The sequence below is a fragment of the Magnolia sinica genome, chromosome 3 (assembly GCF_029962835.1).
Source record: "Magnolia sinica isolate HGM2019 chromosome 3, MsV1, whole genome shotgun sequence".
Classification (NCBI taxonomy): domain Eukaryota; kingdom Viridiplantae; phylum Streptophyta; class Magnoliopsida; order Magnoliales; family Magnoliaceae; genus Magnolia; species Magnolia sinica.
The window spans coordinates 41,678,708-41,822,886 of NC_080575.1; the positions used below are offsets into that span (position 1 = coordinate 41,678,708).

The window sequence follows — 144,179 nt, forward strand, 5'->3', positions numbered from 1 at the left end:
AAATGATACAATCTTGTGTCCAGCGGCTTGATCAATTAATTGATCGGTCATAGGCATAGGATATTCGTCTTTATGAGTGGCTAGATTTAAATTTCTGAAATCTACGCACACATATCTTATTGGTTTCTTTCATTGCCCAGACTAAGTTTGACATCCATTCTACATATTTGATCGGTCGAATGAACCCGACCTTTAAGAGACGTTCGATTTCTTCTTTGACTTTAAGAGTGACTTCGGCCATCATTCTCTTAGGAGGCTACTTATGCGGCCGATTTCCTTCTTTGGTAGGTAACATGTGCTCGACCAAAGACTTGTCTAGCCCTGGCATGTCATGGCAGTCGCACGCAAAATAGTCTACGAATTCTCGCAGCAGCTTTATTATTTCCTCCTGCTTAGGTGGTCACAATAAGTTGCTTATGAACGCGGGCCTCGGATCTTGATCTGTCCCTAAGTATACTTCATCTAACGGGTCTTGGACCTACGGTCGATGCTCTTCCACTTCCTCTAATAGATCTTTCATATCGAAACTATCTTTTACGGCAGATTCGTCTAACTCAGCCAAATTTATGAAAATTCCCCCATCGTCTTGATCTAGACTCTCTTCAAGTCTCTTTACCCTGACTGCGAACTCAGCCAGACACACTACACCTTTAGTTGTCGCAATCATGGCACTCTTCAACAATGCAGCTCACAGCTGACCGAATGATCAAATCACTCAGCTAGATTTCACCTTCCTTAACCATCATAGATTGAATTATATAGTTTAGGTTTTTCTTTATGGAAATACCTATCGCCTGTCCATACTTGTTTCTCCCAATGAATCTGATTGGCCCTATTTCTTCGCCACAGTAATAAGCTTCATTGGCATTTAATGAGGCTAAAAAAGGCTTATAATCAGCTAATACTAGCTCGACCCTGTTTTGATTCCAAAATATAACAAAGTGATAGAGAGAAGGAGGAATACATGCAAAAGAATGAATCCAATCTCTTTCCAACAAGGCATTATAGCTTGACGAAGTGTATACCACAAAGAACGGTGCCAAGATGGATTTGGTACCTACTGTAAGATCGACCGGTAGGACACCATGTGTATTAGTAACATGGCTGGTGAAATTACTAACCGTTACCTCGAAAGGGATCAAATTAGTTGTAGTCTTCCCTACCCTGGCCATCATTCTCTTTGGTAATAAGTTTACTACAGCTCTGTTGTTTACCAAAATTCTGGTCACGAGGCATCCATTTAGATGAGCCAAGATATATAATGGCTTAAGATGTTGTGTCATATCAGTAGTAGGTTTGTCGATGATTACCTTGTCAGTATTTCCATCAGTCGCCACGATGACCGTGTCAATGTGTGACACCTTATCCTGTCCCCTTTCCTCATAGGGGAAGGAAGTATGCTGAATGATAATCGGGGCAGCATATTCTTCCACATCACCCGGTATTGTGTTTGGTTAAGTGGTCCTTGCCTAAAAACTGGATGGCAAAGTGAGTACCATGTTACAATGAAATATCATTGGTGGCAGCGAACCAAACATAATAATATTACCAGAACCCTGCCCTCTAGTGTTTCGAACTTGATTTCATCAATCTGACTAGGGGTTATATCTCTTGTGAGGCTCACCAGTGAATTGGTCACCGCAGCCTCTGACTTACCTATGGGAGTCATGATATCTCAGGATGGACATTCTTCACTAAAGTAATCGGATAAATTATCAACATCATCTTCTTTTTTAGACTCGCCAAATGCTTTGGCATCTTTAAGGGTGCTCCACCCTCTTGATCGGTAGGTGGAATAATTGCCTCAACCATATTTACCGCTATTTGTTCTTCTGACGAAGGGACTTGCGAAAGTGGGTGTAACAGCTTGGGTTCTGGTCGAAGAGAAACGTTGCCTCCTCCTGTTTTCCTCCTTAATGCAGCCATATTTCTCTACCAATGATGCTTCTAGGTCCTGGTTATATTTTCAGGTATCATAGGGAATTTTGGATGTGCAAGCCGCTTCCATACCCCTTCCCACGGAGCAGGTGGTTTGATTATTTATGTTGGAAATGACCTCTGGTGCTGATGCTGTTCAAACGTCGGCTGCTCTAGCCATTGACGATCCCGACTGTCGTTATGGTTGTATCTCCTAGGGCGATCTTTGACGTGCCAAGGAATTTTCTTGGTGCAGTGATCGCTTTAACCAAGGCACCCACTGTTGTTTAGGAACGTATCAACCTCTTGTCCTGCGTAGACTTCCTGAACCGAGTTCCACTTTCGATCTAGGTTGATCCCTCAAGTTGGCAGTGATCATGTTTATCTCTATGCTGGTTGGGAATGGATCAATATTGATCAACATAGCCTCTTTTTCTTTCTTAGGGAATTTTAACAATCCCCAATCAATATATTCATGAATTAGATTCCTGAAAATGACACACTTGTTAGTAGAGTGGGAACGAGACCCATGCCATTTACAATAGTCAGTCTTTTTGAGTTCCTCGACCGTAGGTACTCTATGATTGATAGGAACCTTAATGAACTTTGCTTCTAACATAAAGTCAAAATTTTCCTCAGCTCGAGTAATATCAAAGGTATACGTCTTTTGAGTTTTTTGAGCTATTGGGGCGGTTGATTCTACCTTTACCAATGTCGAGCAAACTAGTGGTTTCTTAGCCACTACCTCAGCAATTGCAATTTCATAATTGGGATCATTGTAATATGTTCCAATGGACGAATTTGCCTACTTAGCTCCCTCTTGAAGCAATTCCTCATAGTGAGAGACCTTCTTAGTGAGGTCATATAAGTCAGAAAACTCCGTGCTTATGAACTTCTTATGGAGTTTGTATTCTAAGCCGTCTTACGCGAGTTGTACAAATTCGGCCACGGTCATGACCACTTTACAATGGCTTTTTGCTCGTTTATGAAGCAGAAATGACTGTAAATACCCTCGTGAGGTTGGTCATCAATAACCACATTCACAGTTTCTTAAATTGTGAGTGTCCTTAAATTGTATACTTTATAAGCATGATTGTTTGGAGAATATCCAAGAAACATACCATCGTCACTTTTAGAGTCAAATTTGCCTAGTTGTTCTTTGTCTTTAAGAATGTAACATTCGCTACCAAAGACATGAAAATACTTAACACTAGGCAGTCTCCCACACCATAATTCATACAGAGTTTTATTCAATCCTACCATAAGATATACTTTATTGACTATGTAGCAGGCAGTGTTGACAGCTTCGGCCTAAAAGCTTTTCACCATATTCTTGCCATTAAGCATTATAGAGCCCATTTCTTGCAACACCCAATTCTTTCTTTCAACTACTCTGTTTTGTTGTGGTGTTTTTAGGGTTGAGAATTGATGTTGGATTCCATTTTGATCACAATATTTTTGGAATCGATCATACTCAAATTCTCCACCATGATCATTCCTTATGCGCTTTATACAATATCCCTTCTCATTTTGGAGTCGTTTTGCCATTTTCAGGAATTTATCAAATACATTAGATTTTTTTCGAAGAAAGGTGACCCAAGTAAATCTAGAGTAATCATCCACCACTAACAGGAAGTATCTCTTTTTGCCATGACTCTCAACTTTGGTGGGACCCACTAGATCCATATGTAGCAAGTCAAGTGCATTGGAAGTTAGTATGTTGGTTGTCTTTTTATGTCCAACTTTTATTTGTTTGCCTTTGAGACACCACACACAATCTTTTCTTTCTTTCCAATCTTAAGAAGTCCTCTCACCAAAATTTTTAAGTATAGCTTGGCCAAGTTCCAATAGTGTACATGTGTGAGTCTTTGATGCCACAGTTTAGACTCAGTATCTAAATCCATGCAGCATCTCGTGAATGGGACACTATCTCTTTTGCTATCTATCACGTAGTAGTTATCACTAGTGCAAAGACCTTTCATGATTAGTTTACCTACAAGGTTTGAAATCTTGCACATATCTTTAGAGAATGAAACTGATTGTTCTTTGTCTCATATTTGGAAATGCTTAAAAGATTGTGTTTTAATCCTTCTACACAAAGAACATCCTCAATTTTGGACAACCCTGGCCCGACTATGTTCCCCGTCCAATTATCTTGGCGGAGCTCCCATCACCAAATTGACCAACCCACCATCAAATTCTAAATAATCACAAAACTAGGTTTGGTCACCAGTCATATGTCTGGAGCAACCACGCTATCAACATTTTGAACTATTGCCTACTTTGAGTGCGGTATGAATTACAAGGCAGTTGTTCTTATTTTTTATTGCCCACTTGGTTTTCATCTTCTTTGGAGATGACATTTTCTTTTGATTTTCTCCTTAAAGTTGATAAATAAGGGGTGCTTTGGATCTTTTGGGTAACTGAGCCAGATTTCCTAGTTTCATCAATTCTTTGGTCTTTTGATTTAGTTGAGCTACCTGATTTAGTAACTCCTCCATCCTTTCAGTCATTTTGGGTGGAGTGGGATATTGTCTTCCTTTTTTAGAACAGCTCTTTGACTTTTGTGCTACTTTTCTGGTTGTTTCGAATTTTCATGTGTGTTTCAACCCGGAAGTGAAGTGGGACTTACCAAAGGTTAAGCATTCAAATCTGTAATGTCCCAAATTTCCATTCGCATGGCAAGTAGGAGTGTTTCTTGTGTTGCTTCCTGTGGCAACAAATTTAATTACAGGTGATGCAAGAGAAGGGCTTGATTTGTATGATTCATAACCTAGGCCTCTCTTATCCCTAATGTTTCTTCCTAACCCTAAAAGTCTTTCTAGTTTTTCATTGCTATGTGAAAACTTGTGACTAAGTTCATCTGAATATTTAGATTTCTCTACATCTACTTTCAGATTATGATTTTCAGATTTTAGATGTGAGTTTTCTGATTTCAGTTTGTCATTGTCAAATTCTAAATGACTTATTTGTATGTTTACTTCTTCTTTTTTTATGAAACATGACATGTTGCAGTCCTTTCGAGCTTGTCATTGTCCACATGATATTGTTGAAGGTCATTGATTAAGTGAGTATTTATGGCTAATGATTTATCAAGATCTTCTTGCAATTGTTTGTTCTTATTTTCAACAATGCCAAGCTTTTTAAGGACATTGATGTTGTGAGTATAGAGTTGATCATATGCATCATGTATGTTTTCTTCTTCTTCTTCATCTGAGATGAGTGCCTTATTGATTTCTTGTTCATCTATCTTCTTACTGTCAGTTAGATTTGGAATGACAGTAATATTGTAGGCCATGACCTTTTCCTCTCATTTGGATGTAATTCCTCCTTTAATTTAGGATCTCCCTATAGGTCGATAAACCCTTCAAGAGGAACAAGCTCTGATACCAATTGAAATTGTGGTAGAACTACTATTATTGAAGTATGGAAGTATGTTCAAATGTCCTAGAGGGGGGTGAATAGGACTTTTCAAAATTATTTTACTATAAGAACATCCAATGCCTATGTTTAATCAAGATGAGTAAGGCAAAGTAACTCTATGTCATCCGAGCCAATAGAGGGTCCAAAACACATAGGCTTACACAAGATTTACATGTAAAGAACAAGCCTATAAGGATAGTGTAGTGATAGTGTGTGGGATGTGATTCCTATCAATACTTATACATTTACTAAATCATGCATCATAGTAATCATTTTGATAGACATAAGCATAATTAGATCAATGCACAAAAAATAATCCCAAACACAATCATATATAGTGGTTCGGCTACTTGCCTACTCCACTCCCGACGGACGCACTCTCTCCTAGAATGTACCAGATTTCATTATCCAATGGTTTTAAATCAACTTAAACATGAACCTTCACAACATATACAAGGTTAGCTAACGGACCTACACAAGGTTGCCTTAGGTGCCTACACAAGGCGACAAGTCCTATAGAAAGACACAATTAGGAGCCTACACAAGGCAACACGTCCTTCACAAGGACAACACATCCTATACAAGGACCACATATTCTCTCGTCGGATGCCTACAAAGAGGTCTTGGCGAGTTTGTCACTTAAACTCTGAATCTCAATCCTACACAAAGAAAGGGCTTCAGACTCAATGGACTCCTTATACTTACAGATAAGTGAGTGAGCTCCTTTCTCGCATAATCTGAAGATCTTCAATGTTGACGAAGGGTCTTCAACTCCCTTGAACCATAACCGCTTCTGATGTTTCAATCAATGCTCCGAGGTTGTGAGGTTTAGGGTTTTATTGTTCTTCTTTATTTTGATGATATGATTTAAACACATAGAGAAGATTCCCATGAGCTATGCATTCAAGAATTCCAACACAAGGATTTGCCTATGATGAGGGCTATTGGAAACTCATTAAATGCTAGAGTTCATAATTCAATCCAAGCAATGAAGATGTTGAGTAAATGCTTATGTCAAAGATTGAATGATGAACTCTAATGGGAAAGGGGAAAGAGGAAGAGGGCATTAACTCTTGAAGCAGCTCTCTCCAACTCTCTTAAATTCTAGCTCATTTTTCTAAGAAACAAACTATGGTATATATAAAAGAAGAATCCTAACGGTAAAAAAATGGGTAAAAATCTGTTATTGTCGATCCTATCAAGTAGTCTTCGATTTCATCAAAACTTAAAATTCGATGTTATCAAGCCTACTTCGATTGCATCGATTTCCTACACACGTATATTTGTTTTTATGTAGAATAGATTCTACTCGATTTTATCGAGCACCCTTCTATTCTATCAACATGAACTTCAATGTAATCGAGAGGTGATTCGATCCCATCGGATTCTCTTTAGAAGATTACCTTTGGTTGTTGGAAGATTTTATCCTGATATTCGATTATATTGATCACCATTCGATGCTATCAAATTTTAAAGTTTGATGACATCGAATGGTCTTCGATGTAATCGAAAAGATGTATATTCCTAGCTGGCTTGCTGAACAAAATGTTCCTGATTTTTGATGTAATTGAACATCTTTTGATTGTATCGAGAACTTACTCTCGATGTGATCGAAGGTGACTCGATTATATCAATCAACACTTAGAGAATGTTTTCTGTGTAGAGGGAGTGCCCTAAGTCGATGCCATTGAAGATGGTTCGATTCTATCGAGATTTGAATTTTGATATCATTGAACTCTATTCAATATAATCCATATTTCACAGTGAATGGTCATTTTGTTGTTAAACAGAATGGACCTATTTCTCGATGCAATCGAACCATGTTCGATAGAATTGAAAATGTCTTTGATTACAAATCGATGCAATCGATTTTTCCTATATAGTTCATGTTTTACTCCTCTAACATTCTAAATGTTTAACACTTAAGCTTACCAAAGTTGATTTACAATGTATTGGAGGTAAGACTAAGTAAAATGGGGTCATATACCTCTAGGGTTTGGTTAGGGAAGTGAGGCTTCATTTACCTATTTGAAGCACTCGAGTTTCTTCCTAGTTGAGGTCTTTATCTTGTAATCTTCATTTTGGAGCTCACTTAAAGATTGACTCAACACTCAGATAATTTGACAAACTAGGGCACTTTCAGTTTAAACTGCATAATATAACTTTCGCATGATTCGCCCGACAACTGCCGGAATTGTGTGAGATCGGCCATGGTGATGTCTCTATTCTTAAAAAAGAATTGAGCATGCAACTTTTCCTCTAACTCTTGCAAATTGTGTATTGAATCTAGCAACAAATTAAAGTACTACGTGAAGGTCGCAACAGTTAACGAATGACCAAATAGCTACAATTTATAATAATTATTATTAGCCAGTTCACCACATTGCATAATGAATCGGCCAACATATTCAATAGTCGATTGACCGTGTTCCCCTGAAAACATAGCAAAGTTCAATCGGTAATTTCTCAACAGAGGATGTTGCCGATCTACCCATTTTGAATAAGGCTTATGATAAGCAGGAATAGCATTACGGCCCAACACCTGGCCTGTAACTTCTTGCACCAGTTGAAACATATGGTCGCGATCAACTCGCGGAGGTTCCATGACTGGCGGATGATCTTGACCAAACCTATTAATGTTTTCTTAAAATCTAGGACTTTACAGAGGGTATAATCCCATTGGCAGTCCTTGATTTCTATTGTCAAAATTTCTGGCTTCCTGCTCCAGTCATCTTACCTCTGCAGGAGGTAGGATATTTCTCACCTCCTGAGGAATAGGTAACGTATTACATTGCAAGGGTGGTGTTGATGGGAATGGGACAGCATTGCCGACTGAGCTACCATTTTTTTGCTACGTAGGTTGCGTTCACTTCATCACAATAGCCAGTAATCACTCCATGGCCTCGATTTGGCTAGCCATATAACGGTTAGTGCTCTCAGCCTGTTGACGAAGCTATTTCGCTTAAGCCCTTACATTTTCCTGCACCAATCAGATGCTTGTATGTACGTCTATTGGCACCATTGATACCTCACCAAAAGAATCGGGAAAGCCATAGACAACATTGCTTGGTTCCCAGTTGGATTAAAATTAATCTCGCTTGGAGGTGCTTGAGCCTGCACCTCATCCACCAGAGGTAGTGCAATTGGCGTTGCAAGTTCGTTCCCGGCAATTCTATCTCTCCTCTGTTGCATTCTGGTAGTAGTTCAATTGATGACCTATAATGGCATCCCACTGGGCGTGCCAAAAATTGTTTGTCGTTGTTTTGACGTTCCTCTTCCTAGCATGGGTGATAAATGTGTGGGTGTGCTAGAATTGGGATTGCGGTTCCAATTTGAACAACAACGACCCTAAGCTCCAAAGTAGGTAGACACTAGGTATGACCAAAATCTGAGGAATTCGATCGCCTATTTGGCCAATTGCCCAAAGTGTGAATTGATCAAGTGATGGTTAGAGGGTGGGGTTCAACCTTTGATGATGAGTTCTTCTTTGCCTTCCATATGGAAGGACTTTCTTAATACGTGGATGACAGAATGCAGAGTGAAAATTTTAACTACTACGGAGTATTCAGATTCCAAATATCGACTACTGTGTTATGCTACGAATTATACTAGAGAAAGCAATTAAAGGTGATAAATAACAGATTACTCTAAAGGAGAGAAATTACTTGAAAGAAGCTATGATTACACTATGGAATGTAAATCTCACAAGATATTTGAAAGATAATTTGAAGGTAATTGATTTGTTTGGGTTGGTGTGAAATGATTTTTCCTGCTGAAATCCTCTTCTATTGATAGTTTCGATCCAGCTGTTCTGGATATCCTTCCCACGATCTGATGGTTATCATAACCGTTTCTGCCCATAGTCTGTTTCTAGATTCTTCCCATGATCTAGTCTCTCTTGAGTTCTTTAACTCTCAGCATTCGTGGTGACTTGACTGCCTGCTAAATTATCATTCGATCACTCAAATTCGGTCACTCTTTAATGATCACTTAGTCATGTGCAAAACACGTGATAATATTCTTCAGGAATTCAATCGAATATTCTTACTATAATCCTTCGATCGTTAACCTCATACACGTGTGACCCACACGAACCTAACTGAAACAGGATCCGGTGAATAGGGTATAAACAATAACAATGATTGCAGACCAAGGCATGCTCTCACAGCCTTTAAAACACTCCTATGTGATGACTCCAACTCTGCAAGGATGAGTTCCAATTCAACGGCTAAAAAGCCCTTATTCTCTTTGCTTTGACTGTCAACTCTTCACTAGCTGTGCACAAGCTCGATGATCTCTCAAGGCCCCACGCTCTAACGCTTATTACAAGTTTAGAGCTCCTATGTCCCGCACCCACCCACATAACTCTTTAAAGAGTGCCTTAGCCATAGTTGGCACCCTTTCTAATTTAGCATCCATGATACTCCAAGAACATTATTAAAAGCACAATACCACATATGGTTCCCCATTTCCTCAGTCCATCTTGTACTTTATCTTGGCATGTGAGAGGATACAAAACCTATTCCTTTTAATCTAATGATAAGGGCACCGAGAACGAATCCACTAATGACAAAGTAATGCCTAGTTCTAGGGCCACACTCTGTTATACATTGTATACATTATCATGCATCCCACATCATGCATTGACATGCATTTGCATTAACTACAATGCAAATGCATGTGAATGCATGATATGTGGGTGGGTGCGGGGCATAGGAGCACTAAGCTTAATTATATATATTACATATAGTAACTATGAATTCTAAGATAATCGTAGAATAAAAATTAGTTGATTTAAAATAAATTTAAAATTGTAGTGAATGCAAATGCATGTAATAAGAACTCAAGATAATAATAAAAGTCTTCTAACTATATGCTCTTCTCTCTCTTGTGTGGATGTAGTAATGTCTTGTGAATATTTATGATTGTGAATGTAGATGTCTATACAATATTTCTCTCGATACTAAGTACGAGTAAACAAAACATACCAGATGATATTCACTTCTTTTATCTGATATGAGAGCTTTTAACAATTTATCCACCTTTTTTTTTACTTCAATTCTAAATTCATATATGATTTCTGATGAAGCATGTACACACACATACTTATATTTGAAAAAATCATCTATAAATGTCATAAAATTGATGTAGATTGGGTCACATACACTTTCATGGAAAATATGGACCAGATAAGACCTGATCGAAGGTTGACACGATCTGGACCATCAGAACCTTAAATTAGTCGTATCTTGCAAACTGGGATGAGTTTTTCAACATATTATATATGATTTTGAGGTAGAAGAACCTACTTAAGCCAATAAAAAGGCTCCTTTAGTTTCATTTTTACTATAAATAGTAATTATTAATTCAATTATAACTTTTGATCCTTGAGTTATAAAAGTTGTGCCCAACGTGAAAAGGTCTTAGAAAAGTTAGGAGAATAATGTGGTTAGGCCAAATTGGACACTTACTATATTTGGCCGAAAACCACGAAGTGTAACAGGAATAGAGGTCGTCTATAAATAGTAAGTTTACTATTTATAGAACTTACTATTTATTGTAAGTAACGTTTTTAGGGTGTTTGAGTTGGAGTCTAAGTTTAAAACTCCATCTTAGGTTTGAGCTCCTTATTTAAAGATCTCTAATTTCATTTTTTTTATCATCAATCAAATTATTTCAAATTTATTAGAAATTATTCCTGCTTTTATCTATTGTGGATTCGAGGAAGCTATATGAGGAGTCTAAAGAACTCCATGGATTCAGAGTAGTTATCCCCTAAAGAAGATGGTGATTGACCTCATCACATCCATCCCTTTACTAAGTGGTATCAAAGTGAGGATTCCCATCGGGTCATTGGCAACTAACGATGGAATAGACCAAAATCCTATGGACAGTGATCCAGGGATTCATTATCTATCAGAAATAATGGTACCTTTCCAATGTGAGAGTCAGTTGATCATACAAGGGCTGCAGGCAACCCTTGATCATATTACAGATGTGCTAATTCTTCCCTGAGCTCAAGGCAACGCTCAGCCACCCGTGATTGCTATATGGCATAACCTCATTTTCTATAGAGCACTTATGGAGGCAAATCGCAGGGCTATCCTAGGTGAGTCATGCTTTAGCGATGAGGACGCTGGTGACATCGTTGCCCGATGGTCGACCCATGAAGACGATCAACTAGATCGTGCTAAAAGAAACTATCAAGGTAAGGTCGAACTCCCCAATTTTAATGGCTTATTATGTATAGAAGACTTAAGTCAATTGATTAGCTAAGTTAGAGTGACATTTTGATTACATGGACGTGTCGGATGAAAAGAAAGTGAAGTTAGTTACATTCAAATTAAAATCTAGTGCTTTTACATGGTGTGATCAATTACAACTCTCACGTGCCCGACAAAATAAGGCTCCCATCCGATCATGGCCGTAGATAAGACGCCTTCTTCGATCACGATTCCTTCCCAGTGATTATGAACAAGTGTTGTTCTAGCAATATCAAAATTGACAACAGGGGAATCGGACCATCACAGATTATACCAAAGAATTTCAACAGTTGGCAACATAGAATGATTTTTCGAAGACCGAATCACAGAAGGTAGCACGGTCCATAAGCAGTTTATGACCTACAATTCAAGACCAAGTTTAGATGCACTCGTTCGGGACCATGGATGAAGCTATTCAGTTAGCAGGCAGGGTGAAAACACAGCTTACAAGAGTCCCTACACGACCTTATCCTTCGACTTGGGCTCTCATGATGGGTCCCACGTAGGATTCAACGCTGGTCAAAGGAAATGAACTAGTAGGAGGGCGTCCTCAACCTCCTAGAACTAGAATCCATGACATGGGGAGTGGTCCATCTAGGCCTCAACATGCAGCGCCCACAACAACGGGTCCGAGCAGGATTCTAAATCCTTATGGTCAATCGAAGCTAGACCATTGTTACTATTATGGCTAACCATGCCACTTATTAAACACATGCCCTCAATGCCCGCAACCCACTTGGCCATTAACGAAGGCGGCGTTGAAGGTGACGCAGCGGAAGGCCCTAGATTTAATGAGAATGAAAAAGCCGCTGAAGGAGCTAGTGATGAAGAATGGTTGGCTGAGGATCATGGTGAATCCTTAGTCATGAAGTGGTTATTATATACTCCAAGGAAGGAGGTGCACCCGTGGCAACACAATATATTCCGCACACGGTGTATCGTCAACGAAAAGGTCTGCAATATAATAATATAAGTGGCAATAGCGAGAACATCATCTCGAAGGTGATGGTGGACAAGTTACAACTACCTACGATAAAGCATCCTTCCCCTTACTCGATTGGCTAAATTAAAAAAAAGGTAAACAAGACCAAGTTAACTGAACAATGCATTATCTAATTTTCAATCAGTAGGAATTATAAAGATCAAGTACTTTGTGACGTAGTCGGCATGGAAGCATGTTATATGCTGCTCAGTTGACCATGGTAATCGAATCATGATACGACCCACCAAGGATGAGACAATATCTACATCTTTGTCATGAACAATTGCAAGACAATCCTTGCCCTTATGGCACCAGAGAACCACCCAAAAGCTTCTAAAGTGGAGGGGAGCTCCCTCCTAACCATTCGGGACTTTATAGAGGAATCCAAGAAAACTGATGAGGTGTATGTCGTAGTGGTAAAGGGCGAGAAATCGGAGCGCTTAAACATTCCAAGTTTAAGGTCGTTGTTGAACGAATTTAAAGAAATCTGGCCCAAAGAGTTACCCGATGAATTGCCTCCTATGAGGGACATCCAAGATCACATAAACCTCATCCCCGAGGCTTCCTTACCCAACTTCTCTCACTATCACATGAATCTGAAAGAGTGTGAGATACTTCAGGAGCAGATGGAGGAATTGATATGTAAGGTCTTCTAAGAGAGAGCATGAGCCCATGCGTCATGCCAGCTTTATTAACGTCAAAAAAATATGGGAGCTAGCGTATGTGTGTCGATAGTAAAGCAATTAACAAGATTATCCTTAAATACTAGTTCCCAATATCGTGGTTGGACGACATGCTTGATATGCTATAAGGTGCCAAGGTATTTTTCAAAACTAGATCTGAGGAGCGGGTACCATCAGATTCTTATCCGGCCCGGTGATGAGTGGAAAATAGCATTCAAGACCAAGGAAGGTTTGTATGAGTGGTTGGTTATGCCCTTTGGTCTATCGAACGCACCGAGTACTTTTATGCGTCTGATGAATCAAGTGTTGAAGTTGTTCATTGGCCGATTTGTGGTAGTACATTTTGATGATATCCTGATATATAGCTAGGGTGAGATGGAGCACATGAAACATCTCAGGCATGTGCTACTAGTCCTAGCAGTTAACAAGTTGTACCTCAACTTAAAGAAGTGTAGTTTTTTAACGGGCAGCTTATTGTTTGTAGGATTTGTTGTGACATCCACTAGCATCCATGTGGATGATAAAAAGGTGTTTGCTATTAGGGAATGGCCGATTCCGATGAGCATTCATGAAGTGAGGAGTTATCACGGGTTGACAATATTTTATTGTCAATTCGTGTGGAATTTTAATACTATAGTCGTACCCATTACATATTACATAAAAAAATGGCCATTTTAGTGAACTGATGAGGCTGAAAAGAGCTTTGTTAAATCAAGCATCGATTGTCCACAACATCAGTCTTGATTTTTCCCAATTTTAATAAGTTGTTTGAGGTTGAGTGTGACACATCATATGTCAGAATTGGAGGAGTCTTAACACAGGAAGGCAGGTGTTTACAACCCCAAGTGTAGGGTCACGATGTAGTAATAACTCGGTAAGACTGAGGTCAAATCCACAGGGATTAATCTTGTATGTTTTTGAATTTAACTAGAATCAGAACTAGAAGAAGATCTAAATCTAAATCTAAATCTGAATTGATAGAGAGAGTAATTGTGATTATTGTAATCGAAACTTGTAAATTTAAAGGTGGGAACTAGGGTGCCAAGAATCCACTTGTACCTATTGAGATGCTACCTTACTTGATTCAAGAGATCCAATTGGAATAAGAGTCCTATCTTATCCAGTTGGAGGAAAGAGATGATCAAATCTTTGAACTTCTCATTGATCTAGCCTCAATGGAGGAGAATTGTAAAGATTGGAAGGGATTCCATCACCCAACCATGCCCCGGATACGATGGCAAACAACAAAATTTACCAATCCCACAATTTCAAATAAGAAAAGAAGATACTCAAAGCTATCGTAGGCTCTACTATAATTTGAGTCACAATAAACCATTGAAAACTAAAAATATTCCTTAAAATCAACTACAAATCAATGAGGTTCAACATAAACATGAATCAAAGCAAAATAAGCATCCCAATCACACTACAAGCTTCATCTCTTAGCCCTAACTAAGAGTTTAGTCAACTGTAGACATGATTGAACTAAGAACTCTTAAGAAAAATATAAAAAACAACTAAGGAAGAAGAAGAAAAACTCTTGGTGGTGACTCTCCACCCTTTTGCTCCACTCCTTAAACCCTATATGATGCCTAGGAACGTCGACTCCTATTTATAGTTGTGAAGCCCCATCTTACGTAACTCCTTGGAATTTTCAGAAACCGCCTTGAATTTACGCACTCCCCATATGTCTCACGTTACACTTCGGTTGGACTGAAGTTAGCTCTGGTCAAACCGAATTAAGGTTGAAAATCACACTTTCTCGCTGGACAATTCTACGCGATTTTGGTCGAACCAAAGTTGATGCTGAAAAATCTTGTGCAGAAAATCTGTCAAATTTAGGTCGGACCAACTCCAACCGAAGCTTCTAATTGAAGCTTCAGTCGGACTGAAGTTAGCTTAGGTCAAACCTAATTAAGCCTAATTTCTTGTTGGACAGTTTTCTGTGATTTCGGTCGGATCGAAGTTGGCTCAGGTTGGACCGAAATGTCCTGTTTTCTGCTACGAATTCTGCATTCTTTGAAATCCTTTCTTCATCATTTGTACTTGGTTTCCTTAGATCTTTGCCATGTGAATTCTTTATTCTTGATCTACTAAGATCCATCTTTTGCATTGGTGATGCTTGAGCATTAAATCAATGCTTTTAGCATTCTTTTCAATTCAAGCTCTCAGATTCACCTTGCAACACAAACATGTATAAAATATACCAGTAAGCCTTATCATATTCATAAAACTAAGATATAAATAGAAAAAATATGTAATATTTGACACTCAACAGCAGGCCTGTGGCCTTCTATAACGAGAAGCTCGGCGAAGCCCGTAAGAAATGATTGACATATGAGCTTAAGCTATACACAATGGTTCAAGCACTGCGACATTAGCGGCATTATCTGATTCAGAGAGAGATTGTTCTCTACACTGACCATCAAGCCTTAAAGTTTATTAATGGTCAACGTAACATGAATCATGTGCATGTTAGATGGGTCGCATTTTTACAGGAATTCACATTCTTTCTGAAACAAAAGTCAGGGAAGTAGAGCAAGGTGGTTGATGCATTTAGCCGTCATGCATCACTACTGGTTACGGTGAGCAATGCGGTAGTTGACTTCGACTATCTCAAGGGGTTGTATGTCAAGGATGAGTACTTCAAAGATTCATGGATGAGGTGCCAAGAGGGTCATCAACTGTGCATCTCCCAAAGTTCTCTAAGGGAGCAGATTATCTAAAAACTATATGGAGGTAGCCTTCATGGACACCTTAGGCAAGAAAGGACGCGGGTTCTTCTTGAGGAATGGTATTATTGGCCACAATTAGTATTTAACATGGGTAAAGCAGTGCAATGTTTTCATGTTTGTCATACCTCTAAGGGACAGTCTTAGAATACGGACCTCTATACCCCGTTACTTATTCCTGACGGCCCTTGGGAGGACTTATCTATAGACTTTGTGATTAGTCTCTCACAAACACAACGCGGCATGAATTTGGTGTTCATAGTGGTAGATCGTTTCTCAAAGATGGTGTACTTTATCCCATGTAAGAAGACCCTTAATGCAACACACGTGGTGAATCTACTCTTCGAAGAGGTCATGCATCAACATGGAGTTCCCAAGACTATTATTTCTGACCATGACACGAAGTTCATTAGCAACTTCTAGCAGACTTTATGGAATTGGTTTGGTACTGACTTCAGTTTAGTACTACCTACCACCCACAGACTGATGGGCAGGCTGAAGTTGTGAATCTCACGTTGGAAAACCTCCTCCGTGCAAACTCCTCACTTCATGAATGTTTGTCGGGATTGACCATTCCCTAATAGCTCACACTTTTTCATCGTCCACACGGATGTCCATGGAGTACCTGGCGGCCCTGGGGAGAACTTATCTATAGACTTCGTGCTTGGTCTCCCACGAACACAGCACGGCATGGATTCAATATTCGTGGTGGTAGATCACTTCTCAAATATGGCATACTTTATCCTATCTAAGAAGACCCTCGATGCAACATACGTGGTGAATCTATTCTTCAGAAAGGTCGTGCGCCTACACAGGATTCCAAAGACCATTACTTCTGACCGTGACATGAAGTTCATTAGGCACTTTTAGCAGACTTTGTGGAATCTGCTTAGTATACAACTTCGGTTCAATGGTTCTTACCACCCACAAACTGATGGGCAAAATGAAGTAGTGAATTGCACGTTCGGAAACCTCCTTCGATGTATTTCTGGTGACAAATCAAAGCAGTGAGATTTGGCATTGTCTCAAGCAGAGTTTGTATTCAACAATATGGTGAACCGCTCAACAAGGAAGTCCTCGTTCCAGATTGTTTATGATCAAGTGCCTCACCACATACTTGACTCGATCCCTTTGTCCAAGCTCCTAGGTATGACCATTGTAGCAAAACATATGGTGGACCAAATCATGGGCATTCAAGCATATGTGCACGCTAAGTTAAAAGCTTCAAACAACAAGTACAAGGAGCAAGTTGATAAGCATAGACAGCCACAGGTGTTCGACGTGGGTGATAATGTTATAGTTCATCTACGCTAGGAGAGATTTCCAACTGAGACATACAACAAGTTAAAGAACAAGAAGATTGGTCAATATCGATCCTCCAAAAGATCAATGACAATGCTTACATTATTGATCTTCCGGATGACATGGAGATCTTGCATACTTTTAACGTTGTGGACCTAAATGAGTATCATGAAATGAAGCTGGATGAGAACTCAAGGTTGAGTTCTTTTGAAGTAGAGGGGACTGATGTAAAGCAGGTCCAGAAACTTTCACGAAAAATATGGACCAGAGAAGGCCCGATCAGAGGCAAAAACGATCTGGACCGTCAAAACCTAAATCAGTCGTATCTCGCAAACCGTGATGAGTTTTCGACATATTATATATGATTTTGGGGTAGGAGAACCTATTTAAGCCAACCAATCCCACTATGCTAGGTTACCCTTGCTAGATTTGTGAGATCCATCAGATCGATGGTCAAAAGTCCCATTTAGTTTCGTTTTTACTATATGTAGTAAGTTTTAATTCGAGTATAACTTTTGATCCTTTGAGTTATAGAAGTCGTGCCCAACATGAAAATGGCTTATAAAAGCTAGGAGAATAACGTGGTTGGGCCAAATTGGACACTTGTTATTTTTGGCTGAAAACCACGATGTCTAGTATGAATAGGAGTTGTCTATAAATAGTAAGTTTACTATTTATAGTAAGTCACATTTTTAGGGTGTTTAAGTTGAAGTCTAAGTTTAAAACTCCATATTAGGTTTAAGCTCCTTATTTAAAGAGTTGTAATTTCATTTTTTATCATCAATCAATTTTTTTTCAAATTTATTAGGAATTATTCCTACTTTTATCCCCCGTGGATTCAAGGAAGCACTCTGAGGAGTCCAGAGAACTCCATGGATTCGGAGTAGTTATCCCCTGAGGAAGAAGGCGATCGACCTCATCACGTCCCTCCCTATGCTAAAACTATAGATAATCCCCCTTGCTCTCATGTTTAAGAAAGTCTATACACATGGGAGTAAGTTCTAAATATTATGAAGCTCTATGCGCACCAAGTCATTTTACCTTCACCATTGGCTTCTTAGTACCCATGTTTGTCAATAACATGTATTTTGTGTCTTTGAGTCGGTTGAGCATCACTGGAAGTTGAAGACATATGAAGACTCGCAGCATCAAGAATGAAGTTTAGGAAAAATGAGTTTCCTTAGTAAACCTTGCGCTAAGAACCCTTTCATTCTGAAACAACCAGCTTCTAGATCATTTGTACCATCTCCTTGACAAGAAAATTCTTGTTTGATCATCCTAGACCTTTAGTAAGGTATGGAGAGGCTTTTAGGCTCTGTTGGTTCAATCGGCACCCTTGGCGGTCCGATCGACCTGTGGTTAGCAACCAACATGCTGAGTATGTTTTACGTCAGTCCGACTGACAGGACTGTCGGTTCCTGTTGGTCCGACCGATAGACTCTGATAGTCACCAATCGAGTTGCCATCTCTATTTTTTTTTTAGTCTCTGTCAGTCGATCCGACAAACTCGAGGGTCCGACCAACGGCTAGCCATTATTGATCAGTTGACTCTCTTATCTATATAAATGCTCATTTAGGACTTTTGTAATAGGATAGTTTTTTATGGTGCTAGAGTCTTTATGCATACTACTCTAATCTTTTTTTAATTTTAGACTCAAATTCATTTGAGGTCATGTCATCTTCCTTGTAATTAATTACTCTATATGAGCATTTCAGGCTCGATTTGCAAATGTGCATGACATCTCGCATTCTTCAAAGTCTAGACCTTGTATCTCCAGGAATACCTTTGTCTAATAGCCTTTTGAATGTCCATTTAGGTGAATACCCTAGTTGTAGGAGATTCACCCACCATCCTATTCTCCCATTACTTTAGCACTCTCCTAAGAAGATCCATTATAATGTAGTTATTCATGGGAGCTAATGTAACGCCTTGAAAATTGGGGGTCGAGCAGAAGCTCAGCCCTCGAGTTCTAGTACATCACTTATGCAACATAGATAATGATGATTGAATGTTGTCCATATTAGTGCATTTAAACATGAGTGGGATTACACTAAATCAGCATATCATACTCCAGAGACAATTAGATTACGCAAGCGGAAGACTATGATAGATATATAAAGCATATAAGTGATTGTAAGTCTTCAGAGTATGATCGTCTCCAGGTTAATAAATACAAGTGTAACTCCAAAAGATACAAAAAAATGATAAAGTGTAATGTCATCTATCCATATCCCTGTAGCCCCGATTCGCAACTCCAGGTCTACATAGACCCGCCAGAGAGTTGCATGTAGGAGAACTCCTCCTCACCGTCGTAGAAGGTAGGCTCCATCTCGCAAGCCTCAACATCATCTGCAACTACAACAGGGTCTGGTTGGTGTTTTAAAACACCATCCCAGAACGTGGGAGTGAGTGATCAACTCAGTGGAGCTATAAGGCAAAGGTTAACATGTTATCAATTCAGTCAAGCAATAATGATAAAGTAGAACAACAATCAAGTCCTAAGTATTCTTGTTAATGCAGGAATGATATGTCATAATGATGCATGCCCTCACCTACACTCCCTCAGTGACATCATCTCACGATCGCAACATACACCCCTTCCTCTGTGCACTTCCTCGTCAAAGCACCGTACAATGCGATGCATGGTCGTGTTAGCCAAGTTCTTAATTATATATATTCATACAGTAGGATTGAGAAGCTAAGGTACCTCCCTTATATCATTTACCCAAACAATGATCCATGTAGGGTCGTCAATCCTAGTTAATCACATACGATAGGCAAGTTCAGGTCACTACCACCAACACCCTACCAACTAGCAGTCTATTTTCGAAGGCTCATCACCAACCTGACTAGGGACCACAGCCAGGCTGCGCCAGGGTAGGCCTATTTCATACTCGAGGTCACTCCACCAACGCCCTACCAACTGGCAGTCTATTTTCAAAGGCTCGTCACCAACCCGACTAGGGACCACAGCCAAGCTACGCCAATGTAGGCTGACAGCTCGAATATAGTGTCCCATACCACCGTATTCAACTCACGAGTTTGGGTTGCTCACTGGTCACTACAGGAAGGCTCGTCACCCCAGCGTAGGCCGACAACTCAACCACGGTGTCCCATACCACCATGCCCGGCTCATGAGTCTTAGCAGATCGTGGTACCATGGTTAAGATAGGTCTTTACATTGGTAAGGGGTACCTTAGGCTCAAGCAATAGTGTTCATACATGGTAAACACATAGTGGGCAAATCAGGTTACTTGACAAGTTCGATTGGTACGAGCGTACGCTGAATTAATCGACATGGAGCGCTAACCACTGTCGACAATTATCGCATGACTCGGATTCCCCGAATGCATCAAATGTGGTGAGACTAGCTCGGCCACTCAAACAAGAATTGTTACCGATTGCCTGGACTACGTCGTAGTCCCGATCACAATCAAATGCTAAGAGTAAGCATACATGATAGTCATACTGCATTTAACAACCAATTCCAACGTACATATCATTTTAGCATATTATTGAACACATATAACATGATATTCTGTATATATATTTGCTACACAAATATGCACTTGAAATTAAAGCTACATGAAGAAAAGTATACATATAGCTAAGGTAGTTGAGAATGCTATCTTAACAACCCTCGTTAATACAAAGCATCAACCAATTACTCATACAGGCATTTTGTCAAACGCTTAGACTATATATTACACATACGTGTAATATACTAGTTCTAACAGACATTAAGGCAAATCCTTTCACAAAGGAGCTGTCACTCATACAATGATCATATATTCTCAATTTACAAGCATGGCAAGCACAAATCATATTTCCATAGTCGTTCAAACATTTCAACAAACACATAGAACACATTATACTCAACATAGTTTATATCTATATGTAATATATGGAAAACATCGTATCTAAGCACATGTGATAGCAATCAAGTCAGTCATAAACCATTACTGATATTGAAAGCCTTGAAAACCATAACCTAAACATTTATAGTCCACACCTTCCACCGGTAGACTCGTAACGAACTCAATTTAAACACTAAGCCCTCGCCTACGGTACAACGACAACCTATAGCATGAAATAGGTTAGCTACTTCACCATTTACTCTACTTGAATCCCTAAAACAGATTAAGGTTGGAATTTCTTACCTAAGAACGGAGTCGGAATCACCAGAATAGTGATACAGACAGGGTGGTTAAGCATGTGGAGTGATGGGATCGAATCCCATAAACTCTCTCCCACTTTCTCTCTCACTTTCTCTCTCTTTCCTTCTCTCTTTGCTCTCTTCTCTCTCCTAGGGTTGCAAATTCGTATGTGAAGGGAGAGAGGGGGTTTAAGGCCCTTATATAGGCCCAGAACTGATGGGAATGACCCCAGAGCCGTGGTATACTTAGGTTATAGCCAAACGGTGGTCATTTTGGTCCAAAAGAGCATCTTTGGAGGCCCCTTTTTTGTATACGGTTTAGGAGAAGTTCCCTAACATTGGATCTAGGTTAGGCTAAGTTTTCAGTCTGATCGAAGTTACGGATCGACCGCGGAAGACCAGTTTCAGTTCAACGGTCACCGATACTCGATCAGGGCCACAAGTACACTGATATGTGTTGGAAATTTTTCCTGATCTGAGGGTGTAATTGGGTCAGAATCTGACTATCTAAAATCTCAGATTTAGCCTGCAAGTGAATGGCTCAATTCACATAAGTTTCAGTTCATTTATTAAAGATATTCGCATTTCTCACACACTTCGCTCTAGGCTCAAGTTGTACGTTTCTAGACATTATTGGAGTTGATTTCTGAGATGGTGGTCAAGTCCAATAAGGCAGTCATCACTGTATAGTTTCGCGGTCATCGGACTTTCGACGCACGGTCTAAGTCCAATACGAAGTTTCAACGCGCTCCCGAGAGCAACTGGGTTTTGAGATGGATCGTATGTTTTTAGGTAATGTAGCGTTAGTGATTTTAATTTTTTTGGGTCTTGTAGTTTACATAGAAAGTGGTTCAAGCCAAATCCATCAATTGTTTAGTATAGTACTTAACTAAACTTCACCCTAATTTTGACAGAATAAGGTCCTAGGGTAGTTCTATGTCCCTTCTTGGCACTTTTAGTAAGTATATTATTTTAATTATTTTTATATCAGTTTATCATCAAGTCTACTTCATCTCTACCAAATTTCATTAGATTTCGTATTGTAAAAAAATTCTAAAAATTCTAGAAGTAGCAGCTGTCTGGACTAATAATTTTCGAATAGTCGTCACATCAACCTAGATTCAATTATATTAAAAAAAATTATTATATTTTTCTCTTATTTTTATATGAAACTAGACTTATCAAGCTTCAATCTAGTTTTGAATCACCTAAATCGAAGTTGTAACAAGGGAGATATGACTTTTTGAAGTCGAACGAAAAGTGCAGAAAATCTGCAGCGAGGGTGCACCAAAACTTGGTGCTCCGGCGGCGGGCCGCCGACCCGGCGTTGGCGCCGCCCGCCCGCTGTGGCGTCTGGTGGTGTTTTGCCATGGGATTTTAGAAATGAGTATATCTTGTACCCTGGAATGAGTTATTCAATGTGCAATATATGATTTTGGGGTAAGAGAAGCTGATCTATTCAAATAACCTACTTATTTCATGATATTCCAAAAGGTTAATGGTCAAAAACTTATTTTATTTATTTATTTACTATTTATAGTATTTTTTAGTTTAAGTACTGTTCTTCATCACCTAAACTTTATGTTTGTGTCGAATATGAAAGTGCTAAAAAAATTGAAGAATAAGGTGGTGAAAGGTGAGATTTTGAAGGAAATGGGTTAAAAGGGGATTTTTAGTCTTTAGGATTGAATTCTGAGAAGTTAATAAGGTGTTATGATCAACCATGTGCTTAAGGACGTCCATCCCCAAGCTGTGAAAAATCCGGAACGTTACAGCTAAAGAGGAGGCACTTCAAGATTGAAGGAGCATCAAAAGACTCCCGCTATAAAGGGACTCATCCAAACTTATGGATACTTGAGTTTGGAGTTTGAGACCCAAACTTAAAGTCAAGTCCTTGTGTAGGCCACCGACGGGTGTATACGTGATTAGTTCTTATGTAGAACTATTTGAGACTTTGTGATCCAAACTTGAGATTCAAGACCTTGTGTAGACCACCGACGGGTATGAACGTGTGGGTCCTTACACGGGATGTCTATTGTAATGGTTTGTGGTGAACTTTGAAAACCATGTGAAATAGTGATATTTGGAAAAATTAAGTTTGAGTTTGCCATCCGGAGTGGAGTAGGCAAGTTACTGAACCACTATATATCATTGTATTTGCAATGTGTTGATATGTTTCTATTTATGCTTATAACTTGATTCTTATTTACTATGGATGCATGAATAGATCAAATGCTAGGTGTTTGTTTTATTACACTCACTTGATATCTCTATTTCACATAATAGACTACTATTCTGATAGTTTAAGTGTTAATTGCCCCCACCCCACCCCGACTTAGCCATAACTTTAAGCTCTTAGCTTTGTGGTATTGGTGTGATACACACGCACTTTCTTGGCTCGCATGTATGAAAAAGTTGAGATGAAAAATCACCGGAGTACTCATCATTTTATCCTTTGCAGTGTTTGTTTGTTTCAAGAATTATGGCTAATTGGTTTGGGAATATATTACCTAAAAGGATTTATGAAGAGCAAGGTGTTTTTCTAAAGACATTTTTTAAAGATCTCATCAGCACAGAAAATGACACAGGTAGAAAAATTAGGGGTGAAAATGTGATGCTTAAACTTAATAGAGCAAAGGCTTATGATTGTATGAGGGGTTCATTATATGTGTGCTAAGTTTAGTTTCTATAAATTTGGATCTTTTAGTAGAATTGGATCTCTTTAATCACTCAAATCATAAATAATTGCAGTCATGTATTTTAATTGAAGTATGTGGTTACCTTAAATCCACCAGGGGCCTGAGGCAAGGGAACCCATTTCTCCTTTATTATTTCTTGCAAATCTCTTTACAACCAAGATTGATAAAAGGCTTGTAGGTTGGAAATATAAATTTCCTTTTAGAGATGGAAAAACTATCCTTCTTATACATGTGTTAAATAGCATATGAATTCATTTGCTTTCAATTATGAATCTCATTGTGATTATCAACAGAATTGCAAGAATGCTCTCTAGTTTTCTTTGTGGGAAATCATATTGGGTTTGAAGTGTCATTGGGTGGTATGGTCAAACTTTTATTTATTGGTGGAGGAATATGGTCTAGGATTGAAGAATTTAAGTAATGTTTGTAGAAGGCTTCCTTTTTAGTTAATATGGAATATGGAATCTTTGAAGGGCAAGGGACCATGGTCGAATTGCATGCAACTGAATACCTAAGGGGTTTTAGTTTTCATGATGTCTCTCTTTCTCATCATGGCTCAGCAATTTGGAAATGTATTTACAGGTCACAAACAGATCTTGTCTTTTTTACTAGTTAAAATGGTTGATAATCAACGTTAATGCCAGTTTCTGGTTCGATTATCAATAAGGAAGCGGTGCGTTAGTGGAATTTGTTCAAAATGAAATTTTCCACCACAGAAAATGGAATTTCATAGTGTTCAGGGCTCAATTATCAATTATAACATTATAAGATGGATCTAAGAAGATAAACTTGTTTGGATGACATCTGTCGGTGAGGAATTTTCTATGAAGTCAGCGTGGAAGAGTATTTGATCTACCTCTATTATTCGTTCGTCGTTGAAATAACTTTATTTTGAAGAAGATGCCCAAAATAGCTTTAATAGTGTTACATGTTGATTGATGTCTTAAATCTATAAATTCAAGTGTCTATCGATGACAGCTTGATGCCATCGAGCAGACTTCAATGCCATCGAAGGCTGCTCAATGCCATTGGAAAATTTTGAGAATTTCATAATTAGTTGCTAAACTCTTTTGGTGTCCTACTTGATGCCATCGAAATAGGTTTGATGCCATCTAAATAGATTCGATGCCATTGACAAGTCATTGATAACATCGAAGTGCCATCAAGAAAATTCAGAAAATACATGTTTAGTTGCTAGAACGTTTTGGCATTTTGTTCGATGCCATCGAAGGTGTCATCAAATGATCGTGCAAAGTTATGTAGAATTACGTAAGTGAGAGATTTATTTCCTATTTCGATTATGATTCACCTAGAGGCTATATATATGGGTGTAATCAGGAAAATGGGGTATCAAGAGCTTTTCAATTCGTTCCTAAGGTTTCAAGACTATAGCTTGGGTGATTCGAGGCTTGTTCGAATCAGATAATCTCTATCTCTTGTAATTTTCTACTTTCATAGTGCATAGCTGTCGCTTTGTGCCGTAATTTTTTTTTCTGAAAGGGTTTTTCCACGTTAAATTTTGAGTGTTTGTGATTAGGCTTGATTATGCGATTGGAATACTTTGCTTGATTCATCTCTGTATGCTTCCACAGTCCTCTAACAAATGGATCTGAAAGCTAGTATCAATGGCTTCTAATCTTAAGTTTGATATTAAGAAGTATTCCGAGAAAAATAACTTTGAATTATGGAAGGTCAAGATGACCGGTCTCTTAGTTCATAAAGAATTGAATGATGCACTCCTTGAAAAGTGGCCGAATTCTATGACAGATGATAAATATAATAAGATGGATAAAAAAGCAAGAACCTCCACTCAATTGTGCCTAACAGATGAGGTCATCTACAATGTCATAAGAGACAAAACTACAGCAAGTACATGGGTGAAATTAGATGACATCGAAGAAATCTCTTAAGAATCACCTATACTGGAAGCTTCAGTTGTTCAATCTGAAGATGCCAAAGGGCGGAGATGTTGAAGCCCACATAAGTAACTTTAAAAAGATGATTTACAAATTGTTGGATGTGGAGGAAACGATGAAGGATGAGGATCAGGCATGCATCTTGTTGAATTCTCTCCCAGCTTCGTATGAGTCATTTAAGGACTCGTTATGCACCAGTAGATGGACCCTTAGCATTGATACCGTTATTCATCCCTTCATGGAAAGGCGATGAGAAAAAAGCGGTGATGTGGGCGCAAATACTGATGCATTAGTTACAAGGGGGCGAAATTCTAAGCCGGACAGTGGATCTTCTTAATCGAGATCTAAATCCAAGGGCAAGGGCAAATGAAAGTTAAAGTGATGGAACTATAGGATGTCTGGGCACATGAAGAAGGATTGTACAAATCCTAAGGCAAGAAAAGAGAACTCAAAAGCTTCTTCCAGGGAAGCAAACACTGTCAAGTCTGATAAATATATGAGTGGAAGTGATGTATTGTCAGTGTCCATAGTCGAACAATTATACGATGATCAAAAGGATGAGTGGATTTTGGATATTGGAGTATCATATCACAAGATTCCTCATCGGAGTTGGTTCATCAGTTACAGAGAGTGTAATGGTGACCAGGTCTTTATGGGCAATGATAATGCTTGTAATGTGGTGAGTGTTGTATCGGTGCGTATCAAGATGTTTGATGGCATGGAACATACCTTGACCGAGGTGAGACACATTCCTGATATGAGGAAGAGCTTGATATATCTTAATGCACTCGGGGCGCTTGGGTATAGATTCATCGATTTTAATCGCGTCCTTAAAGTTTCAAAAGGGGCACTCATTGTTATTAAGGCATAGAGGAATGAAAATCTTACAAGTTGATTGAGAGCACTTCATTGGGTGGAGCTGCAGCGTTTGTAGCGAATTCCACGTCTGCAAGTATGTGGCATGCACATCTGAGCCACATGAGCAAGCGAGGCATGAAGGTACTTTCTGACCATTTTTTAATTTCAGTCTTTAAAAGTTTTGATTTAAATATATGCAAGCATTGTATAAATGGTAAACATTTAAGGTTATCTTTTACATCTAGAAAACATGTATGTAAGGATGTTCTTGATTATATGTATTCTGATGTATGGTGGTTGGCACCCGTGGTTTCTGCTGAAGGGTCATCATGGTTTGTCATGTTCATTGATGACTACTCCAAGAAAGTGTGGGTTTATTTTATGAAAAATAAATTCGATATTTTCACCAACTTCAAGCAGTGGAAGGCGATGGTTGAAAAATAGTTAGGGTGAAAGGTAAAGGTACTAAGGATAGATAATGGCAGAGAATTTACTTCAGGTGAATTTAATCAATATTGTAAGAATGAAGGGATCGATGCATCTGGTGTGTGGCACACTGTGTTGTGCCTTACGATCCCTTCGTTCTTAGAATATTGATGAATTAGACTCTCTTGGAGAGGGCCCGATGGATGATTAGTAATGTTGTGTTGGGCAAGAAACTGTGGACTAAGGCCATTAATAAAGCCTATTACTTGGTGAATCAGTCTACTTCTATGGCCATTGATTACAAAATTCCAGAAAAAGTATTGAGTGGTCAGCAGGTAGACTACTCAGGATTGTGTGTGTTTGGTTATAAAGCTTACTCTTATGTACCGTCAATTGAGAGAGATAAGCTAGACCAAAGACTAAAAAAAAAGTATATTTTTGTTGGCTATGGTGGTGGTGTGAAGGGGTACATGTTATATGACTGGATTACACGAAAAATCATTACTAAGCATGCGTCAAATTCGACAAAAGATACCTATTCCATAAAGATGAGCACGAGGAACCGGAAAAGTTGGTTATGGACATTCAAGTAGACATAGATGATACACAGGTTGTTATTGATACACAGACAAAGGTACAGGAACAGGTGGAGTAGACACTTGTGAGAAAGAATCCACCGCGGGGTCCCAGGTTACCGGCAAGATACATGGATGACTCAAATGTTGCATATGCCTTCATTACAGATGAGGGGGATCTATCTACTCTTTAAGAGGCTCTTGATGAGTCTAATACGGAAAAGTAGAAAGCAGCGATGGACGATGAGATGGACTCCATGTATAAGAATGAGACATGGGAGCTGGTGAAGCTTCCCGTTGGCTGAAAAGTGATTGGTGCAAGTAGATCTTTAAAAAAAACATGATAGTTACAAGACAAGGTTGGTAATGAATGGATACACTCAAAATAAAAAGGTCAGAGAACATGAAGCAAGTATCTATCATATTCATGTTGGCGCTGGTTGCCCAATATAATCTTAAGCTGGAGTAGATGGATGTGTAGACTACCTTCCTGCATGAGGAATTAGAAGAGTAGATCTACATGAAGCAACCAGAGGGCTTTAAAATAAAAGGGTCAGAGAACAAGATTTGTAGGTTGAATAGGTCGTTGTATGGCCTGAAACAGTCGTATATGCAGTGGTACTAAAAATTGATTATTTCATGATGAGTCAGAAGTTTATTATGAGTGAGTATGATCATTGTGTCTATTACAAGACACTAAGTGATGGAAAATTCATCATCCTGGTATTGTATATTGATGACATATCGATCGCCAATCATAGCATGTTTGAGATCGACTTACTGAAGACTTAGTTATCAGGGACATTTGAGATGAAAGATTTGAAGGCTAGAAAGAGGGTTTTCGGCATTGATATACATAAAGATAAGAAGATGAGCAAGTTTTGGTTATCTCAGATAGAATACCTTGAGAAAGTATTGATCAAGTATGGGATAGATAAGGCAAAGCCAGTCAGCATTCCCCACGCGACTTATTTTAAGCTCTCATCGGAACAATGTCCTAAAATATATGAGGAAAAGCAAGTTATGTCTCGTGTGCCTTATTCAAATACGGTTGGTATTTTGATGTATGTCATGGTTTGTATGCGATAGAATATTTCATATGCATTTGGTGTTGTTAGCAGATACATGTCAAAACCCCAGAAAGTAACAATGGGAAGCAGTGAAATGACTACTTCAATACATTCGAGGTACGCAGGACTATGTCTTATCTTTTAAGAAATCAGGGACCAAGTTAGTAAGGTATGTGGATTCTGATTACGCGGGTAGTGTGGATAGTAGAAGGTCGACTTCCAATTACTCGTTAGTACTAGTGGGTGGAGCGATCAGTTAGATATCAAAGCTTCAACTATGGTGGCTCTTTCCACGACCAAAGCTGAGTATATGGCAGTGACGGATGCATTCAAGGAAGGTGTTTGGTTGAGGGAGAAATAAATCAATTGGGGCTTCAACAGGAAGTTGTGCAGGTTAATTGTTACAGCGAAAGCATGATCAATTTGGCTAAAAAACTCTGTTTATCACTCACATATCAAACACATTGATGTTCATCGCCATTTTATCTGACAGGTGCTATGAGGCGTGACTTTGGAGAAGATTCACATAGGCGTGAATTCGGCGGACATGCTCACTAAGGTGGTTTCTTCAAAGAAGTTCAAGTTATGTGCAACTTCCCTGGACTTGGCGAAAGTATAAAAGGAAGACGAAGGATGCACAAGAAGCGATGGTGGAGCTATGATGTAAGGGGGAATTAAAGATGAGGAAAATGAAGATATGAAGATTAGCGATTGAAGACATGGTGGATATTGTTGATTGATGTCTTAAATTTGTAAATTCAACTGTCTGTCGATGACAGCTCGATGCCATAGAGCAAACTTCAATGCCATTGAAAAAATCTAAAAATTTCACAATTGGTTGCTAGACACTTTTAGTGTCCTGCTCGATGTCATCAACGAGCTATCGATGAAATAGAAGTGTCATCGAGAAAATTTGAAAAATACATGTTTTAGTCATTGAAAGTTTTGGTATTTTGTTCGATGCCATCAAAGGTATCATCGAACGATCGCGCAAAGTTACACAAAATTGCGCAAGTGTGGGATTTATTTCCTATTTCGATTATTATTCACCTATATGCTATATATATGGGTGTAATTGAGAATAGAGGGTATCAAGAGATTTTTAATTCATTTATAGGGTTTTAAGGGTGTAGCTTGGGTGATCCGAGGCTTGTTCAAATCAGGTAATCTCTCTCTTGTAATTTTTTGGTTTCATAGTGCATATATGTAGCATTGTGCCAAGGTTTTTTTCCCGAAATGATTTTTCCACGTTAAATTCGGAGTGTTTGTGATTAGGCTTGATTGTGCGATTAGAATACTTTGCTTGATTTATCTCTATATGCTTCCGCGATCCCCCTACATGATGAATGTACCCTAAAAAAGGAGACATGAACCTTAATCCCACAAACAATAAATGAACCATCAAATATGCAAAAAGATGGAAAGCGAATTCTGTCTCGAAACAAGCATTACAAGCCATAGCAGGAAGATGAAGTTGAGTCTTGAAAATGGGGAAACTAGAAGAATAACAGACGTGGTGTGGTTCACCAATTCCAAGAGAGGCAAGAGCCTTAGCCGGTGCACTGCAAGTTGAGGGCAAAAATGGATTTAGCACAAAAGTATACCATTGAAGATTTCAGCCATTAAGCTGCGTTCCCACTGACATTGCAGTTCAGGGAATAGGGAACATCTTTATCTCATGGCATTGAAGACATGCATCGTTTGGGTTATGATGGCTAACACTACTGTCTATATGAATTTTTCTTCAATGCTCTAATTCAGGCTCATCAATTTGGGACGCCGATTGCCTGCGAATCGCCTTTCACATGAAGTTCCTGCGCTGGGAAGCTATGTGGGGCCCACCGTGATGTTTGTGATAAATCCACCTCGCCCATCATTTTGCCAGATAATTTTAGGGAATGAGACAAAAAAAAAATTGAGGTGAATACAAAACTCAAGTGCGCCACACGATAGGAAACTGTGGGGTATGGAAATGCTTACCATTGAAACTTCCCCGGCTCTACCTTGATGTTTATATGCCATCCAAACCATTTACAAGGTCATTCCAACTAGGATGAGTTGAAAACATGAAAAATCTAGTCTAATACAAAACTGTGGCAGTATGAATGATTCAACGGTGGCCATTCAATCCCGACTGTTTCCTCTCATGCGCCCCACTTGAGTCATCGTTCCGCCTCATTTTTGGTCTCATGTCCTAAAATGATCTGGCAAAATGGATGGGCGGGGTAGATTTCTCACAAACATCATGAAGAGCCCCACCTAGCTTCCCAGCACACCTTGCTGAAGCCTTTGGCAGGCAATACGCGTCCATCAATTTGTTAGGCAGCAAGCTCCTCATTGGTGCTCCAATGCATCTTTCAAAAGACTAATTCACAGCTCTTGATATAGTTCTGGGAAATTTGGACGGCAATAAATTGAGCTAAATTTCAAGTTCATCTATTGAAGGCGTGAAGGATTTTTAGAAAAGGTTTTGGTTCAGCTTTCATTGGCCACTGAGAACTTTGATGAGGCTCATTGCCCAAAAATAACGTTGATTTTTTATTTTTATTTTTTAATCCATTACTCTCCAACAGGTTCAAGTTAGAAGTATTTTTCCTGTCCCTTTTTTTTTTTTGTAAAACAACCTGATGATTAGTTTAAATTAAACATTGACAGGGCGCTGTCATTATTATGGAATTTGTTCAAATGTAATTGTGGAGCTTCATGCATTATTGGACCATATTAGATACTCGTTTTTATTTTTTTGGATTAAATATCCACCATCTTACAGAATGAGATTCCAAGCATTTAGTTGAAATGATTCTTTCAGGGATTTCAAAAGTCTGAAAGAAATGGAATTGTTGGGTAGAATTGAAGGATTTGAGAACAAAGTTTCTAATTAATCATGCATATTTTAGAGAAGGGAACAAAGTGTCTTGCAACCCTGCCAAAAGGGATGGTGAGTAGGTTGTTTATTCATTTTTTTATGTCGCTTCTAGGAATCCTGTTCATGCAAGAATATATATCTTTTCTTAGATTCCACGAGCTTAAATGACATTTGGTGCTAATCTCTGTTCTCTTTCTTAGGCTGGAATGTCCCCGTCCTTGATGTAACTGTTTCTTTATTAATATAGCTAGCAGTGGTACCGTCTGTTGCCAATGGGATAGGTGGCAACCCCTAGTGGGGGCCATTCCCCCCACAGGTGCCTTGAGGGAGATCCCTCCCTCTTTGGAATGTGCAATGCATGCTCTGCCTCGGACCAGATCATGTATCCCCCATTTGAGTCACGTATTCGTGTTCCCATCTAGTAGCCCACACATTCGCACCTCCATCTAGTGGGCTGCATATTCGCGATCTTCAGGTGGACCGTATTCTCATGCTCCTTGGACCCTGCATTGCACCATGGTGTTTGTGCCTTCCCTGTTTCACTATGAGGTGAGAGAAAGAAATGAGACATATAAATGGGGCCATCTACTTGTTTTTTTGTTTTTTTACTGGACTGTCATTGTATACCATCTTCATTGTATCAAGGAGGCAGATTGGCTTGTCTTCCCACATGTCATTGATTTAAGCAGGCCACTGAGATCCGTGTTTCGGCTCCCCAATTGAGTTGTATAATCATGTCGCTCGGTTTATAATAAAAATAATAATATAATAATAATCTAGAATATAACATGCCATGCCTGTAGATATGCGCCCAACACCGTCCATCCACCTTTACCCAAGAAAGGGAAAAAAAAAAAGTAATCAAAGATGAATCTCACTAACATAGGAGACACATATTGGAATGAATTCATGGATTTTGCCACTTTTCACACTAGAGATTGATACATCATTTGATAAGTTGGGATCGAATCCAAGACCTCAATGTTGAAATGCACCGACTTCAACTGACCTATGGGCTCGGACCCAAAATTTGATACATGAAAACACTAAATCTCAGTTGGTTAGCTCAGAAAACTCTCTTTTCGCTGTCTCTATCAGTGTGTACAAGAACTTGTTAGAATCACAATTACAAGGGTTGGTGAGGGCTGCATGAGCTAAGAAAGGAAGCTTTCTTAATGCTCTTCCACTAAATCCCTGAAAAGGAGTATCCAAACAACCACAATGCTTGAGAATGGGGAGTACTTGTTTACTATTGTGCTTTCTGATAACCAACAAGTCATTTGAGGATTCTAGGTACTGACCTCACAAACCTCTGCAGCTTCAAGCAGCTGCTTTGACAGATGAATTGGACCTTGAGGCTTCACCACCTCGGATGCATTCAGCTTCTCTCGTAAGCTTGCATAGTTCGGAAGCATGCAATGATCATGATCCTAGAAAAATGCATTGCCAATATATAAGGAATTGTGATCCAACCATGGCTGGGTCCCATCCGATCACATTAATCATGGGGACCCATCGCCTATTTCATCAGATAGAATTGGTACAGTACCGACAATAGTATCATGCTCAACTACCATAGTTCTCCAGTCCAGTACTTCTAGTTATGGTCTATTTAGAGCTTTTCCAAGGAAATACTAACGAGATTAGAATAATCAAAGGGATAAGATTTAGTAGGGTTCTAGGGTTATAAAAGTGCTTTAAATATATGGGCCTGTGTTTGTGACCGTTTTTTTTTTTCTTTCTTTCTTTCTACATTATTTCTTGATTTTAAAGGTTTTTTTTTTTTTTGGCTGAATTTTAACTCTATTGTGAGTTTGATGATTCTGTTGTTGATTTTCCTTCCAAATTATATATTCTAGTTGATGAATTTATTTTGATTGGGATTACCGAGACCTTAGATGAACAAATCGTACAGAGGTTGGGTGAGTTGCAGCATTGACCTGTGACTTGTCTGAAAAACCTGTTGACCTGGTGAGACTACAAAACCAACGTCACTTTGACAAGTTCTATCATGACTAGTCACTCTGCCGAATCAAAAGAAATGCGGCAGAGTCATGTTATCGTATGTTGCTTTCCTCTCAGCACCAGGTAAGGGGCCTCCCCAAAACCTGGTGCTCATTGACCACTGGATACTTCGTTAAAAAAATGACATCAAGTCTTTTAACATTTGAAGAACCATGAAATTGTTAATTAAAGAGGAAAAAGGGAACAAATAATATAGCCTTGCCTTTAGGATATGCCGTTTACAAGGGGCCTGCAAGTATCACAAATCTCTTACATGGTCACATACACGGAGCGATCTACTATTTGTGATTTAAGCTTTATTTTCACAAAGCTCACACGCAACATGTAAGTTCTAAACATGAATCATGAATTTTTATTACTTATCTTTTTTAGTATTTTGATTTTTTAAAAATATAAAATAACTTAATTTGGAAAACATGACTTCCCCAGTCACTGTGCTGACCCACCCAAGTCAAAATTTATAGGCAGACTCAGTTGAGTCTGAGTCCCTTCTCAACCTTGAATTGTACAACCAACATGCGATAAGTTTTCCCTGGGGAGGAAATATGCTTAGACACAATAGAGGAGACAAACTACTTGTTTGTTCTCGTCTACAATGACTACCGAAAAAAGGCCTACTGGAATAGGATTAGAACATGCATACTTTCCTGCCCATGTGCTATGAAATTTGAATCTCATCAGTATCACATCATTTCTGATGCTCAAAATCGTGTAAAATCCATAATTGTGCAATATCCACACATCTGAGCACTCATGGGCTAAGCAGTTTCCTATTCCTTCAAAGAGGTTACACGATATTGACAGGGTTTCCAACAATTAAGAAACCTGAAACTCGTGGCACCCAAACCCAATATTTTATCAGATCATAAAGTCTACATGATTGTCAGAGCAAAGAGTTTGAGCAGCAGGGAAAAGGTAATACCTGAGAACATTCTAAAATTCCAACTCGTTGAAGTTCTTGCAAGCACGATCTCAATATTTCGTAGCGTGCTTGAAGAGTAGGGGGTCCAACATATGCCTTGATATCAGCCCGATCAACAAAAGCAATATCTGCAATCAAAACAACAGTAAGCTCATGCATTTTGAAAAGGTTGAGAATTATCATCATACAATATGGCATCAGATTATTAACATCTACATGCATGATGACATGTGATGCCACGTGAAAAACTATGAAGAAACCTAACAGAAGATTTCAGAGCAAGGAATGCCGAAAATCTAGTCATAAGAATGACAAGAGCTCACCTAGTTGGGAGATGATAAATGAACAGACCTAAGGACACTCCCATATCCCTAAAGTGCCCCTATGCATCATTGCTTGATCAGTCGAACAACTGAGGTGCATTTTTCCTATTCTTGTGACTCGGTTAGCATTGCTCTCTAAGAATAAGAGCCAAATGAAATTCGAATAATGATTTCCACTGTCAATTTGAGCGAAATCGTAAAGCTCCATCACATTGATGGGTTAGTGTCTATCAACAATTTGTTTCCAAACAGATGACCTATATGATGCTGCTGAAAGAGGCGGCCCTGGGTTCTAAAACACTTATGCCACATGAAGCTGTCTTATCAACTTAGTTGTCAGTTTTCATGAAGAATAAAATATCCTCAAATCAACTTATGGAATTAAAGAGATCCAATGGTGACTGCATTGTAGTGCATGGATGATTTCAGGGGTTCAGACATGGAATTTTGGGCTGAATGGGAAACCGTGGCATTTGGAGGGCCTTTTTGTATATGTTGAAGGGTCGATTACAAATATCTGCAGTTTTAAGAATTTTAACACCCTAGATCTTAGCTTTGACTAACATGTGGAAGACTCAAACAGGAGTTTCATCAAAGCTGCACACACAAGCACGCATGCACACATGCAAGCCTACACACACACGCATGCACATGCACGCACGCACGCACACAAGCGCAGACACCCGCACACACACATGCATGTGTGCACACACACATATATATTGTTTTTTGGACGCATAATTTAGGTTAAAGTTAGAGAAGTTTTCTTCTTTTAGATTGTGTTGAGCCCATTAAAGACCAAAATGCCTAGTTCTATGTTAGCTTTAACAGGTAGATCATGATCTTTACCTCTCTATTTCTATTGCTTTTTCCATTCTGGACTATGTTTGTTGGACCTAATTCAAAAAGATTTCTTACTTTCACCAAATCATGCAATGGGAGACAAAACAGCAATCTTTACATCTTCAATACAGTCCATTAGTTGAACAGGGAACTACATTTTTCTTGTTCAAAAGTGCTTAAAGTTTTGGTTGATCTTAGAACACCATTGCATGAAGGTCGGAATTTCAGAAGTTTTCAGCAAGATTCTCTTCGTCACCACCATTACATGTCCACCAGTTTTATGATTGTTAGTATTATGTGCCCTGGAAATCCAATCACCAAGATTATTCATTAGTGGAATGCTTTCTATATGCCTCATTAATTTTGTGTGTGGAACTAATAAAACATGTGGATATGCTTATGGGTTAGAGAGGGTTTCCTCTGGTGTCCCAAGGGAAGATGAGGTTGGACGCAGTGGCCATTAGCTTGAGAAGAGTTGTGTTTCACGGATCACAGTACCCTAAATTTCATGGCCACAGTAGCAGGATTGGGCAATCTGTGAAAGGTTGGGTGGTTATCCTGTGTGTGGATTTTTTTTCCTTTAATGTCCATTTTGAGGGTTGTAGAAAAGAAGATTTTTTGTGTCTTTATGTGATCATCAGGATAGCAGGATGATCCCCATTGATCCCCTTTTTCTATTGTATCCTCTCTTCTTTTGGCTTGTGCTGATGAAGTTCCGTGTTACCTCCGAAAAGAGAAAAGAAAAACATATGTAGCACACTATGCTAATCAAAATTTACCTAAGATGTACTTCCCACTACCAATCCCAATTTCAACTAGTCATGCAATTGAAACGCCTCCTCCTTCCACTAACTATACTGCACTGTTTCCATCATAACTGCAGCTAACTTTATCAGATCTGTACTAGTTATAGTTCTCGGTTACTGAATGCAAGAATAAATTTCAAAAAGACTTCCAAACAATAAGATTTCTACTAGTTATGGCTTCTGATAACTGAATTGGTTTAGTGAGTGCATAGAGACAGCCTTCCTATGGTGGAAGAGTATAGCTTTTGATTGGGTAGGTTAGTAAGCAATAATGAATAAAGGTTTGTTAGAATCTAAAGTAATAAAGGTCATCAACCTCCAAACATCTGACATCCATCAATGCCATACCAATTGCTGTTGTTATGTTTGAAGTTGTTAGAATGATCACATTCGGCCAGGATTTTAATCTGTCCATCTGAGTGAGCAAAGCGTTCACAACCTGAAATTATCAAACAAAAAAGTTACAAAAGCATCAAAATTATTGATTCCATGACATGTCTAGGAAATTTGATGCCCGATATAATACTAGACAGCAATGTCTTTAACATTGACTAGATTGATATCAGAATCAGGTTAAGAACAACAAATAACATTACCCGAATAGAGTCTGATGGTTCAGAACCAGACAAGGCAGCTTGTCTGGCAGCAGCAAGGCTTTCAACTTCATCTATAGCACCATGCATTCCAAGATGAGGAAAAAAAAAAAAATGTCAGATACCAATCAATGAATCATAAGAACTTGAGGGATATTGACAGACAAGGTTCTCGGCAAATGTTTATGAAGGCTCATCTCTAGACAAAAACACAAAGATACATAGGCCTAACTTCTGAGTGCTTGAACATAACCGATACATCACAAGTGCCAGTCTGATGAAATTAGCTTCCATTCTCAAGATGAGCCGCAGAAGTTACGAGGAACAATGCAATGCAAAAAGTATCCATATGAATGGTTAACATTTCATCACGTATCCTATATATTGCTGAAAAGTGCAAACACATTAGACTTTGTCATTAACAATATAATATGCCACCCAACAGGCCAATACATATAGGATCTCTGACTATGACGTTCTAATGCATATATGATGCAGGACAATTAACCACTTGCTCTAAAAGCTTGAACTGTTAGAGCATGGTGAATCAATCCTTTATCTCATAGCCCAGGCCTCACATCTCATGTGTTAAGACCTAGGCTGAACCCCCCTCGTGGGTCCCAAATCACATGGGTACCACCTCACACGAGCCAACCGAATCACACGGGTGGGGCCCGCCTCTCACAAGCCACTCGCCTCATACGGGCTGCCCACCCTGAGTGTGTCCCCACATACCACAGGCTACACCACTCGAGCCCGGTGTGAAAATGCCCCTGCATTAATCACCCCTGGTGAGGAGTCTCAAACACGAGACCTCCCGCTTTGATACCAATTTGATGTAGGACAATTAACTACTTGCTCTAAAAGCTCAAACTATTAGAGCATGGTGAATCAATCATTTATCTCATAGCCCAAGCCCCACTTCTCATGGGTTAGGAACTCGGCTGAACCCTCCTCGTAGGCCCCAAATCACATGGGTACCACCTCACACGAGCCACACGAATCACACGAGTGGGGCCTGCCTCTCACGAGTCACTCGCCTCACGTGGGCCGGCCACCCCGAGTGTGCCCCCGCATTCCACATGCTACCCCACTCGAGCCCGGTGTGAAAATGTACCTGCATTAATATATGTGTATCCTTTGCCAATGGAGCACTACTTCAGGGAAAACTAATGACATTATAGGCAACATATATCATGCAAACCATCAGTTAGCTATCACTTCAGGACATGTGCAGTATGTGAAATAACATTGATGCCTTAGCGACATAGCCCAAGTGCAAATAACAGCCCATCCGAATGGCCAAGGTTGGGCCCTACCCAGCCAGATGAGGGAGTGGGGACTGATAAACTATTTTCAGAAACTAAAGGATGCTGACAATAATATGATATGGTTTCCATACAATGCTGCAGTATGCACTATGGTAACCCATTAAGGGGAGTTTAATTCCCAGTTCTTCTCTAGTGAGGACTCGGCTTGTTTTGTCTTCTCATTTTCATAAAAACCTCAAACATGAAAATGAGGTTTTAGAGAGGTTTTATAATACTTGAGGGGAATTTTCAATCTACCCATATTATTTTCTCAAAATCAAAGATCGTGGTTTGGATGATGTGATTCTGGCTTTCTTAGGGCATCATCCCGCCTTGATACAGGGACATGTGATGACCTAATCCTAGATGCATGTATAATCAAGTTAAAAAATGTTCAAATAAATACACGAATCAACTAACTGTTTCCAATCAAAGGGATTAGGTAAATTTCAATACAAAGATGAAGTCATTCCGTCAGGATCATGCCCCTTAGCATAAAATCACATAAACAGTAAAAGGGGCGGACCTAGGGATATGAGGATATCTCAGATCTAGCATAAGTTAGTCCATTGTTAAGTTTGGATTTGATTCTACTAACTAATCATCCCTCTTTTCCGTTCAAACTAGAAAGGGGATATCCAGAGAGGAATGAAAGAGGTGAAGAATGAAGGGTTCGAGTTGAAGAAAGTACATGTCCTTTTGTCGTCAAAAGAAAAGGAGGAGGATGATTCTTACATTTTCCTACACCTCAAAGATCTAGAAAGAAGGAAACCTGAAATCGGGGTGGAATCCTTAACACCCAAGGGCTAATCCTGAAACCCTAATCTCTTGAAAAAAGAGAAAGAAAAGAGACGAATTTCTATCCATTCAATAATAATGAAAATAGGGTTTCTCATAACGTATATATAAGTTATGGAAAAAGTAAAAGCACACTAAAGCCCTCTGAAAACAAGAAAAATAACAAAAAAAAGACGAAAAATTAAAGAAAGTGCAATCAAGCCCCTGAAATAAGAAAAAAGAACAAACACGCCTAAAACTAAAACACCCGTGTAGTAGGGTGTGAAATCCGACCCATGGATCTATGGTCAGGGTGCAGTCATGCCGCTCTTGCACTCGTAGCGCGTCAGAAAATGGGTTCGATGGATCCGACATCCATCCACATCAACTCCTCCGCTCCGGTACTTTGTCAGCAACGCCTCCTCCTCTGCTACACTTTAAAGGGTGCACCACTAATGTCTGCATCATGCCCTTTCAAGGGTGTCTATCTGGCTTGTGGCAAAACATAAACCCTAATCATCAATCACCTCGTCAATAGAACAATGATGATCGTGAATTGGTGCCCTATGTGGGCGCAAAGCACGCCAACCACTTGTTTATCCATAGCGAGTTCTTCTGAATTATATGGAGTGAGGTGTGGGCCCTCTTTGAAACTGCATGAATCTTGCAAGGATTAACATAACTGTTCTTTCGAGCATGGAATTGGGGGATGTCAGGCAAGAAGAGATCTGTCCTAAGGCATCTCTCTTTTGAATGTGATTTGGTTCTATGGAGAGAACACAAACTAGTAGGTCTTTTAACAATAAATCAGAATCTCCAGATATGGCTTTTTCTAGAGCTAAAGGTAGGTGATCTTTCGGGCAATGAGTCTCTCGCAATTTAAGGGATGTAGTAGGGATGACTTCTGTTGCTCATAGAATGTCTTTCTTTAGTTTTGAGGGATGACCCCTCATCATTCCCTTTTACTAATGCAGGGGCATTTTCACACCGGGCTTGAGTGGGGTTGCCTGTGGGATGCAGGGACACACTCAGGGTGGGCGACCCATGTGAGGCAGTGCCCATGTGATTTGGGGCCCATGAGGGGGGTTCGGCCGAGGTCCTAACCCTTGAGATGTGGGGCCTAAGTTATAAGATAAAGGGATTGATTCATCATGCTCTAACAGTTCAAGCTTTTAGAGCAAGTAGTTAATTGTCCTACATGAAATTGGCATAAGAACACGAGACCTCCTCACTGAGGGGTGATTAATGCAGGGGCATTTTCACAATGGGCTTGAGTGGGATTGCCTGTGGGATGCAGGGACACATTCGGGGTGGGCGGCCTGTGTGAGGCGGGCCCCACCCGTGTGAGGCGGGTGGCTCGTGTGAGGCGATACCCATGTGATTTGAGGCCCACGAGGGGGGTTCGACCGAGGTCCTAACCCACGAGATGTGGGGCCTGCGCTATGAGATAAAGAGATTGATTCACCATGCTCTAACAATTCGAGCTTTTAGAGCAAGTGGTTAATTGTCCTGCATCATTTACCTGTCTGTATTTTCATCTCCCCTCTTTTGAGTGGTGATAATATATATATATATATATATATATATATATATATAGTGCTACTACGTGCGCGCGTGTTTGTGTGTGTTTCTAGATTGCCTCATTTTATAACCCCATATTTTCGGTGGGTTTTGGTATAACTGTTAATAGGTTTCGGCTAATAAGACACTTTATGCATGAATATTCTACTCGAAAACCACTCCTGCTTCAAATCATGCTTTTGATTCACACTCCAACTTCCGCATCCTAGCAATTAACACTTTCAATGGTATGCTTCCCTGCACTCAAATCTATTGCCACTTCCCTTCCCACTTTGTGCACATATAACATAAGCTCCCCTTTATTGCATGTTTAGTCCATAACAAACCCCAAGTAAAAGGGGTCAGTGCAAAAGGAACGAGTTATTCTCTGTTTTTTTTATTAATTTTCTTTTGTTTTTATTTTTGAACTTCAAATAAATTTGGTTAGGGTTTAAGACTTGATACTTCCATTTGGTGCTTCTTGATTTGTACATTTCTTAAAGATTTTGGGTTTCTGAACTCTACTTGTCTTCTTTTTTTTTTTTGAACGATGATGATATATTAAAAAAAAGCCAAGGCCAAAGAAAGCACAAATACAAATATACACATATACAAAAATACAACACCCATCGGAATGCCCCCAAACGGAGACGGGAAGCAAGAAAAGAACTAAACTTCCACCCAATGCTTCATATTCAGAATTGCCCTATTGAATATTTTCACCGGCCTTCTCATTTTTCTCCTTGAACAACGTTGGTTCCTTTCCCACCATAAAGCCCATAGAGTCACTAATAGACCAAGCTATAAGAATCTCCCCTATCGTCTTTGGGAACACCCAAAGAACCCAAAAAAAATTGTAAAAGAATATCCCAAACCTCTCTGGCGAAATCACAGCAAAAGAATAAATGATCCGCAGATTCCGCATCTTTGAAGCACAATAAGCACATGTTTGGGAGATACATATTCCGCTTACATAGATTGTCTATTGTTTGCACTTTATTCCTACCTACTAGCTAACCAAATGCCGCCACCTTCAATGGAGCATTGTAGTGCCACATATATGTCGTTGCCGCAATCTCAAAATGAACCTCGCCCGCACACAAGAACCGATAAAATGATATAATTGAGAAAGAACCTGTTTTCAATTTGCACCATCGCAAGGAATCCACTTCTGAAAGCAGAGGGGAAATCTTTAATACATCTCAAGCAATAGAACCAACTCTTCAATCTCCCCATCTGAGAAAGATTCCTTCTAAAAATTGGACTCCATAAAACCTCCTCCCCTCTTATAGAATAACAATTGCTCACCACCTCCTCCTCTCCCCTAGCTATCCTAGCTAAAGAAGGAAACATCTCAGCCAACCTCTCATCACCCACCCACATATACTCCGAAAATCTAATGCTATTACCATCCCCCAACTGGAAGCCTATTCCCTCCCATACTCTCTCTTTTAAGGATGCTATTGACTTCCATAAGTAAGAAGACCGATACGAGGATAATTCCTTCGGCCACCACCCTCCTTCCTCTACACCATATTTTTTCGCTATTACCTTCCTCCATCTAGCCTCTCCCTCCACCCCAAACCTCCAAACCCATTTCCCCAAAAGAGCTAAGTTCATCTCTTCTAACTTTAAGATCCCCGCTCCTCCTTGAATCATTGGTTTACATACTTCCTCCCATTTCATAAGATGGAACTTGTGTTTCTCCCCTGACCCCTCCCACAAAAAATCCCTTCTCGTCTCTCCAAAGCGTTTAGAATAGATTTTGGGCACTTGAACTCTACTTGTCCTCCCTAGATCACATATAAACCATGTAATGCAATAAATCATGAAGGCGTTACGGATATTAAATTCAATACACAATCAATTATGCACACAATATTCCTAGAAAAAATTAGCATATTTGATGATTGTAGACCATCAAAATCTAACAATCAAAGGTCGATGACATTCTAAACATTCAACATGCTAACAAATAATAACTTGTTGTTTCACATTTCTGACTAATACCAAGCTTTGTTCCTCATTTGTTTCTATTTACACACAATCATATACGCATATATAGCGACTTATTATCAAAGAAAATATATGATGATATGGCTGGTACATATTGTGTCAATAATGAGACTAAAGAGGTGGTGAATGTCACATTTGGAGTTTGGAGAGGCTTTAGTTTGAGGTTTAAATTTGGCAAAACCAACAGTATTTTAAACACAGCTTCTGTAGGAATATTTATAGAGTCAAAGCTTTAGTTAAATGCCATGGTGAGCAGATTCCTCAAAGCAACATCTTTCCTTACCTAGGTTCTGTGATTCAAAACAATGGATAGACATGGGTAGATGAAGTGGACTATGCTAGAGTGTTTTGTGATTGTCACAATGCCTACGGAACTCTAAGGGAAGATTTTATAAGGCAAATATTCAACCAGCTATGCAGAAACATAAGCAAAGAATGAGCACTACAGTGACAGGGATTTAAGATGTATGTGTGGGAAGACTAGGAAGGATAGAATAGGGTTTATGTATGGGTACATGGATCCATCAATAGCGAAAGTATATGATTTGATTCAACAAGATCTAGTTTGGGCCAATTAATATCAGAATTTGGTTAATGATCGAGCTCCAACTATAATAGGGTCAGGTACCCAACTCTGGTACTTGGCAGACACTTAAATATGTATACCTTACATTGTTTTTAAACTTATTATATAATATATTTGCGTGAAACATGAAGTGAGCTTCCCCATTTCTTGCTGTTTTTCTTTATCAAGTGATGGATTGTTTTTGCTTCCACCATCTCCAAGGAATTTTTCATAAGAGGAAGTAGAAGAGTTCACTCGGATGCTGGGGCAGCTTCATTGCATTTAGCCTTCAACGGGTGTTATAGATTCCTTGGTGTGGCATAAAGGAAATCTGGTCAATTCTTGGTTCGCTCCTTCTACAGGTTTCTAGTTTAATCTTCTTTTCAAATGCACAATGGGCACATTGCCTTTATTTGGTTTTCCCAAAAGTCATTGCCTTTGCCCGGTTGGTGGGGAGGAATAAGATTCTCATGGTTGACAACCAGGAAGATGATGATTACCAATGTCTGTATGTTACGCATACAAGATGTAGAGTTGATTGATTGCCTCTTTTTACATTCCCATTTGCTAGTGAAACGTGATAGAGGTTTTAGGCGACTTTTAACGTGTCTTGGGTGATGTTGGGATCTATCAAGAGTTTTTTTTTCCTCTTGGCATGGGGGTGCAGTTTGAAGAAAGGGAGAATCTTTGGAGGCTCTCCTCATTGGCGGCTATTTGGGCTTCATCAGGAGAGGAATAATCGATGTTTTTGCAACCAAAGTAGGTCAGTGTCATAAGTCTTTAATAGGGTTAATTCGATGTAATGGATTGGGCATCAAATATAAAGGCTCTTGCTAAGTTCCCACTCTCAGATTCTTGGTCTACTTTGTACTTGCTCTTGTATGCTTTTTGGCTTTTGCCTTTTTATAATAACATTGTTACCTTTCAAAAAAAAAAAGGCTAAGAGAAATTGACAGTTTAGTAAAGCAAGAATCGCACAGAGTTCAACTAGGCAACAGGAGCAACAAATTCATGGAAATTGAGGCCATGGCTCTAAGTAAAGCCTTTGGTCACAAGTCGGAACTTGTAACGATCCACTTCTCCATTAGGCTTTTGCTTAACTGTGAAGGCCCCTATATCTAATCACTTTCTTCCCTAGAGGTAACTGAACCATATCCCATGTCTGATTTTACTCGAGAGCCTACATTTCTTCCAACATGGCACTTTTCCACTCTAGATGAAAGAAATGCACAATATGAAGGTGAAAGGGAGTGATGGGGTCAAATTTGGTAATTGGATGAGCAGCGCATTACCCCTTCTCTTTGCATAAAGCAATAGGAAGATGTGTTGAAGCAAAGTTGAGGGGCATACCTTGTTCTAGAACAACAAATGGAGGGCGGTCATGAGGTGACAGTTGATTATCATTCTTCTTTCTTCAAACATATGTTTTCAAGATCCCAGTCTATTGTGAAGGAGTTGGGCAAGAAAGCAAAAGGAGAAGATGAGAACCACCATCAGAAGAAAGGAAAGGAGATTCAAGCAACGGAAAAGGTAGAAAACAAGAAGATAGGGACTCTCTCTTAATTGGATAAACAATAAAATTCTTGTGAGATGAATAGAAAGTGTGCCTTTAAAGAAGGTGACATCCATAAATAATGAATAGTAAAGAGAGGTCAATCTTATTGTAAAACTTGAATTTGTGTCTTTCCTCCTAAGATCCTAGTAGACATTCTATTGATTGGGTAAGCAAAAATTGACATTCATTTCAAGAGGGCATGTGCTACTTCCAAAAGGAATTGACTATTTCTCTCAACCACCTCATTTTGTTGTGGAGTATATGGACAAATAATTTGAGTATATGGACAAATAATTTGAGACTCAATATCATGATCCAACAAGTTAGAAGATTATAGGGCTATATACTCTCCTCAACATCAGTAAATGATCCATTAGCAATTCTCACACTATCAGAGCCAAAAGGGAATGAATATGACTAAAAATGAGTGCATACCCTTCAGATGATTGTTCACTCCAGAATCAATGATCCATGAACTAGTAGGAGCATTAGAAGCTAGATTAGCAGAAGCAAAGATCCCTAGCTTATCTGGGACAAACTGGTGAGATCAAGTGGCCTCAAGAATATTAAGACAACTATTGAGTTCAAAATTTTCTTCCATAAGAGATCAACAAGAAACATGTTCCATTAAGCCCCATCATCAATCCAATTGCTCACACACCATTACCAAGCATACACCTATGCACACCAACTACACAATCACCTTCCTCAACATATGAATATACAACTCACTTCACATCCCCAAAAATTCAAACCATGAACTTAGAAGTTTTACCAATAAGAAAAACCTAAACAAGGTTTTGTATGCATCTATTTCTTACAAAAAAGAAATCACTGCACCAACACATCATAGGAGAATTTCACGATTCTTGTTTCCAATGATGGGGAATGACCAACCTCACCTAATCCTTGTGACAAATCTCCACAAAAAAGCCCTAGGAAAAATTATGCAACCAAAAAAAAAAAAAAATCCAAACTTTCCACATTTCAAGTGAAGCACCTCCAAAAAACTTTTAAACAATCCCAGAAATCTTATCATATATCCTCTAAAATCACCCTCTTTCAAATCCCATAGCTTTCCCCTTCAGATGACAACCCGGCCTTACACTGCTAGTGCCATCCGTATAGCCTGATTGGATGACACAAGAAGTGGGTAGAGCTGGGCAAGGTACGACTCGACTCGTCCAACTTGTTTAGACCTGACTCAATCCGAATTGAGCGGGTGAGTCGATTCAAATCGAGTAGACTTCTTCCAATCCGAACTCAAACCTCGATACTGACTTGTTTCGATCCAAAACTCGACTCGTACACACACACATATATATATATAATTAAAAAAATAAAAAACTCAGATCTGATGTTTCAGATCTTAGATACTGTGTAGTTGATGGAGAGGCTGCAATTCTAGCAAGTGCACCTAGGCTTTGAGTTGTGATTTCAGCCTATGGATACCCACTGCACCCGACCCGACTTGGTGCCAACTCGACCTGACTCAGTACTTGCGATTGGGTCGGACTCGGTCCAGATTAGTCCAGGCCAGACCCGGACTAGGATTGGGTCAGGCATGCTGGACTCAGTACCAAGTCGGGTTGAGTTCGGGTCAAGTCTATTTCAAAACCAGATCAAGTCGGGTCGGCCCTAACTCAGTCCGACTCGACTCAATGCCCAGCTTTAGCAGTGGGCCCCATTACTGGAGTTCTTGAACAACACAAGATTAAGCTTGGATACCAAGTAAGGAGAGAAGAAAGAGAGAAAGATGGAGAAAGGGCAAGGAAGAAGGAAACGGGAAAAAAAAAATGAGGGAGAGAGAGTTTGGGGCAAGATATTTAGCTCAAAGACTTACATATACTTTATATTTGAGATAAAGAAAGTAGTATGATACTCCTCAAGAATAGAAGGGAATATATGCATGCTGCATAAACAAAACATATCTCTCTACAAGTCCCAACATAATGGTCGAGCCAGGTCATAAACTCTTGGGCTTCATAGCATTAATTTAGATTGTGTTCAGGTTTGGGGTTAGCTCCCATGGGCTTGGCTCCATATTGAATTATTGACGAATTTTCTAAGGTATTAAGGTTGTTTTCCTATTATAATCTTGCAGAACTCATTTTAATGGGCAAGACCCCCACTTTAAGGATTAGGTCACAGATGGGGTGATTGGCGAAATAGGATTCACAAAGCTAACCACAAATACCCAGGACCAAGTTATGATGATGACTACGAAAGATATTTGGTTGGATGACTTTTAAATTGTAGATCATTAGTCCTAGGGCTCCCTAATGCCGCATAGGAGAGATTTAACAGTTGATCTTATAATCGGATGATTGGATTTGTGCAACTTCCAAGTAGATCTTCCATTCAGTATGATGTGCATCCAATGGACGGTGGCTCATGTGATTTAGGACTCGAAATTGATGGTGTATAGTTTAAACTTAACAAAGAGTTGTGTGATGTTTCGTTGCAATCGAGTTCCTAGAAATAGGTTTTCATGATGGTACATTGGTTCATATCCAAAAGTTAACGATTGGATGGCTTGATATATAGATGAAGAGTGCTCCCATTAGATTAAGGCTTTACTGCATATAAATGGTCAAAATGAGCTTGATTGGATTGTTAGACTTACACATGTATGCTGGAATAATCGTAAGCGTACATACTCGTGTGCATGTGTAAACGCACCTAAATCCCGAGTCATTACATTCTAGCCCCCTTAAAAGAATTTTGTCCTCAAAATTCAAACAATTCCACCATATACACGGATTAGGAAACTAAGGTGTGTCTAAATTCTCATCATGCTCCTTGTGATGTAGCTCTGTGTGTATAAGTGTGTATAACTGACTACATGAACTTGGGTTACTACAATCTACCCCCATGTAGCTTTGATACCAATTGTAACGCCCCCAAAAGATACATAACATGCATCATCCAACACGTGCTGATATAAACCAATTTCATAGCTTACTAATGCGTCTCCAAAGTAGGTAATTAGAACCATGGAGAGGATATTGAGTAAAACCATTGGACTAAAAAGCGTGGACCAAAACAATACTCTTTGTCAAGATTCAAGCAATGGAAAATTTATTACGTCCAGGTAGAGCTGATAAATTGCATCCTGTAAATGACAACAAAAACTGTGAAAATTCACCAGCTCGATTCATCTTTACATCTTTATTGGGTATCGTATTGATCACTAATGTAGTAAACCGTGTGCAAGTTACTTACTCAAAAGGATTCAGTTATTCTATTAAGTTGTTTAGTTTTCAGCTCAAGTAGAGATTTTAACACACTTTAACCTTTGCTTCTATGTGACATCCAACTAAGCATTTGGAATTTCTATTGGAATATGTAAATGCAAGCAGTCTGTAGAAATTCTTATGCAATACTGGAAATGGAATAAGTCAATATAGAGTGTAACATTTTCAGTAAACTTCTTTACATAATAATTGTCCAAATGAATCTTAAAAGTTGATTGACTACCACTGCAAAATTCTATAAATTGATCAATAAATCAGACAATTTAAAAATTAAGGGACAAAATATAGAATAGTAGCAAAAGAAAAATCAAGGTGTTTGTAAATGTGTGTATTATATACAATCATGCAGTTATATACAAGCACGTATTTACAACATAACACAAAAGATCCATTTGTATATTGATAGGCCAAACTTTAGTAATTTATTTACTATCATAAAAAAAGCACGACGATAATTATTCAACAAAAAGACTCACCAATCAAAACAAAAACCAAGTTGCTTTCTTCCTCCACCATCTCCTGGATCTTTTGAAAAAGTTTTGCAACCTAGTATTGAGACAATTATATCTTGCTATTAAAATATTTCAGTAAAAAGATTCTAAAACAAGTAAAGTTTAGGTTACAATGTATAGAAACCAATAGCACAGTGTAGTTTCAGTTTGTTTTGTCAAAACTACATGTTGGCTAATTCAGTCGTGTCTTCACCACTTGGAACACGGGGTTTCCAGTTTCAATAGCACTTTTTTGTTAGTTACAGTTAAGCCCGCATTGAAGTCAATGTACCAAGTTATTTGCTACTTCGGATCCTAATTGTAGACAGTGTCCATTTATAAAGAGTCAAACCTAAAACATAACGAATACAAGACAGCTTGAAAATTAGAAAATGTAATGGAAACTGAGCTAGAATCCAGATTTTATTCAACTAACTGCGTCAATTAGAAGTGAGATGGTACAAGTTGAAGGCTTAGGCTTAGAAAAGACTTGATAACCTATGATCTAACTGAAGTGATGACCCTTCATAGAGTGAACAGTGGAAAAGGATTCATGTAGCTGACCCCAATTAGTTGGGGTAAGGCTTAGATGATGATGATGAAATTGCTAGACCTAAGTGTGGACTATCGGTAGATTGATAACATTCCAGGGCAAGATCACATACAAGTGATGATACTTTTGACACTGGACACAATTCAGCTTTCAACTCATTACTAGGCAATGTGAAACAACTATCATGTGAATGTTTCACCAAATGGGGCCACTCCATCTTTTACAAATTATCTTTGAAGATTTCTATTTGCATTTTCCACAATCAATACAGCCAGGTTTCAAGCAATAATAAAAATCAAGGACAAAGTATGAACAGGAGGAACTATACGATGTGTGGCCCACATCCTTATACAGTATACATGGGTTTTCAGTACTGAAAAGTGGTGCCCATTCAGTAACACGACTGGTCTATTTGTCACACCATGTAGGGACTATACCTTAAAAATCTCCCCAACAAGAAAATCGTAACCTACAATTTATGGCCAGCGGATAAAAGGCTAACAAAGAGAGTTACAACAACAGTCCACAGAAAAAAAAAAAAAAAAGAAGAAGAAGAAGAAAAGAAAAGAAAAGAAGAAAAGAAGAAAGAAAGAAAGAAAGCCGATGGGATTTCCCAGTATGGGATGTCTGGGGCATACTACAAAAGCAAGACAAACCATAGGGCCCGCCAGTTAGTTCACCAATCCATCTGCACCTCTTCATCTCTGAGACTCTGACCCATCTCCAGCCTGGTGGCCGGTAGATATGCCTGCAGCTGTTTAGTTTTGCAGCTTTCGTGGAGCTCAGGGTATTACGCAACAGTATCGGCCAGCTTGTTGGTGGATACAATATGGGAGGTATCGACCAATGCAGTCTTGTAACAACCCCTTTTTGGAGTGATAATATTCTCAAAAATGTGTGGATCCCAAATATGTACTCTCTCTTTTTTTTTCCGTTTTAAAATCTTTTCTTATGTTGTAATGTTGCATTCTTTGATAAGAATGTTGTCTGTTGGGCAGTGAAAGATTAACCTGCTGAAAGTCAACCCTTAGTTGCAGGATCCATCTAACTAATGCTGCTTCCACTTCAAATCCCAGCTTTGGACTCCTGCTCATGCCCCTGCTTCCTACCCATTTATACATGTTTACATTTTGAAAGAGATGCTTCCCCACTCCCACAACCGAATTTGTTGCCGGTTTCATTCAAGCTTCATGCAACTATAAGTCGACCAAATAGGCCCTAATCGACACAAATCAAGTATGAGTGGGTTAGGGCCCATGACAGATAAATACAACAACAACAAAGATGAAAATGAAAAAAAAAAAAAGTAATAGCTAATTGATGCAGTACAAAATGAGGCCGAAGTTCTTGACATCCATGATGATCGGACACCCACAATCATGTCCCACAAGGAACTAGGTTTTTGAGGCTTCGTAAGGACATCCATGTGTTTGGCCCAGGTGGACACCCAATGACCTTGTCCGTTAGCCTATGGGCCAGCAAATGGGCATCCAAAGCACTAGGAAAATTCCACAAGCCAACATCAAGGACATGGATTGGTGAGCCAAGCCACACTCCGTGAGGGTCTTCAATTGGATAGGGGGTTCTCTATAATTTTTGCAGAGATGTCAAGATGATGGAGAGAATTCCTCCACCAACCAGGGGAACTCTATAATTTATTGCAAAGATACTAGGATGGCGGAGGCAAATCCTCCGCCAGACAGGGATTCCGGCAACTTCCACATTTTTATTTTTATTTTGTTTCTCTTTCACTTCTAGCTTAAGTACTAGGGTTTTTGTTTTTTTTCTTTCCTTTTTTTTTGTAGGGTGAGTGAGGATAAGATTAAAAGGCTATAATTTCATCGAATTGTTTTTCCGAGTATCCCCGATATTATCGATATCTCCAGCTCGGTGATACGGATAACTCTAGTAGTATTAGAAATTCCTAGTATCAGCGATATATCGCTAAGTATCGCCAATGTACCAATATCGCTAGTATTTTCGACTATGTAAATTTCAGGTGTTGCTTGCATCGCCAATGTATCAGTGAAATTTCAATAATATCACCAATGGCAATGTATCGATATGGCCAAAAATATGTTTATTAAATAATTTTTAAAAAAAAGAAATCATTTCAAAACTTTTATGGGTGGAAGGTTATATGATGAAATGCATGTTTGTATGTGTGTATACGCATGCATGCATGAATGGATGGATAGATCATGAGTGTGTGTATGTATGTATGTATGCATGGATGTATATGTGTGTGTGCATGGATGGATGGATGGATCATGCATGTATGTTCGTATGTATGGATGTGCATGCATGGATGGATGGATCCACCATGTTTCCCCACTGTTTCCCTGAGTCAACAATACAATACACATTTTTAGGCCCTCATTAAAGGGAAACTTATTATTTGATTCCTAAATATGCAAATATGCTTCTTTTTGCTATTATTTGATTCCTAAATATGCATGTGTATTTTAGCCTCTCCTAAAGTATCATTGAAAATTTCCACCATTTTCCCCATGATGCTCCGATATTTCCCTGAGTCAATATTACATGCTTTTAGACCCCCATTAAAGATAAACTTATTTTGTATGCGTCTATTTTGCAATTATTTGATTCCTAAATATCCAAATATGTGTAGTTTAGCATTTCCAAAAGTTTCATTGAGAAATTCCACTATTTTTCCCATGTTTCCCCAATGTTTCCCTTAGTCAGCAATACATTTTTGGGTATCAACAATATCAATACACATTTCCATATCCCCAGCCAATGATACATGTAACGATAACGATACTACAAACATTGCATATAATAAGGTTAATATAAGAGGGACTTTTGCAAGGATGTAAGGAGCTTTTAAGTTTATAAGATTAGAGAAAGAAAAGAGAGGCCAAGAGGAGTGGAGCTCCTTCTTCAACCTTGGTTTTGGGGTAAGTGCATTAGGTTGATTTTATCCAATTGCACTACGTTTTTCTTTGTTTCACTTCTTTCCTTGTTGCAATTTCTCTTGTATTGTGCAATGTGTGATTTGGGATTGCATAAGGCCACCTTTCCTCTACGTAAGTCAATATCAAAAACATATTCGTCCAAGGTTTTTGATGAATTGAGTCATGCCAATTTGCAAGGTTGTTTGGGTGAAATAGGAGCTAACAATTGTAACCGGATTGATGGGTTGTGAAATCCATGTTAAGTTTTGCAAAGGTTGCGTCGATTGTTGCAATGCACATCACCCATTAAACAAAAATCCCAAGTCTATCTAGAGTTCACCATGTGATGGGGACATCACGCGCATGCACGCCGCCCCCCCTACGCATGTACATAAGGAAAATGAGGGCCCCACCGTCGATCTAGCTTGATGACGACGTCCAGGGAGGGCCTCCTAGTTAGAAGACGGAGTTTTGGTTCATTAGAGTGGGCCCGATAATCAAGTAAAGCCCATCATGGGATCTCATGATCGGGGCCCACTAGTCGGATTAAATTCATACTTTAGGTTTTGCTTATTTATATTATTTAGAACATCATGAACGCTTTAGATTTCTTTGATTAGTTTTTATTTTAGTTTACTTCATCGCCAAGTAATAAGTTGCACACATGGCGTGAGTTTTGGGGTATAAGGTTTTCCTTTTAAATAGGCACCCCTTGTAGTTCTTTTGATTCATTGAAGTTTAATAAAAATTCTGCGTTTTCGAACTCCTCTAAGTTCTTAAGTTGTGGAAATTCAATTAGGTGCGGAGCCCCCCTTCATCAAAGGGCTAACTACCGTGGTGCGAAGCCACATCTATCTCGATTCGCCCCATCCTCTACCATCTCTACTTCTCATCTCCTACCACCATCTATGCTTCAAATCTGTCGTTTATTGCAACAGTTTTCCTCTTTACAGCAGAATTCTAGATTTTGGGCCTGTAGGAGGACTGAAACTTCAGCGAAGCACCACGCACAAACTGTGCATCGGAATGAGTTGAGATTTGGGGGTTTTGGAGCTCATCCATGGCCGACCAGGGCCAAGGTGGCCTTTTTCGGAATAGTGGGCCCCACACACGTGCGGCCGGAATCACACGCATGTGCGTCTGGGACATTGCTGTTGTCCACACGTGCAGTACTTCTCTGATTCGTCTCTCTCCTCTCTTTCACTCCTCTTTCATCCAAAATCCCTAAACCTAACCCTAAATTACTCAAATCCCCAATTTTATGCCCTTTCTTCAACCTTAGGGTTCCGTAATTTGAAATTGGAAAATTTCTTGGATTAGGGATTGATTGTCATGCATGTGTGGTTGATTTCTACTTCTCTTTGAGTATTGTTTGGTTCATAATTTTTATTGATCCAGCCTAACATGTGTAGGCCTGGACCCACATAGATTCCCCTTAATTGAATGTTTGGACTTTTGTGTGGGATATGGAATTTGTGTAATTGGTTCTAAACTAACGTGATCTTAAGCCTGAAATCTTGCACATCATATCTGAATTTCATGTCCTACATCACCATGTCACCTCGTGTAAGAGTTTGAGACAATGCAATGCTACCAATCCTGAAGAGGAAGTGATCCATGAGAAGAAGAAAATGCGCAATTGAGAAGGCAAATTGAACAGTTATCCCAATGCCTTGCTCATTATGACCCGTTGGTTCACAATGTCAGTGAATTGGAGCCTTCAGAAAACCCCGCAAATTCACTACCACTATCATCGCAAGTGATGTAATCCACCCCATACCCTAAAGAATCTCGCCCATCACAACCATCTCAAAAACACTCCACCAAGATCCTCAATCACAACTATTCCTCATCTCTACACCATACCAACAATAACCATCAACATCACAACCCTCCATTTTCCTCCACACCTATGGAATTCCAACACCTCGCTGCACATCAGTTCAATCTCATTCAACATCTCTACAATCCAAAAGTTCGCCCAATCTACAAACATCATCACATGGGCCTTTGAGCATGGAGATTGGGAGAGAAAGTCTCAAGTCAACAAAGGGCGAACAAAACTTGGGGTCAAGCTCAACAAAGAAGAAATCCTTAAGTTTCGCGAGAGTTTTGACGCCAACAAGCTCAAAGAATGGCTTGATGCGGTCGAAAAACTTTCAGAATTTTATGAAATTTCAGACAATAGGCTTGTTAAGTCAGTGACCTCCCACTTCAAGGGCCGAGCATTGGTATGGTGGGATCGCACTCACTGCCCATGACATACGAAGGACGGTCAAGATTTCTATGTGGTCAAAATTGCAATGTTTTTTTATGATTAGAGAGTTCATCCCATTTGATTGCATGCAACCCTTTTGATCGTTAGCCTAGGCATCTTGCCACCATCTAATAGAGAAGTTGCAAGCCATTCATGATGAGCCTAGATTCAGCCTCGAAATTTGGTCAAGTGGTTTCTCAACAAAGATAGCAAGAGGGCCAGTCGACATGCATTTTGATCATGTTCTCATACAGCACCTAGAGCATGAGAAGTGTGTTGGAGAATCAGGTTTGGCAAGAAACTGAACTACAATGGAATGTTTGTCAACTCACATACTACTATCAGTGATTCGAGTGGCCATAGGGATTCATGGAAACGTCGGGCCTTGTCCAACGATCCCATTTTCGACATAGAAACAGATTGAGTTTTGAGACATTGTAGAAGCAATGATTTATGACATGGAAGCGTACGGCTCTCAAAGCAACATAGGATACCTGATAATTGATGCCGGTCTAGTTGAGCTGTTAAGCATTTGGGAAGATCCCATATCTTCCGAGGAGTCACATCATGAAGTAAAGAGATTCAAGGGACAGACTGAGAGCAGTGGCACTAAGGTCATTGTTACCGATTCGATCATGTGAAGATGTCCATTTGAGCCACCATGATTTGTCAAGGAGCACACCTTGGTTATCACCAAAAGATGTCCATCAGCAACCAGCACGGTTCAAGAACTGGAGAGCATGAACAAGAGACGGATGATCGTTAAAAGTGACCCAGTTGAAACATGGACTGGATGTGTGTCAGTAACTGCCTCCACACTATGTTCTCGTTCCTTTCTGTTAGCAAGGATTATATGCTAGTGGTATGTTCTCACAACATAATTATGCGAGCAAGTTGTGTTGTGTTGGTTGGAACATTGCAGCATGATTGGAGACTTGAATTATAGTCAATAAGATGTTCTCTGTCGCATGAATTTTCAGTTGATGACAATGGGAGAGGAAGACATCACCCACAGCTACGCATGAGGGTAAAAACCATCTCTTCATGGTAACCCCTCTCAATGTTGTTCAAGATGACAGAGTGGTGCTTGACATTGAAGTCTGAAACGTAAATGTTGACAGGCCTTCCCATGGTCCCTCAGATGTTCTGATCGAATGCGGCATTGCCAGTAGTGTTGGTGGGCTAGATGTAGCTAGCCACTTGATCATGTTTCATAGAACGTGCTTCAAATGCTTCTGTTACATGAAAAAATGCATTAGATGTTGCATAGGAAAAGGTGCCTGTTCCTTTCATTTTAAGTACTTCTAGAGCCTCTGCACCTTTTGAAATTATTCATATGGATATACCAGGACCATCATTAATTTTGGGTACGGTAGGGCACAAATATTGTCACCTTTATTGATGATCATACTTGTTATGCCTGGATCTATTTTCATCATTCCAAAAATGAAGTATTTTGTGTTTAAATCATTTATTAATATGGTTTATAATCAGTTTGGAAACAGATTAAAATTCTCCACTTGGACTCAGCAGAATACAAGTTTGTTGATTTCAATATTTTCTTCAAGAAAAAGGTATTCCATAAGCTCTTAAAAAAATAAAAAAAGGTGTTCCATCTCAAAAGTCATGTCCATATACACCTGAACAAAATGGTATTGTAGAATGGAAAATATGTCACATTTTAGAAATGGGTGGTACTCTTGAAATCGTCCCTTGACACCTTTTAGTATGAAGCAACCAAAATCGTTGTCTATCTCATAAATCATTTTCCCACCAAACTTTTGAATAACAAATCCCCCTATGAATTACTTTGCACTACCACTCCAAACCATTCACTTCTTCCTGTCTTTGGTTGTTTATGTTTTATTTATCTTCCTATACATGAACGGACTAACCTAAGTTGTGAAAAGTGTTCTTTAGATACACAAATGAGCAAAAGGGTTTTAGTTCTTATGATCCTGAGTTAGACACATGTAAGTCTCTAGACATGTGACATAGATAACTTTTTCTTTTCCTACCCTTCCAATTCAAGCATCCCAAATTTCTTATCTTACAGTTTTTTTCATAACCCTATATCCCTTCTAAACCTCTGCAATAGCCAGTAGTGCATCTATGTTCGAAGGAAGAGACAACAACCACCAATGGCCCAACATCTCCCAATGAGCAAAAATCCTCTACTGATCAAGGTAGTATGTTACCAATCCTCCGCCTTCCTCTCCGTTAAGCATGGTGTGCCGTAAAGGCCGTTACGGGGCCATAAAGGTAACGGAGGCAACCGTTACACGTTACGGGGTCGTAACTGCCGTAACAGCCATTATGGAAAAAAAAAAAATAGCCCATAATTGCTGTTAACGGCACGTTACACACCTATAAAGGCCATAATAGCCCCATAATGGTCCATTACGGGACATATATAGGTTTTTTATACTTTTTAATCAACATTACGGGGCATATACAGGTTTTTCAGAGGGTTTTTTCAATAAATAAAAAAATAAAAAAGAGAGACCGTAACGGCCGTTACGGGGCCGTAAGAGCTATTATGCCCCATATCGTAAAGGTAACGGTGGTGGCCGTTACGGAACACCTTGCCGTTAAGACATTCTTCTTGAATCCCTCGTCCTCCTAATAATTCTTTTTTTAACTCCTTAGAATCCATTTTTTGTCCCATCCAATGTTGTCAAATTGCAATGCGATTACATGCGATCAGTATATGTTGCGCGCATACGCAATCACTTCTTCTTTAGAAGGGAAATTTTCAATATAAATATATATATATATATATATATATATATATATTCTAAAAAATTATGGAAAACTTGCCTAAGTGATTGAATAACTTATTTTACTTATTTCATTGTAGTTTGAGTGTTTCATTAAGTTATATATTTAATTACTTATATTATATTTACATAAATTTTAACAAAACAATCACCAAGCTACATTAAAAGAGAATTAATTATTAAAAACTTCAAAAATATAAATTTTATTGATAAATGGAACTTTCAAGTTACAACTTACAACTTAATGTACAAATACAATTTACAAAAAAAAAAAAACACAACTTAGAAAATAATAATTATACACACACACACACACACACACACACACACACACACACACACACACACACGTGTATACACACACACACATACATATATATATATGGATAATAACACTAACATAGTTGTAGCTTGTAGCTACTAATGATGGTTAACTAGCTTGTAACTTGCAAGTTGACTCCTCTCTTGAGTCTTGAAAGTTGAAACTATATATATATAAAACTTGAAATAGAAAGCAGTGTTTTAAATAGCTATGCTATGTAGTGTAGCATAGCCTTAATGCTATGTATCTCATGAAAATAGCTTAAGTCGCATGTAGCCTACGCTACATCATAATTTGCATACGCTACATGCTATGTAGCTCACATGATGTTTTCAATGATTTGTTACATTTTTCCATTCCAATAAAAATTAGTTAACCTTTTTAATGCTTTCAGTAAAATAATCTAAATAACAATATTAAATCAGTTTCATTGCTCTTTCTTTACCTTTATACTTAATCATTTCCCTTTCTTGTTACTTTAGGTTGCATTTTATTGCACCTAATATCATGAAATTTTGTTAAATTTCATTATTAATCAGTCTAATTCGGTACAGAATATCATGACATTGGTGCAACCAGGCACCTTGATTAAAAATCCAGAAGTTGTGTGTAGCTTACGCTACACGCTATGTAGCTTACACCTCACGCTTCAAAGGGGTGAACGCTATGCTACACGCTATTCGCTATTTAAAACACTGATAGAAAGTAAGAAAGAATGAATGAGATATAAGACTACGAGATGAGACGACAGATAATGCAATGTAAGAGAGAGAAAATGAATGAGAGAATGTGAGAGAGAGAAATAGAGAATGATTAATGAATGGGATAATGTAAGAGAAAGAGGGAGAGAAGAATGTTACTATTCAATAAATGAATTGAATGAATAGCAAATAAAAGGAAAAGAAGAAGAGAATAGTGAATATTACTATCACTAAATGAATTGAATAAGAAATGAATGTATAAAAATATAAAAGATATGGGAGGAACTGAAGAAGAACTGTTCTTGAATCTTGAATGATGGTATTCTTGTTGAATGATCTTTGAACAATGAACACTTCAACTTTCAATAGAGATTTGAGAATGAGAAACTTGAAAGAGTTGTGAATGGAATCCTCATCTGTGAAATCTTGGACTCTTGAAACTTAAATTGAAAAAAGAGTTGTTGTGGTCATGTAGTTGTAGAGAGATTGGAGTAAAAGGAGAGAAAAAAGAGCGAAAGAGAGAAAGAGTGAGCTTTAGAATGGAGAAAGTGAAAATGCGCCGGGGGGATTTGAGAGTTTTGTACGCGATCGCATTTGTGATGGGATCACATAAGCCATGATGGCATATGTGAGCCCATCATATAAATGTGCATATGTGATCGCATTTGACAACAATCGTCCCATCATCATATGAACAAGATGTCAGAGAAAAATGCTGGCAGAGGCCATCACAAAAGAAATCCCAGCATTTAAAGCTAAGAAAACATGGGATCTTATTCCTTAGTTACAAACTCATCTATTATTGGAAGCAAATTGCTTTATTCAATCAAAGTCAAATCGGATGGAAATCTGAATCATTATAAGGCCCAGCTAGTGGCTCAAGGATTCAAACAAGAATACAGAATGGGCTAATAGGAAAAACGTTGGTTCATTCACCAAAACTATAATTGTTCAGACTCTAACAATTGTTGGAGCCAGGCATCACCTTTACTTCATATGGATGTCAAAATTGCTTACTTACATGGGCACTTACAAGAGTGTCTTTAAGAATCCACCAAGATACTGCTACTCTACTAACCAAAATTTAGCAAGGTTTTAAATAATGGTAATGGTCAACATATAGGCTATCTTGCTAACAAATATGATACAGGTTCATATCGGCCGAAATTTTATTGCCTGAAAAAATTAAATAATAATAATAATAATAAAATGCTAAAAAAATTTATTGAAAACAAAGGAAACGCAGAATTTTTTCTGTCATGGACATGTATTTGATAGTAAAACTGATGCAGGACAATTAACCACTTGCTCTGAAAGCTCAAACTGATAGAGAGTGGCAAATCAATCCCTTTATCTCATAGCCCAAGCCCCACATCGCATGGGTTAGGACCTTGGCCGAACCTCCTCGTGGGCCCCACTTCACACGGGCCACCCACCCCGAGTGTCCTGCATCCCACAAGCTACCCCACACGAGCCCAGTCTGAAAATGCCCCTTCATTAATCACCCCCGGTGAAGAGTCTTGAACACGAGACCTCCCGCTCTGATACAAATTTGATGCAGGACAATTAATCACTTGCTTTAAAAGCTTGAACCAGTGTTGTCATGTGCAATCGCATATGTGCACACTGAAGTGGAAATCACATATGCGACAGTGGCATATGCGATTTCTGCACATATGTGATCACATATGCCACATGTGCAAGAATATGCAATCGCATACAGTATATGCGATCGCATATTCGCCAACTGTCAAAAATCTGACCATTGGAAATTAAAATTATAAATAATAAAAAAAACTGCCTTTTTAGTCTATAAAAAGGCATTCAAAACACTCCTACATGCACTCAAAGTTCAAACTCTCTCTCTCTCTCTCTCTATATCTCTAGTTCTTTACTCTCTTACACTCTCATTCTCTCTTACATAATTCCAAGGCCCAAGCTCCATATCTTTTTTAAGTTTGAAGTTTCAATCAAGGGACAAGTATTTAAGATTCAAGAATCAAGAAAGTAAAACAAGCAAGATTCAAGAATACATCAAAATTGAACTCTTTTTCTAGTTTCTTCCAAGTTCTAAATATCATAATCATATTCACACACACACACCACTCTCTCTTTCTTTACATTCAAGAGTCAAGAGACTCAACTTACAAGTTGCAAGTTAGTTTGTTGCTAGTTTCTTCCAAGTTCTAACTTTTGTTTTAAAGTTTGTTAGTTACAACTTATAAGTTACAAGAGTACGAGTCTACAACATTCTCAAGACTCAAGTCAAAAGTGAAGACAAGAAGTGAAGAATTTATTTTCGAATTTTAGATTGTGTAATTTGTGTTTCGTAATTGTTTTGTGTAACTCTCTCTCTCTCTCTCTCTCTCTCTCTCTCTCTCTCTCTCTCTCCCCCATCTATTTAGTCTCATGACTCTTTAGTCTTTAGTATTTACTTTAGTTTTCACTAGTTTATAACTTACAATCAATACACACACCAACATCATGTCTTCTTCTCAATCTTCCTCTTTAAAACCTAAGTCAAATGATCCGGATTAGAAGTATGGGCACTATCATAGTACTTCGGATAAGAATCACATGGTATGTGAGTTATGTGGGTTCCAGTGGCATTGCGCGGCACAAGCAACACCTTCCACATTTACCAAGGTCAAATGCAAAAGCATGCAACAAAATTTCTCCAGAAATCCAAAAGGAGATCATGGAGTATATGGATAAACAATCAAGAAAGAAATGTGATAATGCCCTACGTCACGAGGAATATATGGAACAAGACGCATATGAAGATATAAACATAGTTGATGTAAATGAAGCTAGTATCACTCCCCCTACTTCGACAGGCCGGTCTAGACCACAACCACAACCAACGGCCTCGAAAAAAGCTCGAGGGCATCGGCCCATGGATATATGGTGTAAACCACACCCCGAGGATGTGGTCGACCAAAGGGGTCTGGGCAAAGGGCCAGCTCAAACAACTTTAGAAAACTAGTATAAATAAAAAGATAGGAAAACTACCATTCAATATATTGCTAATTAGTTTTACCAAGCCGGCATTGCTTTCAACGTAGTTAAATCGAGAAGCCTCAAAGTTATGGTTGAGGCTATAGGTCAATTTGGACCTGGGCTTAAACCTCTTTCATATCATAAAATGAGAGAGACATGCGAGAAAATTGAAGTTGATTATACATGATCCCTTATAGTTGAATATAAGGAATCGTGGAAAACGTATTAGTGTTTACTCATGGTCGATGGATGGACCGATAGCTCCGGTTGGTCTCTCATTAACTTTCTGGTAAATTGTCCAGCTGGGACAATGTTCTTGAAGTCCATGGATGCATCGGGTCATTTACATACCGGAGAATACTTGTTTAGCTTACTAGATAATGTAGTTGAGGAAATAGGTGAGGAATACGTTATACAGGTAATTACAGACCATGAAACCTCATATGTATTGGTCGGTCGTCTTCTTATGGAGAAGAGGCATCGTTTATTTTGGACCCCATGTGCGGCCCATTGTGTTGATCTTATGTTAGAAGATATAGGTAGGTTATTTATAAATGTGATTACAAGGGCTAGAAGAATCACAGTCTTTACGTACAAACACGCCCTTCTTCTCAGTCGAATGAGAAAACGCATTGGGAGTAACTTGCTACATCCAGCAGTCACCCGTTTCGCTACAGCCTTTTTAACACTATAAAGATTACATGCAAAAAAAAAATCAGAACTTAGAAGCCTTGTAGTGTCAGCCGATTTTACAAGTGAGCATTGGTCAAAGAAGGATGAAGGGAAACAGGTTCAACAAATAATCCTTTCGCAAAGTTTTCAGACACAAATGGTAAAGAAGTTAAAAGCATCCGAGCCCTTAGTCACTGTGTTGCGATTGGTGGACGGGGATGAGAAGCCTGCAATGGGTTACATATATGATGCGATGGAGAGAGCGAGAAATAAGATCATGGACCATTTTTAACCATAGAGAGCGTGATTACAAGTCAATTTTAGATATTATAGATAGAAGATGGGGCAACCAAATGTCATCTCCATTGTATTCGATTGTTTACATCCTTAACCTAGCATGGGCTGAAGAGAAACGGGTTCAACAAACAATCCTTTTGCAAAGTTTTTAGACACAGGTGGTAAAGGCGTTAAAAGCCTCTGAGCCCGTAATCACTGTGTTGCAAATGGTGGACGAGGATGAGAAGCCTGCAATGGGTTACATATATGATGCAATGGAGAGGGCGAGAAATAAGATCATGGACCATTTTAACTATACAGAGCGTGATTACACGTCAATTTTAAATATTATAGATAGAAGATGGGGTAGTCAAATGTCATCTCTATTGTATTTGGCTGCTTAGATCCTTAACCCAACCTTTATTCGCTTATGATGATACAGCAGAAGCACTTACTATGCATATGATTGGATTTATTGATGTGTTAGAAAGAATGATTCCAGATAGAGAAGAACAGGACAGGATCTTACCTTTACTGGACTTTTATACAAAAAGTGAGGGCATATTCTCAAGAGATATCGTCATCAGGCATCGGATAATGAAACTGCCCAATAAGTACTATGAATGTCTTACAAATAGTTTTTTTACAATATAATCTAGAAAGTGACTCTAACTTAAACTATTTTTCTCAGCGAACCAGTGGGCTGCATATGGAGTGGACCCGAACAGGAAGGATCCAGCTCTAAAGAAGTTGGCTATGAGGATTCTTAGACTCAGGTGTTATGTCAGCGGTTGCGAGCGCAACTGAAGCACGTTCGAGGCGGTAAGTTTAGTAATTGTAAACTTCATTTTTTTAATGTAAGCTAAATTAATTAACTAAATATCTAATACCAATGTGCTTTCTTTCATGCAGATTCATATCAAGAAAAGGAATCGCCTTGAGCAAAAGAAGTTCAACGACTTGGTTTCATCCAATACAATCAAAAATTGTGAGAACGATTCCAAACTAGGAAAGAAAAACATAATTTCTTTGACTATCTGCTTAGATGAGCTGGATGCAGATAACGAGTGGCTCGTAGAGACGAAGGACTCGGTATTTACTGGAGAGAACTTGACATGCGCGCAAGTTGAAGATGCCGCATACAGATCGGTACCGGGAGAACGTACTACTCGAAGGCGAAGGATAGGGGGAGCAGGGGGGCGAGTAGTAGCAATCAACCCGTTGAAGAGATTAAGGAGATAAAAGAAGGAGATGATAATAATCAAGTTGAAGATCCACAATTGTTTGTTGATCAAGTATTAGTACATACAGATGATGAAGAAACAGAAGAAGAAGAAAAAGCGTATGTGAAAGAAGGAGATGACTCGGATGATGATGGTGATGATGACAATGGTGGTGGTGATCAAATGCTACAATGGCAAATAGATCAATATATATACTAGATCAATAATAATAAAATAACTTCATTTCGTTTACTAACTAAGTGTGTTGATGTTAATTGTTGAATGTTGATTGATATTTGTTAACTATATTGTCGAATGTTGATGACATAATATTTAATTCATTGTTTAATTGGTTTTATTTTACTCATATGTATTGCAAAGGCATATAAAATTATTTATCTATTAACTTAGGAAAGTCCCCCTTACTTTCTTATATTTTATTCATTTTTTTCTTATTTTTCTGATTTTTTAAAATTTTTCAAAAAAAATAAAAAATAAAGAAATAAAAAAATATATGTGATCACATATGCGATTTTGTGATCGCATATGCGCATAGGCATATGCAATTGCACACGATCGCATAGGCGATATGACAACATTGGCTTGAACTAATAGAGAGTGGTGAATCAATCCCTTTATCTCATAGCCCAGACCCTACATTATAGAGAATGCTAGTGTATTGTGTATGTGGTTAGGGCCCCTTTTAGTGTAAGTGCATGTGCACACTTCTCTCTTCTCCTGCAGTGTACTATATGCTTTATTATAATAAAATATTATGTGTTAGGGCAAGTAAGCCTAACACATCATCTCTCCCAAACTCTCATTCTTCTTCTTCTCTCTCAATATTCTCATCTCTTCTTCACATTATCATCATCAAATCATTCTCTACTTGGTATCAAAGCTTAGATCCAGGCATTCCGCATCCAACAGATTGAAAGGCGACACATCACCTTGCTAACGCTAGCAGCCGTACGACTGACATCGGCATTGTATGGACACGTGGACTCCGTTTGAGCTAAAAGTTTAGGGGTTTGATAGATCTTGATTTTAGAAGATTTGTCATAATTTTTTCAGAATTTATTAGACCTCCTTTCATGGTATTTTGGGCGAAATAGAGAAATTCAAAAATCAGGCCCATCTTCCGTTTTTCTTCGATTTACCTCAAATCGGTAAGCTTTTCTTTCGTTTCTTTCCTCAAGGTGGACCGAAATCTTCCTCCCAAGCTACCCATGGTGGATTTTTTACTTAAGATCAATGTTTGAGAGGTTTTTAACCTCAAACGGACGTGCGGTTGGGCCGTTTTTCACTCGGTTAGGGCTTTTTTTACTACGTTTCATGGTATTTTGGATGATTGATATTTGTTTGAGGTTTATCTCTTATTATCTTGAATGATTGAGTGAGATAGAGTTGTTTGAATCAATCTTTCTTGGCGTAGGGGATCTCTTGGCATAAGTTTATCTCTCTTGGACTCTCATATGGCTGACAAAGGGCCCTCATCTCTTGGCATAGAGTCTCTTGAATCCAACCCCTTGCAGATTACCTCCACTAAGTTGAATGGTGACAACTATCTTCAATGGGCACAATCTGTAAGAGTATTTTTAGGAGACCGTGACAAGTTGTCATATATTTTGGATGATCCCCCAAACTCTACAGATGTTACCTACAAGTCTTAGACAAAGGAGAATTATCAAGTTATTGCATGGTTGTTGAATAGTATGGGTTCCTCGATTAGCCACTCAGTAATGTTTTTATCCTCAGCTAAAGGTATTTGGGATACGCTTCATGATATGTTCTCAGAATCTCAGAATTTTTCGCGGGTATTCCAGCTTATTCAAGAAATTGGTCGGTTCCAACAAAACTCCAGATCCTTAAAAGATTACCATTCGACGCTTCAGGTTATGTGGGATAAGTTGGATATGTATCAGCCTCTTCCTTCCAAATGTAAAGAGGATCATGAACATGCTCATAAGCAGCGGGATGATACTCGTATCATGCAGTTCCTAGCTGGGTTGAGTTCTGATTACCTTCATGTTCGAGATCAGGTTGTTTTACAGGATTATCTTCCCCTATTGACAACAGTCTATGCCATGTGTCAGCGTGCTACTGCATCTACTCTTCCTTCTGATTCATTTGTGTCACCCGAGCATTCGGCACATCTTGCTAGCGATCAGTCCTCTCTTGGTCTTCGGGCACCATCCTTGAGTTCGGGGCGCATTTCTAGCTTTGGTGGTCGTGGTAGAGGCCGCGAGGGAGATCGCAGTCGTGGCGGTCGTAGTCTTCGTGGTCGTGGTAGACGTGGACGAGGACGTGATGGTTCCTGCATTTGTTCACATTGCGGTGGAACTAATCACACGGTTGATTATTGCTGGCAGTTACATGGTCGTCTTACGTATGCCGCTGCTTCTGTTGCATCCACGATTGCTTCTGAGACAGTCTTCCGCCCCGACAGCTGAGCAATCTACTTCGGGGGAGTCTCTTATCATTTCTCAGGCTGCATATGATGCCCTTATGCGGCTTCACATTCGTGATATTCCTGAGTCTTCTCACGCAACTTCGGCGCAGTCAGCTACTGCCCTTCTTGCGTCATCCTCTCCTACCTCCTGGGTCATCGACTCTGGAGCTTCCTCCCATATGACAGGTAAGTGTCAGTTCTTTTCTTCTTATTCTCCTTCTCTTCACACTCAGTATGTCACAGTCGCAGATGGAACCCAATCTCCCATCTCTGGGATTGGTTCCATCCCTCTCTCTTCTTCCTTGTCTTTGTCTTCAGTCTTGCATGTGCCTCGTTTTCCATTAAACTTATTGTCTGTTAGCTCTCTTACTAAATCATTCAATTGTTCCATTACCTTCTTTCCTTCTTATTGTTTGTTTTAGGACGTACAGACGAAGAGAGTGATTGGTAGGGGGCATGAGCGAGGAGGCATTTATCTTCTCGATAATACACCCATTGCCACTTCTAGTACCCTTTCTCTAGATCGAGAGTCCATGACTCGGTGGCATTGCCGCTTAGGCCACCCATCCATTGCTAGATTGAGACTTTTGTTTCCCTCCTTACCTGTCACTAAAACATTATGATGTGATATTTGTGAGTTGTCTAAATATCATCGTGCTACATTTCCTCCTATCTCTTCTGGGAGGAAATCTCAACCTTTTCTTCTGGTTCACTCGGATGTCTGGGGACCTGCTCCAGTTACCTCGACTTTTGGATTTAGATATTTTGTTACCTTTATTGATGATTATTCCTGCATGACTTGGATTTATCTTTTGAAATCTAAAAGTGAAGTCTTTGATGCGTTTAAAGTGTTTTATCATGAAGTATGCACTCAATTTCATTGTTCCATCAAATCCCTCCATTCTGATAATGGGGGGGAATACATGTCTATTGCCTTTCTGTCCTTCTTGCAGGAACGTGGTATTTTGTCTAGGACGCCATATGCTCGCACACCTCAACAAAATGGTATTGCAGAATGAAAGAATCGTCATCTTCTTGAAGTTGCTCACACCCTTCTGCTTGGTATGCATCTACCTAAACATTTTTTGGGTGATGCTCTTCTCACTGCTACTTTTCTTATTAATCGTATACCCTCACGTATTTTGTCTTACAAATCTTCATTTACTACATTATATCCTCATGATAATCCATTTCCTCTCCCACCTAAAGTTTTTTATTGTACATGCTTTGTTCAAATTTTGGATGGGGGTAATGATAAACTTAGCCCCAGGGCAATTAAATGTATCTTTCTAGGGTATACTCGGGGTCAGAAAGAGTATAAATGCTTTTGACCCATTGACTCGCAAGAAATAAGTCTCTGCCGATGTAACCTTCTTTGAGGATATTTCTTTTTTCTCCGCTCCAGGCCGATCCCTCTGTGATCCTCTTGCGAGTCAGGGAGAGTATAACTCTTCTCCTCTTTCCACTAGTGATCATAGGAAAACTCATCTCCCCTCTATTCAGCATCCTGTTGGTGATATGGGTGAGCCTAAGCCTCTGCGGGTGTATCATCATCGAGATAAATCTTCACACGCTCAACCATCCACCCTTCCACTCACTTTGGATGTTGGCTCAGGTGACTCTCCTACCTCGATTTTAGATCTTCTCATTGCCTTGCGCAAAGGGTCACGATCTTGTACTCAACACCCCATTAGTAATTTCGTTTGCAGCTTCCCTTTCATCACAGACTATTCCTAGATCTCTCCCACATGCTCTTCAGAGTCCTAATTAGACAAAGGCGATGATAGAAGAAATGTTTGCTCTTGAAAAGAATTATACTTGGGACCTTGTGCCACTTCCTTTAGGCTATAAACTTGTCGGCTGTCGATGGGTTTATACGATCAAGTTTCTTCCAAACGGCTCAATTGATCGCTATAAAGCACATCTTGTTGCTAAAGGTTACACACAGACTCATGGTGTGGATTACTTCGAGATATTCTCTCCGGTGGCTAAGCTTAATTCGATTCGCGTTGTACTCTCCTTGGCCGTTAATTTTTCATGGCCCTTGTTTCAGCTTGATGTTAAGAATGCATTTCTCCATGGGGATCTTACAGAGGTAAGTTTATGTGCATCAACCTCCTGGCTTTGTTGCTTCTCACAACCCTGCACTTGTATGTCGGTTGAAGAAGGCTCTTTATGGACTCAAACAATCCCCACATGCATGGTTTGAAAAATTTAGTCAGGCTCTCTTAGAGTTTGGCTTTGTTCATAGTCATGCCGATCATTCTCTCTTTCTATGTCGTCGATCAACGGGCATCATGGTTCTCATTGTCTATGTGGATGATATTGTTCTGTCCGGTAGTGATTCTGCTGGAATGAGGGAGGTCAAAGATTTTTTTAAGACCAAGTTTGATATCAAGGATCTTGGTCCTCTTCGCTACTTCCTTGGAATTGAAGTTGATCGCTCATCATCCAGATTGGTCTTGTCACAACGAAAATATGTGCTTGATCTTCTCATGGAGACTGGCATGTTAAGGTGCAAGCCTGCTACCACTCCCATGGATACTTCACAAAAGCTTCGACCAGATGATGGTGCTCTCCTTACTGATCCCGAGATGTATCGACGATTTGTAGGCCGGCTTATTTACCTGACTATTACTCGCCCAGATCTCTCATTTGCGGTGAGGGTTGTTAGCCAATTCATGCAAGCTCCCCGTACTTCCTATCTCACGGCTGTCTACTGCATACTTCGGTATTTAAAATCAGCCCCGAGTCTTGGCCTCCGCTTTCAGTTGTATGATTATCTTCATCTTTCTAGCTATTCCGATGCTGATTGTGCAGGTAGTACTTTTGATCGCCGCTCTACATCCGGCTTCTGTACTTTCCTAGGTAGCAATCTTATTACCTGAAAGAGCAAAAAGCAGCCAGTTGTTGCCCGGTCCTTGGCTAAAGCAGAATATCATGCTATGGCTCATGCGACGAGTGAACTCGTGTGGCTTCACAACCTTCTTGAAGAACTTGGCTATACTCCTTCGGATCTTGTTCCTCTTCACTGTGACAACCAAGCGGCCATCCATATTGCTTGTAACCTAGTTTTCCACGAGCGAACTAAGCATATTGAGGTCGACTGTCACTTTATTCAGGAGAAAGTTGCTTCTAAGGAAATCGTCACTCCTTTTGTTCAATCTGGGGATCAACTTGTTGATGTTCTTACAAAGTCTTTGAGTCAAGATGCTCTTCATCGTGTTCATGACAAGTTGGGCATGATCAACATCTATGCTCCAACTTGATGGGGAGTATAAAAAATGCTAGTGTATTGTGTATGTGGTTAGGGCCCCTTTTAGTGTAAGTGCATGTGCACACTTCTCTCTTCTCTTGCAGTGTACTATATGCTTTATTATAATAAAATATTATATATTAGGGCAAGTAAGCCTAACACATCATCTCTCCCAAACTCTCCTTCTTCTTCTTCTCTCATTCTCATCTCTTCTTCACATTATCATCATCAAATCATTCTCTACTTACATCACATGGGTTAGGACCTCGGCCGAACCTCCTCGTGGGCCCCACTTCACATGGGTTCAACTTCACACGGGCCACCCACCCCGAATGTGTCCCCACATCCCACAGGCTACCGCACTCGAGCCCGATGTCAAAATTCCCCTGCATTAATAACAGGTCATTCTTTGGTAAGAATGATATTTGTCAGGTAGATTGATTAAAGCTAAGTAGTTGATCGACTATGATATTCATGATATCATGATATAATATAAGCTTATTTTATTAATCATATCAACTATCAATGTAATATGCATTTAATTTAAATATATCAGTGGACTAAAGACATATTGCTCAGAGTGGGAGGGAAGGTGGGCATGTCGTATGGCACGCACGACAAGGACGTTCATGACTTCTGTGGATTTGTTCAATCCAAGGCCATGCAGCGATGTCACTCCAGGCATAAAATGAAGACCAGGAAGTCTCCCAAGGGTTGGAGAGAGTTGTTGAATCTGGAAAGTTTTGTTAACTATGAAATTACTTGCAAATGTATCGGGCAAAAAAGGGGGAAATCGAGGATTCAAGGTGATCAATGATCATATGTTGCCTTGGAATGTTCAACGGTTGGGGAGCGACGCAAAAAGGGCTCAAATCAAGCAGCTTTGCAAGAGGACAAAACCAGATATCATCGCAATTCAAGAAACCAAATTGCAATCAGTAGATAGAGGAACACTTCGATCTATCTGGGGTATTAAAAATGTTGATTGGGTCTCTCTCAATGCACCGAGGTCTGCGGGGGCATTCTGGTTGCTTGGAGAAGCGACGACAGGCAAAAGATAGATGTCTTTTCTGGTTCTTTCTCTCTTTCTATTCTCTTTTGTGATCAATCGTCAGGATTCCAATGGGGTATTCTCCGCTGTTTTTGGCTCGTGCATAAAGGGTTTGAGAGATCTTTTTTTGGTTGAGCCGGATGCAGTGTTCAAATTATCACTGATATTATCTTTATCTTCAGCTCAGCGATACCGATAACATTGGTAGCGACACCGATAACGTTGGTAGTATTAGAAATTTCAACTATTAGCAATGTATCGCTAAGTATCGCCAATATTTTCAACTATGTAAATTCTAGGTGTCACTTGTATTGCCAATGCACCAATATCGCCAATGTATCGCCAATATTTTCGACTATGTAAATTCTAGGTAATGCTTGTATCATAAGTGAATTAACGATATTTCAATAATATCGGCAACATATTGATATCATCAAAATTTTGTTTATTAGAAAAAAAAAATTCAACATTTTTTTCATGGGTACATAGTTGTATGTAGTGTTCAATTTGTCATTGATAATATTGATAATATCTTAATATTACCAATATTGCAACATGCGCGATATTGAGACCACAATCTTTCGTTTCCTTTCCAATTGTTGATGATTTCTTGGTAAATACCATGTGTTTTTGATATTTTACAATATCGATGGATGTTTGGACGGAAGGTCGGATGGTTAAATAGGCCGAATGGGATGGTTGGACTGATTTCTTACAACGGCACATGCTTTTAAGGCCCCATTAAATGGAAACTTGTTATATACGCATTCTTTTTGCAAATTTCTAAAATTTCTAAATATGCAAATATTTACACTTTAACATCTCTTGAAGTTTCGCTGAAAATTCCACCGTTTTCCCCATTTTCCTTGCATTTCCGGTTATTAGCAATATCAATATTGTTTCCGTATCCCTGGCCAGCGAAACTTGTAGTGATACCGATACTTCGAACACTGGTTGGATGCCATTAAACAAAAGTGGTCATATCTTTGGTGTATTTTCGGGGGGGGGGGGTTGTGTGCAAATTTACATGGTCTAACGATCGGGAGAATCTAATGATGTCTTGTTTGGATAGATTTTTAGTTTTTGCGGACTAGATAGACAAATTTCCCCTCGTTAACCAGCAGGGTCTTCTTAGAGTTGTGTTGAATCACCGACCGATTGTCCTTGAAGTTACTGAAGAAAATTGGGGTCAAATTTTGAAGTTACTGAAGAAAATCTAAAAGATTTCAGGCCGATTAGTCTCATTGGGAGCCCTTACAAGATTCTCGCTAAGATTCTTAATTCCAGATTTAGAGCCGCGTTATCAAATGTCATTTTTGCAAATCAAGGAGCTTTTGTGGCAGGAAGGCAAATCCTAAATAGTTAATGGCTCATGAATGTATCAACTCCAGATACAGGGACAAGAAAACAAGTTTGGTTTGCATATTGGATATAGAAAAGGTTTATGATCATGTGAAATGAGACTTTGTAGATTGTATGCTTGACAAGTTGGATTTTGATAGAAAGTGGAGGGGGTGGATGAAAGAGTGTATGGCTTCTGCTTCTTTCTCGGTTTTAGTTAATGGAACTCCTAAGGGATTATTTAAGGCCTCTAAGGGGGTGCGGCAGAGGGATCTGCTTTCGCCTTATTTGTGGTGGTGGTAGTGGAGGCTCTTAGTGGCATGATCGATAAGGATGTTGCGAGTGGGTTGTTCAGAGGATTTGATATCCCTAGGGTCGATAGACAAATTTCTCATCTTCAATATGCAGACGACATGCTTCCGTTTTGTGAGGCTAAGGATGATTTGGTGGATAATCTCCAGAAAATTCTTGTTTGTTTCGAAGCCATGTTGAGGCTGAAAATTAATGTGGATAAGTCAGAAATACTTGGGGTGAATGTTGATGGATCTGAACTTATTCGCTTCGCTGACATCTTTGGATGCAAGACTAGATCCTTTCCCTCATATATAGGATTGTGGTTATGCATTGGAAAACCGCCTAAGTACCTCTGGGATAAGGTGATTGAAAGAATCTAAAGGAAATTGGCAGCATGGAGACATCATTACATGTCCATGGGGGATCAGTTAACTCTCTTAAAGACAACGTTCTCAAATACACCTATCTATTTTTAATCATTATTCAAATGTCCCAAGTCAATGCTAGACAAGCTAGATAAGTTGAGAAGGAAATTCTTATTGGAAGGCGACCGTGCTAAAAGGAAGTTTCATCTTCTAAGGTGGGACGAGGTTTGTAAACCGCTTGATGAGGGCAGGGCTGGCATTAAACCTTCAAGGGATATGAATGTGGCCCTCCTCGGGAAATGGATTTGGCAGTTTGAGGTGGAAGAGGGCAAGCTTTGGAGACAGGTGATAGCAGGTAAATATGGTTTACAAGAAGGTGAATGGTTCGTGAGACATCGTTTACTTACAGAGCGTCGGCAATTTAGAAAGCGATAGCGAACACCAAGTAGCTTATTAGACAAGCGATTTCTTTCAGGCCTGGTAGAGGCAATTGGATCCCTTTTTTGCTGGATCCTTGGTGCAGTGACTAGTCGCTCCAAGCTCTTTTCCCAAGGATTGTCTGCCTTGCTCCCGACAGATTGGTAACATTAGCGGAGTGCTTCTCCTTTGTGGAAGGATCAGTAGTTTGGTCGCCCCCTTGCTGAAGGAATTTGTTAGAAGATGAGTTTGTCTCTCTTATGAGCCTCCTTAATAGCGTCAAGCCGTCTATAAGTGAAGAAGACTCGATGTATTTCAGTGAAGTCTTTGTTTCTTTTGGTCTTGGAGAATTCTACTTAGTCCATTCAGCCCCATCTTTTCCACTTATGGAGCTCTTCAAAGGGTGGTTGTCTTCGTGTGGCTCCTAGGTAGGGGAAGAGTTCTTGCAATGGACAACTTGTGGAGGAGGTCATTGGTCCTTCAGAATATGTCCTATGTAATTTGGGGGCACTGTTGCACAAATTAGGGAAGGTCTTATAGCGGTTTGTTGGGTGCTTTGGGGTGCGCAAAATGGCCACTACTTTCGAAATGAGAATGTATGAGGGAGGTTGTGTCTAGCTGGGCAATTTTTGTTAAATATGCCCATGGCGACTTTCTCTCTCTCTTTCATCTTAGTCTCTTATGCTCATGGCGGCTCTCTCTCTCTCTCTCTCTCTCTCTCTCTCTCTCTCTCTCTCTCTCTCTCTCTCTCTCTCACACACACACACACACACACACACACACATATATATATATATTAGATAAACCCACAAGGCAATAAGAGACCAAGAGTGTAAGAATAAGACTATAAGTCAATTTATTCTACACCTCTACTCATACATGTAACCAATGTTGTCATATGCGATTGCATAACTAATTATGCAGTCGCTATGCGGTTTGGGCCAAGTGCATCACATACGCCATCATGGCATAGCAATCTAGGGAGTATGCAATGGCATACTTTTGTATGCCATAAGTATGTGATGGCTTATGCGATTATACCATTGCATGGCATACTTCCCAACGGTCATATTTTTTTAATGTGGGGAGTTGGGACCTACTCTTTTTTTTTTTCCCAATTTAAGGCACTTTTGCCTATAAATAGGCACTCATATCCCATCCCCTCCCCCCCTCCAATTTTCAATATTCTAATCTCTCTCTCTCTCTCTCTCTCTCTCTCTCTCTCTCTCTCTCTCTAAACTCTCTTGACTTCTTAATCTCTCTTTTATAATATTACTCTCATTCTCTTATTCTCCTTTCTCAAACTCTCTTTCAAGTTTGAAGTTTGATCAAGTTTCAAGCTCGGGTCTTTAAATTTTTCAAGTTTCAACAATCAAGGATTCAAGAATTGAAGATTTAAATCAACAATCAAGTTTCAACTTTCAACAATCAAGTTACAAGAACAAGATTCTTCATCTCTTAGTGTAACTTGTTGATTGTTTTGTTATTATATAATATAATTAATAGATGGTCTAATAGTCAAACCACAATGAAATAAGTTTTAAAAAATTGCATTTTTTTCCATTTTTTAATGATTTTTTTTAATAAAAAAAGAAGGCCATCAGCGGTCAGCCTAACCGATCGCTTATATGATCACATAAGCGATTAACCGAAGCAGATGGCTTACGCAATTTGACAACATTGCATGTAACATACCTTGTCCAACCCACATTAGATGCCTGAGGGGTTGTAAATCCTCACCATCATTAAAATCATCATTCTGCATATCAATATTACCTGTCTTGCACATGCTCGATACAAAATTGCCAAGGAATTACATAATTCCCTAGTATTGCCAATAATATCCCATTGTATCGATGATATCAATATCGTGCAAGCTCGATACAAAATATTGCAAGATATGGTTTGGATTCCTTTGTACATTTCCTCAATATTGTTGATACATACAATACTTATTGATGATAATGAGGTAGAAAGGGAGATTAAAAAAGAAAAAAGAGGGGGGTTGATTTTCGAAAAGAATATTAAAAAAAATTCATCCTTTTCGAGGAATTTTCTTTTGGAATCTCTTCATCGGAGGATTTACGCAACTTCTATTGAGTTATTTCGAGATAAATCAAGCTTTAGGTGGTGAAGTCGGGATCCAAAAGTGAAACTAGCTATAACTTATCTGGTAAGAATTTTTTGTCAATTGTTTATACATGATGCTTTTATTTAGATTCGGTAGAAATAAGTTATTACTCCATTTTGATGCATGTTTTGCATGTGAAATAATAGATTTTATGCTCCAATTTTAAATTTGGGCAAAATGGAAGAAACTAGCGAAAATTAAAATATCTTCTATTTCACCCATTTAAATTGCAATTAGGCTATTAAAAAATTATATCACATTGCTTGTAGGCCGATCTACAAATTGGCAACAGTTCCTGAATTTTAAAAAAATATATATACACTTTTAATTAGAAATAGTGAAAATAATTAAAATTTCATTTTTTAAAGAATATGTTGATCAACTAACATTGGCAAATATAATTATACCATGAATTGGGCATAGATGATAGCACTGCTAATACGTGGAGCAAAAATACTATAGCCACCTATAGTTGAGATGGAAATGACAACTTGAGCCACCTCGTAACTCCTTATGAGTCTAAAGGCAAATGAGTTTTTCTTTCTTTCTTTTTGCTTACTAAATGTATTATTTGTGTTTTAGTACTTCAATTATATAATGTATTAATTATATAAACTCATTTTGGATATAATTGCATCACTTGCTTCTAACATCACATAGTTTACGACCTTATGAGAAGGAAACTTCTTGGTAATACTTGTTTTTCATAATGCTTCGAGTTCGAAGTGTGTAATCATGTCTTTTATAACATCTCCTCAAGGTTCATTAGAAAAATCCCTCATTTTCCTATTTTTTTCCCACAGACAACGTTACATTCCCCAATACATGTGATATTTCCCATGAGATGCCTGTAAATTTGTAAAAACATTGGGATATATTGTTTTTGTTTGTTAGTGGGCCTGTTGTTGGGTTTTAGTAGAGTTCAGGCCCATGAGTTACTCCTTTAAGTCATTGCTTAAGTAAGAGGGGTATTTATGTAATTTTCAACATATTGTTGGGAAGCCCTGGTAAAATAAGAGGCTTGGACTAAGTTTATATGTGTTGTGTGAATGATATTGACATGGATTCTAGTGATGATGGACCAAATCTTTTTTATGTGATGTTGTTCTAAATGTGTAGTTGATTGTGGTTCTCATTATTAAGTTAGCGATTTTCATATAAATGGAAGTCGGTAATGGGATAACTATGGAGCCTAAAGGTGTGGTTGTTGGACCCACAACACTTGAAGAAATGTTTGGATCTTCATTTAATGAAGATCCATGAGTTACTCCTTTAAGTCATTGCTTAAGTAAGAGGGGTATTTATGTAATTTTCAACATATTGTTGGGAAGCCTGGTAAAATAAGAGGCTTGGACTAAGGTTATATGTGTTGTGTGAATGATATTGACATGGATTCTAGTGATGATGGACCAAATCTTTTTTATGTGATGTTGTTCTAAATGTGTAGTTGATTGTGGTTCTCATTATTAAGTTAGTGATTTTCATATAAATGGAAGTCGGTAATGGGATAACTATGGAGCCTAAAGGTGTGGTTGTTGGACCCACAACACTTGAAGAAATGTTTGGATCTTCATTTAATGCATCAATAACGTATGTGAAGTTGAATGGGAAGTGGACTAAGTTAGTTGAGGTGTTCGTTTAGCCCGTGAAAATGATCAATTTCTCACGGAACCTAAACTTAAGGAATTTGATCCTAGATATAGACAATGGATGTGTGATGATGCTCAAATTCAATCATGGTTGTAGAATAGTATGGAACTTGAGGTGAGTTTCACTTTGGTGTTCTTAAATATGGAAAAAGATGTTTGTGATACTAGGAGGAAGATGTACTCCTCTAGAAAAAAATATTTCTCAAGCATATCAATTATACAAGGAGATCTTTTCATTAAAAATGGGGATAAGCCCCTCAGTGAATATTTTGCAAAATTGACTAGAATATGGGGAGTGCTTTCTATATATCATCCCATTACCTCTAATGTAAGTCTTACGAAGAGGCAATAGGAAGATATGAAAGTTATGAAAGTCATATGTGGATTTCCAAAAGAATACTAATCAATAAAAGATCATATTTGGGGAGGCGTATCCATTCCTTCAGTGACTAAAGTTTATACAAGGCTTCAGAGAGTGTCTCTTATTAACAAATCTAACAATACTCATGTTAATGCCTCTGATAGAACTACATTAGCCACTACATTTGGTTATTCTGGTCTATGTGGAGGCCATGGTGGTCGTTTTGGGCATGGTACTCCCCGTGGTGGCAGAGGCAGTAGATTCTAGGGGAAGGTAGAGGTGATCGTGGTGGTAGAAGAGACCATATGTATACTCATTATGGCTTGAAAAAATCATACTAAGGAGTTTTGTTGGGATCTTTGTGGAAAACCTCAATGGACAAATCAAGCATTTATGGTTAAGGATGCTTCTACAGGTGTAAAACCACTACTACTTCATCTAATATTGGTGGTGATTAGATTAGTGTTATACTATCACGGGTGGAATATGCGTGGTTTCTCTCATCTAGTAGCTCTACATCACATATGGTAGAACCAATACTTCTACTTCATTTAATACTGGTGGTGATTATATTAGTGTTACACTATCACGGGTGGAATATGTGCAGTTTCTCTCATCTAGTAGCTCTACATCCAATAATGCTTCTTCCACTTCTATGGCTATTTTAGCCCAGTCAAGTAAAGCATACCTCTTATCATCTTATTCTCATTCTTGGATCATCGACTCTAGGGCATTAGATCATATCTCCAGTAATTGCAATTCTTTTTCTTTCTTTGTCGTTTCTCATCAAATATGTATGTTACATTAGTTGATGGTACACCATCCACTATTGTCAGACTTAATACTGCTCAGCCTAATGCATCAGTGTCCTTGTCTTCTATTTTATATGCACTCAAATTTCCTGTCTTTTATTTGTACGTAAACTAACAAAGTGTTTAAATTGCTCCGGCTCCTTCTTTCCTTCTTATTATGTCTTTCAGGGACTCAAGATAGGCACAACGATTGGTGGAGGTTGTGAGAGGAATGGTCCGTCCTACTTGAAGAGAATCAGCAGGAGCAACAGCACTTCCTAAGGGTTAGACAATGTAACAGAATCGTCATTTAGATCAGCCATCTCCCAGAAACTACAGTCCGCCATTCTCTCTTCCAAAGGTTTCAGATTTGAAGTGTGAAGCATGTCAGTAAGTAAACATCACAGAGTCCATTTTACATCTATAACTTATTCAGGAGGTGATGTTCCGTTTAACTTAGTCCATTATGATGTATGGGGACCTGCTCAAGTCCCTAATCGTTATTATTGATGATTATTGTAGGATGACATCATTATATCTAATTAAGCATAGGTTGGAAGTCTTTCATGTATTTAAGAATTTTCATGATGAAATAAAAACTGAGTTTGGGGCTAAGTTGTGTGTGCTCAGATCAGATAATGCACTGGAATTTATTTCTTGGGATTTCAAAATCTATTTACAAAGTCAATATGCCATCCATCAGACTTCTTGTGCTTGTACACCTCAACAAAATGGTGTAGTGAGTATAAGAATAAACAGCTAGTTGAAGTTATTCATGCTTTGTTGTTAAAAATGAATTTCCCGCAATTTTTCTGTGGAGATGCAGCCTTTACTACGTGTCATTTAATCAACAAGATGCTTTCATTGGTCATAGATAGTAAAACGCCATTCTCATTGTTATTTCATGACCAATCAGCATTTTCTTTTCCTCCCAAAGTGTTTGACTATACTTTGTTCATATATTCGGATAAGGTCAAGATAAACTTGCGCCTCTTTCGGTTAAATGTGTTTTCATGAGATATTCTCATACTCAAAAGGGTTATTGATGCTATTCTCCAACACTTACGGAAGACTTTGTAACTGCTAATGTTATTTTATTTTATTTTTTGAAATGTCCCATTCTATAGTAAAAATGAGCATACTGTCAAAGCCACATTTGTGGAAGTTCAGTTGCCTATTATGTTTCCTTGATAATTTGATGTTGGAGTGTCACCACCATAGAAAGAGTTCATGCAGAAATATTATAGAAAAGGGATAAAAGATCAGGCATTACAAATTACTCCTCAATCTGCACAATCGGCTACTGCACCTACTAAGGTTTTTAGTTCTTCTTAGTATTTTGAGGTTGTTAATAATCTCCCTATTGTGATCCGAAAAGGTAAACGTCCTTATGTTACTCATCCAATCTTTGTCACCTTTCGCCACATGTCCATAAACTATCTCAAGTTTTCTCCTATTCTATTTGTTATCTCCATTCTTAAGTCAGTCCAGAGGCATTGTTTGATGAAAATTGGAAAAGAACTATGAATGAAGGGATGAAAGCCATGTACCCCAATGATAACTAGAACTGACTGATCTTCCATTGGGTAAGACTCCAGTCAAGAGTAGATAGGTTTACACCAGTGTTTTTAGAATCTTGTGATATCACCAATATATCCCACGATATAACTGTTATCTCAGTTGGGCGATACAAAACCTAGCTTTAATATTCCACGACATATTGAGTGGAGTAGTGCATTTATTGGTAATAATATTGTTTCATGGGCTCAAAAAGGCAACGAACTATTGTTAGATCTAGCATTGAGGCAGAATGATGGTCAGTGACTTGTGCTACTGCAAATTTTACATGGATAACTTGTCTGCCTCGTGAGCTACCTGTTTTCTCCGGGTACCAACCTCCTTTGTAATGACAATAATAGTGCTAATTAAATCATCACAGATTTTATGTTCATCTTCAAACAAATTTCATTGGATTTTATTATCAATTTATCCAGGAGATAGGAGCAAATGGTGATATCCATATTCTATGTTCTGTCAGAGTTCCCAAACTGCTTATGATCTCACCAAAAAACTAAGAACAGAGGCTAACAGCCACACCCAAATCCTCGAATACCCGAGACTCCCAACTAGATGTAAATGCATGTGAATCCTTCCCTCCCTCCACCTAGATCCACTAGTATCCAAGATTCCCAACCAGAACAGAGAATGTTGACAGCTCGTACCCAGATCCGTGAGTATCCATGACTGCCAACCAGATGTAAATCCATGTGGATGCTAACCACATCCCTCCCTCCCACCCACCCTCCCTCCCTACCTACCAGAGACTCCCAGTCCCAACCAGGTGTAAATGCATGTGGATTCTAACCAGATCCTTCCCTTCTACATGTGGATTCTAACCAGATCCTTCCCTTCTACATGTGGATCCCAGCCAGATCCCTCATATGTAGATGGAAGTCAAACCAGACTTGAGCCAGGTCTAGGCCAAAACAAGCATCAGCCCAACCCAGTTGAACTCCCAAGTCACTGTGATAATCAGTTGTTTGGCTCTAAATTTTATTCCATATATCGATATATAAGACAAATGGAGTCTTACATATACATCATTTCTCTATATTCCTGTTGGAAGCTAGACTGCCGAGAAGCAAAATATATATTTATACTAATCCAAGTACACTATTCCCGTGCAGTAGTTTGTTAAAGTAAATCTTATGGGGGATATTCCAGAAACCATCGGTGAAGCCAACAACATAACTAAACATAGAAGATATCAAGAATAAAACCACTATGATCAAACTGAGCTTTACCTCCACAGTCACAACCTAGAAGAATTTCAAAAGCTAACAAGCATCACTTACTAATTAGAGTTTACTTCTCGGGAGATAGCATATATTTCTCTTTTAAATATACTAAGCAAGAACAAGGAATAGAGAGAAAGCATATTGAAGAATTTTAGAATGGAATTACGCACCAATTTCCCGCTTTCCGAAAACCATTTACTGAATAATGAATGTGCATTAACTTCAACCAACTGACATTGTGAGTATCTGATTTGAGATCAATATAAAATCAAATAAAGCATGTAAAGTTAACACAATGCATTAAAACATAATACATATAAATTGTCCAATTAGTCACCAATTAACATAGTTCCCATGAACAAACCTGCAGCTGAAACGTATTGAAAGTTTCTGAGCCAACGCTTTACATAAAGATGTCTTTCCAGTTCCTGGGGGTCCATGTAAAAGGATTATGCTGAAAAAATAAATACATAATGTTAAAGCCCCTTGATTTACATTGATACACCATCCTCTAAAGGCTCGAGCTTTTAGAGCAAGTGGTGATTTGACACATAAAATCAGCCAAATAAACAGGACTGATAAAGATGAATTGCACAACTACAAAGGTAAATGATCAAATTGTAGGCTTTTGATTCTCACTATCACATAAAATCAGCCACGACTGAAACAGGACTGCCATCAATGAATTGCACAAGTACATTATAAATTGATAGCCTTTTTTAATTTCACTATCATGTAAAACAGAGTGTAAAAGTTCCATATGCATTCCAAGCAATCGACTGAGCACTCAAGTGGTACCAGTACGGTCACGCACTCCAGTGGTAGCAGTACCACTGTAAGCATAGGGCAGACGTGGGGTCCATGTCATGTATTCACACTATCTATCAAATGGGACCCTCTTAAACCCTTGTTAAAGCTGATTAATATGGGCTGTATGAACATACAGCCCACCCAATCCACTGTTTCTATTCTTTAGTTCCTCTCCTTGTGAGCAAATTCACGCTTTTGACTTGCTCGACGAAGAGGGAAGATTGACTCCCGAAGATAGAAAAGGGATGATGTCTTGCTGGCCTATGTTAGTCAGGCCAAGGAGGAGGAAATCAAATGGCGGCAAATATTAGGGCGGTGTGGCTAAAAGCTGGGGATAAAAACACGTGTTTCTTCCACAGTATAGCCAGCGCACAGTCCTGTGCTGACAAAATTTCTTCCGTTGAAGTAGATGGTTCCCCTACTTTGGACAAAACTAAGATATGTGATGCTATTGTATCCTTCTACAAGAAGCTATTAGCGGAAGAGAAGTGGAACAGACGGATGTTGGATTTCCTGGATTTCAAGAAGTTATCTAATGAGGTTGCAGCTGATTTGGAAAAGCTGTTTTCCGAAGAATTGAAGGCGACTATTGCCTCTATGTGCGGTGACAAGGTGCCTGGCCCAGATGGATTCCCAATCCTCTTTTTCCAAAAGTTCTGGCACATTCTTAGGAAGGACATTATGGATTTCATCACCGAGTTTTGGGAAAGAAGTCGTCTACCTACTGAACTGAGGGCTTCTTTTATTGCTCTTATCCCCAAAATTCAAGGAGTGGAGCAGTTGAAGGACTTCAGGTTGTTAAGTTTGACTGGGAGCCCATACAAGATTTTGGCTAAGACACTTGCTTCCAGGTAGATAGATTTTAGATAGCTCTCTTATTGCCCATGAATGTATTGATTCTAGACACGGGGGCATGGAGGCAGGTCTATTGTGCAAGTTGGACCTCGAGAAGGCGTATGATCATGTCAATGGGGACTTCCTCGACTATATGATGGAGAGGCTAGGTTCTGATGCCAAACGGAGGGGATGGATCAAGGCTTGTATCCAATCCACGTCTTTTTCTGTTTTAGCTAATGGTGCACCAAAAGGTTTTTTCAAAGCTTCTTGTGGCCTAAGGCAGGGAGATCCATTATCACAGTACTTATTTGTGGTGGTTGGCGAAGCTCTAAGCAGAATGCTATCCAGAGGGGCTGATAATGGCTTGTTCTCAAGCTTTCATATGGCAAGGGTTGGAAATCAGATCACACAACTCCAATATGTAGATGACACGTTGCTTTTTTGTGAAGCGAAGGAAGATGTGGTGGATAGCTTAAGGAAAATTCTGGTGTGTTTCGAGCAATGTTGTCAAATTGCATATGCCTATGCGCATATGCGATCGCACAATCACATATGTGACAGCATTTTTTTATTTTTTTAATTAAAAAATCAAAAAATATGGAAAAATTCAAAATATATATAAGAAATTAAGGGTAACTTTGCTAAGTTAATAGATAACTAATTTTACATATTTAAAATATATTTGAGACAAATAAAATCAATTAAACAATGAAGTAAACATCAAGTGCTTGAATCTTGATCTTCCAACTTCCATGAGGGAATGAAGGGGGAAAAGAGAGGGAGAGAGAGAGAGAGAGAGAGAGATTAAGACCACTTAGAATTAAGAAATGTAAGAGAAGAAGAGAGTAGGAGAGTTTTGGAGTGAGAATATTGCAAATGAGGGAGGTTTGGAAGCCTTTTTATAGGCAAAAGGTTGTTTTTTTTACCCAAAAAAAAAACAAATGTGCCAACCATTGGCCAATATGCAATCATGTATGTTGTATGCTATCGCATACATCGCATATGCAATCGCATATTTTCGCATATGTGCCAGATCGCATATGCGACCTGCATATGAATATGCGCATATGCAGTCGCACATGACAACAATGGTTTGAGGCAACAACAGGGTTAAAGATTAACGTGACGAAGTCTGAAATGCTTGGAGCGCACATTGAAGGGGAGGAGCTCAACCGATTTGCTGCCATTTTTGGGTGCAAAACGGGTGCCTTCCCTTCATCCTATTTGGGTCTTCCTTTGTGTATAGGGAAGCCAGCTAAGCATTTGTGGAATAAGGTGATCGAAAGAATCGAGCAGAAGCTAGCTTCTAAAAGCGTTAGGGTTTGTCTCGGCCGGTTGACTATACTTGAATCAGCTTTCTCCAATATGCCAATTTACTTCTTATCGTTATTTAAATGTCCTAGATTAGTGTTGGAAAGGCTAGATAAGTTGAGGAGAAATTTTCTTGGTCAGGAGCTAGCGAAAAGAGAAAGTTCCATATTCTAAAGTGGAAGGAAGTGTGCAAGTTGGTTCAAGAGGGTGGGTCTAAAGCAGTCGGAGGCCATGAACATTGTGTTGCTTGGGAAGTGGATTTGGAGCTTTGGAGTAGAAGAAAGGAGATTGTGGAGAGAGGTGATAACGAGCAAGTATAACACGCAGGAAGGTGGGTGGTTTGTGAGAAAACCTTCGCTATATAGGGCGTTCGCAATCTGGAAGGCGATAGCAAGGGCAGAGCACACGATCAAGTGTGGAATCTCTTTCAGGTTGGGTAGAGGTAATCAAATTCGATTTTGGATCAATCGATGGTGTGGCAACCAAGCTCTTCAGACCATTTTCTCGAGGAGAGCCCTGTTAGCTATTGATAGATTTGTCTGGGTGACCAACTGTTTTTCCTTAGTTCAGGGATCGGTCGTGTGGGTCCTACCTTGCCGTGGGGATTTGTCAGAAGAAGAAATTGATGAAGGGGTTGCGCTCTTGGACATCCTTAAGAATGTCATACCCAAAGTTAATGATAGTGATCATATCTATTGGTTTAGGCATCGGACGGGGATCTTTTTGGTGAAGTCTCTCTCTATAAGCTTATTATTGAGGTTCATATTCTGTCAAGCTCACCTTTCCCCTATCTTTTCTGGCATTATGGAGCTTCCCCTAGGGTGACAGCTTTTATGTGGCTTCTTGGGCAGGGAAAGATTCTCAACATATACAACTTGCAGAAGAAATCTATGGTTCTCCCTAACATTTGCCTCATGTGTATGGCTGATGGGGAGTCGGTCGACCATTTGTTTATCCATTCTTCCTTCACCCACCAAGTTTGGAATCACTTCTTCAACGGGATGCAAGTGGCTTGGGTTATGCCAAGTTTTGTTAGTGATTTCACTTGGGCTTGGCATGGCGGTGTAGGTGCTAGTTGTAGGAAGTCATCTTGGAGATTGCTCCTCATGGCAATTTTTTTGGGTTATTTGGGGAGCCTGAAATGGGTGGTGTTTTGATAACAAGAATGCAGGCCCTGAAGAAGTCATTTGTAAAGTGCAAAGTTTCATCTTTAGTTTAGTGTCGTGTGCTTAGAACGCTTTGGGCAGTACTCTTTTCTTTTTGTTGTGGGGGTTGTATTCTTTGATTGTTTCAACAGCGTTTCAATAAAATTTTGTTCTCTCAATATATATATATATATATATATATATATATTCTCAGGGGCTTATATTATAAATTGTACAAAGTGAGGAATATTCTTTCTATTTTGCTTTTATGAGTTGAGTAAAGAAAGCAGGAGGGTGGGGATGAAAAACCCTCACCTCTCTTTTCCTCTATTCCATTCTTTTCTTCTCTCTTCTCTTTACTCTTTTCTTTCTCTTTTATCACAAACTTTCAAACCTCCAGCATCCAAAAACCATCTTAATACAAAAGTAATGTGGGCCATAGAAAAGTGAATAAGCTAGGAGGGAACACCAACCTTTGGATTTCAAAGGGGCCCACCTGAGTATCAAAACAACCTGAATATTGTCCTGACCCATCATCTGTATTAGTTTAAGGGTATAAACATCCTTGACTACATACACACACACACACACACACAAAAAAACAGTGAGACCCCTACGCTAATCAATGGTGGGAGTTCCCTCCCAATATGCTCCCTGTGATGTGGCCCCTTTGAATTTTGGATCAGGCTGATTTTTTGGACCTTGTGGTTTTCTAAGCTGAAGCATGTTATGGACAGGTTAGATTGTGTGAATACATCACTAGGCCCCACATTTGCCCAGTACCACTGTATGCTTATGGTGGAAACAGTACCACTGGAGCGCACCCCAAAAACTAATTCAAGCATCCACTAACTATTTAGTTAAAACTAAGTTAAACTACCAATGCGAATTGTAAAAGGTATGAATGTCAGCCTGAGGCCTCAAAAACAATACCATAAGAAACCCAAAAATCAACCTATCAATTGACATGTTACAAAAATTTTAAAAATTTTATATAAATATTTGAATTCCATAACATATTTTCACTATATACGTAAACCAATTTAAAATAGTAAAAAGAAAAGTAGAGTAGAATACCAAGGATTTGGAGGCATTTGAGTGATCCACCAAATCAATGACACTATTCATCCGAATTTAGTTTTAATTTTTCATCAAATTTCTTACAAGGAATGATGTCAAATGCTTATGGATATGCATTAGTGGGATGAATCCCACGGATCACATGAATTTCTGACCGTTTTGGGGGCATTCGAGTAGTCCAAATCGCCGACACATCATCTGAATTTAATGTTAATTTTTCTTCAAATTTCTTTGGGGGAATGATATCAAACACTTGGGGATATGCATTAGTGGGATGAGTTTCATAGGTTACATGAATTAAGGGCTTTTGGGGGGCATTCGAGTGGTCCCAAATTGACCTGACACTATTCATCCGAATTTAAATATAAATCAGCTAGAAAAATGTTGATGGAGAAGTGGTAACATTTATTTTGTATGTGCCACACACTATATCGGCCTTAACTAGAAAATATTGGAAAGAAGAAAATGTTGCAAAATTTGATTAAAAAAGGAAAATAAGACATAACATTCATCTATAATCAAAACCAAGTAGTCGCCATAATAAAAAAATTCACGAAAGGGAGAGAGTTTCTTAGGCCTGAGGCAACTTGATTTGCCATAAATTTTATTGCCCTTGAGAGTTTAAATGAGCATAGGAAAGAGTTAAGAGAAATGTTTACTTCCTAGGAGTAGCTCAACACAAAGCATAGGTCATAGACACCGATTGAAGTTGTGGAGACTATAAGAGAACAAATATTAAATTTTGGAAAAAAGTCTGAAACATCCTCAAGATAATGGAACTACTAATGTGAGTCCTTGTAGAATCCGACGAGATACCTACCATAGGCTTCCTTTATAAAGCCATAGATATAGAGAAGCTTACTATTCGTCATGATTGTGAGAACTAAAAAAAAAGGATTGTTGGAAAGTGACCAACAACCGTTGGACAAATAATATAATAGTGATGCACAGTATCTATTACTCTTACTCTAATAATGTCTGATGGGGAAATCAGAAGGCCTACTCGAGTATACCAGAGGCGGAGGCGACCACCGACATCAGCGCAGCCCTCTTTGTGGATGGGAGACGAGTTCCAAATGGGGCCCATCAGACCACTCTGAAGACCCCACATGCATTGGACATGCATCAAGAAGACCCCACATTGAGATGATGCATATAGGCTGCTTATAAGACATTTTTAGGTTCTTATTTTCGTGTCGATCCGACCATTGGATCTTATCGATCGGACCATCGGGCCACGAAATATTTCAGACCTAGGCCACTTATACCCTGATCTTGCTTTATTTATGTTTTTTTGTTATTTTAGGATTTATTAGACAGTTGAGATTGCACTTAGGTATTTTAGTGTACTTATTTTGGATAATGGGCCATAACACTTAAGTGGATGGCAATTTTGTAACTTTTGGTGTTTTTGATATATAAACAAGAGAGGGGGACGACCAACCCTCATGGCGTTTTGAGTAAAAGAAAACAAAAGACTTAGTCTCTGTTAAGAAAAGCCCTTCTTCATCTTCCTTTAGGGTTAGTGAGAAAACCCTCCCTTCCAATCGGATTGTGGATGGGCTAAAAGATTGTTTGGTGGTGGACTCCTCCAAAGTTCTCTCCTTCCTCTTTCTCTTCTCCAACAAGGTACACAACTCTCTTCACTTTTCTTCTTCTTCCTTTTTTTACAACTCCTCTAAAACCAAAATCCTTTCATCTTACATCCATTTTTTTACATTTCCCCATCAATCCCATCAAAACCCAACCATCCATTGAACCCACACGCACGTTTGTACGTGCATCCGTACGGACCAACCTTACGGACAGTTGTATGTCCGTACGGATAGCCCTATCCCCTCCTTTTTTACATCTTCTTTCTCCTTACATCATCCTCTACACCCTTTTGCTAACCCTAGCATCTTAAACCCAAAACCCTAATCCCCAATTTCCTAAAACCCTAAATCCCAAAGTCTCTAATTCCCAAAATCTCCAAACCTCAATTCCCGATTCCCAAAACCCCCTTTAAAAAATCTGACTTTCAAACAAACCCATTTTCCCCAAATCTGATTTTTATACTGCCATTGTTTGTTCATGTGAATGTTGTCCTATCTATGCTAGATTGGAAGTCCCAACTTCCAAGTCGGCCACTCTTGTTATATTTTATACTTTCATGCACCGTGTATGTGATAGCCTAGGTCCATTGAGTGGTTAATCTGAATTTTCATAACTTACAATATGCACGTGCTTGATTTTACTTGTTGAGCGCTTAAAGTGATATGTAGCTTTATCTCACATCATTCATCCTAAGCTAGTTTCACTCATCCTACATCAAATTTGGTATCAAAGCAAGGTTCTAGCATAGGTTAGGGTTCCTCATTCGAACCTAGAGTTGTTAGGTGCATTTAGAATCTACGAGCATCCCATTGCATGCCTAGATTAATATTGCATTGAGCATCATCAAATCCGAATTTTTTTAGAGTCATATTTAGGTGGCGTCAAATCTGAATTTTGCATTACATTCATCATATAGTCCATATAGAGTCTAGGGGGTCTTTCCTCATGGTCGTTTAGTATATTCAAACGCGAACAGGTTGTGGTTTTAGTCTATTCCCCATCATGAACCCGGATCAAATTGTCAAGGCTCTCAAAAAGATTAACTGCCATCTGACAGCCATTGAGACACACAATAGGACCACTGTCGCACATTTGACTGCTGCAACCAGCATATCACGCGGCTATATGCTACCTCTCACGGTACCCCCATCACTGGGGAATTACACCAATTTAGGCAGGAAAACCAGCAGACGAGAACTCATTTGAACAAGGTCCAGTCCCAATAGAACATACAAGGGGTCGGACTAGAAACTTTGGTCATGGAGTAGGTCATGTAGGATCACGCGCCCACGCGCCCCGTAGAGAGTCATGGGATCATTACGACCCCGAGGACAGGGTTATGAAGAGCGTCAAAGTCGATGCTCCCAACTTTGATGGCCGCTTGAACCCGAAGGATTTCTTTGACTGGCTAGTCGATATGGACCACTTCTTTGAGTGGCATGACATGTCAGATCGTCATCGAGTAAGTTTCACAAAGATGAAATTGATGGGTCAAGCCAAGCTATTCTGGACCAATACAGAACGAAAGGCTAAGCAGCATGGAGATGAGCCCATTACATCATTGGTTGAAATGAAAGAGGTCCTTAGAGAAAAATATCTCCCACTTTCCTACCATGAGCGTCTTTTGGACTAGTGGCAGTCCTTGAGGCAAGGGTCAATGCCTATCTCAGATTACATCGCCAAGTTTAAGGAATATATGATGCGATATGACATCAATGAGCACCCTTCAGTGACCCTATCTTGTTTTAAGACGGGCCTTCGGGCTGACAATAGGCATGAGTTCATCTCTCATGATGTTGGTACACTAGAGGAGGCCTACCCTAAGATCTTGAGCGATACCTAGGACAACCAACCATGAAGCAATTTGGGGCTAGGGATTCCAGTGGTAGGGTTACTCCTCAGGGAGTCAAACCTGACCCTGGGAGCCAGACTAAGGTCCCATCTGGTGGTCCCACCTATAACAAAGATGTTAAAGGTAAAGGGTCTAGCAAGCACTAGTTCAGAGGGAAGCGAGCACATGCAGTGTTACCATTGTACTAGCTATAGTCACCTCACAAAGGAATGCCCGAACAAAGAAAAAGGTAAAGCTCTTATGATAGATGAGGGGCAGATGAGGATGCCCAGAGCGATTGCGATGTAAAGGACCATGAGCTTGACATTAGTGCTAGTGATGAGGAGTTTGGTGAGCAGGAGACCCCGACGCTCACACCCAGGTTTTAGATGCCACAGATTGCCCCTTACTCCGAGGCCACTGACCCAGCGAAGCATCTGGAATCTTTCAGGGCATGGATGGAGCTTCAGGGTGAATCAACAGCAGTAATGTGTCGAGCCTTCTCTTTACCCTTAACCGGAGCAACCCGGAAGTGGTTTCGACAGCTCAAACCACGATCCATCAGCTCATTCACCCAGCTCAGCAAAGCGTTCATCACCAACTTCGTCGGAGGGAAAGAAAGGTCGAAGCCAGCGACTCACCTCCTCACCATTATCCAAAAGGATAATGAGCTGCTGAAGGATTACATCAAGCGCTTTAACCTGGAAGCAATGCAAGTGGAGGGTTATTCAGATCAGATCGTCCTCGCTACTATGATGGCCGACCTGAGGGAGGGGAGGTTCCTCTTTTTGCTCAGCAAGAATCCCCCCACGACTCTGGTCAACCTCCTCAACCTAACTCAGAAGTACTCCAATGTCGAAGAGCACTTCAACTCGCGAAAGGCTACGAGGAATGGAGGAAGCTCAACCAGGCAGAAACAGCCCAAAGAAGAACGGATATTTGATCATGGCAACAAGCAATGGAGAGATGGCGACTCAACCAGGGGGCAACGACTGAGCAAACGAAAACGAAAGCAGGTTCAGCTCTTATACTCCCCTCAACGCCTTGCCCGAGCAGGTCCTTATGGAAGTTCGGGATAAGCGACTCTTCAAATGGTCGAACAAAATGAAGACCGATGCTGATAATTGGGATAAACGGAAATAATGTCACTTCCACCGCAACCACGGCCATTCTACTAGCGACTGCTTCGACCTAAAAGAGGAGATCGAAGCCCTGATCCGCAACGGGCATTTGCAAGAATATGTCAACAAGAGAGAAGAATGGGCAGATCGGAAGAACGAACAGCCCATCAACAACAAAGCTACCGGAGAAATCTGCACCATCTTCGGCGGACCTGCTGGAGGAGGAGACTCGAAGCAAGCACAAAGAGCCAGCGAGTAGCATCCTGAGAACTGACCTTCATGGAAGAGGACGCCCGAGGTGTCCACCACCCCCACGACGACGCACAGGTATTGACCATGACTATAGCCAACCGCAAAGTGTTTCGAATACTGGTGGACACCGGCAGCTTGGCCGACATCTTCTTTGTCAAAGACTTCGACAAGATGGGAGTCAGGAGGTCCCAACTCCAACCTGTCAAAACTCCTTTGCTCAGGTTTGCAGGAGACCGAATCACCTCCGAAGGATCCATACGGCTCTCAGTCACGATGTGAGAAAGACAAAACCAGACAACAACTATAATCGACTTTCTTGTAGTCGACTGCCCATCTGTCTACAACGTTATCCTCAGACGACCATCCCTCAACACTTTACAAGTAGTAGTGTCGACGTATCATCTCGCAATAAAATTCCCGACCGAGCATGGAGTTGGGCAGGTCAAGGGAGACCAGCAGGAAGCCCGTTAGTGTTACTCCATGGCACTAAGAACACAGCATCACACAATGGCCATCACCTCCCTTGATCCTCGGGAGGACTCATTCGAAACAAGGTGTCCGATGGAGGACCTTGTAACCATCCCACTTAACGAATCAGACCCAACCCAAATAGTACAGGTCAGCTCATCGCTAACTCTAGCTCTGCGGGATGAGATCATGGATCTCCTCCGACAACACGCTGATACAAGACATGAAAATTAAATATGATATGCAAGATCTCAGCCTTTAGATTATACTAATTCAGAAACAATCACATAAAATTCAACATCCTACACAAAAGTTCAAACATTCAAGCAATGGGAATCTGTGTAAGTCCAGGCCTACACAGGCTAGGGCTGGATCAGTAAAATTATGGACCAAAAGATACTCAAAGAGAAGTAAAAAATCATCCACATATGCACAGCAATCAGTCCCTAATCCAAGGGATTCACCAATTCCAATTCAGAGAACCCTAGGGTAAGAAAAGGGGCAAATCAATTGAAAGTAATGCAATCTAAGGTTAGGGTTGGGGAGGATAAGTATGAGAGGAGTAAAATTGAATGAAATCTGAACCTAGAGATGGTCCCCGCACGCGGACAGCGGGCCAAGCCTGTCACATGTGCGCAGGGGTCTAGCCGCACGTGCGAGGGGGTGCCGAACACAAAAAGCGCCTCCTTGGCTCTAGTCAGCCAGGGGAGGGCTTCAAAACCCCTAAGTTTCATGTCGATCGGATATGCGGTCTGTGCGTGGGGCTCCGCCGAAGTTTCAGCCCTCCTGCAGGGCCAGAATCTGAAATTCTGCTGAAAGAGGAAAACTGTTGCAATAAAGGACAAATTTGAAGCACGGATGGTGGTAGGAGATGAGAAATAGAGATGGTAAAGGATGGGGGCGAATCGAGATCGATGTGGATTCGCACCACGGTAGTTAGCCCTTCGATGAAATGAGGGCTTCGCACCCAATTGGATTTCCACAACTCGAGAACTCAAAGGAGTAGAAAAGCGTAGAATGAGGAAAAAAACTACAAGGGGTGCCTATTTATAAGAAAACCCTATACCCCAAAACTCGTGCCATGTGCGCAACCTATTACTTGGTGATGAAGTAAATAAAAATAAAAATTAATCAAAGAAATCTAAACCGTCCATGATACTCTAAATCATTGTTGTCAAATGCGATCGCATATGCGCATACTAAGGATCGAATCGCATATGCCATGATGGCATATGCGATCTTGGCAAGTATGCCATGGCATACTTTTATATGCGATAAATATGCGATCCACATACTGCATATGCGATCGCATATTTCCTAATAATCAAAGTGGAAGCAATTTTTTTATTTTTTATTTTTTCAATTTGTAAAACTTTTGCCTATAAATAGGCACTCATATCCCCTCCATTTTCACTATTCTCTACTCCTAAGCTCTAAATCTATTACTCTCTCTCTTACTCTAATCTCTCTACAATTACTTCAAGTATGTTTATTTTTTGTATTTTATAAGTTGTGCTTACTTTTTGTAAATTAAGCTGTAATTTATAACTTGTAAGTTGTTTCAAGTTATCCATTTATCAGTAAAATTTCTTTGCTCTAAGTTTATAATAATTAGTTCTCTTTTAATGTAGCTTGATTGTTTTGTTAAAATTTATATAATATAATATAAGTAATTAAATATAAAACTTAATGAAACACTCAAACTATAGTGAAATAAGTAAAATAACTCAATCCAATCATGTGTACTAATTAGGCAAGTTTTTCCTATTTTTTTAGATTTTTTTCATTTTTTAAATTTTTTATTATTTTATAAAAAATATGCCATGGCATATGCGATTGTGCGATCGCATATGCGAACAACATATGCTGATCACATACAATGGCATATGTGATTTGGCAACATTGCTCTAAATAACATTAATAAGCAAAACCTAAAATATGAGATTAATCAGACTAGTGGGCCACGATCATGAGATCCCATGATGGGCTTTACTTGACTATCGGGTCCACTCCAACGAACTAAAACTCCGTCTTCTAGCTAGGAGGCCCTCCCTGGATGTCATCATCAATCCAGATCGACGGTAGGGTCCTCCTTGCGTACGTGCATAGGGGGGCAGCGTGGTGTACGTGTGCGCGTGCGTGTGCGTGTGCGCGTGATGTCCCCATCACACGCCGATGTATTCACCTGGTCCCATCGGGATATGCCCGGCTTCAACCCAAAAGTGATGATTCACAAATTGAATGTTGACCCCGACCACTAACCAATAAGGCAGAAACGACGAGCATTCAAGCCAAAATGCTACACCATCATCGGTGAAGAGGTCGATAAACTCCTCAAAGCAGGTTTCATCGAAGAAATCTACTATCTAAACTGGATCGCCAATGTCATTCTGGTGAAAAAGTCTAATGGGAAGTGGCGGGTCTGTGTTGATCACACCGACCTGAACAAAGTTTGCCCCAAGGACAGTTTTCCTCTTCCGCAGATTAACCAGCTAGTCGACAACACCGCCGGGCACGAGCTCCTAAGCTTCATGGAAGCTTACTCAGGATATAATCAGATCGTCATGCACCCATACGACAAGCAGAAGACAACTTTTGTCACAGACGAAGGACTCTACTGCTACAAGGTCATGCCCTTCGAGCTGAAGAATGCCGGAGCCACATACCAACGACTCATCAACAGAATGTTCGCTGAGCAAATTGGACACTCCATAAAGGTCTACGTCGACGACATGCTCGTCAAGAGCATCAAAGCTCCAAACCACATCGTTGACCTCAAGGAAATGTTCACAATACCACGAAAATATCAGATGAAGTTGAATCCGAGCAAATGTGACTTCAGTGTTAGCTCGAGAAAATTCCTTAGTTTCTTAGTCAGCCAAAGGGGGATCGAGGCGAACCCCGACAAGATCCATGCTCTGCTAGACATGAGCTTGCCCAGGACAACAAAAGAAATCCAGTGCCTCACGGGCAGAGTGGCCACCCTCAACCGATTCGTCTCCCGAGCTACTGACAAGTGTCTGCCCTTCTTCAAACAATTAAAAGGGAAACAAAAGACAGAGTGGACCAAGGAATGCGAGTTGGCCTTTCAACAACCCAAACAGTACTTAAGCTCGCCACCGCTACATTTAAAGCCCGAGCAAAGGGAGCTGCTCCTACTTAGCAATCTCAACAGCAGCAGTCAGCTTGGCCCTTATCCGGGAACAAGAAGGGAAGCAGCTACCGGTATACTGCGTCAGCAAAGCCTTTGTCTCGGCCAAGACCAGGTACCCGGACATCGAGAAGTTGGCTCTGGCTCTAGTCGTCCCATCCCGCCGCCTCCAACCTTACTTCTAGGCCCATACTATCATAGTCCCAACCAATCAACCTCTCCGCCAGGTACTCCAAAAACCTGAGGTGTCGGGAAGACTTACAAAATAGGCGATCGAGCTCAACGAGTTTGACATTAAGTATCAGCCTCGAACCGCCATCAAAGGCCAGGCAGTAGCTGATTTTATTGTCGAGCTCGCGTGCAGAAGTGACCTGGAGGCCTATCTGAGCAGTGAAACTGATCAATCTGCACATCAAGCAGTTGAACAAGACTTGCCGACCTGGACATTATATGTCCACGGCTCATCTGATTCTAAAGGTAGCGGGGCCGGGGCAGTCCTTGAGGCTCCTGACCAAACCTGCATACAATACGCCTTAAGATTTGGATTCCAAACATCGAACAACACAACTGAATACGAAGCATTGCTCGTCGGACTTAGGTTAGCAGCAGCAATGGGAGCTCAGAACCTGAAAGTCCACAGTGATATACAGCTCGTCGTCTACCAGATAGCCAGCGAATATCAAGCAAAGGAAGAAAGAATGATCACCTATCTACAAAGGGTATGAGAACACATTAGCAAACTCCTTAAGTGCGACATCAGCCTCATCCCCAAGTCGAAAAACTCCAAGGCAGAGACTCTAACAAAACTGGCCACAGCAGCCGAAGACGACATCCCAAGGTCAATCCCGATCGAGTTTCTGACCCAGCCAAGTATCAGCGAGTCCGACCCAAGCACAATCCTTCCGGTAAACTCAGTGTCGAGCTGGATGGACCCAATAGTCAACTACCTTTGGGAAGGGAAATTGCCTGAAGATCGCCTCAAGGCACGATGGCTCCGATCCAGGTCGGCCCGGCATACAATGGTTGAGCACACTTTATACAAAAAAGGATTCTCTGCCCTACCTCAAATGCCTCCGACCAAAAGAAGTCGAGTACGTTCTGAGAGAAATACACAAAGGGATCTACGGTAACCATTCCAGCAATCGCACCCTTGCCCACAAGGCCGTCCGACAGGGCTACTTCTGGCCGACCATCCAGAAGGATGTCAAGCAGTACAACCAGAGATGCGACAGGTGCCAAAGATTCGCAGCAATAACCATCAGCCACCTAAGCCGCTAAAACTATGGTCAGACCATGGTCGTTCGCCCAATAGGGGAAAGACATTATCGGCCCCCTGCCAACCGGCAAAGGTCAAACAAAATTCACAGTCGTTGCTGTCGACTATTTCACCAAGTGGGCCGAAGCCGAGCCCCTGGCCAAGATTACCAAATAGAGAATCACCGACTTCATCTGGAAAAGCATCATCTGTCGATACGGGATCCCACACACGGTCGTCTCGGACAACAGAAAGCAATTAGACAATGATCGATTCCAAGGCATGTGTGGGAACCTCAGAATTTGAAACGCCTACTCATCACCTCGGCATCCCCAGGCAAATGGTCAGGTCGAGGCTATAAACAAGATCATTAAGAACCACCTCCGAACCAGACTCGAGAAAGCCAAAGGGGCATGAGCCGAGGAGCTCCCTTCCGTACTTTGGGCATACCAAACCACTGCTTAGATAGCCACAGGAGAAACTCCCTTCTCCTTAGCCTTCGGGGCCGAGGTCGTAGCCCCAATAGAAATTGGGCTCCCGACGGCTCGGATCCGCTCTTACGATGAAAATCAGAACGCCGAGCAGGTGACATTGGACCTCGACCTACTCAAAGAAAGAAGGGATCAAGCCCAAGTCAAGGTAGCAACAAGGAAACGACAGGTCGCTCGATTCTACAACTCCAGAGTAAGGATTAGAAGGTTCCGAGCTGGAGACTTGGTACTCCACCGGACCTTCCAAAACACCAAGGAGCCTAGTTCAGGAACTCTGGGGCCGAAATGGAAGGGACCCTACAGAATAAGAAGCAATACCCGACCTGGGGCCTATCGACTCGAAGATATGGAGGGACGACCGTTACCACGTCCATAAAACCTCGAGCACCTGAAGATCTACTACCCATGAAGTCCAACTAGACACCAAGTCGAAGTCTAGATGTCTACAACCCGAAATCCACAAATAGTTGACCTGCCGAGTCAAAATCTACGTGTCCACTGCTCATATTTTTCAACAAAAACCCTAACACTTGGAAATTTTGAATTCTAATCAACCATCTCCAATGCCCGATCTACATGATCTACTGAGGACTTCCTTAGTAAAAGGGATGAATAGCCCTCACCAGTCGTCCAAGGTGTTCCGTAATGGTAATGGTGGCCGTAACGGACACACCGTTACCTCTACGATACGGGGCATAACGGCTATTACGGCCCCGTAACAACTATTACGGTCTCTCTTTTTCATTTTTTTATTGAAAAAAAAAAACCCCGAAAAACCTGTATCTACCCCATAATGTTGATTAAAAAGTATGAAAAACCAATATGTCCCGTAATAGACCATTACGAGGCTATTATGGCCTTTATAGGGAATGTAACATGCCATTAACAGCAATTACGGGTCATTTTTTCCATAACGGCTGTTACAACCGTTACGACCCCGTAACGTGTAACAGTTGCCACCGTTACCTTTACGTAATGGCCTTTACGGCACACCATGCGTCTAACCCTTAAAGAAGAGGTTGGACCAGTAATCGACTCCACTACGTGACCTACTGACCTCCCTTAGTACAAGGGAGAAATAGTTATCACCAGTCGCCCGAATCTTAAACAAGAGGTTTGACCACTAAATAACACTGCTCAGGTCAATCTACACTAAGAACCCCTTAATACAAGGGAGAACAATCCTCTTTAAAAAAAAAAAAAAAAAACTACTCGGCCACCTACAGAGGAGTCATTGCAGCTCGCTCACCTACCCTACAAGGGCAAAAACCCCCTGATAAAAGGGAAGGGCCCAACAGCTAGCCCCCGAGCTCCCATTCGTCCGACCTACTAACAAGCGATAGGGCGATCCGAAAAGACTACTCGAATTTTCGCTCGATTTCTACAAAAAATACTTTCTTTTTCATAAAAGGAGTATATAATGGAAGCAAATAAAAGAAAACAACATCCATGTCCAAACAAAAGAAGGGGTCGCCTCATTAACGGAAAATGAAAAATACAAAAAAGAAAAGAGGAGACAAAAGCCGGTCTTTAGGGAACGTCTTCTACCCTAGTCTCGACGAGAGCAGGGACCTCAACCTCAACAAGAGCGGGAGTATTGGCGTCCTCCTCGGCTAAACAGTCCAGGTCAATCCACTAGTACTTCAGCTTGACCAGCTCCTCACATCAAGCATAGCCCAGGTTGAAGTACTCCTCGAGCTCCTCAGCTCGCCCCTCGAAGGCCTTGAAGGCTTCTACCGCCGCCGTCTGCACCCCAGGGATGGAAGCTTCAACCTCAGCCAGCCGAGCTGAGACCTCCGCTGACCTAGAAGTTGCCTCTGCAAGGGCTGCCTCTGCCCTCAGCTTCTCGACTGCTAACTTCAACTTCTCAGTCTCTAGGGAGGAAAAGCACAGCCCCATATCCTACAGCGCAGACTGCCTCGAAGTGCTCTCATAAAGGGCCTCGTCCAACTGGGTCCTTAGGACCCTCCGGTCTTCCCCCAGTACCCACAAAGCCCCTTGCAGGGCTTCTGACTGAGCTATGGTCGCATCCCTATCGAGCGCGACGACCTCAAGCTCAGAGGTCTTGACCCAGAGATCGGCCTCCAACTGCTCGTAATCTTGTCCGACATCCTGAAAAGTCAGATGAGTAGCCAGGAGAGCAAGAGCCGCCTGAAACCAAAGACGAATCAAGAAACTATGGAGAAAAGAGAAAAGAGTCGAGAACAATTCAAAAACCTACCTTCAAAAGGGAGATCAACACCTCCCTCAACACATCCATCGAATGAAGGGTCGACAGAGCGGTGATGTCATCCTCATCCACATGGTGAGATGCCCATTCAACAAGCTTCGCCAAAGGGCCCAGTGCGAAAGTCGACCCGCTGCCCTCAGCCTCATGAGCGAGAGGAGCTCTAATGTCCTGAGCGGAAGGAGCTCCTCCCTCAGCTTCATAAGCAGCAGAAGCTCCCCCCCTCAGCTTTATGAGCAAGAGCCCTCCTCTCGACCTCATGAGCAAAAGGCCCTCCTTCACGAACACACTCCGGCACGAGGACAGTAACAACAGCGGCAAAGGTTGCCTCGCGTGCGGTAACCCCAAGTTGCTCAACAGGGGTCAGGATCCCAGGCGGGGGATTGGCTGCGACCACACAAGGCGCCTTGCCCCGATGAGGAGCCCCCTCTTTCACTACTCTCTTAAGCCGCTCCACCTCAATCGAGGAAAGCAGCTCCATCTTCTTCAAAGGGTGGGGGTTGCCAGACATGTCTGCAGGAACCAAGCAAAAGTTTTTTTTTTTTTTTTAAAAAAAAAAAACAGAGAGATTCGAAGAAAAAAAAAAGGAAGCCCGACCAAGTATACCATACCTGACGTCCTGGGAGCAACCTTGGATATACCGGCCTGGAAGAGAGACTGAGGAGTGATCAGCTTCTTCCAATTCCTCTTGTCGGGCTCTAACAACCTAGCGCAAGCAACACACTAAAGCTGCGATGCGGAGAGCTCAGGTTGTACACGAGGAAGGCTCGCCGCACGAAACCAAAAAGAGGAATTAGCAAACAAGTGCAACTTATGGCCGACCTAGTTCGATTCAATAATTCCCGATTTAGAGTCATGAATTCGGTAGGGACACCGATTGTCAAGTCTGCCCACTCCCCCGACACGAAGAACCACTTATCTTTCCACCCTTTGTTGGAAGAAGGGTTACCGGTGATGAGGGACTGGCCCCGATTAGCCCAAGCAGAGAAGTAATACCATCCCAGGTTTGCAGAATTGATTTTCACCCTGTACGAGTACAGGAATTCATCCACAAACAACTCAAGGTGACCGAGCTGCTACCAACAAATGCAGGTCCCGATCAATGCCCTCCAGGCATTCGGGATCAGCTGACCTGGGGCCAGCCTCAAAGTGGCAATGACCCTCTAAACTACAGGATGCAAGGGTAGCCGAAGACCGCATTGTAAAGCTACAATGTAAATAGCCAGCTCACCCTCACGAGGCTGGCCTGGCACCTCCCCTACCTCATGTACCCGAAGTACCATTGACTCGGGGATTTGATAATCCCTCCTTACCCGAGCCAAGTCAGCACTCGTCATGGTGGACTCGAAGACACCAACTTCTCGGGACTCAGCCGTTGAGCCCTCTGGTCCTGGCCAAGCTCCCTCCTCACCGATCCCTTGGAACTCCATCTCTTCGCTCCCCGGCGCCGAAGAGGAAGGAACGGGCCTATTCATTCGAGAGTCCTCGATGGTATGATAGGAGTCATTGTGGAAAGCTCCCGACACCGACCACTGACCAGACATGCCCAACTTCCCAAACAAGCCAAAACAAAAAAAGAAATGCAATACAAGCCGGAGAAAGGGAAAATACGAGCCAGAAAAGGGAAAATACAAGCCGGAAAAGGGGATATAGCAGGAAAAAGGGAAAACAAAGGGATTTCCGACTTACTAGAAATCGCCTAGTCTGGTGAAGAGCAAAGCAGCAAAGAAGTAGAGTGAGGAGTCGGGCATCCCTTCCCCTCTTTATACTCATACCCAACTTGACACATTTATGATTGGCAATCAATGCTCCAGCTCGAGAAGCTACAGCATCGCACGCAAGCGCCCCTATGGACCACGTGGCGAGCCCTTGATTCATGAACAAGCTCGAGCACCGAGCCACAGACAGATGTCACCTAACTACACGTCTAAAAACCAAACGACGTCATTGCTTGCGCCGCCTCTAAGAACTCAATCATCATTGATAAATCTGCTTCGGTTCCCATGCTCGCCGCCCTCCCATCATTTGTCATGACGACAAATGGTCCAACCTCTCAATCTCTTGACCTATTCGACGCCAAGCACAAGTCAGTCCACAATAACTTGCTTCCTGAGCTCTTGAAAAACTCTTGGAAGCAAGGGGGGCTGCTGTTATGGGTAAAAATGGACTGACCAGATTAACGCAGTTTAAAAGAGCACAGCTTTCATAAAGAGGCTTGTTAGACAATGATCCACTCGACCTCTAAGTCAACCTAGATTCAACCAATCTCTATCATAACCTCAACTCGGATAGACCTCGACCTCAATTTTGGTATGTCCAACCTCGACTTCAATTTTGGTATGTCCAACCTCGACCTCGACTTTAGTCCATCCGACCTTGACCTCGACTTCAATCCGTCTATGTTCAAGCTCAAGCTCGGCCTGAAGCCCAGACCCAGTTGATCATCCTGTCAAACAACCATTCACTCCAAAAGCTCAAGCTGTCAGAGTGTGGTGCATCAATGTATATCAAGGGACTTTATCACTTCAACACCCCCCCGCACGTGCGAGGTGGGAACTCCGCACGGGAACATATTGACGAAGGTGGAGGGACACTCACACCATAAATAGGCCGGGTTTAATTTCCCGGTCCCTGGGCCGGACCTGATTTTCCTGACCCCCCGTGGGAGAATAATATATTAGCGAGGCATACTTGCTGCTCTCGAGATTCGAACATAGGACCTTCCTCTCTGATACCATGTCAAACAACCATTTACTCCAAAAGCTCAAGCTGTCAGAGTGTGGTGCATCAATGTATATCAAGGGACTTTATCACTTCAACACATCCACCATCTGGGAACCTACTAGAAGATCCTCCCCCGAATCTTCACCAGAAATCTTGGCGGAACAACCGCGGCACCCTCAAAATCAGAATCCTAGTGCAAGATGATATCGGGTGGCAGATTCATTGCCATACTTGACACCGCCATCAAGAAACCTATATATATGCACCGCTGCTACAAGGAGAGTACGCACAATCTCACATCCTATGACCCTTGCATTCTACTAGACCTAGCTTGCCTATCCGACTTTGGCATCGGAGGGTCCCATGCAGCAGCCAGGGTCATTGTCTATCTTATCTTGAAGGTACTAAGTGGTCTAAGGAAGACAACTAGATTTCTGCATCAACAAAGCTCACAAGTCAAAATACACCATACACCCAGGCAAGATGAAGATGTATCATGACTTGCGTAGGCGATATTGGTGGAGGACTATGAAGAAGGATGTAGCAGTATACGTGTCTAAATGTCTTATGTGCCAGCGGGTTAAGGCTGAGCACAAGAGACCAGCAGGCAAGTTGCAGTCATTGCCAGTAACTAAATGGAAGTGGGAGCACATCACTATGGATTTCGTAATGGGATTGCCAAGATCGAATAATGGCCATGATGTGATATGGGTAATTGTGGATAGACTCACCAAATCCGCTCATGTCATACCAGTAGGCACCGTGTACTCGATGAGTAACTTATGTCAGATGTATATTAAAAAGATAGTGTGTTTACACAGAATCCCTGTATCCATTGTTTCTGATCGTGATCCTAGATTCACCTCGCGCTTTTGGAAGAACTTCCAGGAAGCTTTGGGAACACCATTAGATTGCAGGACCACATTTCACCCTCAGATAGATGGACAGACCGAGAGAGTGAATCAGATCCTCGAAGACATGCTTCATGCCTATGTTATGGATTTTCAGGGAAGTTGGAATGATCACTTGCATCTAGTAGAGTTTGCTTACAATAGCTATCAGTCGAGCATCGGCATGGCACCGTTTGAAGCATTGTATGGAAGGCCATGTAGGTCTCTCAACTGTTGGTTGGAGATAGGAGAACGGGAATTGCTTGAATCTGAAATGGTATAAAAGGCGGCTGAGAAGATCGCAGTGATACAAGAACGTTTGCGCACCGCCAAAAGAGCTATGCAGATACCAAAAGAAGAGACTTAGGATTTAAAGTTGGCGATCACGTGTTCTTGAAGGTGTCACCTGTTAAAGGTGTTATGCAATTCGGAAAGAAGGGAAAATTAGTGCCGCGTTTTATAGGACCGTTCAAGATCCTAGAGGGAATCAGACCTGTTGCTTACAGACTAGCACTACCCCCACAGCTTGCCAATATTCGCAACGTCTTCCATGTCTCTATGCTTTGTAAATACTAGAGAGACCCATCTCACGTAATAGATTGGCCGTTATTAAAAATCTAATAAGATGTATCGTATATCGAGAGACCTGTGGACATCCTAGACAAAAAAGAACAGGTGTTGCAAACGAAGGTGATACCATTGGTCAAGGTCCAATGGAGTCACCACAATGAGGAAGAATAAGCCTCATGGGAGCGAGAAGCTGAGATCCGAGAAAAGTACCCTGACCTCTTTACCAGCTAAGGTACGATGAATTTTGGGACAAAATTCTTTTGAGGATAGAATGTAATATACTAGCAATTTTGAGGGGTAAATATTTTTTTTCTTCTGATTATTTAATCATAACCGATCATCAAGTGGATCATTTTAACCATTTAAACCAAGATCTGTGACAATTTGTCCATTGGATCACCAATCCAAACCATGAATCATCAATCCAAACCATCTAATATGAATAGTAACTGATTAATTTTCAAATCTACCGTTAAAATTATCATCTAATAGAGGTATCATCAAGATCTTGAGAATTGTCCATTGAACCACTTGATCGTTCTATAGACAACCGTTTAATATATTCCTAGACACAGCATCAACAACGTCATATAAAAATCTTAACTTGAACAAAGATAAAAAGCTTTAGATCTAAGGCCAAGAATTCTTGAATAGTCAATTTTGGCATGTTTTGTGGACCCTAGTAGAGTATAGTGGCTTCTCATTTCATGACTCTAGTAAATCTTCAAACCACAATTTTAAATTATTTTAGCACATGTAAAATCATAAAAATTATCCATATTTATTATAACAATGCATTTGAGCATGGCCCATAGTATTATACACTTATTTTTTTACCTTGAATTTATTTTTCCCATGATCTTTGTAATAACAACTTCATTTTGATATAATGACTGGATATAGAAACTTTTGGTATGGCCCACACGATCGTGGCATGTACACAGTCGATTAATACACCCTACTTCAGGTGAACCCATGTTTACAATCTTTGGTGCACTGCCGCTTCTACGAACACTTTTGATTTCCCTACAATTAACCATGGTCATTTTGATCAAGAAATCATTTTTACAAGAGGGCATAAGGTATAAACAATTTAATCATGCACTTAGATCAAGAAGACTGTACTTGTTGGACCCACATCTCCATGGCACGTACGCACATATTGTTTACACCATCATCCACCCTAAAACCTCTCACCCTTAAGATGAGAGTTACATGCACTTAACATGTGTTTATCACGTGTTACATATGCATGTGCATTAATGTAAGGGGGCTTTGGCTCCTTTATATGAGGCATGCCAAACCACTTCTCGTAAGCACTCAGAGAGAGAGAGGGAGAGAAACAGATTAAAAGAGAAGTTCTGTGAGCTTACCTTTTGATCCAAACCGTTTATCAAGTGAGTACTCTAATACTAATCTCTTAGATGTTTTAAATCAAATCTAAGTAGACCCCACAAAGTGTAAACTAAGACAAATCATGGGCTAACCATGAGGTCAGCATGTGTGGGCCCCACACGTTGTCACGTAAGCAACAACGTGGTACCCGACACATTGCCTCATGTGGGCAAATGCATGGACCCCATATGTAGACATAATGAATCGTAAGGGTAGGCCCCACCCTTCTATAAGATTTTGTTCATGTGAATTATTCCATCTAGATTTGAATTTTTGTTCATTAAGTTTTTATTTATTTTTGTGATTTTTGAAAATATAAATGAATTAGTTGGTTGCAGGATCTCATCATTAGAATTATGGTGGGCCAACATAAAAGCAAATTAACATCTCTTTAAAAGCGGGCCCCACCACAAGATCATGTTTTTCATATTAAATCATTTGTATTTTTCCATATCTTATATCGTGTTATAATTATGTAAGTGAAAAATCCAATATATACATTTAGTGTGAAAGTGAGCCCCACATAAAATTAATCGTACCTTCAGAAATCTTATTCATCAAGGGCCTGTTTATTTTCCTACTTACCATTGTAAATGGTGGTAAATAGGTAATTATGACCTATTTCTATTGTTTGGAAGAAAGGAAATATAAAGGTAATTACGCCTCGATATTCGGAATTTACTTTTTGAAAAAAAGGGGATTGACTGAGTGAAATTTTTAGATCTCGCCATGATGTATGTGATCGATCCATGCCGTCTATCTATTTTATCAAATCATTTTAGCGATTTTGCCAAAAAAAAATGGTAGATTATAAGCTCAATTGGACCACACCGCAGCAAACAATGGGATATTGACATCCATCGTTGAAATGTGAAGCCATCCGTGGGTCCCACACTGATTTGTATCTGTGATCCAACCTGTTCATATGATCACACAAACACGGATGAAGGAAAAACACAAATATTAGCTGGATACAAAACTCCTATGGCCCACAAGAAGTTTTCAATGGTGTGTGTTTAATCCCCGTGTTTCTTGTGTTGTGGTACACTTGCACTTTGAATTTGCCTCGATTTTCAGTCTATGCCCTAAAACGAGTTGTTACAATGAATGGACGGCTTAGATCAGACACATATATCATGGTGGGTCTTGCAAAATTTTGAAATTTTTTCTTGACATTAGTGTCAAGTCAAATCAAACCTTACTGTGTATAGGCGGCTACGGTGTATTTCTTATGGAAAATAATGATTGTTTATTTACTTTTATTTCCAGCTGTAAATAAGAAAACAAACACCTCCTAAGTGTAAATATGGATTAAAGACCTTATAAATCTAGATCCATATTATTAAAATTTGGGAAAAGATAATAATAATGATCTGGACCGTTAAATTGACGATCGGGTCCAATCTAACCGTTGATCAAAGGTTTAATAAAACAATTAAGGGATTAGATTTAAGAAAATTAAAAATCTACTTGATCTAATGTTAGATCGGATCATCTGATCAAATATTAATCAAGATCATTAAACCAAAATCATGGACAATAAGAAAATAAATGATCGGATTGGATGGATCTAAACATCCAATTGTCTTTAAGATAGATCTTAATCCTAAGTTAAACTTAACAAAGATTAATACATTTGATATATGATTAAAAACATGGTAAATGGATTATCTACGACTCAGATCTAAGAAATTAGGGACTTGATCGATTTAATGAACTAATGTAAAAATCTTAGGATCTTACTCATTTTTGCAAGTGTTTTAAGAAAATGAACACTAAGTAAGAAAGAAATTAACTTGATGCTTGTATTCTAGCCATGACTAAAAAATGGAACTTTTTATGGATCGTAGACCCGAGTGCAGTCATCAGATCCATGAAGAAATTATCAAAATGTCAAAATGGTCGAATAAGAAAATGGACGTTATGGGTAAGTACTCACTATCACGGATGGATTTTCCCACATGCATTGCATAACATTACATGCTTACTTTTGCTTAACTTTTATAATATATTAATATCTGTTTAAGTATACAACTGCCTCGTATTCGATATGTCATTTTGAGAACACCAGACAACTCGAGGATCTAGTTATCCCTTAAATTCTAGGGTAGAGTTCCTAATGAAACCCGAGTTGGTACCAATAGGGCCTCCTCCTTGGACTACGGTTGATGCTGAGGAAGGAGTTTGGCCATCTCCAGAGCGGGCCACTCATTACTAGACTATAAAAGCATTAGCACAGGATATGAGTAAACTCGTACACGTGTTGGGCTCGTATGGAGCTTGGTCAAATGGGTGTTCGCAAGCGGAACGTGGTGCGCAGCTATGGCCCTAGTTATTCACTAAAGAAAGTGTCTATGTGGTAATGTGGCATAATAAGATTCTTGTATATGCACTTGTATCATGCCTATGTTGTGAATCATGTGTACAACTACTTGTTGGGCTGTTCGCTTATTATGCTAATTGAAAAACCATCCAGGACAGGGAAATGAACTGGAGTCTCCACGTGTGGAGTGATGACTTTGATAGGCATGCCCTTGGAGATTTGATGCGAGAATAAAGAATTTTTCATTTTATATTTATTTCTATTAAATAATGATGTATGAACTTGTGTTGTATATCAACCAGTAGATAATTAATACTTTTGACTCGATGCATGAATCATGATAATTAATTAAGTTTACTATTTGTGATGATTTTTATAGTTATGTGTATAATATTATCCCTCCCCATCAAGTCACACCCTCAACTCAACGACTGAGTCAAGCGATGTGACATTGTCAATTGAAGCTTAGGGAATCTGTTACGATGTCTGGTGGGAGACCATATTAGGACCTAGGATCCGGCTTTACCCATAGCCGAGTTTGCATATAGCAATTCAATCAATAGGACCACAAGAATGACTCCATTCGAGATAGTACTTGGGTATAAGCCTAGAACACCTATAGATCTCATACCTATAGCTATCTCACGTAAGCCATCTGAGTCCGCAAACACATTTGCACAGCATATTCATGATTTGCATAGTGAGATCAGGAAGCGCATTAATGCTAGCAATCAACATTATAAACTCTCTACAAATTCACATCGTAGGTTTAAGGAGTTTCAAGTGGGCGACTATGTCATGGTCCGCATTAGGACCAAAAGATTACCACAGGGAACCATGAGGAAATTGCATGCCCACAGTGCAAGTCCATATAAAATTTTGACAAGAGTGGGCCCTAATGCATATGTGGTAGATCTTCCATCTACCATAGGCATTAGTGACACATTCAATGTGGAGGACCTTATGGCTTGTAACGGACCCTCACATCCATCTTATAACCCTCCTACAGACCTTTCTCCTACCCCACATGATGGTGTCCCTGACCCCAACCCCAGCCCATGACCTTTGTCAAACCCTGCTTCCCACTCGTTGCCTTCTCTTCCATCACTACCTGGACGGAAAGAAGAGATCAAGGATGTTCTGGACCACCAAGCGGTCTCTACCCACCATGGAGGATATCAGAAATACCTTATGAAATGGAAGGCTAGGCCGGAGCCAGACAACACCTGGATTACAAAGGCAGAGTTCCGGCACATTGATCCCGACCTCCTACAGCATTACCACAATTCTATTTCACCAGTGGAAAATTCTTCTCAGCCGAGGAGAGTTGATGGGGACATCAGAGGACCTACTCGAGTATACCAGAGGCGGATGTGACCACCGACATCAGCACAACCCTCTCTATGTATGGGAGATGAGTTCCAGATGGGGCCCACCGGACCACTTTGAAAGCCCCACATGCGTGGGACGTGCATCAGGAAGACCCCACATTGGAATGATGCATATAGGCTACTTATGAGACACTTTTAGTCATAGGTTTTTATTTTCATGTCGATTGGACCATCGGACCACCAGGGCCCTGATCTTGCTCTATTTATGTTTTTTGTTATTTTAGGATTTATTAGACGGTTGAGATTGCACTTAGGTGTTTTAGTGTACTTATTTTGGATTATGGGTCATAATACTTAAGTGAATGGCAATTTTGTAACTTTTGGTATTTTTTATATATAAGCAAGAGGGGGGGACACACAACCCTAATGGTATTTTGAGTAAAAGAAAACAAAAGACTTGTCTCTCTTGAGAAAAGCCCCCCTTCATTTTCCTTTAGGGTTTGTGAGAAAACCCTCCCTTCCAATCGGATTGTGGAAGGGCTCGAAGATTGCCTGGTGGTGGACTCCAAAGTAATCTTCATCCTCTTTCTCTTCTCCAACAAGGTACACAACTCTCTTCACTTTTCTTCTTCTTCCCTTCTCTACAACTCATCTAAAACCAAAACCCTTTCATCTTACATCCATTTTTTTACCTTTCCCCATCAAAACCCAACCATCCATCGAACCCACATGCACATCCGTATGTGTGTCCATATGGACCAGCCTTACAGACAGTCATACGTCCGTACGGACAGCCCTATCCCCTTCTTTTTTACATCTTATTTCTCCTTACATCATCCTCTACACCCTTTTGCTAACCCTAGCATCAATCTTGAACCTAAAACCCTAATCCCCAATTTCCTAAAACCCTAAATCCCTAAGTCCCTAATCCCCAATTTCCTAAAATCCTAAATCCCTAAGTCCCTAATCCCCAATTTCCTAAAATCCTAAATCCCTAAGTCCCTAATTCCCTAATTCCCAAAATCCTCAAACCTCGATTCCTGATTCCCAAAACCCCCTTTAAAAAATCTTATTTTAAAACAAACCGATTTCCCCAAATCTTGTTTTTATAGTGCCATTGTTTCTTCATGTGAATGTTGCCCTACCTATGCTAGATTGGTTGTCCCAACTTCCAAGTGGGCCAGTCTTATGATATTTTATACTTTCATGCACCGTGTATGTGATAGCCTAGGTCCATTGAGTGGTTAATCTGAATTTTCATAACTTATGATGTGGATGTGTGCTTGATTTTACTTGTTGAACGCTTAAATTGATATGTAGTTTGATCTCACATCATTCATCTGAGGCTAGTTTCACTCATTCTACATCAATCTCTCAGGTTATCCAATCTTAAGTCAATATAAACTTTTGCACATCATTTATACCAACAATTGAATAAGGAAAGCATGCTATTAGGATGCTCCATACTTTCCAAAAGCTCAATCAATACTGGAACATATTTTATCTTCTTTTAAATGACAAATTATCATCGATCGAATAATGTATTGCCTACCGATTCCATGACACAAGACAAGGGTCAACCTTCTTCTCCGTAAAGAGTAAAGCACTTGCAGCATACCGCAACAGCCTTTGCTTGAGACCACTTTCATAAATTAAGCTACAAAAGGAAGCATAAATGAGTATTCAATGGGCATCAGACAAATATCATTTCAAATAATCTACACAATAGTCATAAACAAACCTTTCCCACATGCCATCAAATTCTCTTGAAGGAAGGATCCATTCATTAAAGCTAGAAAGAAGGTCATCTCCACTTATTTCTTCACCTGGTCCTTCTTCACTAAGCTGTATATACATGTTCCAAAGCATTTGAATTATAATACAAAATTATGCATGTTTGAAACAAAAAGAACTACATAACATCCAAATAGAACAAGCAATGCAAGCAAAGGTTAAAAGACTTGAGGATTAGACTTAAGACTGCCAACCACAGTTTCAAGGCTTTTTTATTTCCGAAAAGTTAGAATAAGAATAATATGTCTTGAAGTACAATTCATGAAAATGAGCAATAAGAGAAAAAAATCAATGAAGTTCTAGTTGCTTTCCCCTTCATTTTTTACTCTTAGAAAAACAAATAGCAGCCCCGAAATCCTTTTCACCTTCCCTTCATCATAATACTTCATTTTCTTTGTTATTGTTGAAGGATGCTTGAATTAGTAGTGAACAAAATCCAAAGATCTGGATCTACCTCAGTCAAGAGATGCAAGAATTTGAAGCTTTTTTCAATTAATACAAATTAAATAGAATTTTGAACTGCGGTAGAAGTTATTGGTGGTTTCTCTTGATACTCGGTTTTTCGTAAGGAAAAATGTATACACTATTTTCCAAACTATCACCAACGTGCCTAAAATCTCTACAAAAACTCATGTAAAGAGAACCGAATGAAAAATCTAGGCCTATGAATCACTGAGAGCCTCACAACTTAACCCTCCCTCCCTTCAAACCTTAGCCCTGCTTCCTTCCTTCCCTCTGTAGGGGGGCATCTAGAGATTCTTGGCATCAAGCAGCCTTTAGTCACAAAGATCAAAACACCCCTAAGTAAATAGCCATGACCCATAACACCCTATGTACCGTTTAATATTTAGTATTCAAACTTCCAATCTTTCAAATATCTCCTGGTTCTCAAAGAATCCTCACTCTGTAATGTAGGGAAGAGATATATGACAAGTCAGAACCATTGGATCTTCCATCAGACAAGAAAACATCGATCAAAACTTTTTTGAAATTACTCTAAGACAGTATGTTTTCTAAAACTTAGTGATGGAGAATCATCCACAATGAACCGATACAAAGGATTTGCATGCCTAATAGATGATCTAACTTATCAATCCCCATATGATACTGGAACTCCTTAAGGGTGTAGATCCCATGATGGACTGCCTATGCGGCCCACCATACCATCATCTAAATGAAGCACCCACAACATTGGGTATTAAACAGTTTACATAATAGCATCACTAGTCAGTGAGTCAAAGCACATGATCCAATAAATGGTTGTCCATTGCTTAGGGAATTATAGTATGAATACCCCATTGCAATCAAGATTCTAACAGTGATTCAGAAAGTGCAGAGTGACTTGATTGAGTCTGGTGTACACCCTGTGTACACTTTGTGAAGTAACAAATGCTTGTTCTCATGTTAGAGAAACATCGTGTCACCATTGTGGTCTTCACATAACATGAACTCCCAACATGAACCATCCTGATTCATCATGGACAATGTTACATTACTCCATAGATCCAAATAGTTTATTCTCTCTGAACCATATTCAATTGTTTATGGTTCCAAAATTCCAACTAACATTCTATAATGACAAAATTATATCAAGTAGAGGATAACTCAACTACCCAATAATAGAACTCATGCATTATAACCAATGTTGTCAAAATAGTTAACATATCACAAATCATAATATGGGTTGAATTGTATAGAATCACAAAAAGTAACATAAACGATAAGATTTTTTATGATTTTCTTAAGACATTAAAAAAATCAGAAAAATGTAAATATATCAGAAAAAAAAAAATCAGCAATCATCCATTTCCCATCAATATCCACCAAGTAATGCCACCATAACTTGATAGAGTCAGAGGATTCTTGCTCTTCCTTTACTTTTGTCATTCAAGAAATTTATATCAAAAACATACAAGAATCCTTTAATAATTTATCTTCCTTTTACCTTTCTTCATTGTAGAATTGCATTGGAGAGCGGCATTTGGTTCTATAGACCGGCGAGAAAAAGATATTTTGATTTCTAACCATCATTACCACAATACACATAGGTCGACATGATTTCAACCATGTATGAAAAAACATTCTAGATAAGTCATGCACACGCGATTAAGAAACGGGTACATAACGGCTGTTATGTAATGGTAACAGTGACCATTACACAATACAAGGCCGCAACGCCCAATTTGAAAAAATTGGCTCGTAATGGGCTGATACATTTTTTCCTTTTTTAAAAAATCCGACCGTTACAAGGCCGTAGTGGCCATTATTAGGGGTGTAACAACCATTATGGGGCCATAACGGCCGTTATGAGGGTGTAATGGCCATTATGGTTGGCATCGTAATGGCCATAAGGCTGGCTGTTGCGGCCATCATTACCATTATTGAAAACTATATCAATTTGGTGTTTTGCTCAATTAAGAAGTAAGAAATCATAAGAAAATACAAAACAACTTAACATGGAAGAGAATATCTATCATGTAATCTCTTGTAAAGAAATTCAAATCATAAAATCACAGGATTCATCTACAAAGGGATTCAAGGTGGGATTCAAATCATTTTGCTTAACTTTTAACTCAAATCATAAATAGTAGGATTTTGACAACATTAATTATATCCAATTCAATCCAATTGGTCAATAAAAAATAGCAATAACAATAACTAAATAAAGCAAAACTTTGTTTATTTAAATGTTAATAACATATGTAATTGTAAAACTCTCATAAACATTGGGTTTTCAGGGGAAAAAAACATTGACGAGGCCACCGAAGTTGTTCCTATATTGTTGATCGGTGGCAAAGTTTTATCCTTAAAACCCTTCCCACAGAAAATGTTGAGTTAGGATTATTCAATTGACAGGGGTTTTTGCTACAAAATAAAAACAGCAAGACATGGGCAAGTTTCTTCAGACTTGGGAGAGACACCGAGTCACATAAAACTGTACAAAACCCAACCAAGTCAAGTTCTTCGTATTGGGTGAGACTACCTTATTTAATCGGCTTTGCCTGAAAATGGATTACGTGGGCAAGTGACGAACCTCGACAACTCAACTCAAAGAGTTTTCTAACCTTGATACAACCAATGGAAATAATATGTGACTAAAAACATCTCGGCATAATAAGCGAAAAGAACTCTGTTCATGTGCTGATATAAACATAGAAGGCTTAAAAGTTTCAATGAAAAAAAAAACATCGAAGGTTTAAGGATGTCACATACTGATGAAAAGAGAAGTAATTATTACCACAGATTACCAAATCCATTCAAAACACCTAAATACAAGCAGTAATAGACTTCGCAGAAAAAGAAACCAATTCTAACTATTAACAGAAGCAGTTCAAAGAGCATTGAGTGCATGCAAGTAAGGATCCAAAATAGTAGAATATAAAAGTGGGTTGTGCAAATTGTAGTGATCATAGACAAAAACAACATAAAAGAAAAGACCTAGTGTGCCAATGTTGCATGTCAAAATACCTGAAATACATGCACAACAGGTTTAACTTGCCAGAACAAGAGAATTTCATGGTTCTCCACCCACTCGTCTACAAAACCAACAACCATCACAAACTATGAATACTATCTAAACACAAGCTGGCATATCAATCAGTGATTTCTAATAATCATGGATAAGTTCTTAGAATTTAGAAATTTATTGCATACACGTGTTACCTGTGTCACAAATTCGAATCCTTTTTACATTTTCCATTAAGAATGAATCGTCTATAGGCACTGGAACTGGGCCATCTATGTAGCTTAAACTTCTCTTTTCAAGCATTCTGAACATAAACAAATTCAAAGAATTCAATAGACAAAAACAAGTAATGACCTACAAGATTTAAAAAGAAAGCCAATATACAAGCTAAATTTTAGAATAGAACTATTACCCTAAATGCTCAAGAAACATGTAAAAGAGAAGGCAAAACATAATGCTGAAATGGGTGAAAAAATGGACAAAACACGAACATCTTAGCGAAGATCAAATGGAATATCCTTACAAAATCACATGGATAGCAGAAACTTTTGTCCAGTCTGCTAATACGATTTTATTTGAAAATAAAATTGCAATTTGCAATAGCATATGAAGAAAACTTCACCAAAAATGGTAAATATCATCAAACATGTTAAATGGACCGTTGTGATCACACAAGTGAACCGACTTGGTCCAACGTGTGGGCTCTTGTAACTATTGAGCTTAAATATTCATTGGAGTAGAGTTTGGGCTAATGAGTTAACTTTATGTAAAACTTAAGGAGGGCAAATTTTGTGATTCTTTTTACTTATGAAAGCCCTAATTAAAAGAGAGAGACATTTTGGGCTGATTGAGTAGCCGTCTGTCTCTTCTCTCTTTTCCTCTCTTCTTCCTTATCTCTTTTCTCTTCTTTCCATTAATCTCAAGGTTTCACATCGTATCAAAGCACATCGGAAGGTGATTCAAAGCTAGAGCCTCTTCCATTCTCAACCCTAACCTGTCAATCATATCATGGAAGATTCCTGAAGTGCTGATCCAGCTCTAAGTAAGAGGATTCTTTTTCAATTTTCACACAAACCATGATGGGTTCAGCAAATGCTTTCAAGTATGCACAGTCATCCGAAAAAAGGATTGCAGAAATTGGTCTTGGATGATCGAGGTTTGCTGATTTTCACATCCAGTTGATGTTGCCATTTTGTTTAGTGATTACTTGACATAAAAGATAGTTTTAAGTAGATCTTTTTGTTCATGACCTAATAGTGAGATTGTAATTGCTGTTTGGATTAACCTAGATGCTAAAGAGTTGGAAATTGATGTAGTTGAGTGTGGATTTGTTTAGATTAGTGTTTTTTCAATACGGCTTGCATTAAATTAGCTGGAAGCGAGCTATGGAACCTAAAGGTGTGGTTGTTGGTTCTGCATCATTGGGCAATAATCCCAACTCCTCTTTTAATGCATCAATTACATTTGTTACAATTAATGGGCAGAACTGATTGCTTTGGGCTAAATCTGTTGAAATGTTTCTTTTGCACCAAAAGAATGATCACTTCCTTACAAAAATCAAACCCAAGGAATCCAATCATAAATATAAACAACAGATGCGTGTTGGTGCTCATATTAGGTCCTGGTTGAGGAATAGTATGGAACATGGAGTTAGTTCAAACTTAATGTTTTTTAATACAGCTAAAGATGCGTGGGATACGATTAGAAGGCTGTAGTCCTCAAAATAGAATATTTTTCAGGTGTATCAATTGTACGAAAAGATTCTCTTCAAAATGGAGATAAATCTCTTCGTGAGTATTTTGCCAAGCTTACTGGTATGTGGTATGTAGGAAGAACTTTCAATCTTTCATCTCATTACTTCAGATGTGGCACTTGTGAAGAAATAGATGGAAGACATGAAAGAAGTGAAGCTCTTGTCTGGTCTACCAAAGGAGTATTAATTCATGAAGGATCATATCTTGGATGGTGTTTCAATTCCTTCAAGTGCAGAGGTTTACACTAGACTTCAAAGAGTATCCATTAGAAATTATTCCGGTAGTACTCAGGTTAATAACTCAAATAAACCAGCCCTAGTTACTTCATTTGGTTATAATGGTATCCATGGAGGTCATGGTGGACGGACAAACAGTGGACTTTCGTAGTGGCAGAGGTGGTAGAGCTTTAAGGGGAGGTAGAGGTGGTCGTGGTGGTAGAGGAGATCGTTACTACAGTTACTATGATCTGACAAATCAGTCTGTGGATTTCTGTTGAGACCTTCATGGTAAGCCTCCAAAGGCCAATCAAGAGTTCATTGTTGACGATGTTCCATCTAATGGTGGACCCTTACTTCCACTACGTCCAATGTTGGTTGTGATCAAGTTACTGTCACATTATCATGGGAAGAATATACATGGTTCCTCTCCTCTAGTGACCCTAATCCAATAATGTACCTTCCACCTCTACAGTTAGCTACTTAAGCCCATTTAGATAGAACATCTCTCTTATCATCTCATTCCTCATTGGATAATAGATTTTGGAGCTTCTAATCATATTGCTAGTAATCATAGTTCATTTTCTTCATTTGATCTTTTCATCCAACATGTTTGTTATGTTAGTTGATGGAACCTTCTACAAAATTATTGGACTTGGTACTACTCAACTTGGTGCATTTTTGTTATTATCTTCTATCTTATATGGCTCTAAATTTTCCTTCAATCTTTTATCCATGAGTAAGTTAACAAAGTCTATAAATTGCTTTGTCACCTTCTTCCCTTCTCATTGTATTTTTCAAGACCACAAGATGGTAGAACGATTGGTGGAGGACATGAGAAGAATGGTACATATTATTTAAGAGGGTATCAGTACGTGTTGTGGTGCTACCTGAGGGTCCTGCAACCTATGGCATCGTCGGGCCATCCGACTTCTGTTTCATTCTTTCCGAAATTATCAAGTTTGGATTGCAAAACATGTCGTCTAAGTAAACACCATAGAGTCCCTTTCCTTCTTAGAGTTGATGAACGAAGCACTACCCCATTGAAGTTAGTTTATTGTAATGTATAGGACTAGCTCGAGTTCCTAATTTTTAGGTTTTCAGTATTTTGTTCTTCTTATTTTGATAACTATTCTAAAATGACTATCTTTCAAAAAAAAAAAACTATTCTAAACTTGGCTATATCATATGAAAAATTGGTTAGAAGTTTTTCGTATATAAAAATAAAATAAATAGTGAAATATATATATATATATATATAGTTTGGCCAAATCTTTGCATATGTAGATCTAATAATGCATCGAAACTTATGCCTAGTGATTTTCAGTCCTATTTACAAAGGGTATTATTCATCGGACTTTTCTGGCTAGCACACCTCAGCAAAACGGGTGACTGAGTGCAAGAATAAACATCTAATTGAAATCACACATGCTTTGCTATTGGAAATAAATGTTCCACAATTTTTCCGGAGTTGTGCAGTCCTTACCACATGCTATTTGATAAACCGAATGCCTTCTTTAGTTCTTGATGAAAAATTACCCTTCTCTTTATTGTTTCCGTCATTACAACTTGTATTGTAAAGGTAACGATAGCGGCCATTACGGCCACCATTACCATTACAGAAGTTATCAGTGTTATTGTCCTTCACTTAAAAGGCATTTTGTGACAATTCTTGTAACCTTCCTTAAGAATGTCCCATTTTATGCTAAAACTGAACATGTTGCAAAAGCCACCCCTCCGGAAGCTCCATTACCTAATATGTTCCAAGCAAATTTTGTTACTAAGGCATCACCACCTCAAAAGGATTTCACGCAGATATACCAAGAAAAGGAGAAAAAACCAAGTGTTGCAGACTATTCCCTCTCACACTAGACCATCGTTTGCCACTCCGATTGAGGTTCCAGCATCTCTTGTATCTATCAATGTTGTCGATGATCTGCCTATTGTTGTACGTAAAGGTAAATGTTCGCATGCTCCACACCATATCAAATTTTGTTCTCTTTTATCACTTATCCACCAATTATCAACAAATTGCCCCTACCTTATCTTTTGTTTCTATTCTTACGTCAGTTTAAAATGCATTATTGGATGAAAACTGAAGAAGGGCGATGGATGACAAGATGAATGACATGTATTCCAATGATAAATGGGCGATAATTGATCTTCCATCTGGTAAGACACTAGTGAAGTGTAAATGGGTTTACACAATTAAGTTTCTACCCGATGGCATCATTAAACGTTACAAAGCCAAGTTAGTGGCCAAGGGATACACCCAGGTTTATGAAGTAGATTATTTATATACTTTTTTCTCAATGGTTATACTTAATTCAGTTCGAGTTGTTATTTCTATAACTACCAATCGAGATTTTCTACGTGGTGATTCGCAGGAAGAGGTGTGTATGGAACAGCCTCCCGGGTATGTTGCTCGGGGGGAGTCCTCTAAGATATGGAAGACTTGCTTGGGATATTAGAAACCTTGAAATCCCCAGCAATGGCCAATGTTAAGAGTATCGGTATTGTTACATGTATCAAAGACTGTGGATATGGTTACATGTACCGATATCACCCCGATACCCAGAAAAATATCACTAACCGAGGGAAACAATGGGAAAGCATTGGGAAAAGATGGACTTTTTAATGAAACTTTAGGAGATGTGCAAAGACACAAATTTACACATTTCGGAATCAAAATACTGCAAGAAACAAGTATACCTAATAAATTTTCATTTAACAGGAGAATAATACATGTGTTGCCAGAAAAAAACCAAGAACTATAACCAAAATGAGTTTGTATCGTTTAAATAACATACACTACAAGTAATTTATATAATAATTTTTTATTTTAAAAAAAAAAAAGGAGAGGTGGTAATCACCTAAATAACAAATTCCCCAAAAAATCCTTAAAAAGGTGAAAATTTCGACTCTTGTGAATTTCCGGGTGTCCCCCTGTTATCGGCAATAATTTATCTGGTATCACCGATATTAGGGAACATATATACTGGGCTCGAGTGAAATATCCGCATTTTTGGAAATCATCTAATATAATTGGGATTTTGGTATTGGCGAGAAGTAGCAGCAAACTAGCGGGACCCACAAGGTAGTATGATCATTGACATCTGACAAGGTGGCAGCAAACTGGTGGGACCCACATGTTCCACCGCTTCAGACACATATCTAATCCAAATTAAACAGTCCAAAACGTGGGAACTACTGTAGATAGCTCATAACCCCAAATTCCGTGGGACCCACATATGACAGTCATTTATTAATTAGTTTTATGGTATAAAGTTATGGGGAATTTCCAGCAGCCTTGATCAAGAAACCGTATATGTGGCATGCTAGAAATTAAACTGATAACAACAGATACTACTAGATCTTAGCCAAAATGCCAAGAAAGGCATACTAGAATTGACACAGACCACACTTATCATGTGGGCCCTAACATGGACGATCCATAATTCACAGTCCATCAAACAATCCTAACCATCCAATTGACAGCATAGAAAAAAAAAGGCCAGTAAAAGGCAAAAAATGAGTAATGGCCCATAAAATAGGAACAAGTACTCTGATCAGACGGTTAAGATCGTCTAAGACTCCTTAGCTAAGGAGCAAGGTAAAAACCACCTTATTTAGGGTCCAATCACACCCACTATTTTGAAAGATAACCAAAGTTTTCAGCATCCGTCATGGAGACAGAGCCTAGCACTGGACCAAATGAACCAACCAATTAGATAATTAACATTCCAGTACTCTAATTTCCCTCCATTGTACTTGTCACGATCAAGAACTCAAAGATTTTCTTCTTTTTCTTCTGCATTTCCAGAAAAGAAACAATGGAATCACATCGAAGTAACAAAACAGAGGACAATGCCATACGAGAGAGAGAGAGAGAGGAACCTTTCGACAGCTTCACGAACGTCCGCAATCCGAGCTGTGCTCGAGGAATACATGCAAACTTCAACTACAAGCACACGTCCAAAGGAAGGGTTACAAGGAGATAAAATAGGAAATGAGAGAGTGGGTACATGCAAACTTCAACTACAAGCACACGTCCAAAGAGAAGACAACATTACCAGAAACGAGGACCTTATCGTCGGCAGCAGAGGCGGAGAGCAGTGGAGGGACGGACTGAGATGTGATGTTTTTGGCCTCATCTGGATCGGACGGACAGTTTTGCGCAGAAACCTCCATTGGAGTTCCACTCATCCTTTCCTCTTCTCTTCTTCTCTCAAGAGAAGGAAGGGGCAGGAGAGCTGGATTAGGGTTTAATTGACAGGGGCGAGAGGGAAAGGTGCGGATTTTGAAAATAAGCGGGAGAGAGAGGCACCAGAAGAGGGGATTTACTTTATACTCTGGCAGCGCAGGACTCTTCATAAGCAGGCGCTAAGAAATTTTACACGTGTCGCATATTAACAAAAATTAGCCCGTCTGGATTGTGGAACCTACTGTCGGAAAGCTAAATTTCTGAAATCAGTTTTTTTTTTTTTTTTTTTTAACAATCCAAACCTCGAATTTGTAGACGCTTGTTTGCTTAAATAAGATATTGGATACCATCATTTTTAAGGGTTCGATAAATGTTCCTAGATCTAATGGTTAGATGGTAAGCTAAGATCTCTTTTTTTGTTAGCGTTTTATCTAAACTGCTGCGCAAAATTTTAACGGTTTAACTTGAACTAGTTGTATACAAATCGTCCAGACCGCGGTGCTCTATTGATCTGACTCAGGAATCGTGATATGGACTCGCCGGTATAATTTTTATACTTCAGTTGCCACTGGTCAGTAATCTTAAAATTTACTGTTTAATGTACACTGGATTAGGGAATTAAAACTCTCTAACTTAAATGGCTCTTACCGCTGGTCAACATTTATCAATCTTGGATAAAAGCCCCGGTGACAAATAAGTAATGAATTAGGCATCATTCTCTAGAAGGCCTTGTTGACATTAAAAAAATATATATAGATTAGGCATCATTCCCTCCCGTACAAATTTCGATTTCTACTTGGTACAATTTAGATATTTTTTGAGAGTTTATGTTGTCATATGTCTTCAGCATGTTTGTAATTGGATCAGTAGATGGCATCAAGAGACTACTCAATCCCATCTTGCAATTGCGGATCTCATCAACAGCCCAATCGATCCCATCAATAAACTCCTGTTTTTTTGGCTTTTGCTGGTTTGATAGTTTTTGTATTAAATCGATCTGATCGAAAATGATTATGATCCCATTGATAGGTTGTCAAGAGCAATCGATCTAATCAAAGCTCCTATCGACCAACTTGTACGGTTTTGCGTAATTGCGATTTTTGTTTCCTAATTTGGTTGTAATGCTTTTTAAAGATTTGTAATCAGAAATTAAGGTATTGAAAACATGTTTAGGACTTTTGTAAGCAAAGGAAGATCAAAGCTAGGATTTTGTATGGTTTTTAAAGTTAATTCTCAAATCAATAAGTTCTTCCATCTCTTATAACATTAATTATCATAATATCGTCACTTTGTGCCATGCTTCTTTTTTTTTCCGCGAGGGTTTTTCAACATAAAACTTTGTATTCTCTGTATGCTTGGTTTATTTCATCTCTTATTGCTTGGTTCTAACTCAGGGTCACTTTTGCGTGTCCTCCCAATAAGTGATATTAGAGCGAACGTTGAGGTTTTGATTTTTTTGAATTTGAAAATATGTCTTCTAAGAGATTTGATATTAAGTATGAAACGGAAAAATTCATTAAGAGAAATAACTTTGAACCATGGAAGGTTAAGATGATATGCCTCATAGTTCAACAAGGATTGCAATACGCTCTCCTCAGCAAGATGAAACATCCTGCATCTATGATGGATGAAGAGTGTGATGAACTAAACAAAAGGCTAAAACCTCGATACAATTGTATCTAGTGAACAATGTCCTATATAATGTCCCAGATCAAAAGACTATTGCAGGGGTATAGACGAAATTGGATAGTTTGCACATAAAAAAAAATCATTGGGTAGTCATCAATATCTTAAAAAATAATTCCATAATCTTAAAATAACACGTGTCTAACCTTAATGAATACGAGAGCACTTTTCAGCGAATAGCTATATAACCTGATGAATGCAGTGGTTAAGATTGAAATGGAAGAGCAAGCCTTAATTCTTTTGAATTCGCTTCCATAATCTTTTGAGAATCTGTTAGACATGTTGATCCACGGTAGGGATACCATCGATGATAAGACTGTCATCTCAACCTTTCATGAGAAGTAGTTAAGAAAGAAGGACAATGATGAAGATACCTCTACGGATGTGTTGGTTGTCAGGGGAATGAATACTAAAAGGGAGAAGGGCAATTATCGGTTACGATCCAAATCGAAAGGAAATGGCAAGATGATGTCCGAAAATATGGAATGATAAGGCATTTGAAGAAGGACTATAGGAACCATAAGGCTCAAAAGAGAGAAAAATCAGAAAATGCACCAAAGAATCTAACAGAACGCAATCATGCGAGGAGGTGGATAGTGGTGATGTCTTGACCGCATCCATATCCAATTACCTTAGTAACGACTGGATTTTGGATTTGAGGGTCTCATTCCACATGGGTTCTAATAGGGATTAATTCACCACATACAGCGAGTACAACAATGGATAAGTTTTTATAGGCAATGACATTACCTGTACGGTTGTTGGAATTAGTTCAGTGCACATCATAATGTTCCATGGGGTGGAGCATATTTGACAGATGTTCGACGTATTTCGGACCTCATGGAGAATTTGATATCTCTGGGAGCTCATGGGCACTTCGTTGTAAGTTCACTGATTATGATAGGATCCTTAATAAAGTTTCGAAAGTGGAACTTACTGTGATGAACGCACAACAAAGCAGTAATCTATACAAGTTGATAGAAAATACTAAGATGGGTGGAGCTGCGGCATTTGTAGTGGAATCCACGTCGGCATGATTGTGGCATGTGCACTTAGGCCACATGAGTGACCGTCGCATGAAGGTACTTTCTGATCATTACTTTATTCTTATTTTTAAAAGTATTAAACTTAGTATATACAAGCATTGTATATATAGTAAACAGTCAATGCTAACATTTAAAATTGGAAAGCATGTTCGTAAATATGCACTTGAGTATATGCATTCAGATGTATATGGCTCGTTTCTTGTTATTTTTGTTGGGAGGCCATCGTATTTTGTCTCATTCATCAATGACTACTTTAGGAAAGTATGGGCTTATTTCGTTGAAAATAAATCTAATGTTTTCACCACATTAAAAAGTATGAAAGACAATGGTTGAAGGACAGACATGACAGAAATTAAACATATTAAGTAATAATAATAAATGTAAATTCACTTCAAAGGAATTCAATCAAATTTACAAAGATGAAGGGATTGTGAGGCACAATACAATAAGGCACTCCATTGAGTTTAATGGAGTGGCAGAGCGGATGAATCGGACTCTGTAAGTGCTTATACTTAAAACACACTTAGGATTGTTAAATTTTGTAGTCCCGGATGGATCATAAGCACTCATTAAGATGTTTTTCGACAACTCATGAAGATTTCATAAAGACTGGATCAACATCTCAGGGAAGACTCAACATCTCAAGTTTTAAAGGTTATGCATGGCTCAATAACTGAAGCACTCTATATGTGTCAATCATTAGGTGGTATAACCTTAGAATGACCCCAGGTTAGATGTATTTCACTTGGTGACATGATAATATAATACTAAGTAAAATATACTGAAGTTAGGCCAGCCCGACTTCAAGTTCGACCAACTTAACTACCTTCAGCCAACCGAACATTATTCGGACAATTATACAACAAGATATGGTTTTCCATGTCAAGTTCGACCAGCCCGAGTGTGTTCGGTCAAGTTCCAGTAATGTTAAAGTTTCGGATCTTAGGGAGATTCGGCTATCGAACCCCGTGTTCAGCCAGCAAAATTTTGGCTCAGGCCAGCTGAATTTTTAAAAGATCTTATACCATGAAATTCAAGTGTCGCTGGAACATAATCGTTGGAATTTGGCCAGCCGCACCAAAAATCAGGCCAACCGAATTTCCAAGTCCCTTGGCTATAAATAGAGGCCTTCTTTCATTCATCTTAAGAACGAAAAATTGTGAGCAATATCATCAAGCATAGAGAGAAAGTCAGGGCCTCCTTAAGTTATTTGTGCGAGTATTCTGATATTTATTTTACCTTATTCTATTATTCTTCTTGAGTTTGTTTTAATCATTTTTAATAAAGTAATCCATACTCTACTTGAGAATTAGATATTTGAATTTGCAGTATTAGAGCTGTTGTTTATCACTTTGAAAATAAATTAGATCCCTATATTCTTTTTGGTTTGAACACATATACGGCTTCATCAGTCTCCCAAGAAAGAAGATCGCTGCAATCAATTTACAGTTATGTCTTCGACTCGACATTTAAATATAAATACCATAATTTCATTTTGCTTCATCTAGGTTTTTCTTAGATAGCCCGAAAATCTTAGTAGATTGTTTTATGGTGAGCCCGTGAAAACCACAAATTGGGTTTTGATGTGATAGCCAGTGAAAATCACAAGAACTGTATCAGGTTGTTAAAGTGATCCTGTGAAAACCTTGAAATAGTGAAAACCAAAATTACAAGGGTAGTAATTTTGGAAGTGGAGTAGGTGTGAGGTTAAGCACCGAACCACTATAACTCCTTGTGCATTGGTAGTGATTGATCATTTCTTTATTGCTTGCATTGTATTGATTTTCTGTCGATAAGTTTGATAAATTGATTTCAAAGACGTCGTGAAATAAAGTTGTCTTGCTTAAATCTTTTAGGTGAAGGTTGTCCTACGAACTATTTATAATCAAGATTTCAATACTCCAAGCAATTGAAAGTATTTGTTTTATTATTCCGCATTATATCGAAATATTTTGTATTGTCCTATTCACCCCTCTCTAGGACATCTATAGCTCATCCTTTCAGAATCTCTTAGAGAGATCCTAAAGCATGTTGAGTAATGTTGGATTGGACAATAAGATAGGAAATGAGGCCATTAATATAACTAGTTATCTTGTGAATCGGTCCCCATTTATATTGATAGACTGTAAGATTCCCGAAGAAGTGTGCAGCGGCCATGAGGTAGATTACTCACAGTTGTGTATATTTCGTTATGATGCCTACTCTCATGTACTATAAGCTGAGAGAGGAAGTGTATTTTTGTGGGCTATGGTGTGTGAGAGGGTACAAGTTGTACGACCGGGTCACATGGAAGATTATAATTAGTCGAGATGTCAGGTTTGATGAAGATTCCTTATTCTACAAGGATGAACGTAAGGAACTGAAAAAATCAACGGTCATTGATGTCGGTATCGAAAAGTTGATACATTTGTAGAGGTTGAGTTATATATAGAGGTACAAGTGCAAGTGTAGCAACTACCTCTCATAAGAAATCGGCCATGAGATTACAGAATGCCGATTAGATACGAGGATGACTTGAATGTTGTATTTTCCCTTATTACGGATGAGGGTGATCTATCTACCTTCTAAGAAACATTAGATGGTTTTGATACTTAGAAGTGGATAACAGTCATGCATAACAAGATGAATTCCTTACATAAGAATGAGACATGGAAGCTGGTGCAGGTTTTAGTGGGGCGTAAAGTGATCAGCTGTAAATGGATTTACAAGAAGAAGCATGATAGATATAACGCAAGATTGGTCGCAAAAGGATATGCGCAAAAGGAGGGTGTCGACTTCAGTGAAATTTTTGTGCATGTAATCAAGCAAGTGTTTATCAAATTTATATTGGTCTTAGTTGCCCAAAATAACCTGTAATTAGAATAAATGGATGAGAAAGACTGCTTTCCTATACAGGGAGTTGGAGGAGCATATTTACACGAAGCTATCAAAAGGGTTCGAAGTGAAATGAGTAAAAAATAAAATTTATAAGTTAATGATGTCGTTGAATAGCCTGAAACAATCACCTAACCAATGTTACAAAGGGTTTTGGTACTTTTATGTTGAGTCATCAAGTTACTAGAAGTGAATATGATCATTGTGTTTATTACAAGACATTGAGTGATGAACAGTTCATTGTACTATTACTGTACGTAGTAGATATGCTTATCATCAGCTATAACATGCATGAAATTAATACGTTACAGACTCAGTTGTCAGGGACATTCGAAATGAAAGATTCGGGGGTTGCAAAGAAGATTCTCAGTATAAATATTCACATAGACATAAAGAGGAGTAGGTTAGGGTTGTCACAGACAGAAAATCTTGAGAATGTATTGATTAAGTTTGGTATGGACAAAGCGAACCGGTTAACACACCCCTTGTTGATCACTTTAGTCTTTCTTTTGAACAATATCCAACTACATATAAAGAAAAGCAAGTGATGTCTCATGTGCCCTATTCGAGCGCTATTGGTAGTTTGATGTATGCTATGGTCTCTACAAGATCTAATATTTCACATTCAGTGGGTGTTGTGAGCAGATACATGGCTAACCTCGGCAAACAACACTGACAGGTAGTGAAATAGTTACTTTGATATATTCGAAGTACAATAGACTACATCTTAACGTTTGAAAAGTCTGATGACAAGTTGGTAGGATATGTGAATGCTAATTATGCTGGTAATGTGAATAATAGGAGATCGACTTTCGGCTACTTATTTGTACTAGCGGGTGGAACAATTAGTTGGATGTTGAAGCTTCAGTCTGTGGTGGCTCTTTTCACAACCGAAGTGGAGTATATGGTGGTGATAGAAGCATTCAAAGAAGGTGTTTGGTTGAGATGGATGATAAATCAGCTTAGGCTTTAGTGCAAATAAATTATGACAACAAAAACGTAATTAATTTGGTAAAGAGTTTGATTTACTATTCTCATACTAAACATATTGATGTTTGTCATCATTTTATCCGATATGTGCTTGAGGAAAGAAGAACGACTCTCAAGAAGATCCACACAAGCGTGAATCCGATCAATATGCTTACGAAAGTGGTTCCTATAGAGAAGTTTAAGTTTTGTGCGACTTCTCTCGGTTTGGTGAAGGATTGACATAGACGGAGTGTGTATGAGAAGATGCAACTAGAGCTAGGCATAAACCGACCTGATTCGGCAGATTTGACTCGATTCGAACCGAACCAAAGGCCTGGATCGATGTGGTTCGAGTAGGATCAATTAGATCTGATTGTTTATCGGATTGAGTTCGGATCGTGGTCAATCCAGACGATCCGAATCGAATGGATTCGATCCTATCTGATCCGGATATATTATTAAGTGTGTGTATATATATATATATAGTTTTTTATTTTATTTCTTTTACTTTTTACCCTACCCAGCAGCACCCACACCCGAACGACCGAACCCTAAATCCCTCAAATCCCTCCCTCAATCCCCAAAATCTCCAAAATCTCTCCCTCAAATATCTCCCTCTTTCTTTCTCTGCCCGAACTAGCAACCATCTCGATCCGGCCACTCCACTCAGCATCCCAGCCTACTCATCAGTCATCATCACCATTCATCGCTAAAATTGCTCCCTCTTTCATCTGTCTCTACCCGAACGAGCGTCGCACCCAGCCATCTTGATCCGGCCCACTCATCATCACCTTCATCATCTCCATTCATCAAGTAGGTACGTAGGTTTCTCATATATATATATATATAAATTTTAGCCTGTATTTTGGATTATTTTGGAGCAATGGCCCACCATTTTTATTTAAAAATTTTCAAAAAGTAAAAAATAAAATCAGGACGGATTCGAACCGTACCCAATTCGATCCGACTCGGTTTCCCTGATTGAGTCGGACTCGGATCGGATCAGGCCAGCAGTGGTCTGGATCGAATCGAGTCAGATAACTTGGACTTGGTCTCGGATCGGATCGAGTTCGGGTCAGGCCATGTAAATTTCGGACCGAGTTGAGTTTGACCCAATCTGATCCAACTCGACTCGATGCCCAGCTCTAGATGCAATGATGATGCAGTTATGATGGAGGCAACTAGAGATGGAGATTAGAGTTGTGGTTCGTGATAATTGAAGACACAGTGGAGATTATTGTTAGATGTCTTCAATCTGTCTGTAGCTGGGTCTATTGATGGCATTAATAAACCACTCGATCCCACGAGTAACTGTCAATCTCATCGACAGTCCACTCGACCCCATCAATAAACTCCCATTTTTTTGCTTTTACTCGCTGGACAATTTTTCAGGTCAAATCGATCTGATTGAAGATGGCTTCAATATCATCAATGGGTCGTTGACAGCGCTTAATCCAACCCATCAACCTACTTATGCAATTTTGCAGAATTGCAGTTTTTTTTTTTCTTAATTCAGTTTTAACTATATTTTAGAGTTTGTAATTAGGGTTTAGGGTATTCAGAACGTGTTTAGGGCTTTTATGAGCAAAGGGAGATCAAAGCTAGGTTTTTGTATGGTATTTGGGGTTAATTCTCAGATTGGTAAGTTCTTTCATGTCTTGTAATATTGGTTATCATAGTGGATTCATTGTTGGTTGGCGCCGTGGTTTTTTCTCACGAGGGTTTTTCCATATAAAACCTTGTGCTCTTTGTGTGCTTGGTTTATTTAATCTTTTATTATTTTATTCTAACTCGGGGTTGCGTCTACCCGTCCCCCCAGTAGTTTAAGCCCTAGACAATTATTTCTCGATCTAGTGAAGTTGAGAACATCGATTGCTTAATTACGGTCACAACTTATAAGATGAAGTGCTTAACATCAATCATGATCAATGCATCAAATATAACTCAAATGTAAAAGAATAAACTCAGAGTTTGTTTTCATTTTTTGATGTGTAGGGATTAGATTACATGGAAAGGCACAGAAGATGCATATGAGAAGATCAATAAATGGAAGGAAAAGTATTCAAGAAGTGGATGTATAAGACAAAATTCTGTGGCGACAATAAAGTAAATGCAGTAAAATAAGTTAGCAATGGACTACACAGGATGGCAGTGCCCTTAAGGAGTATGAGATAGAAAGGAAGAGATCTAGTACTCTTTGTAGAACCAACCGTCGGATATCTTAAATTCTAACTCTACTCCATAATATCTAGACCATTGAAATGCTTCAATCAGTGTGATGTTAGGTTTGGATGGCTTGGATTGCTAGGAAGCTAAGGTTGGATCCACCCCCCTCCCTTTAGAAAAAAAACCCTTCACAAAATAACCCCCTTCCTCCTCCCTTTCAAATAGGAGAAGGGTTTCTTTTATAGAGGTGTTGGGCATTAATTAGACTACCATCAATGTAAGGAAGTCTATCCATCCTTCGTATGTGATCAAGTGGTCCTGGAGAGGTCCATGGTCAATTTAGATGGGCTGGAGGGGTTTTTTGTCTCGAGTTTTAGGGTTCTAAGATTAGGGTTTTCATTCTTTGCTTTGGTTTCAAGTTCTACAGTTATAAATTTGAGCTTTAAGGTTTTTGGGTTATATGATTCTAGGTTTTCAAGTTCTATAATTATAGGTTTCGGGTTCCCAGTTTTTTCGAGCTTTAGGGACTCCAAGTTTTTTCGGTTATGGGTTTTGAGTCATGGCTTTGGTTTGTGATCTCAATCTTTTGCAGTTGGTCACCTCCTTTTTGAGTGGGGTGTCTATAGATTCTCTTCTTTGGTATAGGTTGTAAGCAACCGAAAGCCAAAGCCCTAAATGCCCCACCATTCTAGAGGAGCATAGAAGTGATCAGATCTATTTTGACCCAAGTGTCTTTATTAGTGAAATGTTTCACAAAAGGATAACTCGAGTGTACTCGAGCATGACGACATTGTGGTGATAGCCCTCGTGCTTGACGACCTTATAGGGATCCAACCACGACCCTAAAATCATGATCGATATTTGATTTAAGAATATATGCGAATCTAAATATTCGGCAAGGTAATTGCCAGTGCACTTTACTATCTTTTGGTGATCCGATTATTGCCCTTGGGTTGAGAAAAGTGATGTCATTTACTACTCGGTTGCCCTATAATTGCCTGTGGGTCTAGTCATTGAAATGGGTAGTTGCCTTATGCTTTATGGCCTTATGGTCATCCAACCGCTGCACTACAATTGTTAGGCCTGACAAGTATCCCTGGCTAGGTACACCTAAGTTATCGTTTGCCATCTAAACTTTTGATCTCAACACTTAGGTTACAACGGAATTTTTCACTAATGATGTGCGGTTGCCCTGGATAGAAAGCAGTTCAAGTATAGCTTATGTTGATGCAGAAATCTGGTTAACCCTTCTTAGACCTTCGAGTACCTGCACACGGGGAATACAAAGGAGACCTTGGCTGCAGCAGGGGACCTTCCGATGCCTAAGTCAGACATGGAATCCGGGTCCAGTAGAGTGTTGAGGGTCAAATATTGCATATTATCCCCCAATTATATCTTGGTTTTACGAACATGGTACTACTTAATGTCCTATTTTACTCATGTTTGTGTTGCAAGGTGAATTTAAGAGCTTGGATTGGAAAATGTGCTAAAAACATGGACTTAATGCTTAAGAATCACCAAAGCCAATGATGGATCTTTGGAGGCCAAGATTGAAGAATTTACATACCAAAGATCCAAGGAAACCAAGTGATGAAGGAAGAGAATCGAAGATTTAAAGTGAAGAAAAGAAATCTTGAAATTGTCCTGAAAACAAACATATTCATGAATTTTTTCCCTGAAAAAACATATTCTGAAACTCTGGATTTTTTTAAAAAATTACGCAGAGTGAAGTCTATTTTGGGAAACTACACAGAGTGAAATCTATTTTAGCAAACTACGTAAATTTGAGGCGGTTTCTAGAGTTTTCCAAATAGGTGCGAAAGTTGGAGTTTCACAACTATAAATAAGACTCCCTAGGATGCTCCAAGGCATCTTCTAGGGTTTGCTGAGTGGAGCAAAATGGTGGAGAAGCCGTTGTCAAGAGTTTTTCCTCTTCTTCCTTAGTTGCTTTCATGTTTTATTTAAGAGACTTTGGTTTAATCATGTTTATGGTTGGCTAAACATCTTAGCTAGGGCTAAGGGGTGAAGCTTGTACATGATGGGATGTTTCTATTGCTTTGATTTATGTTTATGTTGAACTTATTTTGATTATAGTCTGATTTTTAAGGAACACTTTTAGTTTTTAATGGTTTATTGTGACTCAAATTACATTAAATTTGCAATAGTTTTAAGTATCTTCTTTTCATACTTTGAGCTTATGAAATTAGAAAATTTTGTTGTTCACCATCGTCTCTTGGGCATGGTTAGATGATCTTCTAATATTCATAATTCTTCTATGTTTGTGGAATTGGTATATCCTGTTGTTGCCGTTGTCTCTAGGGCATGGCTAAGTGATGGAATCACTTCCAATCCTTACAACTCTCATCCATTGAGAATTAGGTCAATGGAAGTTCAGATTTGGTTTTATTGCTATATCTTCCAACTGAATATGACAGGACTCCGATTTCAGTTGTGTCCTTGAATCAAACATAGTATCACTCTGATTGCTACAAGTGGATCCTTGGAAACCCTAGTTCCAACATTTGAATTATTAAGTTTCTAATTAAATCTCTCACAATTATTTCCTTTTATTTTAGATTTAGATTCGCATTTTTTTTCTAGTTCTACTTCTAGTTGCTTTCAGAATACTTACGAGATTAGTTCTTGCGGATTCAACATCGGTCTCACCGAGATTATTACTACATCGCGATCCTGCACTTGGCCTTGTGAACATAGAGTGTAGGTTTTTTGTGCATAGAGTTGTGTATACCTTTTACCATTAGAGATACTTTTATTTATAGTTGAAAGGGGGGCGGTGGCGTAGAGGGCAACCCCCCTACTTAGTATGTGCGTATCGTCAAGGGAATCATATCTCGAACGTGTTGCGATCATCTTCCGAGATCTTCGGCTAGGATCTCGGATAGATTCGTATTGCAGTTATCTCCTGAGATACTCGGCCGAGATCTTGGGTAGGTCTCTTGAGTAAGACCTAAATAGTTGGAACCAGTAGAAACACGTGGTAAGAGGTCGAGGTCGAGCATCCGAGGCAACCTACGTAGTCAACCCGAGGAGTAATATTTCAACCTATCGAGCTTTCCCTTGGCATTGAGCATATTACCAACTTACTGACTTGGCCTTGGGAGTCATGTCCAAGCACTGAGATCGAGCTTCTTTCCTTAGTAGAATATAGACGAAATCAAGGATGACCATCCTTTTCATCTTACCATATACGGCATGGTTTCCCTGAGTGTAGTGGCTCAGAGTCTTGCCTTTTGCAGGGTCGTACCTCGAGGACCCTACCAAGAGACGTTTCGAGTAGTAACTCGAAAATGGATGGGACCGTGGAAGGGCTCATCATCTGATGGCAGTGGAGATACTTCATCTTCTGATGGTTGAACTCAATGAGTAGGTCGTTTCCCCATTAGTGAATTATTGCTTTTTGGCCTTTGAGGAGCTCCTTGGTCGCTACTGGCGCTGACTAATCACAGGATGAGCACGGATGTTTGAGCTAAACCCTTCTCCTTAGCCAGTCCATTTTTACCCATAACAGCTTATATTACCTCATTTACAATGATGTGATCGGACTAATAATAAGAGTTTAGGCTGACCACTTTGATATTACACATGAATCCGGTAAACTTAAAGATTTGGAAAAGCAAATCCAAGTTTATTATTGCACCGGTGTCCACCTGAAAGCATGCAAGACTTCTTAGTTTCTCGAACATTTGGCGCATATTCTTTTTTAAAATTTTGAAAAGCTTTATTAGACGGAGGCTCCACCTAAGAAAGCGCTCATTGAGGATTATTTATTTTTCGAAATACTATCTTAGTGTAAGATCTTTGAAAAGAAACACTTCGATTTTTGTGGTTTTTTAAGGCCTCTTGGTTTGAAGGAGCTCTTCAAGATGCAAATCGGCATTCTTAGGAGGTTTTATTTAACCTCATCTTTTGTCAATTTTGAGTGATCTTACCTTTCAATTTCGCATTTGTGATCACGTAAAAGTTTGTTTATTCAAACGGTGGTGTGACGAGCCACCAACAATTGGCTTGGACACGATGAGATGAGTATGCACATTAGTTGTTGGACTTAATGTACCTTTGGGAATTTCTTACTGGGATTTTTTTTGGAAATGCAATCCTATCGTAAGATATGAAAAAAAAAAAATTACTTTAATTTTTGTGGTTTTTCAGAGCCTCTGGTTCGAAGGAGCAACAGAGCTCTCCAGGATGTGGATCATCTTTTTTCGGGAGGTTTTATTTATGCTCATCTTTTTGTCAAATTTAAGTAATATTACTTGTCATTTCGCAACTGTGATCGCATTGAGGGCTTGTTTATTCAAGTAGCAGTGTGACGGGCCACCAACGATCATCTCGGATGCAACAAGATGCACTTGCACATTAATTGTTGGAGTTGGTGTGCTAGAAACCCAATGTGTACTCCTATCCATTGGCCACATGGGTGTGATGGGGTCAATCTAAACAATTGATCTTAATGACCATGGGTGCTCTTGGACATATGTTATATGCCTTGGCTAAATCTAATATTATATTAATCTTATAGTTTATGGGTTGCGTGAGGAGTACGTGGTGCATCCTCTAGTGCTAAGAAACTTGAGATTAAACATAATAGTTATTGACAGGAGAGATTGAACACAATAGTTAGTTAGCCGAAAACACCCTTACAACCTTTAGGGATAGGAGTGATGAAAACTCAAGGGGATGGTGCTAGTGGGAATTCAATTCCCGTTGGCCATCACAAGCAATCAAAGCCTAACACGCGGCACCCTGGGCCGTTGTGCGATAAAAACACCTAAAAAATGAATTTTGTATGTTAGTGGAATCCGATTTCACCAATGCCCGAAGTCAGTTACATCGAGCACACAATAATTAAAGAAGGCCTTGCGATTCGTGATCAACCACGTAGGCAGCCGGTGGGAATTCGATTCCCATTGGCCTTGCCAATATAAGCAGGTCACCACTCTTGCAAAAGGGGGCTAAATGGGTTGACTTGAGTGATCTTGGAGAGAATTATGGAGAGGGAAAGGGATGAGGTAATTTTGGAAAAGAAAAAAGAGAATGAGAGAGGAAAAGGGAAGAAAAGAAAACATAAATAAGTGAGCAAAAAGAAAAAAGTGAGAAGAAAGTTCGATTAGCTCTTTTATCAAGTCTTTGATCTTTCATTTTCCTCTCACGTCTCAACTAATCAAATTGCATTTTACTTTTTTCAATACATTTATTTATTTGCTATTTTCAGATTGTAACTAAGATCAACATGAAAGGCTTTTGTCTCTGCGATTGTAGAAACATTCCTTTACTTGTCTATTTCTTTTCAGGTTAGGTTGACACTGAGTGCATCATCTTCAGAGTCCTAACCTTGGGTATAATAATACTCTAAAAGTTCAGTGAATTCCCGAAGAATTCTAAAATCTCTTAAAGTAGAGACAACACGAGTAACTTCTCCATCGTTGAAGCCCTTATTTGGAATCTCACAACGCAGAGGAGTCTTGTGATTCCTCCTTAACTTATAAGTGATTCTCCACGAGTTCGTTACAAATTTTAGATGGACCGAAACGGTGGTCACTGTCAAAAACTTCCTATCATCCACCACTACACAACAGGAAACGATGCTCATGGAACACCACAATAAAAAACTCCTAGCATCCACCTTAATGTTTATTTACCATCCAACCTGTAGATAAGGTCACCTAGACCTTGATGAAAGGAAAAAGTAAATATCAGCTTGATACAAAACTTTCTGGTCCACAAAAAGCTTTTAATGGTCAATAACCAATGTTTCCAGTGGGACGGTCCACCAAAAATTTGCATATGCTTCAGTTCTGAGACTATGGACTAAAATAAGCTGAAAAAACAGATGAACGGCGTGGATATACAATGCATACATCGAGGTGGGCCCCTATACTCCCACATGGCTGGTTCGCGCTCGTTGTAAGCAATCCGCGGGGTGCTATCGCAGACGGTTCCGGTTTGATTTAGGTAAATGCAGTGATGTGGCCAAGCAGTCATTTCCAAAATGTCCATTACCAGCCTTCCCGCCAAAACCATAACCTTAACCGTTGCTACTGATACCACCAACGACCGCCCGAGAAACCTCCCAATACTCGAACAATGCAAGACCATCAAACACCTTCACCAATTCCACGCCCATGCCATCAAAACCGGCCTAATCCACTTCCCCAGGCTCACCGAAAACATTCTCGAATCTGCCGCCATCTCTCTCCCTCGAAGCATTGCTTACGCTGTTTCCGTCTTCAACTGCATCGAACAACCCCACGCAGCTGCCTATAACATCATGATCAGAGGCTACACCTTGAATCAATCCCCTCAAGACGCGCTTTGCCTCTTCAAGCAAATGCGGGAAGATTCTGTCGAACCTGACAAGTACACGTTCCCTTGCATCTTGAAGTCATGCTCGAGGCTTCGAGCACTGGAAGAAGGCGAACAGATACACGCCTTGATTACAAAGCTCGGGCTTGGATCTCATGACTTCGTGCAGAACACCTTGATCCACATGTATGCTAGTTGTGACAAGGTTGGAGTCGCACGACGGGTGTTTGATGGAATGCCTGAAAGGGGTATTGTCACTTGGAATTCCATGTTCGCTGGATATAGCAAGAGCGGGGATTGGAAAGAAGTTGTGGAATTGTTCGGTGAAATGATTGATTTGGGTGTGGTGTTTGATGAGGTGACGCTGATTAGTGTCTTGACAGCGTGTGGGAGATTGGGTGTTTTGAAACTTGGCGCGTGGATAAATCAATACATAGAGGATAATGGGTTAAAGGGAAATGCTAAATTGATTACTGCTCTCGTTGACATGTATGCGAAATGTGGTCAGATTGATACTGCACGTCAGTTGTTTGATGAGATGACTGAAAGAGACGTTGTTGCATGGAGTGCCATGATTTCTGGCTACAGCCAATCAAACCGATGTAAAGATGCACTTGCTCTGTTCCACCAAATGCAAATGGCCAAAGTCGATCCCAACGAAATCACAATGGTTAGTGTTCTTTCTTCCTGTGCTGTTCTGGGAGCTTCAGAGACGGGCAAATGGGTCCATTCCTTTATAAAGAGGAAGCGTATGAAGCTTACTGTTACTCTTGGTACAGCTCTTATGGACTTTTATGCGAAATGCGGATCTGTGGAGCAATCCCTGGAAGTTTTCTGGGAAATGCCTCAAAAGAATGTGTTGTCCTGGACAGTACTGATCCAAGGCTTAGCAAGTAATGGGCGAGGGAGAGAGGCTCTTGACATTTTCTCTTCCATGCGAGATTTGAATGTCAAACCAAATGATGTCACTTTCATAGGTGTCCTCTCTGCTTGTAGTCATGGGGGTTTGGTCGATGAGGGTCAACGTTTGTTTGACAGCATGACTAGGGGTTATGGCATTGAGCCTAGAATTGAGCACTACGGTTGCATGGTTGATATTCTTGGCCGTGCTGGTTTGATTGATGAGGCTTATCAGGTTATAAAGGCCATGCCCATCGAACCAAACGCCATTGTTTGGCGAACATTGTTGGCATCATGTAGAGTTCATAAAAATGTTGAAATTGGCGAAGAATCATTAAAGCAAATTGTAAGATTGGAGCCCAAACATAGTGGGGACTATATACTTCTGTCAAATATTTATGCATCGGTGGGTAGGTGGGAGGACGCGTTAAGGGTGAGAACACAAATGAAGGAGAAAGGAATTAAGAAGACTCCAGGGTGTACCTTGATCGAGGTAGACGGGGTGATCAATGAGTTTTTTGCGGAAGATAGTGCGCATCCCCAATCAAAAGAGATCTATGATACAGTTGACGATATGATCAAGCGACTCAGGCTAGCTGGTTATGTGCCCAACACGGCAGAGGCGAGAATAGATGCTGAAGAAGATGAGAAGGAATCATCAGTGTTCCACCATAGTGAGAAGTTGGCGATTGCATTTGGGCTTCTCAGGACTTCACCTGGAGCTACTATTAGGATATCGAAGAACCTCAGAGTGTGTACAGATTGCCACTCTGCTACCAAGATGATCTCCAAGGTTTACAAGAGAGAAATTGTTGTCAGGGATCGCAACCGTTTCCACCATTTCAAAGAAGGGACTTGTTCATGCAATGACTACTGGTAAATTCAATTTCTGTGCTGATCTGGTGTGAAAACTTTGATTTGTATTCTTAGCCCTCAGTTTATAACTGAAAATCTGAGAGAAACATTCATCAGTCTCATGTTACGTTACAATGAGATTGTACAATTTGATTTTTGGAGCATGTTTGGTTGAGGGTAGAGCCACTTGATGAAGCCTCTGTTTCACCTGATCATGCAACCTGCTGACCCCATCCTTCGTTGTTCCTGGTAGAGTGGACAGTAAGTGCGATTTACAAACAGCTTCCTGCCTTACAATTGCTAGGAGATATCCCTCGATTGATATTCCTAATACCATAATATTCTTGTAGATTTTACTTCTTGGAGATCAGAATTATTTATTGCATATTTCAAAAACCCAAAGACTTGATTTGAGCTGAAGTCCAGCCACGTTGTATAACTGAGGTGAATTATACCGTGTCATGTTGAGTAGGCTGAGTCAGCAAGTCAACTCAATGAGTCTGGCCGCATCGGATCGAGTCAATGACACAAATGAGTTTCTCAGGACTCGGCTTCAAATCTCGCTGAGTCAAGTTGACTCCGCTGAGTTTTATGTTGATTCAGTGAGTTTTAGAACCATAATTTATTGCTTTATTAGATTGATTAGTGCCATCTAATATTGGGATCTTACTTCCCTCGGTGCTAATTCATCATTTTCATCATCTTAACCTCGTACTGTTTGGGGTTGGCTTTAAAATCCAATTTTGTTGGCCATTGAGGATTTAATGATGATGGTAGTCAATAACTTAATGTCACGAGGCCAATACACAACTTTTGTATTGGATGCAAGCATTGTTTGGTGTTTCCACGATAGTATCGAAATATCCTTGATATTATCCCTATCTCCAACTCGGTGATATTATCCCTATCTCCAACTCGGCAATATCGATGACATTGGTAGTGATACCAATAATACCGGTAGTCTTAGAATGTATTGCTAATATTTTTGACTGTGTAAATTCTAGGTATTGTTTGTATTGCCAATGTTTCAATATTGCAAATATTTTCGACTGTCTTGTATCAGCAGTGTATCAGTGATATTTCGATAATATCTCTAATGTATTGATATCACCAAAAATCTGTTTGTTAAAAAAAACTTTCCATTTATTTATTTATTTTTTTAATTATTTTTTTTTGGGCGCATGGTTATATGCGGTTTTCAAATTGTTGACGATAATATCGATCATGTTGAAATATTATCGTTATCGCAACATGGTCTCGATATTATCGTTATTGCAACATGGGTGATATCAAGACCATAATCTTTCATTTCCCTTTCAGTTATCAATGATTTCTTGACAAAAATCATGCATTGTTGATATTCTTAAATATCAATAGATATTTGGATGGAAGGTTAGGTGGATATATGGGATGGTTGTCTTATGCTAACACATGCTTTTATGCCCTCATTAAATGAAAACTTATTATGTATGCAATCCTTCTTTTTTTTTTAAAAAAATAAAATAAAATTCCTAAATATGTAAATATGTGTATTTTAGCATCTCTTGAAGTTTCACCGAAAAATCGACTGTTTTACCATGTTTCCCCTCATTTCGGTTTATTGACAATACCATCGGCAATATCGATATTGTATCTGCATCGCCAACTATCGAAACTTGTAGCACTACCGATACTTTGAACATGGGATACAAGTCAAATTTGTAAACTTATATAAAGTTCTATTTATAGATTATTGAACTTGTATAGAATTTGATGTAGGACTCTATGATCATCCAATGGAAGGCATACATTATTGGTCTATTGATTATCAAGCCATTAGATGATAGTGGACCCATATCAGCTAGTCCAGGGTCCAAACCGCAGATCTTGCTGATCCAACTGTCAAAATTGGGGATCTGGACCATCGAACCATCCATATTGACAATCTATGCCAAATCACGGGTCCATATTACCTGATCGATCATCTAGGCTATATCAAGGGTCTTGATGCGGGACCAAATCAGGAGGATATAACTAATTTGAACTGATCCAGTAGTCCAATTGGAGATGAGGCTCATAGATCTAATGGGGTGGTCCATATCACCAACCAGTTGGATGATGTGCTCCTTAAGCCTACTATAGGTCCTATATAGAAACTACTAATGGCTTGCTGGACGTACAAGTGTAGAAGCCCATATGGATGTATATAAATGGAATTTTTATTAGAATTTGGATTTTTCCTTTCATTTTCGTTGTTCATCTTTCACTGTGACATTGAAATATTTTAGGATAGTTTTATGTGAGATCCCATAGGGTTTTAATATTGGCCATTACTATTACTATTATTTATTTATTTATTTAGATTAGAACTTGTGGAAGGGTGGATAAGATGCTACCATGGAGCTAAAAGAACCCGAATATGATAGAGCCATATTGCTACATTACAACTGTCAAGGTTATCTTTGAATCAGTATTGGCAATCTAGCGGAATCCACCATAGATGGAAATTGATGCAAGATATGCATAGATGAGCCTTTACCTCAATGTGGGAAAGAAAAGTAGTTAATGGTCGACATCTAGTGCTAATCTTCTGTTAACTGTAACTTTCCCAATATTGTCCGTCCATAATGAGGCCCACTAGTTGGATAGTTCAAATTGATGGTTAACCCACCCACTGTAACATAGATGGCCATGCATATAGGAGAGAGATAATGATGATGAGATTTTTTATTAATAGAAATCATATCCCACTATAGGATTCATTGTCATCATTTAAGCCTTATCTCAACTAATGGGGGTTGGCCATGTGAATCTTTTTCTGCTGTTGGACTCTATCAAGGGCCATAACTTCAGTTAGATCTAGGTTGTCATGTTTTTTCTTACTGCTTCCACCCTTGTTCTCTCGGGCCTTCCCTTCTCCTTTTAGAGCTTTCAACTTGTATGAACTCATTGGTCTTCGTTGAACATGACCAAGCTTAGTCTAGTTTTACTCATCTTGTTGCCTACTGATGCTACTCTTAAATCCCCTCGTATGCATTCATTTCTAATTCTATTTGTCCTTCTCTTGCCATTCATCAATTTTGACTTCTTCATTTCGGTTACACGTATCTTGTGGATTTGTTATTCCTTAATCGTCCAACATTTTGCCCCATAAAGCATGGCTGGTCTTATAGCCATCTTATATAATTTCCTTTCAGATTGAGTGGTACATGTCGCTCATGTATAACTTTAGAGGCATATCTCCATTTCGTACACCTTTATCGAATTCTATTGGTAACATCTTTCTAAATCTCTCCACTCTCATGAATTATCAACCTAAAGTATTAGAAGTGATCATTTTGGAAAACTTTTTGGTTAGCAAAATTTACAAATTCCTAGCTCCTGTTTCTATTGTTATTAAAATTGCACTCCATATGCTTTGTTTTAGTCTTGTTTCGACAAGAAACAAATGTATTTTATTTGGGGGAGATCTTATTAAATATTAACAAAGAAATAATAAGAGAACGTTCATCACAAAATATTTTATTGATTATGAAATTCGTTTACATCATGATATTTTCCTTGATTTGAAAATAAAGCATACAATCATAAAACATAATAATTAAATCTTGTTCGGATATCAATTTCGACAGCATTTCGATACGCAGCATAGTCCTTTGAATGCTGAAATTGTTGTGTGGAAATGATGTTTCCTTGACCGATCAATACTCTAGAGCATCGCAAAGATACAAATTATAAGCAAAAGGTCACTGTGGGCACAACATATCTGTTGCGCGCCACATGATGAGCTCTAAGGCTACCATTGTGTAGGTACCCTGTTGCGCGCCACGCAATAGGTATCCTCCAGTACCTTGTAAGGTTTGAAAAATTCTTTGGTCTTCTGCTAGTTCTCAGAGTTGTATGTTACAAATGAAGAGAGGGGTATTTATAGATAACTACACGTATGAATCCTGATTTTCGCACAACAACTTCTTGTTGCGTGGAAGATGAATCCCATTGCGTGGGGCGCAATGGACTAGCACCAAATCCCATTGTGCGAACACCATATTCCTATTGCACGTCACTCAACATACTCTTATCTTCATTTGATTGCACGCTGCGCAACCAAAACAAATTGATCTTCATCTCTCAATTTTCTTCTTAATTTTATGCTCCAATAGATGCCCCCTTGATCCTTCATTTTAATCTTCCCTTTTGATTTAAATGGAGGAGCATTCCATATTCGAAACTCGCTCCATAACCCATTGCGCGCAAAGTATACTCATTGTGTTATCGGGTTTGCGCAACGGGATTGGGTCCCGCCCACTTTATAAACAACAATCAGTGCATCAATCCATCATTCATAACTCCAGAGCATAACTACTATGCGCAATAGAATCCCCGTGCAACAAATCATAATGCGTGATAGACATCTGTGTGCAACGATTTTTACCATGCAATGGTCCTAACCGCGCAACGAACTTCTGCGCACAACGGACCTTACCGCACAACGCTTCTATCTTTATGCAAAATCTTCCCTAGTAACTTGAACTCTACTAAAATTTGTCTTTTAAGATGGCTCGTACTAAAAGGAAACGCATTTCTTCAAAAGAGCAAGCCACTCCTTAACGATCCGAGTCTTCAAATCCTCACTCTGTCGAAGACTGCCCTAAGAAGAGAGTTTGGATAGCTGATGAGCAACCTTCTTTTTTTAGAGGGACAATCCTTCTGATTGTCGATTTCTCTGATCTCATCCTCCTTCTAACCAGCTCGATCCAAAATGCTATCGTAATGAGGGACATTGAGAAACCACCAAGCGAAGGCCACAAATTTGATTGGGAGACCTGAATGAAATCTATAGCCAACTTCCGCACCGATAGCTCTCATCCTGCTGACGTAGAATCTTTGCCTCCTCCTACATTTTCGAAGAAGAAGAAATCGAAGAGCAAGGGGGAGATTTTACAAGAGAAGATTAAGGAACACAGTAAGAAGATATATTAAAACACATGGGATGGTATCAAGATACAACAAGAAGTGATCAAGTTCAGAAATCCCTATAAGGATGAGATTATCATTATCCTAATGAGTCTCCATCGCCATCTCTCTATGCTTCAGAGTGAGCCAACTGACCAAATGACACATAACAGACTCCTTTTTACTGCCAATTGGGTTATCAAGGACCCGAAGATTTTACAAGGCTTTCTCTTGGAGAGAAGATTGCAATTGAAGACAGGCCAAATATCTTACATGTGATTTCTGACCCCATGTTATAATCCTCATACCCTCTACCATACTCATTACTTTAAAACCGTTCAACAATGCTTCCGTAATAGAGATTCTCTATAGGGTAACGAAGAGTTTCAGACGCACAATTTATTTCTCATTGCTTTTACTATAATGCATGGGCGAAAGCTATTATGAAGAAATATACACAAGTCTTGGCTAACATCAATTTGTATAGTGCCATTGAGGCTACTTCTGACTATTTTTGTAAAGACACTATGGTGTACAAGGGTTTCTTGAAGTATTGGTCTCCAATAACACTCTTTCCATCTACTCGTAGGTGAAGCGGGTATAACCTTATGGTATCTTCATCACATGGCGGGACTTCCTGTCACGGGACATTTCTTCGATGAATTTGTCCCCACCAATGAAGAATTTGCTTACTTCGACCTTGAAAGATCGCCTTTGGTTTCTACAACAACTATAGAACTCGTTCGAGAAATGTCTAAATTCCTAGATATCTGAAAGATATCACCTTTTTAGGGGCTTGCACACTTTACGAGAGACTAGTGGTACATTCTTTGACTTCTTTTTGTCTTTTTATATTCATAAACACATATCTTTGCATTGACATCTTTTATTCTTTTCACAATTTCTCGGGTAACCATTCACAGGATCTAGAGAACCTTAGGTGTAAAATAAGGAGTTCTACAGATTATAACTCCAATGTTGAATTAGCTGCCTTCCTCGCTTATTGGCTCAGTCCAATGGTATTATCGAGTTTAAAATGGGTGGATGTTATTCGACCAACTCTATTCGTAGCTGCTGGAGCGATGACTAAGGGTAGGAAATATTCATTGGCTCCTCCCGTTCTCTGCTCTCTCTATAGAGCATTTGGGGACGTTGTGACACATTGTTTAAGTCTAGCCATCGGGGGTTCATTAGCGTATATAACATGACATTACTTTTCTGGTTGATTAGGCGTATATTTTCCGTGGCATATGGCGATCTTGAGAAAGCTTATGTCAACCCAAAATGTTTCTCTCTATGCCACTATCAGCAGCGTAAAATGATAAAGAAGACATACGATTGGATAGTTGACAAGATTGAAGGCACATATTCTATCGATTTCTTCCAATTCCCTTTGTCTCACCAAGTTGAAGACAGAGACGCGATAGACAAGAATGATCTAGAACCGGTCGAGTGAACCTTTTTCATTTGCATCAGATCAAGTAGTCTCCCTTTGCGAGAAGGCAATGAATTTTGGCGCGAACCTTACTATTCGAGTAGGTTTGCACGACAGTTTGGTTATGATTAGACTGTACCGCAAGATGGAGAGGCCGTTACTCGAATAATGAGGAGCTACGGAGTAGGTTCTTATAATTGGGCTCTAAGATGGAAACAATTATTGGCCAGAAATTTTGGTTCTCGCTTTGTTCTCCCCAACTACAATCATCAAGTTCAAGCCTCTTATGTCTGGATGTAGTGGTATACGCATCAATTTCATCTTGTGCACAACTGCTATCCGGTGGATCAACCCATTTGGATTCCTCCTCCCAGGATAAGAAACTACAGGCTAGAGTAAGGCATTGGTTATATCATCGAAAGAGACCATGCTGCCGCTCTCGGTCAAGTCTGTTTGAAAATTTCCTTTGAGGAACCCATTCGACAAATAAAGCCAGCTAATATATTGGAAGGGTGGATTGCTTGTGGGTCTTCTTTGGACATCATAAGACAATCAAAGAGACATTCTGCTGCAACTGCTTCTCCGAATCAGCCTGAAGTTCCATCCACCACTTTATATACTCTTACTCAAGGGGTAAGGGACCAAGCTACAAATATGATATCTCCTATGGCAGAGTTGATTCGTTCTTCTCCGAGAACCCATTCTTAGACAAGATCTGTTTCACCTCAAGTATAGGTCTAGCAAAGTGCTTCTCCTCCCCTCAGAGATGTCCAATCCTCTCTTGTTGAGGTGGATCTTCCATCAAAGGGTAAACAAATAGTTTTCGAGGAGCGCTCATCTAGTTATTCTGAAGAAACTGAGACTAGCGAGACATCTTCTAGTGAAAGTTTGACTGATAAAGGTGATGTGTTAAAAGACGATAATCAGGGGGAAGATGGAGAGGTGGACATTGGTGAAGAAGGCAAAATTGGAGATGTTCTAGTTATGGAAATTTAGCAGGAGATTCAAGGTGCCTCTTCACCAATTGTCCGAGTGAGCACTCCCATCGAAGAACAACTACTCGATTATGGGGATCTCAGTTGTTCTCCGGGTGCGAGTATTTTTGTATCTTATGATGCTCTGTATTCTCCTTCGCCTGTAGCGGTAATTAATATGCTTCAACAAGATCCTACAACCCTTCCTAGTATCGTAGAGGTTTTATCATCAAGGGAGGCTGGAATTTTTGTACCAGAAGTGTAGATGACGATGAAATTGATGGTTTCTCCTCGAAGCATAGAGGTGAACCAAGATACTTCAGACATACCATTGGTTGTTAAGGAAAAGAAAGCCGTTTTTGAATCGGTTGATGTTAAGAGGATGACAATTACACGCCCTATCGCCCTTCAACCAGTTGCTAGTAGTCTCGAATTCCCTTCTGATCCCGTTGATGCGGCAATGCCGACGACTCTGGATTCGAGTACTGGGGCTAGGGAGTTATCTTTTAATATTGTGACTATTGTCGTAGATATTCATGAGTATTCAGAAATAGTGGCTTCTACATCATTAATTATTTTGTAACCTACCCCTAGAGATGGTATATATTTTCTTCTCAAGTTTCTTCTCATTCATCTTCATTCTTTATATGTTATTGTTACTACATCATTCTCTTTCTCTTTTAGCTGTAGTTATTCCTTCTTCTAGCGGCTCAGCGAGCTCCAATTCAGTAGCCACAATATCGGATAAACTCTCCTTAGATAAAGTTCCTCCTTATATGCTCGTACTGTTTAAGAATGATGTCTCTGCTGCTATATGCATGTTCAAGGATCCTGAACAGTGGCCCTATTTGAACAGTGCATTGGCCATTTTGACCATGCAGCGAGGGTATCACACATAAAATTTTTGTGCTTCGCTGAATAATTTGGAATCAACGTGTATTGTAGTCATTACTCAGAGATTTTAGAGCATCAGAGAGAATTGGCGTCCTTCAAATAGAAGGTTTCTCGGACTGCACCTATTATTTCAGGTTATAATGATGAATATAAATCCCTTTAAGAACGGCTGAAGGCTTCTGATCAGAACAGGAGGATTATCAAAGATCAAATAACCTTTTTGAAGGAGTAGATTGTCTAAATTGAAGTCCGAGAACAAGAAGAAGAGTTGAATGTGAGCAAGGTTTAAGCGGACATGGAAGTTAATGTCCATATCTCTGAGCTTGAAAAATCTAAGATAATTAAGAATGAAGAGGCTGTTGA

The 144,179-nt window shown here is 39.5% G+C and overlaps 2 protein-coding genes across 2 annotated transcripts; one reads left to right on the forward strand and one right to left on the reverse strand.

Moving 5' to 3' along the window:
* Window positions 1–32,765: 32,765 nt before the first annotated feature.
* LOC131239842 (pachytene checkpoint protein 2 homolog) lies at window positions 32,766–119,108 on the reverse strand. Its single transcript, XM_058237726.1, has 14 exons — window positions 118,631–119,108; window positions 118,455–118,518; window positions 112,786–112,892; window positions 112,591–112,658; window positions 109,070–109,173; window positions 108,881–108,985; window positions 80,885–80,974; window positions 80,691–80,766; window positions 48,898–48,967; window positions 37,385–37,455; window positions 37,137–37,227; window positions 34,817–34,944; window positions 33,171–33,299; window positions 32,766–33,063 (listed from the first exon to the last, which is right to left on the reverse strand). The coding sequence occupies exons 1-14, from the start codon at window positions 118,929–118,931 to the stop codon at window positions 32,923–32,925; spliced, it is 1,545 nt and encodes a 514-aa protein (XP_058093709.1). The 5' UTR covers window positions 118,932–119,108; the 3' UTR covers window positions 32,766–32,922.
* A 14,276-nt stretch (window positions 119,109–133,384) lies between these two features.
* LOC131239843 (pentatricopeptide repeat-containing protein At1g08070, chloroplastic-like) lies at window positions 133,385–135,937 on the forward strand. Its single transcript, XM_058237727.1, has one exon. The coding sequence runs from the start codon at window positions 133,513–133,515 to the stop codon at window positions 135,604–135,606; it is 2,094 nt and encodes a 697-aa protein (XP_058093710.1). The 5' UTR covers window positions 133,385–133,512; the 3' UTR covers window positions 135,607–135,937.
* Window positions 135,938–144,179: the final 8,242 nt, after the last annotated feature.

Excerpts from the sequence above, each read along its gene's own strand:
- LOC131239842 (XM_058237726.1), bottom strand. The coding sequence starts at position 118,931 with ATGAAGAGTCCTGCGCTGCCAGAGTATAAAGTAAATCCCCTCTTCTGG. Across the intron at positions 112,659-112,785 it reads GATTCGAATTTGTGACACAG|ACGAGTGGGTGGAGAACCAT; the intron begins GTAACACGTGTA and ends TTGGTTTTGTAG. Across the intron at positions 33,300-34,816 it reads GAATTTTAGAATGTTCTCAG|GATCATGATCATTGCATGCT; the intron begins GTATTACCTTTT and ends GCATTTTTCTAG.
- LOC131239843 (XM_058237727.1), top strand. The coding sequence starts at position 133,513 with ATGTCCATTACCAGCCTTCCCGCCAAAACCATAACCTTAACCGTTGCT.